Source organism: Carya illinoinensis, chromosome 7 (assembly GCF_018687715.1).
Source record: "Carya illinoinensis cultivar Pawnee chromosome 7, C.illinoinensisPawnee_v1, whole genome shotgun sequence".
In the NCBI taxonomy this organism is placed as follows: Eukaryota; Viridiplantae; Streptophyta; class Magnoliopsida; order Fagales; family Juglandaceae; genus Carya; species Carya illinoinensis.
Window position 1 is genome coordinate 17417496 of NC_056758.1, and position 144179 is coordinate 17561674.

The 144179-nt window shown below is 37.8% G+C and overlaps 3 protein-coding genes across 3 annotated transcripts; 2 read left to right on the top strand and 1 right to left on the bottom strand.

Annotated features, from left to right (window-relative positions):
- Positions 1-26105: 26105 nt before the first annotated feature.
- On the top strand, positions 26106-26644 carry LOC122316213 (60S ribosomal protein L14-1-like). Its single transcript, XM_043132749.1, has one exon. The coding sequence runs from the start codon at positions 26106-26108 to the stop codon at positions 26487-26489; it is 384 nt and encodes a 127-aa protein (XP_042988683.1). The 3' UTR covers positions 26490-26644.
- Positions 26645-44877: 18233 nt separating this feature from the next.
- On the top strand, positions 44878-81950 carry LOC122316608 (seipin-1). The gene is made up of 2 exons (XM_043133275.1): positions 44878-45485; positions 81091-81950. The coding sequence occupies exons 1-2, from the start codon at positions 44922-44924 to the stop codon at positions 81784-81786; spliced, it is 1260 nt and encodes a 419-aa protein (XP_042989209.1). The 5' UTR covers positions 44878-44921; the 3' UTR covers positions 81787-81950.
- Positions 81951-102752: 20802 nt separating this feature from the next.
- Positions 102753-105515, bottom strand: LOC122315077 (auxin efflux carrier component 2-like). The gene is made up of 6 exons (XM_043130802.1): positions 104373-105515; positions 103943-104096; positions 103698-103783; positions 103431-103588; positions 103251-103327; positions 102753-103138 (listed from the first exon to the last, which is right to left on the bottom strand). The coding sequence occupies exons 1-6, from the start codon at positions 105412-105414 to the stop codon at positions 103072-103074; spliced, it is 1584 nt and encodes a 527-aa protein (XP_042986736.1). The 5' UTR covers positions 105415-105515; the 3' UTR covers positions 102753-103071.
- Between the last annotated feature and the right edge of the window lie 38664 nt (positions 105516-144179).

A 144179-nucleotide genomic window follows, 5' to 3' on the forward strand; every position in this document is an offset into this window, starting at 1 on the left:
TAAGTCGCTGTAAAATGATCTTCCGGCGATTTTTAAAATGCCGGTATCTAATTTGCCATGATGTAATCGATATACCGGCGTTTATGAAATCGCTGCCTATTTATTTCACAACGATTTCGTAAACGTCGATAAATAAATTATCCGTTTTAAAAATATATTCTGGCGATAAAGAATTCACTATCAAATAATTTCATGACGATTTAGAAAACACCGGTATCTAAAATATCGTTTGGAAATTTATTTTCTGGCTTTTTATAAATCGCCGTGAAATTATTTGACAGCATTTCCAGAATTGCCGGTATATAGTTCTAATATTTTAAAACTATATGGCGGTGAGTATAAAATCGCTGCTAAATATTGAACATTCCACAGCGATTTTAGAATTTCGCTACAGTATATATAAAGTGGCTTAATAGTAGCGGCGATTATCCGGCGATTATATAATCGCTGGGATATATATTTGCCGGTGATTTTTTAATTTTTTGCTGCGATTGAAAATCGCCGGAATAAGTGCTTTTTGTTGTAGTGGAATTATTATACAAAATAAGATGAAGATAATATCATACGAATAATCATGTTATTTTTAATTCTAAAAATAAATATAAAGATATTTTATGAATTACTATATATAAATTGCTTATATGGAGGCAAGAAAAGTATCTTGCCCTAGGGTGAGGAAAGACTACTCACCAACCCGTGCGTTAGGTACTGTTTGACCATTTAAATTTTTCATCTCAAATACAAAATTCTTATCTCATCATTACAACTTTTTTAAATCTCCATATAAAATATAATAAATTTAAATTTTTCTTAACTTTTCCAAATCTCAAAATAATAATAATATTAAAATATAATATTTTAATATTTAATCTCAAAACTCAAAATTCTTATCTGAGAATTCTCATTGACCAAACAGAACCTTAGACTGAAGCATAACAGTGCTTTTGTCACTTCGGTGAACACACAAAAAATAACAGTACTCGTCAGCCCAACGAGCACATAGAAGAAGAAAGGTGCTCACAAATCCGAGTGAGCATATAAGAAAGTAATAGGCGAGCACATGAAAGAGTAAATTTAATATCAATTTTTTAAATTTATTTATTGCTTTTATTTTTTTTTTATCTTTTTGTTTTTAAATATATTTATTGAGTTATTATTTTTAAAATATTCTTTACTTATTCTTTATTAATTTTTTACTATTCATGCTGATATGTCATATTTTAATAGCGGTTGACGTAGTGGTCAACGACCACGTCAACATCATTGTCATAGGACCAATTTGAAACTTGCATTGATTATGATCATATGTAGTAGTTAAGAAATTTTTTAAACCACGGGTACCATCTGTAAAAAGAGTCAACCACATGGTCTTGATGAGTAAAGAAGTGCCCTAAAATAGTGGACATGATTATGATCCGCTTCATAAAATATCAACAGATCATCTGCAAACAATAAATAAAAAATATTCACTACAACAAAAAAGAGATTTTGGAACGATTTTGGTTTGAGACGAAATGAAAATCGTCTCAAAAAGTTAGATTTTAGAACGAAATATGAATTTCATTATCAAAAAATGACGGAATGTCTAGACCATTCGAACGATCTAGTTAGGGACGAAATATTTTGTCCCAAATTAGTTAACCGTTCGAACACTAAAGATTCGTCATTCAAACATATAAATTATACCGTTCGAACGTAATTTTGGCACGTTAAGTAAATTTTTTTAAAGGGAAATTGATGCATCATTCGAACGTTAAAGTTTAATTGTTCGAATGATACATTAGCATGGTTCAAACATGATTTGAAGGGGTCGAACGGTGACCAGGTTTTTTTTTTTTACAGAATTATATTTATATTAACTAGTAATGGTAAGAAATTGGTTAATTAAATAATAGGAATAATATAAATTAATAATTAGTTCAGAAAATATAAAATAATGCTATTTCATAGTTAAATATTGAATTTACAAAATACAAAATATTGTCCATGGTTAAAACAAAAACTAAATAAATAAAAAAGATAGAAGGTACTAATTAAGACCCCAAGTCTTTGCACACTTCCTCAACTGCAGCTATATGTTCCTCTATTTGTGTCAGTCGAGTACTGATGGTGACCTGAGTCACAGACATGGTATCAAATTGTGTACGAAGCACAAACACAGAAAAATGGATCTCCATACGCACTGCATCGATCACCGCTGATGTCTGTTCGCTGATCGCTGCATGCACAATCTCGGCCATCTTCTCACGAGTAACATTGTTTACTGATGCCTCGGCTTGTGTGGATGTCCCAGCAGCTGATACTCCATGATCTCCTGGCTTTGCATCTCTCTGAGGATCAACCGGTTCTAGAACATGTCCACGAAGACACAATCTCAAGTGTCCCGTGCTGCATGAGAGGGTGGTGCTGTTTATCGGTTCCATCAGCTTCCATTTACGTTCGGCAACATCAGGCACAACACCAACGAACAACAGAAATCGGATGATCAGGATTACGAATGGCAGTTTATCCATCGAAGTGTACCGAGACTCTGATCGAATCCTATCGAATATATACCCCACCAAGTCGATAAGAATGCCATGAGTGACTCGTATCATAAATTTCGTTCGATCAATGCCAACATCTGTCTTGTGCTGCCGAGAGTCAATGTTGTTGGCAATTATCAAATTCAAAATCTTGAAAAAAGAAGATAAATCTGCCTGTTTGATGCTCTTCATCCCGTCATACGGTGGAGCATCTAGATCAACAACCAAATCTCTCACCTAATGATCAGCAAGTGTATCGACCTCATCAGTATAAATTGATGCCTTCTCCTCAGCTGAAGGATCAAACTCTCTAGGCACCACATTTGGATATGCATCTGGCAGCCTAGGAATACCGAGACGCTCAGCAAGTCCATCTAGTGAAAATACAACAGGTACTCCTCAGATAGAGATCCTGTAGGCCCCTTCGTCATCTAGGCTAGCACTACCGAGCTCTTTATAGAACTCAACAACAATGTCAATATAGGAGAATGACTCCCATGCTTCCTCCTGCGCATCTAGGATAGGTCCCCAACCATGATTGTTAAAGACTTATAGCAGTAAATGACCCTCCCAGGCAAGACTCTAGAAATCAAAAATCTTCACTGGTAGCTCTAGTGAAACAATCCTCTCCCTGACCGGACCACTACTAGTCTCACCAGGATTATGTCGCTTACGTCCCGCCTTAGAAGAAGACATTATAATCAACCTGAAATTTATAATTAAAAATTAGATACACAACATTAACAATAAAAATACATTAAATAACTATTCACGGTACACATTAACAAATAGCAATTTAATAAAGTGAGACATTGTGAACAAAATATTTTTTAATAAATAATATCACTTTATTTAATATTAATGTGATTAATATTAATAGTAACATTAATATTAAATTTTATATTTTTAAATTACGGCATTAATTGTATTATAATATAGAAATTATTTTTAATTAAAATTGATTGGAACTATAATATGGAAAAAAAATAATTAATAAATATTACTAAAATCTTTTATACCATTCGAACGTCTAAAATAGTGCTCGAACGGTAAAATTGTACATTTGAACATGTAAAACAACGTTCGAATATATAACGTTTATCGTTTGAACACCCAACATAGAGATCAAACAGTCACTATAATGTTCGAACATGTACATGAAAGGTCGAACGGGTTGCCACTTCGTCATAACGTTTGAACGTCTAAAACAAAGTTCAAACGTTGAATACCGTTCGAATGCTATTTACATGAACGGTCGAACGGTTGTATTGTTTTGGGCTGAACGTTTGAACGTCTAAATAAACGTTCAACAGTTAGTGAATACCGTTCAAATGCATCTAAAACAAAGTTCAAACGTTGAATACCGTTCGAATGCTATTTACATGAATGGTCGAACGGTTGCATTGTTTTGGGCTGAACGTTTGAACGTTTAAATAAACGTTCAAACTGTTAGTGAATACCGTTTGAATGCTGTTTCATATAATCAAGAATATATGTTAATTAACATATATTCTTGATTATATATTATAATCAAATATTACTATGTTACTAAGCTATAGTATATTACTATGTTAGATATTAATGTTGTTATTTTATTTAAAGGTATAGCGCAAAAAAAAAAATAAAAATGCACTGACCAAGGGTGTGAAAATCGTTTGAACTCTTATTAATAAGCATTTGAATGTTTTTGTACCCGGGATATTAACATTCGAACGTAATATTTCACGTTCAAACATTAAAATCACAGGAAAAATTTTTCCGCAAAATAATTTCATGTTCGAACGGTTAGTAAGTGATTGATTGAATGTAAATGTTCTAAATTTAGACGACAGGACCACACCATTGGAACACCACAAAGTTTAACGGGCATCCCAAAGCAACCTTGGAACACCACACCATTTCACCATCGGGTAGAGCCACTACCATAGACTTCGGCAACGGTTTCGTGACCAAATTACACACCCGCGCAAATGTGGAAGATACAAATGACTGTGATGCACCGGAATCAAACAAAGTGCAAGCATAAAACTCATACAAACGGACTCTTCGTGTAATTACTCCAGCATCATGGGTCGCTGGCGCCTCATCATCCACCTCTCCGAGTGTGACAGCATAAACCCGGGCTTGCACTGCTTGTCTTGGATTGGTTCTTCCACCGTGTCTACCTCCACGGCTTCCTTGAACTCTGACGGGGCACTCCTGAGCAATATGTCCCACTTGGTCGCACCGGTAACACTGGGGTCCACTAATCAGTCGACACTCGCCCTCATGAGCTCTATTACATGCTCCACAAATTGGCACCCGTCCTCCCATACGAACACCTGAGGACGTTTGAAGTCGAGTTCCGGTCCACTGAACGAATTTCTGAGGCTAACCCGAGCTGCTTCCTTCACCAGAAAAACTCCGCCTCTTATGTCCTGGAGGGGAGCCCATACTCAAATTATTTTCTCGCTTCACAAGGGTGGCCACATCCACTAATTCCTGAAAAGTGGATATCCGATGGCTGACCACCATACGGCGTATATCAGGGCGTAGTCCCTCCTGAAAATGATCAGCTCGCATCTCCTCTGTGGCGATAAGGTGGGGAGAAAATCGCCCAAGTTCCATGAATCTCCGGGCGTACTGATCCACTGTCGCGCCCCCTTAGACCAAATTTGAGAACTCTCTTGCCTTTTGCTTCCTTACCGCTACGGGAAAGAAGCGGTCGTTAAATTCCTTATTGAAGCGCTGCTAGGTCACAGCAGCGAAAGATCCCAATTCTGATTCCAGCATCACCCTCTTGGTATCCCACCAATCAGACGCGGTGCCTTGCAACAGATAGCTGGCGTAGAGTACTTGTTGCGCCTCGGTGCAACCACACACCTCAAAAGTTCTTTCCAGGTCTTTGATCCATTTTCCAGCTTGGAGTGGATCCTCTTCTCCAGTGAAGTGTGGGGTTCTATGCGCCAGGAAGCGCTCATAGGTGCATCTGGCTTGCACCATGCTACTGGACCCTCCTGGGTACATCCAAGGCCCTCCCTGATGTGGCCAAGGACCTCCTGGTTGTGGCCAAAACCCTCCTTGCTGTGGACAAGGCGCTCCTTGTTGTGGCCAGGGGCCCCCTTGTTGTGGCCAAGGTCCTGTCTGTTGTGGCCTAATATTCTACTGCATAAACTCCGTCATCTGCTATATTGCTTCGGCTATGGAGTCATCCCTTGAGGTATTGTCCCGTGGCTCCTGAGTAGATTTCCTTGGTCTCCCCATTTTTCCTGCCACAACACAACTCTTGACCCTCCTTTAAGAAAACAAATAAAACCATCATAAAACCAACAAAAAACAAAACCAACCCCACACAGCAAGAAACAAAAGAAACCAGCATGCAAAACATAACCAAATAAACAAAAACGAACAAACGAGTTCAAACAAATAAAGCAAATAAAACAAATTAAATAACTATACTTAACATAATTTTAAAACACAACTTTAAAAGCATTCTAGTACTACCTACGGGACATGTGGTTTTACCCAGAGCCAAACCGCTCTGATACCACCTGTGACGCCCCCAAATCCCCACGCACGGACATGGGGAAATCGAGACGTCCGGATGGTGACAACCCGGGTCACCACCCTATCAACGAGTGCCAAGTGTGTGCAAAAGCAACATATGTGCATGAAGAAACACGCAGCGGATAACGAAAGTCATATAACTAAGTACCAGAATTTTCTTAATATAATACGAGCTGTTTAAAACATACATAAATAAAATATTACAAAAACACAAATATAGTTTTAAACCAAACTATAAAGCATAACTTCGACTCAAAACTCCGGTGGAGCCGCATCCTTGGGCTCAGCCTCCTCCTCCTCCTCGAATCCTGCACCAAAATCTACGGGACCAAAAATGGTACCGCAGGTAAGTAAAATCCAAACACTACCAGATAAAAGCATATAGAACTCAAACAATATGCATGAAGTGATGCCAATGCGCAAACCCATAAAAACATATTTTTCCACGCACGCCAAAAATCTCATTTGGCCCAAAAACAAACCCGTCCAAAATATCACGCCAAAAGTCACATTTGGCCCATATCCATCTCAAACCATTATCCATTTTATCCGTATGCACCATGATCTCCCCTAGGGGTCATCCGCACACCCTGGCTCCAGTGCCACACCACAGAGTACCACCACACATGTGACACCTAACGAGCGATGCCCAGTTTTGCGCCCCGCGCGTTCGTAGCCAAGCATCCTCTAGCCCTCACCAGCCAAGGGCCACGGAGTCGGTGCGTAGAGCGATGCCCGGTTCCTCGCCCAGCGCGTTCGTAGCCAAGCATCCCCTAGCCCCCGCTCCCGTCGTCGCCCAGCGACAACCCAGGGGACACCACTCAGTTTATTCTGCTCCCAAGTGACCAGAGGAGCTCCACCGAGATAATACCCCATCCCGGCTTGAGGTCGTGATACACATGCACCCGTAAGTTCACTTACGCCAATTAAACAGGCTTTTCTCAATTAAATAAAAACAAACGTGCATGCACCATGTAAATGCTATATCAATGCACCAAAAATAATCAACCAACATATATCAATAAAACAAGCAACTCCGTCCTCCATCCATCCAACCCCCGAACTTCTTGGACTCAGTTCGGAATCCACCAACCAGCAGATAAATTATTGAAAGAGCAATATATATTTAAATCTGAAAATAGGGTTTGGAAAATACTTACAGCGCTATACGGTATTTTTAGAAAGTTTGCGGCGTTGCAAACGGCGGAGAAAAAGCAACATAACAGTGAAAATTCACTGTGGCCGTGGGTTGTAAAATACCCACTTTTGAACGGGGACAAACCAGGGCTTGGGATTGATAGAGAATGGTCTAGGGATGATTATAAAGCTATTGGAAGTGGTGGTTGGCCGCGGGTGGTGGCGGAAATGGTGGTTGATGGCCGGATTTCCCAAAATGGAAAGCTAGCTCGTGGGAGCTGTTCCGGTGACGATTAGGGGCCAAAAATGGGTGGGTTAGGACGGCAAGGGACCGGTGATGAAGTGGTGAAGAAGTGGTGGCCGGAGGTGGAGCGACGGCGGCGGATCGAGGCAAAAATCGTGGGGGCTTCAAGGGCGTTTTCCGGCCAAACGGCTGGCCGGATGGGGCTGGGATTTGGTGGAGAGGTGCGCCGGAGGGAGGGGCTTCAACCGGTGGGGGCGGTGTGCCGCACAGCGGCCGGACAACGTGGGAGAGGAGAGAGAGAGGGTTGACGGAACGCGGGAAGAAAGAAGAAAAGAAGAAGAAAGAAGAAAAAAAAAAAGAAAAAGAAAAAGAAAGAAGAAAAAGAAAAGAGAAAAAAGGGAAAAAAGGGAAAAGGGAAAAAGAGATGTAGGAAAGAGATGAGGTCCAATCCTCACTCCGGACAACAAAACAAAACCACCGAGAAAGAGATTAAAAAACCGTAAAACAAATAAATAAAACACAACATCAAATAAATTAAAAACCAATTTTAAAACGCAATAAATTAAAATAAATAAACTAATATATTAATTAAAATAAAAACAACCCTTCAGTGAAAATACACGCGAAAGCGGGTCATCACAGTTAAAATGTTAATTACAAATTAGAATAGTACTAAATCTTTAAATCTATCAATTTCAATATTAATTAAACTACAAATAATTAAGATTCAATAATACTTAAATACTTAATTTTTAAATTAAGTATATGAATTTAGTTTAAAATACAAATAATTAAGATTTAATAATTGAACAAATACTTAAAATTTAAATTAATCAACTGAATTTAAAAAAAAATACAAATAATTAAGATTTAATAATACTTAAATACTTAAAATTTTCATTAATCAAATGAATTTTAATTAAAATACAAATAGTTAAGATTTAATAATACTTAAATACTTAACTATTGAAATTCATAAAATTAATTTTATTTAAAATACAAATATTCTAGATTTAATAATACTTAAATACTAAATATTAAATTAATAAAATTATAGTTTGGAATTAAAATACAAATAGTTAAGATTTAATAATACTTAAATACTAAATATTTTAATTAATGAATTGACTTTTAATTAGCATATCTTGCATTGTTTGTATGATACATGTTAGCATATCTTGTATTACTTGTTCATCAAAATATACCTTAGACCCATTCGAGAGTTATCAATCCAGATGAATTGAAAGATTGATAACTCTTGAATTGTCCAGAGTTGACAGTTTGGAATTGTAAGATCATTCTCACAAACTATCGATCTATATTTATTATACGTCCATCATTAAGATTTTGGTAGATTCTTTCATCCCTTGTTCTCCGGACACTACAAGAAATTGCTCCATTTCCGGTGGGTCCAGTAGCCAGAAAAAACATATGGTTTCGCCGATATTAGTTATTACCCGCTATTTTCTAGTTGCCACTGAATAGCCGCTATTCAAGAGCCAAGTAAAACATTTTCCGGCTACTTTTATAATAGCCAGAAATACAACTTATTTCCGACAATAATAATAGCCGCAAATAAATAAAATGTTGTCGCAATAACTTTTGCCAATATCCATCATAAATAGCCAAAAATAATTTCCGACTATATTTTTTAGCCGGAAATATTTATTAGCGTCTAAATTTTTTAAGCCGTAAATGGATATTGGCTAGTTTTTTAGTCGCCCAACTGTTTTCTGGCTATATATTTTAGCCGAAAATTTGTATTTGCAGCTACATTTTATAGCCGCAAATAGTTGCCGCTAGGTTTGCTTGGCCATTTTTTATTTTCGGCTATATGTTTATCGCTAGAAAAAATTATTTGCGACTACTTTTGTAGCCGGAAATAGTGAGGTTTTGCTGTTGTTAAATTTATTCCGGTGAAATATTGTTGCCGGAAATGTTTGGAAGCAGTCCCTGTTTAATTTGTACATTCATATGTTGTTTTTCCCTGAATACTTGCTTGTTAATAAACAAAGCAAGTTAATAAGTTAAAAAATACTATATATAGAGAAATTCATTTTTGCTTGAAACATCATTCATATAACCTCAAAGTACATATTTAAAGCTTAACCATTACACTGCCATTGTATTAAGTTTTACATATAACCATCCAACATATCACAATGTAACAAAAATTTACAAGTGAAAGTTTTTCTATATGGGTTTAGCTAGCTGTTCCATCAATCTTTGACAGCTTATGAAATGTTTTTGCTCTATTTCTTGATATCTTGGTTCAATCCTGTGAGAAACAAGAACGAAAAATAGGTCATGAGCTTTTAGAGATGTCATCAAACACAAGCTAGCTAGCATGCACAACCAGATAGAATGCAAAATGCAATAAATCAAAGTATTCAACAATGTTGTTATTTTTCTCGTACATGTTTTCTATACCAACTATGTGAAGAATTTTCTAATTAGATTTTTTAACAACGTAGCAATAAATTTCCCCATGCATAGTTTTTATAAAAAGAAATGTAACATAGAATGCAGTATATTCTGCTACCTAATTGATTTCAATCATCACATATGTATCACAAGATAATCATGGGTCTCAAAAACGTTCAGTTCCAAATAAGATAGATAGTCATGCCGAGTTATTTAATTGGATCTTCGGATCAAGAACCATTATTCAGCTCATAGCATCCCTGAGATAACATGGGATTTAAAAGGTTGGATGCTTCATGTGTTCTTTACTGATTGGTGGTTGCTAGTGCAAGTTTGGCTTGTCTCCTTTTGCATCAAGTGGACATTGAACAATCCCTTCTAAAAAACTGCTTTGACTTGGTCTAAGTTGAATCATCCGTTATGTTTTATATGTTGCAACTATTTGATGCTTTTGACTCGGACAAGAGAATGATTAAAAGCAAAGAAAAGCAAGCAGAAGACTACACTACTAAGTTTGAAGTATTTGTTGGTCAACGGCCATGTCTGAACACTGGTCAGTATAAGAGGGCTTCGAGAACTCTTCATTTTTCTTTTGACCGGGTTGGGGTTGGGTTGGGTTGGGTTGGGTTAGGTGGGTGGGGTTCTCAATTTATCAGGGGAGTTTTTTTTTTTAACAATGTAGCAACAAATTTCTCTAGTGCCAGGAAATTCTCCATATAACACTAGGAGTTTTGATCTTTCTATTTCGACAAGTAATGTCATTGATATTAAGAAATTACACATATATAGCAAACACCATAGTCACGAAAACATCTCCATCTTCCAGAAATTGTTTTATGATTTTTGAGATGGTCATTTCCAACAATACCAATACCTCAATTTCTGCAATTCAGAAAAGAAAAACTTGAGCACCTAATTCAATTCAGAAAAGAAAAACTTGAGCACCTAATTGAGCTACTCAAGATTACAAGTATGATTTTTCCACATTTAATATCAACATTAATTATAATCGAAAGACAACCTATTCAAGTTTTCACTTGAACTAAACCATATATACAATGAAGACAGTTGGGAATAATTTATCTGATTTCTAATCTGAAAATGAACATAAATTATTTAATCATCGCATGACTAAAATGGAAAAGTTTAGCTCGAAAACAGCTTGGGTTTGAACCGATTCAGAAGTCAGGAAAAATTTGGACGGTGACTGGTTATTAATCAGCTATATTCTGATATTAGCCGAAAATTAATTCTTAAATACTCATTCAAATTGCAGTGGTTAGCTTGTTGTTGTTCAGAACTAACACCCACACATATAAATAAAACTATATCTAATCCTGTGTAGGGAGACACCATTCTTTATCACTAGAAACTCTGTATGCAAAGCAATCACTTCTCACCTATAGCATCCATCAGTTCTAGAAACTTTACCAACAAAACAGAGAAATAAATCTTGGCCAATTAAGCATCTAGCACTCTTTCAACCAATTAGTGAATGCACGAACAAGTCAATCTTCATAAATCATAGTCAGCTACGTACTTACTTTAATAAATAGGCTATATGTTCCTCTATAAGTAAAGAGGAGTGAGAGAGGGAGAGAAACCTTGGGCTGCCGTAATCAAAGAGCTTTCCGGTAGCCCTGAAGACAATGAGCCCTATTTCAGCCTCGCAGAGAGTTGAGAGCTCCAAAGCCTTTTTAAATATGCACTTCCTCCTCTCAGAGAAAGTCACTTGCCGTGCTGTGGTGTTGTCGATCCTCTTCATCTGAATTTTCTTACTCGTCATTTTCCTGGAAACCATCATTCGACGCTTCATTGATAAAACCAAATAGTCAGTCTATAATACTAATCAACAGAATTTTTAAGCTCTTAACAAGGAAATTTTAACAAAAAGCTACTAAGTGATACAAAAAAAGAAAGAGATACGAAATAGGCCTCATATATACTTCATAGGTTTCCAAATGGTTTAGGAGAAATCAAAACTGCAGTAGCACCAAAGAGGGATGATTTTCTTTCTTAAACTATTCAATCGAAGTCAATCATAACATGCAAATAAGTATGCAATGCTAATCGTTAAGAATTCAAATCAGAACATAAAAAAGCCTATGGGTGTAGGACATTACTTACCTTGTTGTAGTAGTTTGACCTGACATCCAATGACCAATAACTTCCATGTGAGCAGCTGGTGGCAACAGAAATGTAAAATGGCATAAGCTACAAAATATCCACAACACCTAACCTTACACTACCTACCCCACACCATTAGACCCTAAACAAAATATTAACTAAGTAGGAGGCATTTTGTGAAAAGTATATTACTTTCACCTTCATCTCCTTATCAAAATTCACAAAAAATGGTTCATGGCCAAATATTAACTATGCAGGTCCCTGAGTCTCTCTATGAGACTCTCCCTGCGTTTGCCGCTCTAACTCATATCTCTCCATGAATTTGTCGTATTCAACTTGTCTCTCCATTAGCATCATGACATTCGCTCGTAAGTCATCAAGCTGGCCCTTACACTCTGAAGCAGCTTTCTCAAACCTTTCTGCACGTTCAGTTAACTCCGCTATTTGGGCATCAGCTGCTTCTCTAGATGACTCCGGAATAACCATCTCGCTAAGTCCCCTTACATACCCTGATCTTTGGCCCAAAACTTCCTTAAAGATTGTTGCTGCAGCCTCATTAGTCCTCTTCTCCGGCTCCAGCTCTGACATCTTTGCAGCCATCTCCAGCTATTAACCATTGGAAAATCACAAATGTTAGTAAGTTGGTTGTAGTTAGACAACACCATATAATAATTTGGCAATTGAACCCATATTAATTTAGCTAGCACTTTAACACTCACATATTTCTCTTCAGCAATGGGAGTCACAAATTTGTTCTTTTTCTTTGACCACCTCACTTCTTTAAAAAAATCTACCAAATTCTCCTCATTCCCAGACTGCCAATACAAGCAAATTAAATTCATTAGACACTTAAACTATATCACACTAAGTTCTCATTGATGTGCATCTTGCATGTCGAGCTTAATTGACTTACCCTCATCTCCATTAGGCGTACAAATGACCTTCTTCCAGCCGTGTGATTGTTTTCTTGCTTATCTCTATTACCTTTATTTCGTTCAGACATTCGCTGCACTCACACGAGACATGATATACATGAAAGCAATCACACATGTCAAGCTTAACAAATATCAAACAGTGTTGCAAAAATATTCTGATCAAAGCAACGTTAATTCAATATTTGACTTCCAACTTACCTTATACTCCTCACTTGCATATCGAGCGCATAACTTCACCCAGGTGGTTGGTGTCACCAACGGTGGCACATTCGCGAGTGCTTGTTCATTACTCTCGTATTTCTTGTAGGTTTTATGTAAATCATACCGAATATGATTAAACCACTTCCGAAGTGTCCTCATAACCGTATCACGGTGATTCTTCTTGGTCCAATCAAGGATAAAGTCAGCCTAGGGACAAACATCATACATGTTAATTATAGAGAATGCTACGAGTTGAATATTTGCAACCTTGAACCCCTCTGTGGTACGCTTTCTTTTCTTTATGGCTTTGCCAAAATTTGCATCAGGAATACTTTGGAGTTGAATGAGTATATCTTCTCCTGAATACATTGTAGGTGGGTCACGATGCTCTGCACTGCCATTAAAAATACTCTTTTTCTTTCTCCAGATGTGGCCCGGTGGCAAGAATCGGCGATGACCCATGTAACAATGCTTTCGGCTATATGGTAACCACATCGAATCTGCTTCTTCCTTGCATGATGGACATGCCATCTTCCCCTTAGTACTCCACCCGCAGAGGTTTCCATAAGCAGGGAAGTCGTTGATTGTCCATAGTAATGCTGCATGCAATTTGAAAGGCTCTTTGGCCTTTGCATCGTATGTATCAACACCATTATCCCATAGATCAATCAATTCATCTATCAAAGGCTGAAGATAAACATCGATTTCATTTCCTGGTGATCTTGGTCCAGGAATCAAGAGTGAAGTGATAAAAAATGAATCCTTCATGCACAACCACGGAGGTAAGTTGTAAGGGACAAGAATCACTGGCCATACACTATAAGGCTTAGCCAAATTATTAAATGGGTTGAAACCATCGCTAGCTAAACCAAGCTTGACATTTCTTGGATCTTCTGCGAACCAAGCATGCTCTTGATCAAATGCTGTCCACACCTCAGAGTCAGCAGGATGACTTAGAATATCTTGCTGAATGACACGCTGATCCTTGTGCCACCGCATATCAACTGATGTTTTTTGTGACATAAACAATCTCTGAAACCTTGGCTTCAACGGAAAATGTCTTAAAACCTTTTGAGGAATTCGCCTCTTCTTAGTGTTGCTGAATGTCCACCTTGAAAGTTTACATTTCGGGCACTCATCTTTATCCACATTTTCCTTCCAATAAAGTATGCAGTCATTCGGACAAACATGTATCTTGGTGTAAGTAAAGCCCAGCCCTTTTTCCAAGTTACGTGATTCTTGATATGAATTTGGCAAAAGGGCATTGGGAAAAGTTGACTTCAACAAGTGTAAAAGCATGTCGAACGACTTTACACTCCAACCACCAAGTGTTTTAATGTGCAGCAACTTGACAGTGAATGATAGTTTAGAATACTCTATACAACCTTCATAAAGAAGACGTCGGGAATCAGCCAACAGCTGGTCAAAAGTCCGATTAGAAAAGGTATCGACCGATGTGGAACCCGTAGCATGGAATGAATCGCTTATGGGAACATCAGGAAATCCCCCAGCCCGAATATCTCGTAACATAACATCAACGTCATCAATGAAGTCATCCTCTTCATCAGGATCATGTACATTATCATCATCATCACTTATGATTAAATCTTCTTGTTCACCATGAAAAATCCATGTCATGTAATTCTTGTCAATACCTTTAATAAACAAGTGTCTCTCTACCTGGGTTATTGGTAGGAAGTAATTATTTGAACATCTGACACATGGGCAACAAATTTCCTCACCCTCAACTAAAGTTTGGGCCAAGGTAAGGAACTCCTTCACTCCTTTAGCATATTCCCTAGATCCAAATCTATCAGTGATTTGCATCCAACTCTTGTCCATCTAGAAATAAGCAGAGGTGCATGAGTTGTTTAATAAGGAATGACCACATGCACAATGCCACGTAAATCATAGGTTAAGTCAGTTTGTAAGAACAATAAAAAAAAAAAAAAATAACGTGGGAAGAGGAAAAAGTGGGAGAGATAGAAATAGAACAATATACTTGTACTGCATTCTCTTGATCTAAAGATTTCTTCTACAAATTAGTTGGAATCAGCCAACGGGGTGATTCTTTTTTGTGACTGTTGGATTCTGATCACAGTAAACTCTATTTCAGAAAAATCCAACATGGCAAGTAGTATTGTTGAAACATATTACTGAGAAAGGGAAATAAAATATTAATCTGAATATATAGTAAGTTGGTCCATGTGCATACAAAAAATCGTTATAAATGGGTTTTCCAAGCATGAATAGATAGTCAAGATTCAATTAATTTATCTAGTGCCAGCAGTCACAGCAAACATATGAATATCAAAAGACCAAATGAAAGAGCACCCTGATTTTCAAAAAGGATGCCCAAATGATTTACAAAGAAAAATTTAGAAGAAGATTATATAAATTCAAAGCAGAAAATTAGGGATAATCAGAACAAAATCAAGAGTGTATTAAAGGAGAGCAAAATCAAGTGTATAATCAGGGATATAAGAAATGGAAGATGTTTGAAGAGACTAAAGACTTCCACAAGTAGAAAAAAAACAAAAGGATCTGAACCAAATGCAAAAATAATATCTAGATAAAAGGCTTAAAAGCTAAACACATTTTTAAACACTAGGAGGAAAAAGTATAAGCTGCTACCCATTCAGTAGAATTAGGGGAATTTGCCCATCTGTCCAACTTATGATCTTTTACATATAGCTCAATTATGTAAAGCTACTCACCCCACCAATGTCGATGAGTACTAAAAATAGGACACCCAAAGTAATTCAGCCTTTTGACCTACTACATGGTTAAAAGCCTAGCTACACAGGAACAAGTAGCTATCTATCAGCTATTAATAATTACGAGAGAAGTCTAATTAATTAATCATACTTTTTCTCATTTCTTGTCTCATATTCAACATATATTCCTGATCAGTTTCTGCATATACGAAGTTGGAAACAACCAAGATAGATCATAGCCAGCTATTCTTGCAAAATTTGTTATATACGGCATTTTTATATATATATATAAATATTGTCCTAGCACGCTAACCATGGATTAATACAAGTACTTAATTGGTCTAACACATATTTTAGAATATTATTATTAAATAATTACGTGTAGGTAGCTTCTGAAACTTGAAAGATTTAGTACTTGTACGTATAGAACTCTTCAACCTATTTGAACTTTAATTTCTAATTTATATTTACTTGGGGTTTGAAATATTTAATTAATCGCTTGAAATAAGGAATGTTATCCCTTGATCATCAAGCGGCCTGATTGATTTTGAGTAGAGAAACACTTAGAATTCATTTTTCCTTTGATTTTCGTTCAGATTCGAAGAGGAGGATTCATTCAATCGATCATTCACGCAGCTACACAATATCCACTGGATCATTTACTCACACTGCAGCAGATTGAAGAACTCCTTGAGGGGTCCAATTGCCACTGCAGCTCAGCCTCCTCCATCGCTTCGAATCTTCATCTCCATTCAACTGGCTTAATCTTTTCAATTCCCTACTTGCTATTTCATTTCAATTTTGAGTTTCTAAATTATTTTAGAGAATTTTGATTTAGACGTTTGAGAAATTTATTTGTTATTCATTCAATTCATGTTATTTATTTTTATCGTTTCGTTAAACTTTCATTTTAGTAGTGATTACAATTACGGTGGTTTAATTTGAGAATTTGTGATTTGAATATAATGATGAACCCTAGAACATTGATTTTGGGGCTTTTCAATTTCAGTGCATGTTTTGTCAATTACTTCCTAATTTAGTTTAATTCTTAATTTAGTTTTATCAATTTCTAAGTTTAATCTATTAGTCCTTTACATTCTGATCCGACAATCAAAATCCAAAAATATGAATCTAGTCCAAGACTAGTGTCCTCTCCCATCCATTGCACATACCATCATTTTATTTTCTCTTTGTGAAGTTTTTCACTTTTTTCAACGAGTTTGATTTCTAAGTAACTTTCCCTGAGGAGACGATCTAGGAATTTATTCCTAATTATTACACGACATCCTCCTGCACTTGGGATAGCTTTAGTGCTACTCATTTTTGAGTGAGTCAAGTTTTTGGCGCCGTTGCCGGGGAAAGTATTTTAACTTAAATTTAAACTCGTTATTTTTATTATGCTCTTTAAACTGATGTTTCATGTCATGGGTGAAGGACAGTTCAAATAGATTGCATAGAGTCACATCGAGTGTTGAGAGTAGTATACACAGTTTGGAGTTAGATAACTCTTCTGTCTTTTCTATGAGTGAGTCAGGTGAGGAAATTGAAATTGAACCAGAAAACATGGCTGCACCTGCACCACGCACTCTTAAGGATTGTTTGCAACCCACTCGCACCACTACACCTTCATGCATTGTTTTACTTGAAAATGCATCTAATTTCTCTATTAATCATGGCATGATGTCAGTGATACCCCAGTTCCACGGGATGGATTTTGAGAGTCCTTATCAGCACTTAACAGATTTTGAGTTGGCTTGTACTACTTTTATCACTAGGACTGTTACTGATGAATTCATTAGACTTCGTTTATTTCCTTTCTCTTTAAAGGATAAAGCGAAGATTTGGTTTAATTCTTTGAGGCCTAATTCTATTTCTAGTTGGTCTGATATGCAGCGTGAATTCTTACAAAAAATTTTTCCTTTTCAGAGAACTCAGTTTTTGCAAGAGCAAATTAGTCAGTTCAGTCAGAGACCTGATGAGACCTTTCAGGCCAGTTGGGAAAAATTTAAGGATTTGATGAACATCTGTCCACATCATGGTTTTGAATCTTGGAGGTTGGTGAGCTATTTTTACACTGGTTTTACTCCAGAATGCAAGCAGTTTGTTCAGACAATGTGCAATGGGGAGTTCTTCAGCAAGCAACCTGATGAAGCACTATCATTTTTTGACTATCTTGCTGAGAGCGCACAATAGTGGAACACTCGTACTGATCGAGTTCCATTAGCAGCACAGCCACTGAGGGCTATTTTTGGAGGGGGTAGATATGAGCTTAAAGAAGACACTGATGTTCAGGCCCGAATAGCTGCATTGACTAGAAGACTAGAGGTCATGAAAATGGAAAAAGTGAAGGCCATGAAGGTGGTAGAGGCATGTTCTATATGTGCTGATTCAAACCATAAGACCCAAGACTGCCCGATTATGCCAGTATTTCAAGAAGGTGGGTCTGAGCAGATGCAATCAGCTAACTGGGTTAATAGAGCGCAGAATCAGCCTTTCTCCAACACATATAATCCGGGGTGGAGGAATCACCCAAATTTCTCATGGAGAAATGATCAGCTTGGTCGGTCCCCACCACCTCAGCAGCAGCCATTTAATCAGGGTGCTCCTCAGCACCAGTATCCGCCATATCAGAATCCTCAGAGCTATCCTTATGTAGCTCCTCCTGGATTTCAGCCTCATGTAGCTGCACAGAGTTCTCAGCCTTCATCATCTGCAAAGAAGACTCTAGATGACAGTATGGCTCAGATGGCCAATACACTTCAGCAATTCATGCAGATTCAGGCCACCACAAATAATCAGAACACTCAGGCCATAAATGAGTTTCAGGGCACTATTAATAAGATGAGCACAACCTTGAGCACCCTAGAGAAAGGGAAATTTCCAGCACAGCCTCAGCCTAATCCTCAAGTGTACAGGCAGCAACAACAACAAGTGCATAATGTCTCAGGGGATGTTATTGAGACAGCGAAGGCAGTTCTTACTTTGAGAAGTGGGAAGGAAGTTCCCCAACTAGAGATGCCTATAGACACACAGGTAGTTGGCCCTACACCTGAAGATGTAACAGAGACTGATGAAGTTGAGAAAGAACCAGGGGTAGTGAGACCAGAGCTAAAGAAGCTTGTGAGTGCTGATGTTGAGACTAGTAAGGGATACCAACCTGTGGTTCCCTATCCTCAGAGATTGGTAGCTGGCCAAAAGAAAAAGTATCACATGGAGATTCAAGAGATTTTCAAGCAAGTGAAGATCAATATTCCACTGCCATACAACAAGTGCCTTCATATGCAAAATTTTTGAAGGACTTGTGCACAGTGAAGAGGAAGCTGAATGTGAAGAAGAAAGCTTTCCTAACGGAGCAAGTTAGTGCATTGATATTAAGCGAGACTCCTCAGAAGTTTGGAGATCCTGACTCTCCCAACATTTCCATTATGATTGGTGAATCACGCATTGGGAGAGCTTTACTTGCTTTGGGGAGTAGCGTGAACTTGCTGTCGTTCTCAGTATATGAGCAGTTGGGATTAGGTGAGTTGAAAATGACCTCCATCATGCTACAGCTGGCTGACAGATCAGTTAAGGTACCGAGGGGTATTGTAAATGACGTGTTGGTTCAGGTGGACAAATTCTACTACCTAGTGGATTTTGTGCTTCTTGACATGCAGCAGCCGGTCTCTAGTATTTATCAAGCTCCTGTCATCCTAGGAAGACCATTTCTAGCTACATCAAATGCATTGATCAATTGCAGAAGTGGAGTTTTGAAGCTTACCTTTGGCAACATGGCACTTGAGTTGAACGTTTTCAACGCTTGCAAGATGCCAGCACATTTTGATGACACAAGCGATTTGAATGCTGTGGAGAGTTTGACACCAACAGATTTTATTTGCTCAACTTCTCCATTCTCTGATGATGATTATATTTTTCAGACACCTGAATTTTTACTTGATGAGAAAATTGATCATATCAATGAAGATGACTTTGATTTTTTTTATTGTTTTGCAGATTCATCTTTACCACTTGAAGTACAATTTGCGGGAGCAAGATGGAAACCCCAGTTTGAAGCTCTACCACCACCCGACATGCTTAAATCTTCAGAGGAAGAAGTTCCCCAGTTGGAACTGAAACCACTTCCTCAAGATTTAAAATATGTGTTCCTTGGTCCTGAAGAAGGCACTTTTCCGGTGGTGATTTCCTCAAAGCTAAATCAGAAGGATGAAGCCAAGTTGATTGAAGTATTAAGGAAGCATCGAGGTGCAATTGGTTGGACAATAGCTGACATCAAAGGCATTGATGCCGCTGTATGTACCCACAGAATCCATCTTGAAGACGATGCTAGACCAGTTCATGATGCTCAACGTAGGCTCAATCCTACCATGAAGGAAGTTGTGAAAGAGGAGGTGCTTAAGCTACTCGCAGTGGGTATCATTTATCCCATCTCAGACAGTAAGTGGGTAAGTCCAACTCAAGTGGTACTAAAGAAATCTGGTTTGACTGTCATAAAAAATGATAAAAATGAGTTGATTCCAACTAGAATGGTTACTGGCTGGAGAATGTGCATTGACTATAGAAAACTTAACTCAGCCAGTAGGAAGGATCATTTTCCTTTACCATTCTTGGATCAAATTTTGGAAAGAGTAGCTGGTAATGCATATTATTGTTTCTTGGATGGCTATTCTGGTTATTATCAAATTGCTGTAGCACCTGAGGATCAGGAGAAAACCACTTTCACCTGTCCTTTTGGCACTTTTGCTTTTACTAGAATGCCTTTTGGTTTGTGTAATGCTCCAGCTACTTTTCAGAGATGCATGATGAGTATTTTTTCTGATATGATTGATGACTTTTGTGAAATATTCATGGATGATTTCTCTGTTTTTGAAAAATCCTTTGAGAGTTGTTTGCATAATTTGGCACGTATTCTCCAGAGATGTGAGGAAAAAAATCTTTTACTTAATTGGGAGAAATGCCAATTTATGGTGACTCAGGGCATTGTATTGGGGCATATTGTTTCTTCTGAGGGTATAAAGGTTGACAAGGCAAAGATTGAATTAATATCTAAACTTCCTATTCCTAGGACAGTTAGGGATATTCGTTCTTTTCTTGGTCATGCTGGCTTTTATAGGCGGTTTATTCAAGGGTTTAGTTCTATTGCAAAACCTTTGTGCACTCTTTTACAAAATGATATTGAATTTGTTTGGACTGATGAGTGCCAAAAATCTTTTGATACCCTTAAGAAATCGCTTACCACTGCACCTATTGTGCAACCTCCGCAGGGGGACCTTCCCTTTGAGATTATGACAGATGCTAGTGACTATGCCTTAGGAGCTGTTTTGGGGTAGCGGGTGGATAATAGGCCATTTGTGATTTATTATGCTAGTATGACCTTGAATGATGCCCAGAAAAATTATACCACTACTGAAAAAGAATTGCTTGCAGTGGTTTTTGCACTTGATAAATTTCGGACTTATATTCTTGGTTCTCCTGTTACTATTTTCACTGACCACTCTGCTCTTAAGTATTTGTTGGCTAAGAAAGATGCAAAGCCACCCTTGATTCGCTGGATTCTATTATTTCAAGAGTTCAACATCAACATTAAGGACAAGAAAGGAGTTGAAAACGTGGTAGCTGACCACCTCTCTAGATTGTCATCATCTCCTTCTTCAAATGTCAGCCTTCCTCTTGATGATAGTTTCCCGGATGAGCAGCTGTTTGTGGTTGATAGAGCTCCCTGGTATGCTGACATAGTCAATTATCTGGTGATTGAGAGAATGCCTTCTGAATGGTCCACCCAAGATAAGCGTCGGTTTCTCTCTGAGGTACGACACTTTTATTTTGATGATCCATATCTTTTTAAATATTGTTCGGACCAATTGATTTGAAGATGCATTCTTGATGATGAGTTTTCTTCTGTTTTGAGATTTTGTCATATGGGTGCATGTGGTGGTCATTTTTCAGTAAAGAAAACAGTTTCAAAAATTTTGCAAAGCGGTTTTTACTGGCCTTTCATGTTTAAAGATGCTTATAATTTTTGCAAGGCTTGTAAGCCTTGTCAAAAATTGGGATCCATTAGCAAAAGAGACATGATGTCTCTTTCCCCTATTCTGACTTTAGAAATTTTTGATTGTTGGGGAATAGACTTTATGGGACCTTTTCCGGTTTCTTTTGGAAACACATATATTCTTTTAGCCGTGGATTATGTTTCAAAATGGGTGGAGGCCATTGCTTGCAAAACAAATGACCATCATGTTGTCCTGAAATTTTTGCAATCTTTGTTTGCTCGTTTTGGCATGCCAAAAGTTATTATAAGTGATGGGGGTTCTCATTTTTGCAACAAACCATTTTCTACACTTGTGAAGAAATATGGTATTACATACAGAGTTTCTACCCCTTATCACCCTCAAACAAATGGGCAAGCTGAATTGGCAAACAGAGAGATAAAAATTATTTTAGAGAAAACCATCAAACCTAATAGGAAAGATTGGTCGGTTAAACTTCATGATGCTTTGTGGGCTTATAGGACAGCTTTTAAAACAAATCTAGGGATGTCTCCTTATCGATTAGTTTATGGTAAAGCTTGTCATTTACCTGTTGATATTCAGCATCGAGCTCTTTGGGCCATAAAACATGTTAACATGTCACTTGGGTTGAGAAAATTGCAGATCAATGAATTGGATGAAGCTCGTCAGAATGCTTATGACAACGCTCAGATTGCAAAGGAACGCATGAAAATTTTGCATGATCAAAAAATTCATCCAAAGCATTTCACACTTGGCCAGGAAGTTCTTCTTTACAACTCTCGCTTGCACATTTTTCCTGGAAAGTTGAAATCCCGATGGAGTGGGCCGTACATTGTAAAGACCGTTCATCCTCATGGTGCGGTAGACATTGTCAATCCAAAGAATGGTAATAGCTTCACTGTTAACGGACAACGTCTAAAATCATTTATGAAGGTCTTTGATCCACATGAAGAGATCTTGCTTGTGCAAGACCCCAGGGAAGTGTTTTGATTTGTTTCTCTTTCTTTATAGTTTTCTTTACTTGCTTTGTTTTTATTTGTTCTTTTGCTTTGATTTTATATTTCATGATTGATTGTTTGTTTTGCTTGCTTAGTTCTGTGCACTTTCTTTTCTTTCGCTCGACTCATTGAGGACTATGTCTCTCACTAGTTGGGGGGTAGCATGTGTGCACAGTTTCAAAAAAAATAATAATAATAAATAAATAAATAAGATTTGTGAAATTTGAGCATCTTGGTGGAGTAGTTGAGCGGGATCATTTGTGAAGATTTATTTTCAAGCTTAAACATAGAGCATGATTTTTGATGCATCATATTTTGTTGATATGTGGCTTGAAACACCGGAATGTTATGCTTATTGAGATGAAACTTGATAAAATTTTTGTAGAACGAAAGGCAAATTTTGAAGGACATTTTGCACATGCTTACGTTTGTAGTATTCCTTATTTACCATTCATTGATTTAACACTGGAGAAGTAAACTGCAGGACTACCGAGCCATGCCAAAAAGAAAAAAAAAAAGAAAAAAAAGAAAACAAAGAAAAAAAAAAGGGAAAAGGATTTGAAAAGATTAGAATGAAAAAAAAAAAGAAAGAAAAAAAAAGAGAGAAAAGGAATAAAGGCAACTTAGTGAACTTTCCTAAGTAAAAAGGGCTAGAAACAGTTACCCAAGACTTTGGGGGTTGAGTGTCCAACCTTTAAAAACAGAGCTGGCGTGAAAACTGCTAGACCCTTGGGCTTTGAGGTAGTTAGAATCAGCAATGATTAATCTTAAGGTTGAAAAATCCTATGGCAAATCATGGCTAGTAATGAGGAACACACAACCGATCTAGCTCCACACACACATTTGAGTTCTGAGACATTTGCCTTAATTCTATGTGAAAGATTGTTAAGATAGTCTTGGTGGGTATAACCCTTGGGGGTTGAGTAGTAACGTGTCACTCTTGTGAGAATTCAGAATTGTGTTTGATTATTTTTGTTTGAATTTCGATCTTTATGCAATATTCATCTCAATTAATTTTCACTATTTTGCTCAAGGATTAGCAAAATGCTAGTTGGGGGGTGTGATTGAGTTGAATTATTGCATTTTTAATGCTTTTGGAACCAATATATATTAATTCTTTCATTACATTATCATTGGTTTTATATGGAAAAATGAATAAATCAAAGTTGTGATTTTAATTGATTAAAAGCATGAATTTCTGCTCTAATTTTATCAACTGCCAATTAATATGGATTATGGTACATTTCGCTCGAGCGGCGGCTGAACGAAGTCAGGCAGATTCAAACGCTCGACTTCCGCTCGACAGTGGGGTCGAGCGAGATGCAGGAAAAGAGATCGCTCGAGCGGAGGCATTTGGCCGCTCGAGCGAATTCAGGCAGAGTCGAACGCTCGATGTTCGCTCGACACTCCGCTTGAGCGAATATCGCATCATTCCGCCGTCACAGTATATATATGTTTTTTTTTACATCTTAGGACGACTCTTGGGCTGGAAAACTCGGTTTTTGAGTAGAGAAACACTTAGAATTCATTTTTCCTTTGATTTTCGTTCAGATTCGAAGAGGAGGATTCATTCAATCGATCATTCACGCAGCTACACAATATCCACTAGATCATTCACTCACACTGCAGCAGATTGAAGAACTCCTTGAGGGGTCCAATTGCCACTGCAACTCAGCCTCCTCCATCGCTTCGAATCTTCATCTCCATTCAACTGGCTTGATCTTTTCAATTCCCTACTTGCTATTTCATTTCAATTTTGAGTTTCTGAATTATTTTAGAGAATTTTGATTTAGACGTTTGAGAAATTTATTTGTTATTCATTCAATTCATGTTATTTATTTTTATCGTTTCGTTAAACTTTCATTTTAGTAGTGATTACAATTACGGTGGTTTAATTTGAGAATTTGTGATTTGAATATAATGATGAACCCTAGAACATTGATTTTGGGGCTTTTCAATTTCAGTGCATGTTTTGTCAATTACTTCCTAATTTAGTTTAATTCTTAATTTAGTTTTATCAATTTCTGAGTTTAATCTATTAGTCCTTTACATTCCGATCCGATAATCAAAATCCAAAAATATGAATCTAGTCCAAGACTAGTGTCCTCTCCCATCCATTGCACATACCATCATTTTATTTTCTCTTTGTGAAGTTTTTCACATTTGTCAACGAGTTTGATTTCTAAGTAACTTTCCCTGAGGAGACGATCTAGGAATTTATTCCTAATTATTACACGACATTCTCCTGCACTTGGGATAGTTTTAGTGCTACTCATTTTTGAGTGAGTCAAGTTTTTTGTGTAAATTTGAGTGAAAGTTGGTCAAATATGTACATATATAGCCAAAATTAGTTTCAGGATGCATGCAGTAGTACTTACGTGTGTCATAATTAAACTATCTATAGTTAGTTAGTTATATATAGATATAACAGATTATGATAGAACTAATTATGAAGTTCATTGTGAAGAGGAACTAATTATGATAGAAGAAGCACCTCAAAAAGTGCGATTTTCCAGTATGGACGATGTTAGGATGTTCTCTAAATATGCCCCTCAACCCCATCTGATCTAGTGTATTTTCATAAGTTGATATGAAAAAATATGCAAAAAAATTCACTAGTTTGTACTCTCCCAAACCAGGCCAACTGGACGAACGGGCATAGTTTGCAACTTTGCACTGTTTGGGCAAGTATGTTGTACACTTTGAAAAACAAAAACACATATATATAGATTAATACAGAAGTTATTTTCGACAAGTATTGGTAGATTATTGTAGGTCTGTCCATTTTTTTTTTTTTTGTTCACATCTTCCTTTGTACCTTGACTAGAAAATAATAGTTTCTAGTCGTCGTGTTTGTATATCTATATTTGAAGTAGCATGCTTCCAGTTTCCGAACTCTACAAGTTATATTATTAGTCTATAGGACTATATTCATGCTACTTTGAATTTAAGTTTTTATTATCATTAATTATATTAATTGATGACACATATTTTAAATACAACCAGCATACACATGAGGATCTAGGGGATTAGAGTATGTGTAGAAATTAAAACTATTCACAGATCCTTTATCATTGAATAAGCCAAAAGCCAAAGTCACGAGAGGTACATTTTAAAATCACGAGAGGTACATTTCAAGAGATCAATGGGTGTCATTTTGGCCTTGTTGTCAACTTCAGCACCACATTTAATTAATTCCCTCCAAGGGTTTTATAAGAGGGCTTTTTGCTTTCCCTACTGGGTGAAATGATCGGGATGGTCGCCCTCGTCAACTACGACGAAGACTATGGCAAACTCGTTGTCATCGTCGATGTCATCAACCAGAACCGAGCTCTCATGGATGCCCCTAATATGGAAAGATCCCAAATGAATTTCAAGAGGCTCTCTCTCACTGACCTTAAAATTGACATTAAGAGGGTTCCTAAGAAGAAGGAATTGCTTGATGCTATGGAGAAAGCTGATGTTAAGAAAAAGTGGGAGAATAGTTCCTGGGGCAGAAAGTTAATTGTTCAGAAGAGAAGGGCTTCTCTAACTGACTTTGATAGGTTCAAACTTATGTTGGCAAAGATTAAGAGGGCTGGACTGGTAAGGCAAGAGCTCGCAAAACTGAAAAAGGAGAATGCTTCCTAAGCATAGTTTTTATATCTGTTTCCCAATTTTGTTATGAATTTTCTGCTGTTGTACGTTTGGATGGTGAGATTGTTTCAATGAAATAAGAGTTTCAAAGCAGCTTGAGTTTTTATATATTTCCAACAAGACTTAATTGATAGTCAGTTTTATTGGTAGACCTTTTCTTATCTGGATGTTCATGTTACTCAATATTTTAATCTTAGTGTGGGTATTCATCCACTTTTCTTTTAAAAAAAAAAAAAAACAAAAAAAAAATCTATTAGTAATGGAATAATATGTTGGTGAGTGTTTCAAATCAAATCAAGTTATATGTGAAGAATCAATTGGTTTGGTATTTTGAGGAATAAAGCAACTGATGTTAAGAGGTATAACTACTGAACAAGTAAACTACATTCCTTCAATTCTCAATGTGTCCATGATATCAAGACTAGGCGCAATCCAATCCAACCCAAGTCAAGTTTAAACCTCAACTAATGAAAAACCCAATGCACACCCAACCCAACCCAACTGAGCCAAATTCAGGCTAATAATCACAAATCTTTGTATATCTACCCGTAGGAATCCAAGGTGATGTCTTTAGCCCAGACTACCTTTCTATAGATCCCATCATGGACTAAAACAACCCTAATATATTTACTGATCCGAGTAGAGTGCCCCTGACACAGTTTCAATGTTGGGCTTAAATGCTTTTACTATATATTGGAACGAATTAAAATACCCATACAACAAATAAAATTAGAGAGAAACACTCATTATTAAAAGCAAACCATCCAACTAGAAATCTTTAGAACCATTGACAACCAAATATCTTCACAACCATAAAGCAACCGAAAGGGAGGAAGAGATACAACATCGTGGGTCTCAGTTTATTTACCATTTTTTCCCCTTTTATAAGCAAACTAGACAATCCATATGGCTAAATAACGAGAGGTATATTTTAAAATCAAAGACCAAAACGTAAAACAACTAAACTAGATACATCTATCAACCCCAAAATTACAAGCGATACGACTGATTGATTCAAGTGTTCAGAAACAAATGAGTTACAGAGAGAGACACAGAGAGAGAGAGAGAGCAAGAGAAAGTGATGGAGCATAAAAGAAACTCACCGGTGAGAAGCCGGCGGCGAGACGATGGCGAGAATGCGGTGGCGAGACGACGGAGAGAAGACGGTTCGGCTACCAGTGAACCAAAACCCCCGTGCAGACAGAAAGAGAGAGAGAGCGAGAAAGAGAGGGAAAATGGGTCCATGTGGGAAAATAAGAGGCGGGAGGAGTAAGTGTAGAAAATCTATTAAGGCGCCTATTAAGTCGCCTTAATAATACAAAAAGTCACCGTAACAAAACTTTTTTAATGACGGAAACTTTGTTATGATAATTTTGTTTTATAGAATGGGGTATTTGCGGCTATATTATTTCCGGCAAACAAAAACAGCCGGATATAAAACTTTTTGCGGCTACTTTTATTATTGACACAAAAGATTTACCAAAATTTAAAAATCGGCTTTTTGCGACCATAATTCTATCGCCGGAAATAAAAATAGCCGCAAAAAGTCCTTTTTCTTGTAGTGGGATATGCATATTTGGTGATGGTGTATGGACATGTTAATCGTTGGTGCACACAACCAGACGAGCATATTTGGAGAACTATGGGGAGATGCTTCGAAAATTTTGTTGGATGTGACAGATTATAGAGGATAGGTTTGCGATTATGATCTTACAATTCCGAATGGATTTGTGAAAGGTATGACAAGGGTTATACTGATTGGGTCTTACACGGTGAACCGTATCCAACTTCATTCGAGGTTCCACATGAAGAAGAAGACATCGATGAAGATGTACAACCAGATGTTGTTGGAGATAAATATGATGAGAATATGGAAGAAATGTTAGGTGACTTCGGTGCGGGAATGTTTATGAATGAAGGTGGCACAGACACATCAAGTTCAAATGATGGGGGTCATAACACTTTGCACGATTGTGGAATGATTCACAACGTGAGCTATATCCAGGATGCAGAAGACACAGTAAGTTGTCATTTACCGTAAGACTGCTTCACATAAAATCAATGTGCTGATTATCAAATAAGGCTGTCAATATGTTACTCGAGCTGTTTAAGAAGGCACTGCCATCAGATAATACTTTCTATGAAGCAAAAAAATTGAAACGAGGACTTGGATTTGATTACAACGTAATACATGCATGTAAGAATGACTGCATATTATTTTGGCAAGAGATTGAGTAGTTGAACAAATGTCCCATATGCCACGAATCAAGATGAACATCTGACAAACAAAATGTGCCGCAAAAGGTAGTATGCCACTTTCCATTGACACCTAGATTACAACGATTATATATGTCACGTGCAATGACTGTAGACATGATATGGCACTCATCAGCCAGAGTTAGAAACGATGATATTTTATCACATCCTGCTGACTCCCAGGTGTGGAAGGAATTTGATAAGGAACACCAATGGTTTACTGAAGAACCTCGTAATGTGTGATTTGGGTTGGCAACATATCGATTTAATCCGTTTGGGAACAAGAGTACTAATCATAGTACTTGGCTAGGTGGGATTTAAGCAATCCTTTAGTATTAATACATCAAGAAAATGATACGAAGATGATCATTTTATTTTAGCTTCTCAAGCATCTCAAGTATTTTACTTAGATGACCCGAAGTTAGGAAATCAATGGCGAGTAGTACAAAAATATTCTCCAAAAAATATATATGATGTTATCCTTCAGGCGGAAGGGCGAGATGAAGAAGAAGATGATGCCTCTACTCAAGAAGCATACCAAGAGAGTCAGTCCGTCTTTAATTTGTTTGTGGATTTGAGCCAGTATGAGATGATTCCATTAAATAGAGAAGATATTGAGGCTGAAATTGTTGATGCGACACTTGAGCAAAATGTTGATTCATCTGAAGTATCTACAGATGATGAGACTGAATTGTCAAATGATACTAATATAGATAGTGATTGACGAATTATGTTTTCACATTAGGTGATGATGAGCACTATTTTACTTAATGAATATTGTATCAGTTTTCTGAAATTATGCCTCTAAAGAGAAAAGAAGTTCGCATTCCATATCCACATGTTCCTAGCTCTCATTCAGACTCACCATTAGAGATTGACTCTACAGAACAAAGTAAAATTCTAATAGCATAAAAGTTATTAATTAAGGTTATAATAGAAAATTAATTATAATGTTATATATCATGATGAGTTCATAGTACAATCTCGTCAAGGTCGAGGCACTACTAGAGGCGTGATATTGGAAAAATATTCTAAGGTGGGTAAGATCAATGTTAACATTCTTGACGAACATACCAGAGGTGAAGGACAACCAGGAGCTTGGCTTGCATCGCATGTGGGTGCTCTTACACGAACTTATGCACCTTTGGCAACAAGTTCATGGAAGAAAGTCCCCCAAGATGTTAAAGAGCTTATCAAGAAGTGTTGTTTGATAATGTTTAAAACATTTATTTAGTTGGTAAATTTTTTTATTTTACTTAAAGTTAGAATATTATAAATGATAATATGTTTGTCTTTTTTTTTTTTTTACATGATGATTTCGAATTAAATTTTGGTCGGAAAGAGGAGCATAAGACTGTGGAAAAGCTTATGAGTAATACATTCCACAAATATAAGGCAAGGTGTCATAAGCATTATAATAAGTTCGAGAATATGATAGATGCACGCTAACTTCCTTTTCAAGATGTCAAACCTTCTTATTGGAAAAAATTTTGTGACATGTTTGAGGATTCATCATATAAGGTATAATTAAATTAATTATTTTAGTCGTCCTATTTTTAATTTCACTTTCTAATATTTTCAATTCCTATGTAGGAGCGAAGTTCTATAAGCAAAACGAATAGACCAAAATTGAAGATTACTCATCATGTAGGCTCAAGATCTTTCCACCTCCTCTCTAAGAAATTGGTATTGCTATTTTTTTTTATTTGTATATAGTTAACTAAATATATGAATCCTAATGACTTTATATCTTAACAAATATTTATTATAGCAAGATTCAGATGCCAATTATGATCTGACAAATTATATACTGCATCACATACTAATTGTAATGGAGAGTGGAGTCATCTTGATGCCCATGAAAATTATGTAAGTATTATAAATTGTTTTAAATAAATATATTAGAATATTTATGATGATATTAACTATTTATCTTATGTGTAGGATAAAATGGTTGGCATACGTGCTGAATCTGCGTCAGATCAAAACTCATCAACAAATGATGTTGAGATTTTTACACAAGTTCTGGGTCAACGTTCAGGATATTTGAGGGGTTTGGGTCGCTGTGTAAAACCTTCTCCCTCTTCCTCTTTTTCCGGGTCTACCTCTGTGGCGTCTATAGCTCAAGAGAATTTGAATCGCAGAATCGAAGAATTGGTTACAAGGCAGCATGAGTTAAAGGCAATATCAATCTAATTTTGGCATTATCTAATTTTGTATGAACAATATCAATCTCATGCTTATTTATTAGTTCACACTTATTATGAAACTTTCATGAGTATTAAACAGTTTCTAATGTATGTTTTTCAAATATTATGAATGTCAAATTGGTTTTTTATTATTATGGGGTTTTAATAAAATAGTTTTCATTCGAACGACCATGTAATGATCGAACATTATTGATTGAGCCATTCGAACGACATTAGATTGGTCAAAAAACGTTCTAACGCAATTTATTATCGTACATTTCGAACATAACTCAACACCGTTCGATCCCTTTACCATTCGATCTGTTCTTTTAATGTTCGAATGGAAATCTATTTTATACCATTCGAACGTTATCAAAATGTGTGATCGTTTGAACGTGTTTTCATAACCGTTTAACCAATTTAATTTCATTCGAACGTCCAATAGTAACCATTTGAACGTCATTCTGGAATGAAATTAAACCATGACAAAAAACTAACCCGTTCGAACGGTCAATTTCAAAATTGTCCCTAAAGATATATTTTAGGATGAAATGATGATTTTTGTCCCAAAATACCTTCTGGGACAGTGATGTACGGACAACCTTAGGATGATTTCTTTTCGTCCTAGAATATTTTTAGGGACGAAATCCCTACAACTGGGGATGAAATTTTTCATCCCAAAAAAATGTTTCTATTGTAGTGATTGATGCTGCTATGATTAATCTGCTCCACCAAAAAATCTTAAAATAAAGACTCCCAATTGTAGCTAACATCATTCTACCAAAAACTTTCATGACCAATGACCATAGAAAATTCTGAATTAAAGAATATAAAATTAGAGAGGAAAAATCTAGTACTGCTTAAGAAACTAAAACAAATGAACAATAAATGTGATAAATTAAGCAATGAATGTACACGTTTTTTTCAAATGTGCAGGCACTCCCATACACTTAAGTTCATGTTTAAATCTCAATCTTGTATGTAGCAATTTTTCATCAATGCCGCAAATCTCTACTCTCGAGTCCTTGTTCATATTATTTGACACTTTTCATGATTTGTGAGGATAAAGTTAAAGGGGTCAGTGTTTTGATTATTGCTCATTAAGGAGTCTGAAATGTTTTTTATTTTTCAATGTATTTGTGATGGAGTTTTGTGCAATAAGTGGCTTGCACTTGGTTCACTGCTTGAATCCAATCCTCACAGCCCGATAACCTGCATTATATATTTTACAATAATGCTACGGGTAGTCAAATTCGGGCACCCCTTGCACACTCCTGCTGACTTGGCGGCGTACATTAGTAAATTACCATATATTGCTGTGCTGAATTAAGAAGGGCTTTTGTTTCCAACTCAATGCATGAACGAATAAGCAAGGCAGAGTGAAACCCAGCCCCTTTCATCTCCGCCATCGACACGTCTCCACTACTGGCACGTCTTGTTAGGATGTTGTGGTACGGGGCATACAATTACAACTAAAGTAGAAATGAGAAAGAATAAAAGAAATAATAAGGAACTCCAATTGTAGAAGAATTTCACTTATAGCAAAAGGATTACAAGAATTTTTCTCTTGAATAAGGAGAGCACAATTGACAATACTCTCTCTTATAAAAGGAGAAAAATACACTCTTTCTTATAAAAGGAAAGACAATATTTAGGAGAAACCTCACTATTTTTCTCTCTAAAACTCTCTCTCTTTCTCTATATTTTTCTTTTCAAAATGGGATAGGTTTTTAAGAGTAAAAACATGTATTTATAGGAGTTAAAGGAGGTGGAAGATGGTGGCTTGGAAATGTGAACGCAAGCTTGATATAGGTTGTCACTTAGCCACCATTTTTGATCCATAAAGGTGGCTTTGGCAGTGAAAGATGGCGGCTTGGAAATGTGAACGGAAGCATGATGTAGGTTGTCAACTAGTCACCATTTTTGACCCATAAAAGTCCATAAAAGTGGCTTTACCGCTACATATCTCCCACTTAAAGTCACTTTTATAATCCTTCCATCTTTTCTACACTTTCTATCTCCATGCCGCTTACATATCTTCTAGGCCTAAGGAGGATCGACACCAGATAAACTTGTCATTATTAATTGGCTTTGTTAATATATCTGCTAGGTTGTCTTTTGTATGGATTTTTTGTATATCCACACTTCCTTCTTCCACCTTCTCACGAATGAAGTGATACTGAACTCGTATGTGCTTTGTCCTTGAATGGAATGCTGGATTCTTTGCCAGATGCAAAGCGCTCTGACTATCACAAAATAAATCAACCTTCTCTTGTACGTGTCCGAGCTCTTCCAGTAGCATTCGCAACCATATTGCCTCTTTGCTAGCTTGTGTAGCTGCGACATATTCTGCCTCCGTTGTAGAAGTAGCCACGATAGACTGCAATTTTGAAACCCAGCTTACAGCTCCTCCAGCAAGAGTAAACATATAACCTGAGGTGGACTTACTCTTGTCAAGATCACCTGCATAATCTGAATCAACATAGCCTCTGACAGTAAAGTCTGATCCTTCATAACATAATGCGACATTTGAGGTACCCTTGACATATCTCAGGATCCTCTTTACAGCACTCCAATGCTCTTTACCAGGATTCGCCATGTATCGACTAACCACTCCCACTGATTGTGCAATGTCTGGTCTTGCATAAACCATAGCGAACATTAAGCTACCCACTGCTGATGCATACGGTACTCGAGATATTTCCATCCTCTCTGCTTCATTGCTAGGACTCATACTTGTGGATAACTTGAAATTAATAGGAAGAGGGGTAGAAATTGGCTTACAATCTTGCATGTTGAAGCGTCGCAAGATTTTCTTCAAATAATTTTTTTGAGAAAGCCATATCTTCCTATTATTTCTGTCTCGGTAAATTTGCATCCCTAGAATCTTGTTTGCTGGTCCCAAGTCCTTCATTTCAAACTCCCTAGCCAACTGTGCCTTTAAGTCTGTAATACGATCTTTGTTGGGGCCTGCTACCAATATGTCGTCAACATACAACAACAGAATAATGAAATTACTATCACCAAATCTCTTGTAGTAAACACAAGGATCTGAACTATGTTTGTTGTATCCAAGGCTCATGATAAAGGAATCAAATCTCTTATACCAACATCTCGGCACCTGTTTGAGACCGTATAGAGATTTGTTCAACCTGCAAACCAAATTCTCTTTTATTTTTGTTCTTCAAAACCTTCTGGTTGGAGCATGTAAATCTCTTCTACAATTTCTCCATGAAGAAATGCAGTTTTCACATCCAGTTGTTCTAAGTACAAGTCAAATGTAGCACACATCGCAAGGACTGCTCGAACCGTTGAGAGTCGAACAACAGGAGAGAATATTTCGTTGAAGTCTATGCCTTCTTTCTGAGTGAATCCTTTCACCACCAATCTAGCACGATACCGCTCCACTTGATCATTGCCATTTCGTTTGATCTTGTAAACCCATTTGTTTCCGATGGCCTTCCTTCCTTGTGGTAGTGGTACAAGATCCCATGTTTTGTTTTTATGGAGAGCTTCAATTTTTTCTTCCATTGCAACCATCCACAGAGAAGCTTTTTGACTATTTGTAGCCTCATGGAAATTTGACGGTTCTCCATCTTCTGTTAGTAGATAGTATGCGACATTTCCCTCCATGATGTACTCTGAGTGCCAAGCTGGTTTTCTTCTCTCCCGAGTTGACTGTCGAACTTGTGGAATTGCACACTCAGCTTGTTCTTGTTCTTCGTGCTCTGATATTGCTTCAGAAGAATTTGGAACTTCTAATTCTTGTCTTTCTTCAACTTGAACTGTAGTAGTCTCTGGTTTCTTTTTTGAAGCACTATCATTTTCTTTTTCTTGTACCTTATCTTCTACAAATACAACATCCTTGCTGATTAGCACCTTGTAGGCAGTGGGACCCCACAAGCGATATCCCTTGACTCCATCAGCATACCCTAAGAAAATACATTTTCTAGATTTTGGATATAGCTTTGATGTTTCTTGGGTGTTGTACATAACATAAACAGGATTTCCAAATGTATGTAAATGAGAATAATCAATTGGCTTATCAGTCCACATCTCCATCAGCGTTTTCAGATCAATTGTGGTTGATGGTGACCGATTGATCACATAACAGGCAGTCTTGACTGCTTCTGCCCAAAATGACTTGGCCATTCCCGCAATTCTCAACATCGCTCTTGTTCATTCTAACAAGGTTCTGTTCATCCACTCTGCTACTCCATTTTGTTATGGAGTGTATGCCACTGTGAGCTGCCTTTTGGTACCTTCTTGTTAACAGAAGCTATCAAATTCACTACCAGTATATTCTCCTCCATTGTCTGTCCTTAAACACTTGATCTTCTTTTTAGATTCAAGCTCAACCCGCGCTTTGAATATTTTGAAAACTGGAAATACATCTGCTTCATTTTTTATTGGATACACCCAACAACTCCTGGAGTAATCATCAATAAATGACACAAAGTATTTTGCTCCTCCCAGGGACAAAACTGGTGCTTGCCAAACATCAGAATGTATTAGTTCTAAGATAACTTTGCTTCTAGCAGAGAAACTACTGAATTTCAATCTGTGCTGCTTACTAGTAACACAATGCTCACAAAAGGGTAATGAAACCTTTTTGAGCCCTGGAAGAAGCTTTTGTTCAGCAAGAATCTTCAAACCTCGTTTCGACATGTGGCCAAGCTTACGGTGCCACATCATTGTTAATTCTTCTGCCGAACTTGCCAACGCAATGGATGCTTCTCCTTCTTGTTGTCTTTCTCCTTTAAGCATGTACAAATTTGCAGCTATCTTTTCCGCTTTCATCATTACAAGCACGCCTTTAACTATTTTCATGATCCCATCTTGAATACGGGTTTTATACCCACTATTATCTAATTGTCCTAAAGACAATAGATTTTTCTTTAGGCCTTTCACATGTCGTACCTCCTGAATGGTGCGAACTGTACCGTCACACATCTTCAATTTGATGGTACCAATACCAGCAATCTCCAAGGCATGATCGTCTCCCATGAACACAAATCCTCCTAAGATAGGTTCATATTGAGGGAACCATTCTCTCTGGGGAGTCATATGCCATGTTGCTCCTGAGTCAATAAGCCAGACATCAGTGAATCTTCTTCTACCTTCAGTAACTATTGTTGCCTCACTGTATAAAATTTCACCATCATCTGAGGTGCTTGCTACACAACCCTGAGCCTTTGACAACTCAGGGCCTTTTCCTTTGGCTTCTTCGTTCTTCTTGAGATGCCAACACTCCCTTTTGTAGTGCCCTTTCTTGCCACAGTGATGACACTTGACATTCTTCTTACTTCTGGATTTTGATCTACTTTGATTTTAACTCCCATTAGAGCCACGTTCCGTTGATCTCCCTCTCATCATTACCAAAGCTTCGGCTTGCTGTGAACCTCCTGGTCTATCTTCTTTGCTTTTGCACTGACTTTTTTCTTCAAGAACCGTAGCTGCAATATCATCGAAGACTAGAACTTCAATGTTGTTGGTTAAGTTGATGATGAGTTGATCATACGAATCAGGTAGACTTTGAAGTAGAATTTCAGCACGTTCACCCGTCTCTATGTTATGCCCCATTGCTGTGAGCTGTAAAAATAAAGTGTTAAGGGTGTTGATGTGGTCTGTCACCATAGTTGACTCCATCATCCGAAGGGTGTAGAGTTTTCTTCTTAAGAAAATTTTGTTGTGTAGTGATTTGGCCTCGTGCAATTTTGTCAGAGTATCCCATATCTCTTTTGCTGTCTTTTTCTCCGCCACACTTGACAATACTCCATCAGCTAGTGCTAGGTGCAGATTAGAAATAGCATTGCCATCCATCTCGTTCCACTTGCCGTCGTCAGTGATCTCATCGGGCCTATCTCCAATTGCCGTCAAGCAATTATCTTTCCTCAAAATTGCTTTTATTCTCATTTTCCACAACGAGAAATTACTCTCATTGAACTTCTCTATTTCGTACTTCGTCGCCATTATTGAAGATGCCTCCTTTCCACTAACTGGATCTAACTGTAGCACAAAAACCGGCTATAAACCTGATGCTTTGATACTACTGTTAGGATGTTGTGGTACGAGGCATACAATTACAACTGAAGTAGAAATGAGAAAGAATAAAAGAAATAATAAGGAACTCCAATTGTAGAAGAATTTCACTTATAGCAAAAGGATTACAAGAATTTTTCTCTTGAATAAGGAGAGCACAATTGACAATACTCTCTCTTATAAAAGGAGAAAAATACACTATTTCTTATAAAAGGAAAGACAATATTTAGGAGAAGCCTTACTATTTTTCTCTCTAAAACTCTCTCTCTTTCTATATATTTTTCTTTTCAAAATGGGATAGGTTTTTAAGAGTAAAAGCATGTATTTATAGGAGTTAAAGGAGGTGGAAGATGGCGGCTTGGAAATGTGAACGCAAGCTTGATATAGGTTGTCACTTAGCCACCATTTTTGACCCATAAAGGTGGCTTTGGCGGTGGAAGATGGCGGCTTGGAAATGTGAACGCAAGCTTGATGTAGGTTGTCAACTAGCCACCATTTTTGACCCATAAAAGTCCATAAAAGTGGCTTTACCGCTACACGTCTGGGCACGACTCTCTCGCCACCGAGGGCAACGCTCTCTTGCCCTGTCTCTCCATTTCTCAGTGATCCTTTTTTCTCTCTCTTAAACTTTTCTTGTCCCCTCTCCTTTTCTTTTCTATGCCCAATCTACTTGTAGGTCGCAATTGCCACCATTATCAAGTCCATATTGCTCTTTGCTTTATTTTGTCTGTCGTTCCCCTCTATAAATATCAAGGTTATAGAAGGTGTATCAGGCAAGCTCTACTTTTAGTACTGTCCTTCTTCGGCTCTTGAATTTACTCAAACATGTAACCATTCTCTACTTTTGTTTCATACATACATCTTCCAAATGGAAAGTAGATGCTTCATTTGCCCATTACCTTCTCCCACAGTTAGTAACTTCTAAATGTGGGTTTTTTGCACAATTTTTAAATACGTAAACGTATTTTTTACTCTAATCAATTGTAAAAATGAAGATTGATTGATAACAAGATGGAAACCTTGGTATCCGTTAACTTGGTAGATTATATAAATCACACACAGAGGAGAGAGAGAGAGAGAGAGAGAGAGAGATACCGCAGGAGAAGATTTCGGTTTCCATCATCGAATGGAGGAGAGCAAATGGAGTGGGTTCGCTTTCCGTCGCAATTTAGTGAGAACTGAGAACTGCTTTCTGGTGTCCCCATTCGCAAATGAACTGAGGGTGAGGGGGGAACTACTGGAAGGACAAACTTCAAATTTTAGGAAGGAGAGCTTCAACGCACCGTTTCAACAAGTTTGTAATTTCATCTCCTGAACAACAGTTTCAATTTATTCCCTTACATGTCATCAGTGTTGAGTACTGTGGAGTCTGGTCCACATCGCTCGAGCGGAGGCATTGGCCGCTCCAGCGAAGTTAGGTAGAGTTGAACACTCGATGTCAGCTCGACAGTGAGCTCGAGCAGGATGCAGAAGGGAAGTTCGCTCGATGCGCGCTCGACACGCCGCTCGAGTGAACATGCATTTTTAGGGTTTCCGTCGTTTAACTATATATATGATGCTTTACTTCATATGGCCGTACGGTTGACACTGTAGAAACATTGTGGACGTACAGTGAGAGATCCATCTTGTAGTGTGATATTCCTTAATAATAAAATCCTCTGCAGCTCCCGTGGACGTAGGCAATTTGCCGAACCACGTACATCTTATGTCGTGTGTGATTGCGTGTGTGATTGTCTTTCTCGTTCCATATTATTTTTCAATTCATTGTCATCGTTTTTCACAACAATTGGTATCAGAGCCAGGTTCAGGTCTGAGGAAAAATGATGGCTGGAGATGATTTGAAGGTATCGGAGATCGAGAAGTTTGATGACACGGATTTTGGATACTGGAGAATGCAGATAGAGGACTACCTCTATGATAGGAAACTTCATCTTCCACTATTGGGGCAGCAACCGGAAAAGATGGATGATGCTAATTGGAACCTATTGGATCAATAGGTTTTGGGGGTTATTCGATTAACCCTGTCGAGATCCGTTGCACACAACGTCATCAAGGAAAAGACGACTGCCGATCTCATGGCAGCTTTGTCTGGTATGTATGAAAAGCCGTCAGCGAATAACAAGGTACATCTGATGAAAAAGTTATTCAATTTGAAAATGGCAGATGGTACGTCTGTTGCACAACATCTGAATGATTTTAATACTATCACAAATCAATTGTCGTCTATTGAAATTGAATTTGATGATGAGATACGTGCACTGATACTATTGGCTTCACTGCCAAATAGTTGGGAAGCCATGAGAATGGTTGTTAGTAATTCTGCTGGTAAAACTAAACTGAAATATGATGATATTTGTGATTTGATTTTGGCTGAGGAGGTGCGCAGGAAAGAGTCAGCCCTCACCTCGGGTTTGAGTTCAGCCCTAAATGTTGATTCTCGAGGGAGATCACATGACAGGAACTCAAACAGAGGAAGATCAAAATCAAAGAACAGGGGCAAGAGCAAGTCGAGGCCTGGTCAGCAGGCAACTTGCTGGAACTGTGGCAAAGTTGGCCATATAAAGAAGAACTGCAAAAACCCTAAGAAGACGGAGAATGATAGTGCTAATGTGGTAACTGAAGAAGTACAAGATGCACTATTGCTTGCAGTTCACAGTCCAGTTGATGACTGGATACTGGATTCAGGGGCTTCCTTCCATACATCTTCCCACCAGGAGCTAATGCGGAACTATGTTGCAGGTGATTTTGGGAAGGTGTATCTAGCTGATGGAGAGGCTTTGAACATAGTGGGGATGGGAGACATTGATATTGCACTCCTTGGCAAGAACAAATGGACCTTGCAAAAGGTCAGACACATTCCTGAGTTGAAGAAGAACCTCATTTCTGTTGGGCAGCTTGATGAGTGTGGTCATTCAGTGGTGTTCTCAGATAGCACCTGGAAGGTCACAAAAGGGGCATTGGTACTAGCTCGGGGTAAGAAAACTGGTACACTATATATGACTACTGGTTTAATTGACACTATTGCTACTACTGTTGCAGAAAACACAGTAGATTTGTGGCATTGTAGGCTTGGCCATATGAGTCAGAAGGGCATGACGAAACTTCTGTCTAGAGGCAAGCTACCAGAACTGAAGACAGTTGATCTTAGTATGTGTGAGAGTTGTGTGATGGGGAAACAAAAGAAGGTCAGCTTCTTGAAAAGTGGCAGGACGCCTAAAACAGGAAGACTTGATCTTGTGCACACAGACGCGTGGGTCCTTCCCCAGTGGCATCTCTTGGAGGTTCTCGCTACTATGTTACGTTCGTTGATGACCATAGTAGGAAGGTATGGGTTTATTTTTTGAAACATAAATCTGAAGTATTTAATGTTTTCAAAATTTGGAAAGCCATGGTTGAGACAGAGACAGGCCTGAAACTGAAATGTTTGAGGTCTGATAATGGTGGTGAGTATGTTGATGGCGGGTTCAAGGAGTATTGTGCAGCTCTGGGTATCAGAATGGAGAAGACCATTCCTGAGACACCACAGCAAAATGGAGTTGCTAAGCGCATGAATAGAACTATCAATGAGTGTGCTAAAAGCATGAGGCTGCACGCTGGACTACCACCCACTTTCTGGGCAGATACAGTCAGCATTGTCATTTATTTGATAAACAGAGGGCCATCAGTTCCACTGGATTGTGGATTGCCTGAGAAGGTTTGGAGCGGGAAAGAGGTTAAGTTTTCTCAGCTTAAAACTTTTGGTTGTCTTTCTTATGTGCTTGTTGATTCTGATGCTCGCAGTAAGCTTGAGGCTAAGTCAAAGAAATGCTATTTCATTGGCTATGGAGACGAGGCATTTGACTATCGTTTCTGGGATGATCAGGGTCGGAAAATCATAAGAAGCAAGAATGTGATTTTCAATGAGAAAATGATGTACAAGGATAAGTCTAGTACAGCTTCTGTAGTAGCTCCTCAGGAGTCCGAGTTTGTAGGATTGGATGACCTACTAGAGGTCACAGTGCAGTGTAGAGATGTGAGTGATGGGGAGAGTGGGTCCAGTGCACCCATTCCTATTATTCCGCAGGCAGTTTCAGAACCGTCTACTCCTACAGTTGCAGTTCGCAGGTTAGTTAGGACTATACGTCCTCCACAGCGTTTCTCACCTACTTTGAATTACATTTTGTTCACAGATGGTGGAGAACCGCAGAGTTATGAAGAAACCTTGCAAGATAAGAATTCTAGCAAGTGGGAGCTGGCCATGAAGGATGAGATGGATTCCTTGTTAGGGAATTAGACATGGGAGTTGACAGAACTTCCATCAGGGAAGAAGGCATTACACAACAAGTGGGTGTACTGGGTGAAAACTGAGCATGACGGCAGTAAGAGGTACAAGGCTAGACTTGTTGTAAAAGGCTTTCAGCAGAAGCAGGTTATTGATTACTCTGAGATCTTTTCTCCTGTGGTGAAGATCACAACCATTAGGATGGTATTGGCTATGGTTGCTACTGAAGATTTATTTCTTGAGCAGTTAGATGTGAAGACAGCTTTTCTTCATGGAGACCTTGAAGAAGACATCTACATGCACCAGCCTGAGGGGTTTGTGGTACAGGGAAAGGAAGGTTCAGTTTGCAGACTGAAGAAGAGTTTGTATGGCCTGAAACAAGCTCCTAGACAGTGGTACAAGAAATTTAACAACTTCATGCATAGTGCAGGGTACATTAGATGTCAAGCAGATCACTGTTACTATGTCAGGCATTTTGACAATTATTACATTATTTTGTTGTTGTATATGGATGACATGCTGATTGCAGGTGCTAGTATTGATGAGATCAATAATCTGAAGAAGCAGATGTCAGAGCACTTTGCGATGAAGGATTTGGGAGCCGCAAAGCAAATCCTTGGTATGAGAATTGTCAGGGATAGAGTCAAAGGTACGTTGAGACTCTCACAGGCTGAGTATATGAAAAAGGTACTCAGCAGGTTCAATATGGACAAGGCCAAACCAGTTGGCACACCCTTGGGAAGTCACTTCAGACTCAGCAAGAATCAGTCACCAGAGTTAAAGGAGGAACAAGATTACATGAGTAAGGTTCCTTATGCTTAAGCTATTGGTTCACTTATGTATGCTATGGTTTGCACAAGACCGGATATTGCACATGCAGTGGGAGTTGTGAGTAGATACATGAGTAACCCAGGAAAGCAACATTGGGAAGCAGTGAAGTGGATTTTGAGGTACCTAAAGGGTTCCTCAGAAACATGTGTGTTTCTCTGGAGAGAGCTTGGAGGTGCAGGGCTTTGTTGATGCTAATTTAGCTGGAGATATTGATAGCAGAAAGAGTACCACGGGTTTTGTTTATATACTTGGTGGTACTGCACTGTCATGGGGTTCTAATATACAGAAAACAGTTTCTTTGTCTACATCAGAGCTGAGTATATTGGAGTGTCAGAGGCTGCAAAGGAGATGGTATGGCTACAAGGCTTCTTGGAAGAATTGGGTAAGAAGAATCAGAAAGGCACTCTCTACAGTGATAGTCAGAGTGCCATATTCCTTGCCAAGAATCCAGCATTCCATTCTAGGACCAAGCACATTCAGATCAGGTATCATTTCATACGGTCATTGTTAGATAATGGACAATTGTTACTTGAGAAGATTTGTGGAAGCAAGAACCCTGCTGATATGTTGACAAAGGGTGTTACGCTTGAGAAACTGAAGTTGTGCGCAATTTCAGTTGGTCTTCTAGCATGAAGACAAGAGCAGTGAGTTGCAGAGGTGGAGGATATCATGTTTGAGGAAGATGGCGATACAGCGAGTGTACTAGTCTCCAAGTGGGAGAATTGTTGAGTACTGTGGAGTCTGGTCCACATCACTCGAGCGGAGGCATTGGCCGCTCGAGTGAAATCAGACAGAGTCGAACGCTCGATGTTAGCTCGACAGTAAGCTCGAGCAGGAGGCTTTCGCTCTAGCGGAGGCATTGGCCGCTCGAGCGAAGTCAGGCAGACTTGAACGCTCGATGTTAGCTTGACAGTAAGCTCGAGCAGGATGCGGAAGGGAAGTTCGCTCGACGCGCGCTCGACACGCCGCTCGAGCGAACATGGATTTTTAGGGTTTCCGCCGTTTAACTATATATATGATGCTTTACTTCATATGGCCGTACGGTTGACACTGTAGAAACACTGTGGACGTACAGTGAGAGATCTATCTTGTAATGTGATATTCCTCAATAATAAAATCTTCTGCAGCTCCCGTGGACGTAAGCAATTTGCCGAACCACGTACATCTTGTGTCTTGTGTGATTGCGTGTATGATTGTCTTTCTCGTTGTATATTATTTTTCAATTCATTATCATCGTTTTTCACAACAATCAGAGGTCTGCAAGGGGTGCACCATTTTGACTATGTTTAGATTTTTCCTATATTTTATATTATACGAAATAAAGATAATAACACATGCAAACTACCTACATTTATTTTTTCTTTTAATTTTCTAATGCAACAAGTTCTGCTTCTTCGATTTGATTGAAGCGATGGCCCAAATCAATGTTTTGCTTAAGAGTGGGCTTGAGTCTTGACACCCCCCTTTTTTAAAGATGTTTTAGTTTTTTTTTTTTTCATGTTGATTTTTGAAACAAAATATCGAGAAATATTCCCTTCTTTTTCCGCTTTTTCTAGTGACACATGGATAACATACTTCCTTTCTTTTAAGACACAAATTCTACCTTTTATAACAGTTAGAAAATCTATTTGTAAAGAATAATTCTACGTTTCAATGTGCCCACTATCAATTACCGCGTGACGTGGAGTGTGCCACATCTTAATTTAAAGAAAAAAAATATTATATATAATTGTTTTTACATATTCTTTATATATTTTATTGATATAATTAATTAGATTAATTTTTTTAAATATACAATTAATCACATCAACAAAATATATAAAAAAATACTTAAAACTATGCATATAAAATTTTTGAAAAAATGAACACCTAACATCTGTTCTCTTGTCAAACACGATCTCCTTAAGCAAACCCGAACCCTAGCCTTTCCCCCACCACCTACCCACCATCTTTGAACAAATTTCTTTTATTGTTTCTTCCATTCTCTCAAATATGAGTAAGAGAACGAGTATAAGGCAACTGTAAGTGGTATTTGCAGAAAATGTAGAACTAAAATAACATGAAATTTGCGGTAGATTTTTACCTTGTTAGTAGTGGGTTTCGATGTCAAATGGTTTATGTTCTCAGTCTCGATGGTTTGTCTCAATAGATTTCCAGCTCCAATTATATGGCAGATAACCTTCTATTGCAAATCATATCAAATCGGTTTCTCATTCGGTCTCTAGCTCCTTTCTACCCAAGAGTCTGTAAACTTGAAATCATGTGGCACAAACCCAGAATCTATAACCCGAATTGGTCCAAGTTTCAGTTATGAAGTGGCTACTGTTAAAGTTTGGGAGAAGATGGTAGGAGCAATTTCAAAATGAATAATGATTGGATTGAAAATAGGCAAGTCTTTCATTTACATTTTGATATGTTTTTATTTTATTTTTATAAAGAAATGCTCCACGATCAATAAAACTCTGGCTTCGTTCTGCAAAAGGCTGCAGACCTAGAATTCATCATTGTTGCTGCAATTGCAGCAGATGAGTCAAACCCAAATGAGGATAATTTTCTCATTGGGGAGGACGAGAGGTTTGTTGGATAGCTTGCGCGAAGTTGGTTCACGTTCTGGAGCATTTGGAGCCCATTTGCAGATTGTAACTAGGTTGGTAACTTGGTGTTGTGGGTTTTAGTGGAAGTCCTTGCACCCATGACAGATGTCATCTCTTAGCACTGCATTTTCAACACGTCTCGCTTACCCCTCATGCAAACGACACACGTAGAGTTCCAATCGACAATCAAATCCCGGGGATCATAAAACCAAAGCCTCCTGCTAGCCCCCCGTCTCCACCATCACAACCAGATATGGCCGAGAAGGACTGGGATGAAGCCTACTTTGTGATGCCAAATCCATTAGAATGCTTCACCAAACTCATACTCCTCCAAGCAGACTTGATCTACAACTGCTTCGTCACTCTCTTCTCTCCCATCTTCTGGCTTCACTCCATCGTCTCCGAGTCCTACCGTCGTGCCGAGGAAACCAAAGACGCCGTCGAATCCGCTGTCCGGAAAGTCCCCTCCACCATCGCCCATGGCATCGCCGTCTTAATAAAGAAGCTGATCTATGGGTTTCTGGGAGCTATGTACGTGTGCATGGTTTTGACGGTGCTGTTGGTTCTGGCTGTCGTGGTGGGTGTTGGATTGGTAGAATTGTGGGTTGAACATCCTGTCTCTGTGAGGGAGAAGTTGTATTTTGATTACACTGAGCCTCATCCCAAGGCTGTGTTTTGTCTTGGTAATGTTGGGTTTGAAAGATTTAGCAGGAGGAAGCAGTTGTTTATGGCTGTTCCGAGAGGCCACACATTTCTTGTTTCTTTGGTGCTTTTGATGCCTGAATCTGACTTCAATAGGAAGATTGGCGTGTTCCAGGTATCATTTTTTTCTCTGTTTTTTTTTTCATATTAATAAAATTCGATTGGTAGACTAAAATTAATTAATTAAAACTTTACTTTATTTGGTCATTTTTTCCCCCATATTGTTCATATATTTAGATCTTGGTCATTAAATGGGGAATACTTATGATACTCAAATTATTAAGGTCACTGAAACTGCATGTTGGAAAATGGGAACAGTTAAGATGATACTTTCTAATTAAAACTTCGGCTCTAAGGTGGCATATTGTTCTTGTAATAACCGGGTCCTGGATGGATCGGAGAGTTACTCCTTGTTATTCAAAATTGGCTTTGGCTTGCTTCCTGTGCCAAAATAACAGGAAATCTCCTGTTAAAGAATTAACGGCTATGATCGGCTACTAACAAGCAATCCTACCATTCAAATTCTTTCTTATTTTCTTTTCACTACATCTGCACTTACGCTCATTTCGGTCTATTCAAAATCTTCCAAATTGTCACTTAATAATTTTCATATATGAAGTGCCCAACATATTTCATTCCCCTCTAACATTAAAAATAATATTTTCCATGTGAAAACAAATTATATTACTCTCATTTGAGATTTATTTGAAAAATTATATTTTTAATTTTAAAACTCTTTTTTTTTTTTAAAAAATATGTGAAATTTATACACTCTAAAATATACCTAACATTACTTATATAAATGTTTTGTCAAAATTTTCTTAAAAATAAGTTTAAAGATATCAATGAGATGTACTTGCATTTGTTAGGTTATTTATTACGTGCTGGTATAAAATATATTATTTATTATAAATATTATAAAATCAAAATATATAAATATTATAAAAGTAAAAGATATAAATATATTTATTACAAGTTATTATATTTAGATCTGGCTTGCCTCCTAATGAATAAATATGCAAGCCAAACCCTTATATTTAATGAATAAATATGTTTAATGAATAAATATTTAGAAATGTTTAAATATGTTGGACATATAAGAGATAAAAGTTATTAAATAGCTGGATTATTAACAAATAATCATTAATTCTTTAACAGGAAATGTCCTGTTATTTTGGCACAAGATGCAAGCCAAACCCCTCAAAATCATGTTTCTACTTTATAGTCATAGACTCCAAAGTTTTCAGATGACACGTATAACTCACTGTTTCAGATCAACTATTCTAATAAGATTAATCTAAACACCACAAAAATCCCAAATTTAACATCAACCTTCCAAGGTACCAAGTCAACAAAGCAAAACAAAACTATGGAATAAAATCTCCAATAACCATGATTCCATCTTTGTACTTAATCCACTATCCTCAGCTTAGCCTTGCTCACAATTTATATTCTTGATTCTTTGCTGAACTATCCACATCATCTGAAAAATATTTGAAGATAGGGGGTAAGTTACCAACAACTTAGTAAGCAAAGTGATGTAATATAATGGTAGAACAAGGAAAGGAAACTGACTAGCAGCAGAACAGAAAAGAAAATAAACCAGAAAATAAGAGAAGAATAAGAAAGCAAACAGAAAGGGGTTGGAAGGGTGGCCACCGCAGCAAGCATTCTTTTCTCTCCAAAAACTAACTCTTAGATGTTTCATTATAGCATCTTTATAGCAAAATAACACAATCCCTACGTAAACCCTAAAAGTCTATGGGCTAAAGCCCAAGCCCATTAATACAATTCAAATAAAATAACTAAAGCATTAGTAAAACAACCAAAATGACAAAATAATAGATGTCCTCATCAACTCTCCAGGGGTGGGAGAAAAACTCGACTCAATTGAGTTGACAAATTACAATAAGTTGTAGTCAATCACCCAATCATAAGCTAAGTGGTTGAGCAAGCTTCTTCCGATGCCCATAAACACGTGTGAGTAGAGGCCTGAATCTGGTGTCTCCACCAACTCCCCCAGGAAGGGTGGACGGGGATTCGGGCAAGGAAGATCTTGCTGACTCCGATAAAGCTCCAATAAGTCTGGGTCAAGCTGCTGGAGTGTCTCTATGAGAATCCACGTATAGTCAGAATCGGGTCTATCTACCCAACGAGCAAGGAAACGCTAAACCTCTCCCTCATTGGTCAACACAACTTGTTCATCTAGAATAGCATCAATTTTATCTTTGTGTGCTGTGATAGATGGTATTGGAGTAGGAGTGGCAAGAGGTTCAGGATCAAGGTCTAAAGAGGGAGGTAGAAGAGAATAATTGGAGGGATTGAAATGGCCTTTGTAAGCAACCAAGTCCTCAACATTGAAAATAGAGTGGCAACCAAAATGTGATGGAAGATCAATGACATATGCATTTGGACCAACTCGCTTTAAAATCTTAAAAGGACCAGCACTATGGGCCTGCAATTTGGAAGCAAGTCCAAGTGGACGCTGTTTTGGTCTAATATAAATCATAACATAATCCCCAATATTAAATTTAACATGTCATTTATGTAAATCAGCTTGAAGTTTACATGATGCATTACTAGTTTCAAGTTGTTTATTGATCTCAATATGCAAGTCATGAAGGTGTTGTACAAATGCCTTAGCTGACACAGACACACTAGCTAGGATGTGGGGACATAGGAATAAGGTCTAAAGGCTTCCTAGGCTTATAGCCATGAACAACTTCAAAGGGACCATACATAAAGACCAATTCACAGAACTGTTATATGCAATTTGAGCTGTAGGGAGGATCAAATCCCAATTTCGAATATTTTCCTAGACCAAACATTTTAATAAATTGCCAAGACTACAGTTAACAACTTTAGTTTGGCCATCCGTCTGAGAGTGGTAAGCGGTGGAGAATTTCAATTTAGTGACAACCATATGCCATAGGGTTCTCTAGAAATGACTAGTGAAACGAACATCCCTATCTGAAAGAATAGTCTTAGGAAGACCATACAACTTGACAATCTCATTGAAGTACAACCTAGAGAGCTTAGATGCATCCGAAGTTTGGCTACAAGGGATAAAGTTAGCCATTTTCGAGAAATGGTCCACTACAACAAAAATAGAGTCATGCTTCTTTGGAGTGCGTGGAGTCCTAACACAAAATCCATACTGACGTCCTGCCAAGGACAACTAGGAACAAGAAGGGGTGTGTAGAGTGTTTTGTCACTTTTGTTTGGCCAACTTAATAGGAATGAAATGAACACAATCATAGTTGTGCATTAGTCAAGGATATCAACATATGATCACAACAACGCTCAGGAATATTCTCAGCAATCCTCTCTAGTCAACTAATGTGTATCTATAGAAGTAAATCGCGTGTATTAAGTTCTCTGCTAGCTGTATATTTTTTGTATAGAAATCTTTCCTTTTATGTAGTCTTTTCATAGATAGACACCAGATTGTATATTGATATATATATATATATATATATATATATATTTATGAATGCAATCACACTCTTTATCTCAGCTTGTGAGATAGTGTTTCTTAAAATAATTACACAACTGACAAGTGTTACAAGTACTAACTATCTTAGCCACATCTTTCTGTAAGCTAGGCCAATAGAATTGACGTTCAATCTCCTCTATGGTCTTACCACATCCAAAATGTCTAACCAAGCCTCCGACAGGAATTTCCCAAACTATAAAGTCTCGAACTAAAGCCTAAGGGACGCACAACTTATTGGATCTAAAAAGGTAACCAGCCCCAAGATGAAAACCATCAGTGACCCGACGGCCCATTTTGCAATGCGAGAAAAATATTCCTAAAATCAAGACAAAACTCATATTCTTCTTTAAGTCTGTCAAAACCTATAATCTTGACATTCATGATAGACAAAAGAGAGATGGAGCAGCTCAAAGCACCAATTGCTTGGTTCTAAACACCTTTCCTATGTTTCAAAACAAAGGAATAAGTATGCAAATATTCAATTCAACGGCCATGCCTAGAATTCAACTTTTTATGGGAGTTAAGGTAGCAAAGGGCCTCATGGTTCAAATAAAGAGCAAACTCCTGGGGCAACAAATAATGGCTCAGAATGGGTGCGTGGTGGTACAAAGCAGTGGTTGGGTGACTTGGGTGGAACGTCTATGCATGGTGAGGAAGAGAAACTATGCTCTGTTTTTAGTGACTATAATAGGGGTCTATTTAGGCATGGGTATGGTTTTCGTTTGAGGACACGGAGGGGTTGTGGCTAGCAAAAGGAGTGTTTGACGCTACTCAGGCCTTGGAATTTGTTGGCAATAGGCTTCACTAATGGCAATAGTGTTGGCCGTTGAGTATTGCTGAGTGAAGAATCGCAAGGAGGGGAGAGAGAGAGAGAGAGAGAGAGAGAGAGAGAGAGAGAGAGAGAGAGAGAGAGAGAGAGAAGGATAGAGATGTTGAAAAGTTAAATTTTGATGTTAGAAGAACTGTTATAGATGTGGGAGGTTTGTATTGGGGTGGAGAGATTTTTGGGGAGAAAAGAAACAGTCGAATTGAATGTGGGTTCAGGGAAGAAGAAACTAAAAGGAGGGGGAGTCTTAACTGAAAACGATGTTGTGCGGGTCTTCTAGGCTAGGCTCTTTCTAATCAAACAGGACCTTAATCCTCATGTCTAAATTAAATTCATCATCTAATGCTATCTCAGGCTTAGAATTTATTGGTCAATTGCTAATTGTTTAGGGCTTTAGATAATCCATAAATATTAAATGGACTTGGGTGTTATATTTCTGGTGTTTGCGATACAACAATTCTGATCACATCATTTTCAAATCTTTGTTGATTTCTTTTCGTCCTCTTCTCTCTCAACCCCTAGCTAACTTCAATCTCTCTGTGTCTGTTTTAGGTCATTGTTTATATATAGAAATTTCTATTATATAAAACTTTGACAGTGTAGCTCATGATAATATAAATAATATATTAGGCTACAGCCTTCCCGAAAAATCCTTGACCCTCACTCAAATAATAACTTATGAAATATTGGTACTCTATAGATAGAACAACATGGCCCAAAAAAAAAGGGAGAAAAAGGCTACTATTTTTCTATGAATTTATTCTTTTATGGCTCAACAATGAGAAGCAAGTATCCATGAAATTGTGAGATCTCTCAACTCATTTGATGTATATTCCAGAACAATAATGATGATTTTGTTTTGTATACTTTGAAAGAAAAAATGTACTCTTAAACATTATATCATTTCTATACCGGTTTCCTAATGTTACTTAGAGATGTGGCACATGATATTGCTAGAATGTCAAATTTGGAACTTTGGCAGGCAAAATGATGATAATGGGCTAAAACCAACAATAGGCACTAGTGATGATATTTTTCACAACCAACTAGATCTAATCAATGACTGGCAAAAAGGAACAAAAAGATGGGGAGAGACCTTGATAGGTCTAATGCACCTTCGATGTCTAAGTCAGGAAGGGGTATATATATATATATATTAATAGAAAAGGAGAATTTCTTTATCGTACTAATTCATTGGTAAAGGCCCTTTATATAGGGGTGAATTTTTGTTTAATAAGGATAGTTAACTTTTTCCAAAATTTGGGGTCTCGACTGCCTGCTTTTAAGGATAAGATAGCCCATGGAAAGAGTTTATTATTCACAATCAGAACAGATCCGGAATCAGAAAGTCATGGCAAAGGTTTTTATATTATATCAATAGAGTGCTAAAGATACTCACAGCAGATTCAAAACATTTTCATATCACATGAACAAAGTTTTCCAGATTTCATGTTTACTCATTTTCACATTTCATAAACATGTCAAAATGTTTATGTCTCCACCAGTCATGTTAGAAAATATTTTCATCTTTCATATAGATTTCATGAGCAATTCAGAAATACATAACTGAGGTTGTTTTTCATATTTTCTTTTGAAAACATTTCATGCACATTTTTTATATCAACCTCAGTTCACTTTTCTTTTTATGCAAAGTCTAACATAGGAACCCCGCTTACCTAGACTTTTTAGTTTCTCAAAATTTTTCCACAATAATGCCAAATTAATATCAATTGTCACCTATAGAAAATCAGATAATATGAATAAATCTCCAATTCACCTATAGAAAATCAGATAATATGAATAAATCTCCAATTGTACACGTAACTTATATTTGCACCTAAAATACTTAATTTAATTCCTCAAAACCTAAAATTCTCTTAACTTTGAAATACCATAATTTTCTAAATTCCTCAATATCCACTTAATAAATATTCCACTAAAACAACAACAATATCTTAACAAAATAAGCCCACAACACCTTAAAGCATCATAACAACCTTTTGAAATAAAACCTACCCTTAGCATAGAATAAATTCAACCTGAGTTAAGCCCAACATAAGATCAAAATGTCTTTAATAATAGACCCATCCCAATCCAAAAGCATTAGAGTTTTCAATAATTGAACTTAAGGGTAAGATCATAAATTTACTAACTCTTGCATGTAACCTAATAGCAACACAACATAATAAAGACATTTCTAAAGCTAAAGAGTTGAGCTACGGTAGCACATACCCAAGGAAGAACAAAGAGACAGTGGCACCGTAGGAAAGGTGTGATGGAGCTAATCTATGTGCGACGATAGTGCTATCAAGCAAGTGGCTATGCAATAGATAGAGAAAGAGAGAGAGTGGACTGAGAGAGAGACTGAGAGATGAGCAAGAGAAAAATATAAATTTTCATCACGTTGAAAGGGAGAAGGAAACTCACCGTGCAACATTCGGGGTGACGTGCAGTGCTCGGTGATTCATTTAAGACAATGTGGAGATGCAGCGACGATCTCAATGGTGGCATGGGTTTCTTGGATAAAGGTCCCTAATGAAAAGGATGTGATTGTCACTCTTTCCCTACGGGAACAAAATCATGTGGAGAGAGTTTACTCTTGGGTCGAGCACAACCATAAGTCTGTTTGGATGTAGGTCGTCCTGACAAGGGCCTATAATGATAGTTTTTTTTGTGATGCTCGACCGCTCTCACTTTAGTAGTCGTAACCTGCCGAAGGAAACTAATGATTCCCGGGGCAAGAAAAGGGTCTTTGTTACCCCACTAGCGAAAGAAGGGAAGCAATCTCACCGTGAGGCTAGGGAGGTGGATAAACCTTCACCTTGCGAATCTCCTATTTGAGAGGGCTCTTTAGACTCTTAACGGTTTGGGTGACTTGATAGGGCAATCCTTCTCCAACCTAGCCACCACCCTAGATTTTGAAGTTCCTTTGTAGGTGATCGACTCTACCCAATCACCCTCCTTTGTTTCACCACCGACCCAACCAATCACATTGGAGTTGGTTGACAGAAGATGTAGACATTGACTCTACTCTTACCTGAGGTCTTCTAGATTTTTCTACAGGTCTTGGTGATACGACATTGCCAGATGGGGTCAAGGTCCGGGTTTCGACCTACAAGGTCCTAGTCGGTGTTGGCCCAGAGATTGGGGAAAGGGAGACTACCCCAGGTTCCCTTCCCTCGACTACGTTCGGTGGTGAAACCCCAGTGATTCCACCCAAGTTGGAGCTAAGGAGGGGCCGAGTTTCGATCCCTTCCTCACCCTGTAGTACCTCTTTAGGGGGCGAAGACAGGGTTTTTTCACTTCCCCTTTAATGCGACCGATGCTTATGTAATGCACTCATCCCCTATGGTTAAAGTTGAGGCCATAGCTCTTGAGAGCCTTACACGTCGAGGTCGAGGCCATGGTTCCTAAGAGCAGCCCTAGACCTTGCTTTCTAGGATCTTTTTTAGACTTGAGCCCCTTGCCTTGAGGATACAAGGGCACTGGTCCAGCTTGGGCCTCACATGGGGCAAGACCTTTAGAGAGAGATGACTCTTTTCATTTAATGGCATCCCAACTGAGGGACTACCTTTCGTCGATAAGCAAGTCGTAGAGTTCAACCTTTGTCTCTCTTTTTTGGCTTGGAACTTCGTTTATGTATATGGTTTTGGTAGGGCATGGTGAAACCCCAGTGCTTCCACCCAACTTGAAGCTAAGTGGGGGTCAAGTTTCAATCCCTTTATCACCCTACAATACCTCATTGGTGGGTGACGACAGGGTTTTTTCACTTCCTCTTTCATGCGACTGATGTTTAGGTAATGCACTCATCCCCTATGGTCGAGGTTAAGGCTGTGGCTCTTGAGATCCCTACCGTCGAGGTCAAGGCCATGGTTTCTAAGGGCGGCCCCAGCCCTTGCTTTTTGGGATCTTTCTTTGGCTCACACCCCTTTCCTTGAGGATACAAGGGCACTATTCCACCTTGGGCCTCGCACACAGTGGGACCTTTAGAGAGAGCTGACTTTATTCATTCAATGGCATCCTGATTGAGGGACTACCAGTCCTCGATAAGCAAGTCATAGAGTTCAACCTTTGTCTCCCTTTTGTGGCTTGGACCATCTTTTGTGTATATGGTTTTGGCATGGTGTGGACCAGTTGGAAACTTGGATTGTCAACTTGGAGGATGAAGTACAATCTAGGTAGGTGTAAGGAAATTGAGCGCCTAAAAAACCAAGAAGACTGAATTGGAGGATATCCTCATCGACCATGATGATGGGTATATCCGATCATTGGAGGTCAACTTGACCGAATTGAGGGAAGATGTCATCACCCTCAGCAATGAACTTGACCAGGTGAGGAAGGAGGTTGCTTGCAACCACTTTGAGTTAAGGTGCTCCAAGATGAATGCTCTTCTAGACGAGCAATGGTCTTGCCCTTAGGCAGAGTGAGAGGTTTTGAGGAAGCTCTATGGAGAACAGGCAAATATTGCTGCATAAGCTGTTGAGGTGCACTGTAGCATGGCATTGCACCTGGAGGAGAAGAAAAGGGAGTTAGAAAAGTCATCCTGTCGGCACAAAGCAATGAAAGACGATGATGATGGGGTAAACAAGAAGACGAATTGTCATACTCCTTGTATCGTTGGGTAAGAAGGTTAAAGAATCTGATCTACGCATCAAGAAGCTGGAACTTGAGCTAGCTTATTCTGGCGAGAAGATAGCTCGCCTTTCTCCTCAACTTCTTATGGCTATATCTATTCGCAATTGGGCTTTCGGTTAAGGCTATGCCACCGGTCTAGAGAGGTTGAGAATCTTCTTATTGGTGAACCCTCACATTGACTTGAGGACCCAAAATCTAGGTTCTTTCAAGCTTGATCAAGCTACGTACCAATATGTTGACACTTTTGGGTGCAACACCATGCCTGATGTGTTTACCGTTCTGACTCCTCCAGCTCTTCTAGCCTCATAGCTCCTTTTATTACTGTTTTATTTTTTCATTCTTGGCTACCCCATCCATTTTTGTATAAATCTGATATTTTGAGTAATTGGACACTTTTCCCTTGTGATGGTTGTGCCTTATTATTTTGCTTTGTGTGTTTTGTGTTTGTTTTGATATCCTTAGTGTGTTTTCCGTGTGTTTCTATGGCAAGGATGGTGCAGTCCAGGGAATTGCACACTTTAGAATTTATCCACATTGAGTCTTTGGACTCGGCATTGGTGGTGGAGTGTTGAGAAGTTTGAGGTCTTTGGTCGTTTATCCATAGAAAGTCTTTGGACTCAACATCAGTGTCGAGGGTTGTAGACTCTGAGACTATGGTTCCATATCGCTTTCTCACAGCAAGTATTTGGACTCAACATTAGTGGCCAAGGCTCACAGTGCCTTAGGACTCAACACCCTATTGCTTTCCCACAACGAGTCTTTGGACTCAACATTAATAGTTGAAGGTCACAAAGTTTGAGGAGTCTAGCATCCTATCACTTTCCCACAACTAGTCTTTGGAGACATTACTGGTCGAGGGCCTTTGAGCAAGGAGGTAGTGCGGGAAGAAACTTTATGCATCAACTTTATTCATAGTTCTTCTTTACATAACAAAGAATAATATTTTTTTAGGTGCTCCGCATTCCCTTCTTTAGCGTCCTTTAGGGGATACGTGCTAGGTCACGAGTTGGTGATCACTATAGATGGTTCATCCCAGTGGGGGCCAAGTTTTCCTTCTTCCTTTATGGCAACTTCATTCTCCCTCAAGATTGGGTTGCTGACCTTAAAGGCTCAAGGCCTTACTCTTTGGTTGAAATATCATTTGGCTCTCTATTTGTTAACGGCTTTCGCTTTCGCTTTGTCTTGACATTCATTTAGTAGGGCAAGATGTTCCTATAGTGCTTTATCATTCTGCACTTGGTCAAAATGTTGGTTGCAGTATGTTGGCACTCTTATCTCCCTTGGAGCCACGACCTCGCTCCTGTACGTTAAAGAGAAAGAGGTCTCTCCCATCAGGGTTTACACTATAGTTCTGTATGCTCACAAGATGCTAGGGAGCTCTTCTACCCAATCCCCTTTCTTATTTGTAAGTCTTTTTTTTTTTTAAATCCCAAGAAGGGATTTATTTTTTACTTGCCCTTTGGCTTGGGGGTGCCCCAGGGAAGAATATTTAAACCGAATCCCCAGCTCTGTGCATCACTCCTAATAATGTTTTGAGTCAAACTGTTGTCCATTATCCGAGATGATGCTCTAGGAGATCCCGAACTACACAAGATGGCTTTGCATAGGAACTTGGTGATATTCCTCACTGCCATTGTCGCTAAGGGTTTTGCCTCCACCTAATTGGTAAAGTAGTCTACTACGATGACTATGAACATTACTCTTTCCTTGGTGATAGTTGTCCTATTAGGTCCACCCTCCACTACATGAAAGGCCATGGGCACATTATAGAGGTCAGTTCCTTTGGCGGCCAGTGCGATAATGGGGCGAACACCTAGCACTTCATACATCACTCTACAAATTCTTTCGCATCTTTGAGGGCATGGGTCTAATAGTAGCCTGCTCTCATAATCTCTCTCTCCAAAGCTCTTCCACCTGAGTGGTTGTACGTCCCTTCTTGCACCTCTGTTAAGACTTATTGTGCCTTGATGTTGAAGTGGCAAAATTTGTCTTGCCTTACCCATGTCAACTGCAAGTACTTTAGCTTCTTGCCCTTTACTGCATACACCCCCAACACCTGATTGACAACCACTTTGGAGTCTACCTTCACCTCAACCTTGATTGCCCCTAGTACTTTTGCCATTGAAACTTCCACCACTAAAGCTTCGTATTCGACTTTGTTGTTGGTAGTTTTGAAGGTGAATCTCACCATGTAGTGATGTTCGTGTCCAAAATCATTTACTATGTATACCCCTACTCCCCTGTTGGCACAATAGGATGAGCCATCAATGAATACCTGCTAGGGTTTTTCGATTGGCGTAGTTACTATTTCTTCAAGAAAGCTGATGAATTCGTTGATAAAGTCTACTAGGGCTTACCCCTTTGTTGCCTATCTCTAGAGGTAATCGATGTCAAATTTGCTTAACTCGATCGCCCAACTCACTAAGTGTCCTGAGGCATCAGGTTTCTATAGTATCTTCTTAACATGGACTTTCGTTAAGACCTTAATTGGGTGAGCTTAGAAATAAAGTCACAACCACCTTGCCGCTGTCACTAGTGCGAAGGTTAGCATCTTCATTCACAGGTACCTCAACTCTGCTCCCCTTAGGGCACAACTTGTGTAGTACATCAGCTTCTAAACCTAACCCTCTTGTTTGATGAGGGCCGTTAACACAGCATGACGAGAGACTACTAGGTATATGTAGAGCGTGTCTCCTTATTCATGTTGGCTTAACAATAGAGGGTTGGATAGGCATTGCTTCAGCGCTTGGAAAGGCTTGTCACAATCATCGTTTCACGGATGTTCTTTGTGAGGGGGAACCTTGACGTCCATCATGTGAGGAGGGACCTCAACATTCACAATGTGGATGTCTGCTCCCCCCAACCTCAATTCCTAGAAGTAGCACTCTTGCACTAGGGCTTGCTAGCCTTGGACTTTTCCAACTCTTGCCTCTGTCAAGAATTTCATCTTCATGTGATAGGTGGATGTGATTGCTTTGAGGTTGTTTAAGAATGGTCATCCCAATATGGAATTGTAGGATGAGGGGGCCTTGATGACAAGAAAGTCAGTCATATCGGTTGCTGTTTGGGTTCCCTTTCCAGTTGCGACAGGTAGAGCAATCATGCCCAATAGTTGCTCTACATCTTTGGAGAATCCTTTCAATGGAGCAAGCGGTGACCATAGCTTGTTGGGGTCAACGCCCACTTTGATGAAGGTGCCCCAAAAGACGATGTTAGCTGAGCTTTTGTTATCAATCTATTCGCTGGGTGGTGTAGTTGGCAACCAATCTTTCCAGTTGTGACAGGTAGAGTAATCATGCCCAATAGTTGCTCTACGTCTTTGGAGAATCCTTTCAATGGAGTGGGCGGCGACCATAGCTTGTTGAGGTCAACGCCCATTTTGATTAAGGTGCCCCAAAAGACGATGTTAACTGAGCTTTTGTTATCAATCTATTCGCTGGGTGGTGTAGTTGGCAACCAATAGTGTTATCATCAACGCGTTTCATGTAGATACAAAACCCATTCGCTATCTTCTTCCCCAAAAGAAATATTCTCTGTGCTCCCTGGCCTCGCCTATTTTTTGGGTCTCTTGGTTGCGTACAACTCCTTGTATCTTGCTCTGCGGGCATGGGCTTTCCTATTGGATGCAGAAGCCCTCCGCTAGCTAATCCTCCCACTATAGTATGTATCTTGCCTAGTGGTGCTCCGTTATGGTTTGAATCATGGGGAGGGGCATCTCGGCCAATCCCCCTCTACAACCGTTGTCCTCTTGGGCTTCTACTTCACTTGTTATCTTGATCTCAATCCATTCATGATCTCAGCACTTATTCTTAAAGCCTCAAGTGTTTCGCAATCAAACATTCCATTTTCCCACTTCCCCTTAGCTTCTCAACTCGCCTCTTTAGTGTGAATCAGTCTTCTGTACAGTGGGTATCATTCCAGTGATACGTGCAGAAACATCATCCTTTTCTTGCTTTGCTTCCTTTCCATTTGATCTATTATATCGATCATATGATCATACGTTCAGGTTGTTGTGAGTGGACCTCAGGTCACGTTCCCTTGGTGGTGCTCACTTTCCTGCCCTCTATCGGTATAGCTTCGGCTAGTCTTCTTTGATGCTATTCATCCATTGGACCTTTGAAAGTCCTTGCCCTCTTCTTTCATCTCTTCTTTCTGCGGCGCTATCAAGGCTTGCAGTGCCTTTGGCGTTGACATAATCGTCGATCTTATCCATGAATTCTCTTAGAGTCGATAGAGTCCATCGTGCTTGTTCTACCATAAATAGACTTTGGGGCCACACCCTTCCTAGAAGGGCTACAAGCATAATCTTCTCGTCTTGGGTGTTGATAGTCAACTTGTTACACCTGTCCTTGTGGTGGGTCCTCTAGAAAATAATTTTAAGAAAATAGAAAATACTGTAATAGTTTAAAGAAAATACTTTCTCATACTTATTGCAAGATGAGACATGCCTTGGGAAGTCGTTAGCCTAGATTTTTCCCTCTTTCTTCAATTCTCTTTCAAAAGTTTTCTTTCATGTAAAATGTTTTCTTTCTTTTATTTTGAAAAAGTTTTATAGTCTTTTGTAACTTGGATTTTGCTCTGATACCACTCTGTAACAACTGTCCTTATGGTGGGTCCTTTAGAAAATGATTTTAAGAAATAGATGAGAATTACGGTTCCTTTTAAATTTTTTTTTTTCTTTCATGCCAGGCTATAAAAGACTCTATGTTTATAGATAAAACTTATTTTCTTAATTAAAAAGGTTACTATGAAAAACATTAAAATTTGATAATTAAAGTCTCTCCTACAAAATAACATGTCTAGGCTTTTGTGCTCTTCCCCTTAGGCTGTGTCTGTCCTAACGTGTCATGCTCATCTTGTCCCTAAGAGGACACATATAAAAACTAAAATGAGTTGATGACTTGTAAGCATTACTTCATACAGTTAAAATATAACAATATAGATTTTCAATCATGCATTCATCACTCCATATATATCTTACATATCATGCATAGACATTCAATTCGTTTGGAAACGTTGCGAGGTGGGTTTTTCTTTAAACATGTTTTCTTCTCGTAAAACAGTTCCCCACACCTCGCTGCCTTCATTTCTTAAAGAGTTTTTTCATGCATACATATTTTCATACATACATGCATTCTTTCTTAATAAGCATACATCCTTTCTTATCGCTTTTATTAGCCGTTACGTACATATACTTGAAAACTTATGCTTAGTTTTCTTTTTTGTAAAACATGTTTCGTAAAGAAAAGCGTTTCATTTTCATCTTTGTTTAGTTAGAAGACTCTAGAAGAGTATGAATGCAAAACTTACCTGGACTTCATGCCATACTCAATCTATGCAGTCATTCGTGTGCGTGTCAGATGGCAACCTACATGCATACACATAACCTTACATCATTCTCTCTCTAATGCATAAGCAACTATACTAGAAATAGAACTGTGCTTCACTTGGAACACTCTCCATCCATCACTGAGCTCTTACGTGCTATTTACTATGCTAAAACCTTTGGGGTCTTATTCCTTAAAGTGAAACTCTGTAATTCACCTTAGGGTTAAGATACTAAAAATTTCGTCTTATTCTTCTATAAACCACATGTCAACGCATGTCTCAGACTGACTAAGTTAGGCATCCCAATCCTAGACAGCTTACCCATTACTACCTTCATGTATCCTAGCCTGTAGTCAATCCTCATTCCCATCCATACATGCCAAATGACTTTAAGCCAACTCTAAGGCTTAAACATCGTACAACCATATTGAGGACAGATTACCCAATACATATGGTAAACCTATCCAGCACATATGTCTTGCCATAGGAACATGTACCTTATCCCTTTATCGCTAAAGACTACACACAGTCCATTGGTAGCTTGCTTATATGAACAAGCACCATACTCCGATACCAATTTGCTCAGACTCGATCGATAGAACTCTTCCTATTTCCCAGCGCTGTACAAGTTCATCCCGACACTTAAAAAGAGGACTGCATCCACAAATGCACCTCTGTCACATGATGTAGCTTGAGACAAGTCCCAAGTCACGGCACGACGCCTGTCATGTTTCCACTACACTACTCTTACACTTTTCCACCACTTCACACATATTCTCAATATTCTCATCCATTAGTCAACCACAACGTCATCTCATACTACAGGCCACGTCACAGCTATTTCGGGACACTGTTACATAGTTTCTGATGCTACACAATATACTTTACGCTCCTTAACTACGCAATCCAAACCTTCGTGACACGTCGTTTGGTGTATCGCTATACAACACAGAGCACACGCCACGTGTACTCTCTTCACTCTAAGCCACATGTCACACGGTGTGTCGCTACACTACATGGAGTACGCACCAAGTGTACTCCCTTCATACACCACGCTACATCACAACTATGGCATACACCTAATGCCCATACTTCACAACACAGTCCACAACAATACACAATTATGCCCAACACTTCACTACATAGCCATACTTCACAACGAACTCCACAATACTAACAACACAATCTACAGTCCAACCAACCAACATTAATGTAAATAACAAGAGATAAAGGGTTATACCATCGACGGAATAACCTGTACACTGCTTGCTGCCCATCACTGTCAAAGACCGCGTACAGTGGCTATCCACCAAGTAAAATGGTGGTTTGAGCTTAGGAATGGCTAGGTGTGGTCTTGGAAAGTCTCAAGGTGGCCTCATGGTGGTCTGAGGTGGCGGAGCATAGCAGTATCATGCCGTGAACAGTGCATTCGATAGTGTGAGAGTGCATGTGAGAGGTGGGGACTTGGTTGGCAAGGAGGAGTTCAAGGAGGAGCCATGGTGGTCATGTGAGACTGTTGGTGGGGCTAGAACCCACACACGGCTGCATTAAGGCCATCGATAGTGGTGAAGCCGTGTAGGAGACTCATTTATGGGTCATGTGTGTATGTGCCACGGGGAGGGAGAGAGGAGGTGGGTTTGGTGGGGGTTGGTCACTAGTGAGTGGGGGAGGTTGCTAGTGAGGTGCGGCAGCCTAAGCTGCTGCGTACGATAGCGTACGGGGTGAAACCCATGTGGGTTGGCCTTGGCTTCGTGAGGAGTGATCCGAGGGAGGAGAGGGAGCTGGAGGAGGAGGCTATGGAGGGGAAGCCCATGAGGTGGTGAAGTTGTTGGTGGTGCTCAGTGGTCACGTTGGCCGCGTATGGTTGCGCTAGGAAGAGATAAATGGGTTTTCATACCTATTTAGTTGAAGGGAGGAGGAGAGAGAGTGGGTTGTCAGTGGGACACCACGGCCAGTGGGGATGGACTTGTCGGCGAGAGGGAGAGCTGCTGGTGGTGGAGGTGAGGCTAGGTGGTCGGTGGTGGCGTCGACTGGGAGGAGAAGCTGCACGGTGGAGAAGAGAGGCACATCGGGCTGGGCGAGAGAGAGAGAGAGAGAGAGAGAGAGAGAGAGAGGAAATGAAAAATTGAAGAGAAAAAGGTAGGGGCTTGGGTATTAAATCTAGACCCTTCATTTCAAAATCTTCAAAACGATCTAAAGGTAAGTTTAAATACTAAGAGGAATTAAGATAGAATATTATTTTATATAAAGTTTATAAAATAATATTCCTTCATCATTAATTAAAATGATGAAGTGTCATTAATCACTCGAAGAGAATAAAATCATTTAAATTAATTTAGAGTTTTTAGCATAAATTTAAATCTCGTAATATTTTTAAATGACTAATATATTTTAATTTAAAGAATTTTTCACAATTATAATATTTTCGGAGCACTTCAAGAATATTATAATTGTGTTATTTAAAAACAAGTTTAGTCCAATACTACTAGAAATATCACATATAAATATTTTCAGAATATTTAAAATATTTGTAAGCTTTTAAAATACTGAGGTTGCTTTAAAATCTGCTTGATATCTTTTAAAACACACCATCTAGGTATGACACATAGAACGAGGCTCATAATTATAGAAAAAAGAAGGAGCGGGTTATTACACAATTTCTCTTTATTGAATCGGGTGAGGTATGCCTCTAGGCTTTCTCCCTCCTGTTGTTTGATGGCCATGAGGTATATTGCAGGTCATCTGCACCTTCTGCTAGCCATAAACTATGTTAGGAATTGTTTGGCCAATTCCTCAAAGCTGTCGATGGATCCTGGTTCTCGCCATGCCTCTTAACATCAATGGGAAGGCCTTGCATGCCACTTCTCCATCAAACCCATGAAGAGTCATGTGTGCCTTGAAGTTTTCCTAGAGGTCAGCCAAGTCTCGTGACCCATCATATAGCTCTGTGTGGAACTTTATATTTTTGTGTGTGTAGGACGATCATTACCTTCAAGCTATAAGGTAAGTCCGTAAGAATGATCCTCCCATCTTGCTAGCCATCTCTTCATATTTGTCGATAAGGTTGCATAGTTCATCATGCAACTTTTTCTTCTATGGTTCCTCAAGATTCGTTCTACTCACACTTTGTAGTTCTCCTTCTGGTTGTTTGCTGTGGTCAGGTGTGGCACCCTCACTGTAGGCTATATTCTTCCATTTCATGCCTCCATTCTCTTGTTGGAGGGTCTCCATCACCTCATTCATCTTTTTCAATTGCTCTTCTATCTCTATAAGCCTCGTCTCCATGTTTGCAGAGGTAGTATCTAGTCATGGGTGGTTTGGGAACATGTCATGGTAGGCATGTAGGAGTCTCATTGACAAGTACCTAAGAAGCTCATTTCTCGTATTTGATAGATGACATCGACTGTTGATGATGTTTTTCACCACTAACTGGATCTGATCAATGACCAGCAAAAAGGAACAAAAGGATGGGGGGAGGTAGATATATATTAATAGAAAAGGGGAATTTGTTTATCTTACCTAAATTCATTGGTAAAGGTCCTTTATATAGGGGTGAATTGCTGTTTGATAAGGATAGTTAATTTTTTCCCAAATTCTGAGGTCTCGATTGCCAGATTCTTAGGATGTGATAGCCGAAGGAAAGGGTTGACATATCGTGGACTTCTATTTTGAATATCTCATCGTTTCCTCACGGACAGAGATCTTCTATCAGAGTTAGTTACCATAGTGATCTTATTAGGGGCGATAAGATCTTGTTAGGTAGTAAACATATTGTATTCCCGTAGGTGCATTGGCCCGTAGGGCATATTACATGGGCCTTTTACTTTGTATCATTGGGCCTGTTTACTAGGGATTTAAATGATCCTCCAGGCACAAAATATGACCTTGGTCAACTAAAGATAGCAAAAATGGGTGCGAAAAAGAACAAGTTGGTTAATGAAGAACTTATTGAATAAAGATGTTCAAAAGGTATTGATTGGAGACAAAATGTGGATGAACGAAGATGAAAATCTGTTAATAAAGGTATATAACCTTATTATGGATGGAACAAACTAAAATATTCTATCTATTAGCCGCTAGGGGATGGTGGGTATGGCTCCCCAAAATGAAAATCCTGCTAGGGGACAGTGGGTGGAATGAACTTAACTTTAAATGAATATGGACGGGTTATGGTGAATTTAACCGTCGGAGTTTTACCCTTAGCAAGATGGACAGGCAAGGTGAATTTAATTTTAAACGTATGCAGATAGATTATAGGTAGCCGCACACCCCCACCCCACCTCCCAAAAGTTTTATGCGCTAGCATCTAATCCTAGCATCTTAGTCTTTTAACCCTAGATCATTTCTTCCCACTTCTCAGTGAATTCTCTGGAACTTCTTCCTATTCTCCATTTACATCTTCTTCTACTCATTTGTTGTTCTTTTTCTAGACCCATAGGGTTGCGAACCAGAGATTCACACCGTGGGCTTGTGTAAGAACAGGGACCCGAATCACGAATTAGGGTTTTTGGGCTCATGCAAAAATTTGCTCATGTAGAGGGTCCACTTTTGGGGTTTTATTTTTTTGGTTTCGAGATTGTTGAGGTTTAATATGATTTTTTTATGGTTGTGGTGAGACTTTTTGGTTGATAGACTATCCTTTTGTGAATTCTTGTTGTTGGATGGGGTGGTGGTGGTGGTGCCAATCTACTTGGCACGTTCGGTAGGGATGGGATTGGTCCAAAAAATGCCACCTCATCTAGGTGGGAGTGTGGTGTGGGAAAGGTGGCTACATATTTGCATGTGCTCTCATAGGACTTAAATCTCTTACTATGGGATATGCATCCCAAGGACTATATCCAACATCATTGATCTGGTATTGCATTGTTTAATAATCAAACCTAGTATTGATCTCAGAACCTAAACATCTTGGTTAGTCTTTTAATTATAAAAAATTCACCAACATTCTCACCATTACTCCATCAACTTGTTATAGGGACTTCCCCAGAGCAATGACATTTGCACGAGCATAATACTTGTTATGATAAATATACTTAAAGGAACATCATTTGTAATTACAATTTAATGAGTGACGGAATAACGATAAAATTTTTCAATTTTAATTATTTTCAGTTATCTAAATGATTAGTGAACAAATGTCGTGATGAAAGTAATTAAACATCATAGAAACAAATATAATTTCAACAATCAGTCATAAATCTAAACAAAATCAACAAGAAAATGGTTAGTTAATTTCATAATATAATAATGAATAAATAATCTACAATTGTTTTTTATATAACTAGTATAGTTCTCACTTACCTTGATCAATCAATTTTAATTGTTGAGTATGTTTCTCTTTTTATTTTTCTCTCTTTTCCTTGCCTACCGTTGCACTTTTCTTTTTCTTTCCTCACCTACTCTCATTGGCACTTTTTACCTCTGCTTTTTGCTGACTTCACACCTCACCTTTAGCTCTCTCACACGTTACTACTCATAAGTTAACATCGTTCCCCTTACTTATAGTGCTAGGAGTGTTTTTGCTAAGTAAGAGTGAAATCAGTTAACAAGGCTTATCCACTTTTACTCTAGTGCCTAGTTTGACACCTTAGGTTAGGCAACAATCTCGGTGTTGCTTTTTTTGTTATTTTCTCCAAACTCACTTTCTCTTCATGTTCTCCATCATTCCAAATTATCTAGAGTCTCTGTATGCAACAAAAGTTTTTGTCATTAACAATCTTTAGTTTCGGAGTAAGTATGCCCTGCAATTCCGAGTGGTTATGTTCAGTATTCTTAAGCGAGAATATATGCTTGGTATTTTTGGTAAGTATGCTAATCATTTTTAGTAGATATGCTTGGTATTTAAGAGCTTTGTATCTCCAAATAAGTATTTTGAGCATGTTTGAATTTTCTGTGCTTGTGCCAAAATGTTGGCCTTTCCGCACTAGTTTGCTCAGTAATTCTGAGCTTATTAGCATCTTCCGAGCATGTATGCCGAGCAAGTAGCTGAATATATTATTGTATATTTAAATATATGTTATTAGTTCCAAAATAATATTTAGATGTAGATCTATATTTGAATCGATTTGATTGGCGCTTACAGCTACCAAATCAAGTTGGTCATTCCTTCTCTCTCTTACTAAAATCACTCTTTTTCAAATCAAAAGGATTGTTCTCAGGTTCTAGACTTAATAAGAAGCTCTACAAAGTCACCAAAATGTCAATAACTTTATGAACTATCACTTGAAAGTCAATTAGTGAGATAAGTGTGCTTAATCATATTGACCTTGTATTATGGTTACCCTAATCAAGCTTACTAATCTCACTTGGTGAAAGATTTCAAGTTTGAATGCAAAATGTTAAAAATAAGTCTATCAAGTGTCTTCTTTAGCCATCTTGGACACATCACATGCTCAATATGAACATTCAATAAAATATGTTTATCATTATACCATCCTATGAAGCCCTGGGGGCTTGGGATTTGACGGAGATTAAAGCATTGTAACATCTAACACTTGGTTACATACTCTCGTACATGACAGATAATATGTAATGCACATAACATGCTTCTAACAGTATGAAATAATCACAATGGAATATGAGTTTCAAATCATAATTTGTACCATAATAACTGATGTAGGATAATAGTCGAACAAGAAAGAGAAACGGAATAATAGTAGAATAGAGAAGAAAAGAAGCCGGAAAAGTTAAGAGAAGAAGACAAATAGAAAGGGGGTTGGAAGAATGGCGACTGTAACAAGCGCTCAATTATTTAATCTCAAAAAACCTCCCTCAATATTTCATTACAAGCATTTAATTAGTAAAATAACACAAACCCTCAATAAACCCTAAAAAGTCTATGGGTAAAGCCCAAGCCCATTAATACAAACCCAAATAAAATAAATAAAATATAACTAAAATAACCAAATAATAATAATAAGAGATATCCTCATCAACTCTCCCAGTGCTCTCCTAGTGTGGGAGAGTTGATCAGCATGAGACGAAACTTGCTCAACCACTTAGCTTATGGTTGGGTGATTGACTGTAGCCTTATTGTGATTTCTCAACTCGACATAGTCAAGTTTTTCTCCCACCCTAGCAGAGTTGATGAGAACATCTCTTATTATTGTTATTTTGGTTATTTTACTTATGTTTTATTTATTTTATTTGGATTTGTATTAATGGGCTTGGACTTTAGCCCATAGACATTTTAGGGTTTATTGAGAATTTGTGTTATTTTACTATTTAAATGCTTGTAATGAAACATTGAGGGAGTTTGTTTGGAGATTAAACAATTGAGTGCTTGTTACAACCACCATTCTTCCAACCCTCTTTCTCTTTGTCTTCTTCTTCTCTTATCTTTCTTGGCTTCTTTTCTTCTCTGTTCTACTATTATTCCATTTCTCTTTCTTGTTCCACTATTATCCTACATCAATAACTTATATTCCATATTTAGGAATAACCTTAAAGCATAACAAATCTGTTCAACATTCATAAGTAAAACATACAAATTGAAACATAAAATAGTGTATTGGAGTAGCATACTCCTTAACTACAAACTTTAAACCATCATGATATTTCCAAATTACAAACTAAACATAATAAATCAAAAATAACATATAGCATTAAAGACGACATCAACCGAAATTCTCATAAATCAACTTAATCCAGTTATGTGATCTCTTCCTGATTAGGACTCACCTCCACATATCCTACCACATCTTCTACCATTCCGAATCGGAGTGGTAGTGGGAATACCATAGTGAGCTTTCTACAAATCTCAACAAGTTATGCTAAGAATATACAAATAGTTTATAATAACATGTCTAACAATAAAGTAAGACCATAACAACATCATCAAAAATAATTCAAAACCTCATCTTTTAAACTTGCTTGTGGTACCCCAACCACTCCCCTCATAACCTATGTGCACCTCTTGTTATATTCACCACATCATAGGTAACACCCACCAATGATTCCGTCTGAAGAGTACTCAAGCTTGACATAAATATTCTTTACATTAAGTAATATATAGCCCCATCAGTAGAAAGGCACATACATACCTTCACTGCGGGATCTCACTATCCCATTTGAGATTGTTGATTGTTCTTCATCAATTTAGGGGATTTCACTTGGATAATCCTCCATCCTAACTTGGGTTGTGACAAAACATATACAATGCATAACTTCTACTACATGACGTATTCATGCTTTATGTGAGATGAAATTATAAACATGATATGAACATTTAGGATATCAAATAGAAATTTAAAGCATAGATATTTATCAATGAATAACATTTACCAAAAGACATATTAGTACATCCCATGAATAAGAAGCTAACTTACAGACTCCTTTGTTTACAAAAGAAATCTTCAAAGGGATGAATAAATATATACTATGGTTAGAGCTTTATAATAAATCATAAACTATAAAACAAATTCTAAACTTTACATAAATATAACAAAAACTGCATATGAACCTCTTAACTCTCAGAACTTGCACATAAGCTCGTAAACTTTTAATATTTGCATTTTAGCCCCAAAAGTTACCAAACTTCACATACAACATATATTTTCTATTTTAAACCCGTTTATGACCTCAAAACACGATTGATCACACATCAAACATGAGAAATTCACTAAATTCGAAAACTTGACATTAACAATTCACTAAATGCAATTAAAGCCTAATTGCACACTCAAAAGCACTCAACCGAAATTTAATACTTGATTTCATTTCAAAACAGAGTTTGATATTATGTGTACCCACAAATTTCATGTCAAAATGACCAGACTCATGGAAAGAATGACGACTAACCCAACTTGGAAATCAAAAAGCAAATTGTGGCCTAATATGGAGATCCTTGCTTGAATTGTGTATTTGGGTGCTTAAAACATCGATGTATCCTAAGTTATAAACACATTTATGGTAAAGATCAGTTCTGGAAGACATCATGCTCAAAAAAACAAGTTATCCAAGATAATTTTGTGGGAAAAATCTAAACCACAAACTAATGTTCAAACTAAGACTTGTATCTAACAACCTTGAACTTATGACTTCATCTTCTTGTAATATTTTGATTTTCTTGAACTCCTACACAATGTAAGCCATCCTCAAATCTAATCTAAGTCCAAATACAACATTCGAGTCATAAAAATCTCACATTTCAATGATTAAACTTAACAACATTAAACTCCAAAGCATGTATCGAGACTTCAAACCAACAAATATACAAAAAATCTTCAACATATACTTCCTGTAATATGCTTCAAATCACATCTTAAAACACTCATCTAACTTCTAAAAAAATGAAATTGAAGAGATCACTCATCAAACCAAAATTCTTGAAGCTTAAAGAAACCAATTCTCCACTAACTCACACCAACATCTTAGTTTTAGCAAGACTCAGAGAATTTGATCTAGATTAATTTTTGGGTGCAACTGGAGTTAGAATGCATGACAGGAAGACAAATAGAGAAAATTTGATAGGCTTTGGCTTGGTCTGTGCATATTGAAAGTAAGAATGTGAAGGCATGCATCTCGGCAACTCAATTTCCTCTTTCTCAAATTTGCTTTATTGTCAAGTGTGTGAATTGTGATCAAATGAGTGGAAACCAATTGAACTAGATGTAAGGAGCTGCTTGCAACATGTTTTTCAGTGGAGAAGGTGTTAAAAATGAAGTTTCTAAGGTGGCAAGACATGTTGCCACGTGTCATGCTCAGGTTGGGCCACATAATCATAATGATTTTATTGGTTGATAAATTTATAAAAATTTCAACTAGAGCAATGGTGCAAATAATCTTTTCTATTTACGATCCTAACTAACCCAATTAATTTCAAAATGTTTTGGGTTCACTTGAGGATCATAAGTTGACTTTAAAGTTGAATGAAATTCTAACTAGTTTGGTCCATAAAAATCCTATGTTTTCATATTAGACCAATATATCCCAAATTTAAATAATTTCTTTTGATCTAAGTTTTCTCTTGGGGTATCACATCCTTCTCCCCTTAATAAAAGATTTCATTCTTGAAATCTAAGGGTTGCAAAAAAATGGATTGAATTAAGTTTAACTATTATACTCACCATACGAACTAATGTCTGTTGTTACCAGTGGAGTTATCAGGTGACCTTGGTGGGGGTACTCCTAAACCTACTGAAGTAGAATCTTGTGGAAGAAAGTAGGTTCAATTGCTTATGTGGGACTTGGTGATGCTCGTAAATATGTATTACGACTCCGAGGACGATGAGATGTATTATCACAAGATACTACTTCAGCAAGATCAATAGTATCCTCACCAAGATCACTTGATCATAACTCCACTTGTAACAACAGATAGTAGTTTGTATGGTGAGTACAATAGTTACAATTAGTTTAATCCCTTCGTGACATCCAGTTTTTACGTGTATTTTCACTGAATAAGTATTTTAATTTAATTAATATATTAGTTCTTTTATTTTAAATTATTGTATTTTAATTGATTTTATTTTAGTTTGATGTGGTGTTTAATTTATTTTAGTTGTTTTATAGTTTTTAAATTTGTTTTCGTAGGATCAATTTTTGGACTCCGAAGGTGAGGATTGGACCTCATTTTCTTTCTCCATCTTTTCTTTTCTCTTTTTCTTTTTTTCCCTTTTCCCTTTTTTATTTCTTTTTTCTTTCTTTCTTCTTTCTTTCTTTTCTTCTTCTTCTTTTCCTCTCTCCCGCACGCGGCCTGCTCTCTCTCTCTCTCATCACTAACGCCGCCTGGCTCCTCAACCCAGCGCTGCCGCTCGCCGGCGACGTGGCCATCACCGCCCCCACCGGTTGACTCCCCTCCGGCAGGCGCACCACCCCACCAAAAACCAGCCCCTCCAGTGCTACCGTTAACCCCTACAGCCCATCTAAGCCGTACGGCTTTTGGCTATTTCCGGTGCCATCGCTCCACCTCCGGCCACTATCTTTTTACCACTTCATCCCCTACCACTTGCGATCCTAACCCACCCATTTCCGGCCCCGATCCATTGCCAGAGCAACTCCCACAAGCTCGACTCTAATTTACTCTTTTTTCGCTTCTACCGCCATTTCCACCGCCACCCACGGCCAAAACTCACTTCCATTAGCTTCATAAAAATCTCTAGGCCTTTCCCTATCAATTTCAAGTCTTGGTTTGTCCCCGTTTGAAAGTGGGTAATTTACAACCCAAGGCCACAGTGTAAAATACACTGTTACGTTGCTTTTTCTCTGCCGTTTGCAACGTCATGATCCTTCAAAAAATACCTTATACCGCTGTAAGTATTTTCCAAACTCTATTTTAGATTTAAATGTATTTTTACTCTTACAATATTTATTTGACTGGTTGGTTGATTCCGGACTGAGTCCGAGGAGTTCGGGGGTCGGATGGATTGAGGATGGAGTTGCTTGGTTTTGTTGTTTTTGTGTTTGGTTAGATGTTTTGTATCTTGAGATATGCATTGCATGTATGTACATGTGTTGAAACTTGAAAACTGGGCTTTCAAGTGAGAAATCTTTTTAGTATATGTGAACGATTGGATTGACTGGTTTGAATCATAGGCACATGTAGGGATGGTGGTAAACAAGGACCGGGGTAGAATCCCGCATGTGGTTCCCACCTACGGTGCACATAGCGTAGGGATGGTGGTAAGCAAGGACGGTGGTAGAATCCTGCCTATGATTCCAGCCTACGGTGCACGCCTAGGGACGGTGGTGAGCAGGGATGGTAGTAGAGTCCTGCCTATGATTCCAGTCTACAGTGCTCTGATGGTCTGGTTTTTGAGCCATTATCGGGGATAATGGCAAGGTTATGTTTAAAGGATATGTTTTGGGCTAAAATGGGATTTTGGCGTGCATGGAAAAATGTGGTTTTATGGGACATGTGCATTTGGCATTCTTTCATGCATATTGTTTGAGTTTAATATGTTTTTATCTTGTGGCGTTTGGATCTTTACTTACCTGCGGCACCATTTTGGTACCGTAGATTTTGATGCAGAGGTCGAGGAGGAGGAGGAGGCTGTGCCCGAGGAGGCGGCTCCTCCAGAGTATTGATTTGGAGCTTTTGCTTTGTAGTTTGGTTTGAAATATGTTTTGAAAGGGTTTCTATTAAACAAAAAAAAAAATTCTAGTACTTAGTTATGAGACTTTTGTTATCCGTTGTGTGTTTTTATTTGCACACTTGTTGCACGTTCACACACTTGGCACTTGGCGATAGTGTGGTGACCTGTATTGTCATCATCCCAACGTCTCGATTTCCACGTATCCGTATGTGGGATTTGGGGGCATCACAGGTGGTATCAGAGCAGTTTGACTCTGGGTAAAACCACATGTCCCGTAGGTGTAGTACCAGAAAGTTTTTTTTTTTTTTAAGTTGTGATTTGAAATTTATTTTAAGTAAAGTTGCTATTTGATTTGTTTTATTTGATTTAACTTGTTTGTATTTATTTATTTAGTTATGTTATTGCATGCTATTTCTTTTTATTTTCTTGTTATGTGGTTTTGGCTTTGGTTTTAGTTTTATGTTGTTGATTTTATTTGTTTCTTAAAGGGGGTCAAAAGTTGTGCTGTGGCAGGAGGATGGTTAGGCCAAGAAAGTCTACTCAAGAGCCTCGGGACGATACACCAGGAGATGATGCCATAGCCCAAGCGCTAAGGCAAATGACTGAGTTCATGCAGCAGAATTTTAGGCCACAACAAGGTGGGCCTAGTGGAGTGGTGCAAGCTGAATGCACTTATGAGCGCTTTCTAGCTCATAAAACTCCACCCTTCATGGGAGAAGATGACCCACTTTGGGCTGGAAAGTGGGTTAGAGATTTAGAAAGAACGTTTGAAGTATGTGGTTGCACTGGGGTGCAACAAGTACTTTATGCCAGTTATCTGTTGCAAGGCACTGCTTCTAAATGGTGGGATACAAAAAGAGTAATGTTGGAGTTAGAATTGAGGTCTTTTGCTGCTGTGTCCTAGCAGCGCTTTAAGAAAGAATTTAATGATTGATTCTTTCCCTCTTCTGTGAGGCGGCAAAAAGCAAGAGAGTTAACAAGCTTGGTCCAAGGGAGTATGACCATGGAACAGTACGCTCGAAGATTTATAGAGCTTGGGCAATTTGCTCCCCACCTTATCACCACGGAAGAGATGCAGGCCGAGCGTTTTCAGGAAGGTTTGCGACTAGATATACGCAAAATGGTAGTTTGCCACCGGATTACAACTTTTTAGGAATTAGTTGATATGGCCACTCTAGCAGAGCATGAGGTTAGTTTGAATGTGGGCTCCCCTCTAGGTCAGAAGAGGCTGAACATTGATGGTGAAAGAAGTAGTTCTGGATCACCACAAAAGTTTATGCAGAGGACAGGAATCTGATCGTTGGCATCCCCTGGTGTGCGTATGGGAGGCCGAGTTCCAATTTGTGGCAAATGTAATAGAGCTCATAGAGGTGAGTGTCGTCTGGGTAGTAATCAATGTTTTGAATGTGGTCAGACGGGGCATTTTGCTCGTGAGTACCCTAGTCAAGTTCAAGAAAGCCGTGGAGCTCGTCGCAGTGGTAGAACTAACCAGAGGCAATTAGCTCGAGCTTGAATATACGCAGTGACTCTTGGTACCGTTGGAGGCGAGTTACAGAGACTCAAAATGCTGGAGTCATGGCAGGTATGGGTCTAATCTAATATTTCGTGATGAACACCTTTTTTTTTTTTTTTTTTTATTATCATCAAGGCTTGGAGAGAATGGCATGATTTGGGTGATCTTTTAGGGAAGTAGAATAATTGCGTTCTTTGGTTCCGTGGAGTTTATGAAAATAACGTAGTAGGTTATAAGTTCAACAAATTTCAAAGATAGATTTTATGAAGTTTTTACAAAGTTTTAAGGTTTTGTAGATTTTAGGAAATGATTGGTTATTATTTAAGATTTTAGATTTTGAAAGTTTCGGGAGTTGATTGTTTTATTATTAGATATAAGTTCATTGACCTAATGGATTTTGGGGAAAGGAGTTTTGCATAATTTAAGGTAATAGGATCGTAGATTTGAAGGACTGATTTTTTTTTTTTTATTGAGATTGAAGTTTTTAGTTTCGCAGGGTTGGTGTGTTAGTATGATTTATTTTGGAGTTTGATTAGGCTATAACATTAAAATGGGGTTACCCAGTGGGATGATGGTTTGAAACAACTGTTGTGTTTATCTTGAGAATTAATTGCGACTTGAAGTCATACGAATTTTAATTTGTGAGGCTATACTTTTCTTTGGAGATCAAGTATCCAGTTGGGAGAATTAGGAATATTGTCAATTAACTTGAAAAGAGATTGTTAGGTCACCATGTGTAGTGTATGAAAAAAAAAAAAAATCTTGGAAGTTGAAACTTATGCATCAACAGTGGGTAGCATAATCATATGTATAAAGTAATAAAGCATTAGGATCCATGAGTGTTGTTTAATAGTTTTTGATGGATTGAAGATTTAAACAGTATGGCATGTCTTGAGATTTATTTGTGAAGTGCTATTGAAGGAATTAGTTGTACTAAAACTAGGGTTTTTGAGAGTACAAGCAGGTGGGTGAGTTACCAAGAGCATTTTGTTTATGTCTAGGTGAAGTCAATGGTAGTTTATAATGAGTTAGTTATTGCAAGATTAGATGTTATTCAAAATATAGGTAATGAGCTTGAAGTGTGGGATATCAGATAGAGGTTATAGGCACCCTTGTTGGTTGGCCAGGAAGGACTTGGGTCTTTTGGTTATGTTCCTTATCTTTAGAAGAGACAAGTGTATTTTGAGATGATGTTATATGTTTTCAATTTAGGGCTTGGAGGTTGATTAGTACTGATTTCTGTCATCAATTAATGGATGTATTTTTGCAGAATATTGATTTTTGATTAGGGCAACGATGGCCAACTGAGGAATGAGTGAAGATTTGTGGTTTTCGGATGTATATTATTTTCTATGGAAATGTGGTAAAGGTTTTCTTGTGATTAGGTATGGATTGAGCTTGTACTTGATGATGTTAATTTATGAGGATATAACCTTTATGTATTTTGATGAGTTATCAGAGTGCGCGCGAAAGTTTGATTTTTGGAGATACTTAGAAATTCAAATTTTGAGGAATTAGTAGTGATTCGAAGTTTTAATGGGAGATTAATCTTTTGGTCGTGCAAATTTTGTTTATTGATGGTTAACTTTGGAAGTGGCTATTAAGTTACCAAAGTTGGAATAGGATGAAAGTTTGGAAGGTAAAGTAGAGACATCATTGATATTAGCAATTTATGGTATGAAGATAATAACTATTGGAATTTGTTGGGAGTTGTCGATAATATGCATCTCTCAATTATGTTCGGAGTTGTATCCTGTATCTTATTTTGGCTCTGATGTTTGACCTCACAACTTTCGAGGACGAAATTTCTTTTTAAGGGGGGAGGATGTGACATCCCGTTTTTACGTGTATTTTCACTAAAGGAGTATTTTAATTTAATTAATATATTAGTTCTTTTATTTTAAATTATTATATTTGAATTGGTTTTACTTTAGTTTGATGTGGTGTTTAATTTATTTTAGTTGTTTTATAGTTTTTAAATTTGTTTTCGTCGGATCAATTTTTGGAATCCAGAGGTGAGGATTGGACCTCATTTTCTTTCTCCATCTTTTTTTTTTCTCTTTTTCTTTTTTTCCCTTTTTCCTTTTTTCTTTCTTTCTTTTCTTCTTCTTCTTTTCCTCTCTCCCGCGTGCGACCTGCTCTCTCTCTCTCTCTCTCTCATCACTAACGCTGTCCAGCTCCTTAGCCCAGCGCTGCCGCTCACTGGCAACGTGGCCGTCACCGCCCCCACTGCCCTTCAGCCGGCGCACCACCCCACCAAAAACCAGCCCCTCCCGTGCCGCCATTAACCCCCTACAGCCCATCTAAGCTGCACGGCTTTTGGCCATTTCCAGCATCGTTGCTCCACCTCCGGCCACCATATTTTTACCACTTCATCCCCTATCTCTTGTCGTCCTAACCTACCCATTTTCAGCTCCGATCCGTTGCCAGAGCAACTCCAACGAGCTCAACTCCGATTTGCTCTTTTTTCGCTTCCACCGCCACCCATAGCCAAAACTCACTTGCATTAGCTTCATAAATATCTCTAGGCCTTTCTCTATCAATTTCAAGTCTTGGTTTGTCCCCGTTCGAAAGTGGGTAATTTACAACCCACGGCCACAATGTAAAATACACTGTTACGTTACTTTTTCTTCGTCATTTGCAACGTCGTGATCTTTCAAAAAATACCTTATAGCACTATAAGTATTTTCCTAACTCTATTTTAGATTTAAATGTATTTTTGCTCTTACAATATTTATTTGACTGGTTGGTTGATTATGGACTGAGTCTGAGGAGTTCAGGGGTCGGATGGATTGAGGACGGAGTTGCTTGGTTTTGTTGTTTTTGTATTTGGTTGGATGTTTTGTATCTTGAAGTGTGCATTGCATGTATGTACATGTGTTGGAACTTGAAAACTGGGCTTTCAAGCGAAAAATCTTTTTGGTATATGTGAACAATTGGATTGACTGGTTTAAGTCAGAGGCACGTGTAAGGATGGTGGTAAACAGGGACGGTGGTAGAATCCTGCCTGTGGTTCCCGCCTACGATGCACGCGGCATAGGGATGGTGGTAAACAGGGACAGTGGTAGAATCCTCGCCTGTGATTCCTGCCTACTGTGCACGCATAGGAACGGTGGTGAGCAGGGATGGTGGTAAAGTCCTGCCTGCAATTCCAGCCTACAGTACTCTGATGGTCTGGTTTTTGGGCCATTATCGGGGATAATGGCGAGGTTATGTTTAAAGGATATGTTTTGAGCCAAAATGGGATTTTGGCGTGCGTGGAAAAATGTGGTTTTATGGGACATGTGCATTTGGCATTCTTTCATGCATATTGTTTGAGTTTAATATGTTTTTATCTTGTGGTGTTTGGATCTTTACTTACCTGCGGCACCATTTTGGTACCGTAGATTTTGATGCAGGGGTCGAGGAGGAGGAGGAGGCTGAGCCCGAGGAGGCGGCTCCGTCGGAGTATTGATTTGGAATTTTTGCTTTGTAGTTTAGTTTGAAACGATATTTATGGCTTGTAATATTTTATTATGTATGTTTTGAACGGGTTTGTATTAAACAAAGAAAAATTCGAGTACTTAGTTATGAGACTTTTGTTATCCGCTGCGTGTTTTTATTTACACACTTGTTGCATGTTCACGCACTTGGCACTTGGCGATAGGGTGGTGACCCATGTTGTCATCATCCCAACGTCTCGATTTCCACGTGTCCGTACGTGGGATTTGGGGGCGTCACACCCTTTGTGTGCATACCTTTAGATTTTGGGTAAATCGTCTATTAAGAGGGAGGATGTGATACCATAAAAGAAAACTCAGATAAAAATAATTTCTTTTATTTTTGATATATTGATCTAATATGACAACATAGGATTATCATGGATTAAATGAGTTAGAATTCCATTTCAGCATCAATGTCAATTTATGATCCTCAAGTGAACCTAAAACATCTTGGATTTATTTGATCTACTTAGGATTATAATTAAACAAATTGATTTGCACCATTGCTCTTGTTGGAATTTTTAGAAATTTGTAGAGCAATAAAAACTCCTTGGGATGATGTGGCACGAAGTGGCCCTATCTAGTAATGACACAAGGCAACATGTCTTGCCACCTCAACAACTTAGTTTCTAATACCATCTCCACTTTTATATCAAACTTGTGACAGCTCTTTCACATGGTTTGTTCTGTTTCCACTCATTTGATCACAATTTTCACACACTTGGCAATTTGAGAGAAAGAGTGAATTTGCCTTGTTGCATGTCTTCACATTCTCTCTTTCCTTCTTCGAAACCGAGCCAAAGCCTCTCACATTCTCTCACGTCACCCAAAAATCTAGTTCAAATTCTTTAAGCCTTAGTAAAATCAAGAGGTTAGTGTGAGTTAGTGGAGAATCAGTTTCTTTAATCTTCAAGACCTTCAGTTTGGTGAGTAAGCTCTTCCATTTCTTCTTGTTACAAGTTATATAGGTGCATTAAGATGCAATTTGAAGCATATAACTGGAAGTATATGTTGAATTTGTGGTATCTTTGTTGGTTTTGAAGTCTTGGTGCATACTTTGGAGTTTAATGTTAGCTTACTTTGGAGTTTAATATTAGCTTACTTTGAATGACTTGAATACGTTGTATTTGGACTTACATTAGACTTGATGATGACTTGCATTATTTAGATGTTCAAGATATTGATATATTACAAGAAGATGAAGCTATAAATTAAAGATTGTTAGATACATGCTCAGTTTGAACATTAGTTTATGATTCTAGGTTTCCCTCAAAGTTATCTCAGATAACTTGTTTATTTGAGCATGATATCTTCAAGAACATATATATCTTTAGAATAAATTTGTTTAGAACTTAGGATACAATGATATTTTAAGCACACAAATACACAATAAAAGCAAGGAACTTCATATTAGGCCATGACTTGCTGTTTGATGTTTGTGGTTGTATAGTTATTTGATCAAAGGATAAGTTTGGTTTAATGCTTTCAAACATGAGATTAGGCTTAAGTTTGTATTAAGTGAAATGTTTAGGTTGATGAACTTCAAATTTGGTGCTTTATTGTGTTTGTTGTATGATAAATCATATTCTAAGTCCAGAAATAGATTTAGAACAGAAAATACATGTGGTATATGAAGTTTCGTAGGGGCTAAATTGCAAATATTGAAAGCTTAGGAACTTATGTGCAATTTTTGAGAATTATGGGGTTAGATGCAATTTTTGCAATATTTATGAAAATTTCATAATCTTATATTATATTTTATGATTCATTAGAAAGTCTCTAACCATAGTATATATTTATTTCAGCCCTTTGAAGATTTGTTTTTGTTAACAAAGATTTTGTAAGTTAGCTTCTAACTTACTCATGGGCTGTTCTAATATGTCTTATGATAAATGCTATTTATTGCTAAATTTCTATGCTTTGAACTTTTATTAGATATCTTAAATGTTTATATCATGTTATAATGTCATCTCACATGAGGCATGAATACATGTCATGTAGTACAAGTCATCCATTGTTTACTCTTCACACTGTTCCTCCTCAGGGTTCTGCTCTTCACACTCTGCTACATCTTTTACGGTTCCGGGAGACTGTAGTGGGACTACTATGGTAAGATTTGATTTCAGTAAGTTATCCGTAAAACGAATTCTCATGTAAAACTTCATGAGAGGTATTAACATGCATATGAGTGCATGGACATGAAACTTGCATTTCATTAAAAAATAAAAATAAAAAATCCATCTAGATTCCTAAACCTCTCTTCTCATTATCATCCATTTTTAAGCTTTGCTTACGATACACAGTAGCTCCCCATAAAATCCATGTGCACGTCTTAGTTCTCTTCATCACATTGTGGGTGGCGCCCATCAATTTGACTTCGTATCAAGAATACTCAAGGCTTCACATAAATATCCGTCGAGTGCTCTCTAGCCCCAACCAACAAGAAGGCACATACCTTGCCTCCAAGACCGTTACTATCTCGTTCGAGGTGGTTGATTTTTTTTCCTATCAACTCAAGGGATTCCACTCTATCTTTAAACACTCCAGAGTAGACTGAGGAATTCCTCTAAAATAATCTCCCATTCCAGCTTTTGGGATCATGATGCGTTTTAAAAAATGTTTCCTTTGTAAAACAAATGCACTGTTTCATGTAGCAACGCTTCATGATAATGATGACAAATATTCATAGGTTTCTAAATATAATATTTCATGACTAAATAATTAGATAAACTTTCATGTGACAGCATTTAATATTCAAATCATAAATCACATAATCAGTGAGTATAGTTGAAGAGTTGGAACTAAACTTAAAAGCTTTCCTTTATATAATGCAAGTATGTCCATGCACTCATATACATGGTAATACCTATCATGACATATTCTCATGAGCATTAGTTATAAGGATAACTTATTGAGATTTTGCGAAATCTCACTATCATACTCCTATTGCGGTCCTGCTTCTCTAAAGAATAGAAGATGTTGCAGTGTGTGAAGAGCAAAGTCTTGAGTAATATAAAATATTGTATGAAGTGGATTAGGACTCAAGCAAGTATTGGAGAACTTTTGAAGATCCTTTTTTTCTTTTTTTTTTTGAAAAAGAAAAAGGCTGTATTTGCTAGTAGCTCCCATAATTTAAGAACAATTTCAATATGATGGTGTGACTTCGAGTTGAGGCTATTTTGAGGATAATGTGTTATATTGTTTTTATTAAAGCTGTTGGTCTGTACGAAACAACTATGGAATGCTTTTATGAAACGTATGTTGGGATATATATTTATTCTAGCACAATCATTTAATAGTACTTTCCGCTCCGAATTATTCACACTGCTAGAAGAATTCTACATGCATTAATATTATATGTCATGAGCAATGAGGATGTGTGACCTAGTGTTATATATCCCGACGTCTCGATCTCCATCAAAGGCTTTTTGTATCCAAACTTCCCATTAACCTTTTTTTTCATTTAATTGATTCCACTTATTAATCACTTTGAATTTAGGGTTGATGATCCAAATTCGACCTCAACAACCCTGAGACACACTAGTAATCGCAGCATGCACACCGACAGCTTTGGAAGTAGCTAGTGTTAGAAACCAGCCTTGGCCAGCAACTGCAGAGATCTTTACCCAGCAGCGGGCTTTCCAGCTTGTATTTGGTTATGGTTTAGTCTAATACAACATTTGATTCAACTTTATCTGAATTTTGAAGTATGTAAATAGGCTTATGTCTTATCATTCACCAATCATACGAGAAAAATTAGAGCAATGGCTGGCTACACTCATCCAATTGAAAATTTTTTAAGAACATGGAAGGAATGTGTCATATCTTGTTTAGGCTCATTCAATAGCTTATGATTGTTGGTGTGGAAGTTGCAAGTCAAAATTCCTCAAACCGAACATCAAGGAAATTGAAGCAGAAGTGATAAGAGATAAAAGACAATAGGTATGAAGGGATATCATCACGAGGTCAAAGTGAATTACTAAAATCATCCATGTTTGAAATTATGAAATAGTCTCTCGCTAGACATTAAGAATTAGGTTCTTCAAGGCAATGGCAATTGAAGAAGAAAAAATGTTGAGTGAAATGTTTTTTAAGATTGCAGAAGTAATTGACAGGGCCAACTTTGTTTGCTGAATTTTCTGAATCTACACTACAAGCATTATTTTCTGCTAGCACTCCAACCTCAAGCTGGCCATTTGTCTTTGTTGCTTTTGGTTTTCTTGAGTGGCTGATAGTTCTTAAATCTTTTGTTTTCGTTGGAAAATCTCTGATCCGTAATATACAAGTATTTTCGTTAGAGGGCTTGATAGGAAAATAGTTTTGTATGCAATAGAAAGTTTGCAGCATATGAACATAAATTTCTATGTAAATATGTATTGTTTACCCCATATTTTATCTTTTTCAGTTGTCTGCAGAGCTGTTATCAATAGATGGAGCCGTGATAGCGAAGTCCAGCCAACCCTGCATGCTGCGGTTTCGAAGTTTCCCAATTCGACTCACTCGGACAGTTCTTCTTTTCATTCCTCTTTTACTTGGAATCTCCAGCGAGACCCAGAAGATGACCATAGATATATTAAAACACAAGGAAGGAATACAAAGAACCAAGGCAGTACGAGTAACTTTGGTTCCGAGGGCAGGAACTTCATCTGTACCACAGCTGTATGAAGCTGAAATTCTCATCCAGTCTCAGCCGCCATGGACGAAGAAATTGGTTCGAAACTGGAAATGGACATTCTACGTGTGGACGTCTTTGCATGTATACATTATGTTGCTTATGGTTCTTCTATTCTGTTGTAAAAAACTCTTCTTCCCCATGGCAGCAGCGGCGGCTTTAAGTGATGGTAAAGATCAGGAGGAACTTAAAATGGAAGAACCTGCAGAAATAAGTATCCGTGATAGAGATGATAGAGAGATCTCAGAGTTTTTGAGAAAATGGAAACAGAGGAGGAGCAAGAGAAAGGCAGTCTATTTGCATGAGGCCATGCCAGAAAGTAAATTTGACTCATCAAAGACGACCATTACTGTTAGAAGAGAAGGCAGTAGCAGTACAGCTGTCGAAGATGTTGGGGACTCTGAATCAGTGTGTTTAGGAGGTCATTAAGTGGGTTTGGGTTAGTAGTACATCCCATGCATACCAACCGATGACATCTAGCTTTAATCGGTGGAGAGCATTACCTAAAAGTGAAGTCATGTGTTTTTTTAACTTGAATAATTAAGTACTGAGTTAGATTTTCTTTCTAATCAATCAAAGTGTTTTCGAGTGCATTTCATAGCTTGTTTTTATACTGCCTTTAAAATGAAAATGATTGCTAGATAAATGAACACATGCTCAAAATCTGTCATCTCTCCACAATTCATATATATTTTCATGAATTAATGTAAGCTTAAGTTTTTGCTTATGTAATACAAACCTAATTATTTGCATATTTAGTTCTATGGTTTGATATGGTGTGTTGATATATATATTGGAAGATATGCATAATAAGATCAATGTTTTCAGTCAAAAATGTTTAATGTCAGTTAATGTAAAAATATGTTATGACAAAGTTCGGTCCAATTGAGTTGTAAATGTATTGGCTAAGATCTGAGTCGAAATAGAACAAAAATTGCAACAACTGCAAGTTTGCTCGAGTTGATTAGATGACCTTTCCCAAGTAAACTATTCGTAATTTTTTTTTTTTTTTTTTTTTTGAAAGGGAGCTACTGTCATTTCATATATCAACTAATACAGGGTTTGTCAACTGCAATGTGAGGTAAGACCACATACAGGCCTTCGTCCATCCAAATAGATTTAAAAACAGTGGAAAAAGCTAGTTTAGCTAGTTCAAGTGCTACTCTGTTACCATCCCTTCTTACAAAAGAGAGATTCCAGCATGGATGTGATAACATGGCTTGCTTGAGGTCTTCAATAAGTTGGCCAGACCATGAAGTATTTGGAGAAGCATCTGTAACTGCATCTATAACTAGCTTGATGTCTCCCTCAAACTCAACACAGTCTAAACCCAGTTCCACACACAGGGAAAATGCTTGTAAGAGAGCATAACCTTTAGCTAGGAAAATTGAAGTGACAAACTCTTTTTGGGCAACCAACATCACTTGGGGGTCACCTATTGAATCTTGAATAACAATGCCTATCCCCATTTTCTATTCTGTTTTGAGAAAAATTGTATCAAAATTCACCTTGAGCCAAGAAGGAGCGGGGGTTGTCAATGAACCACTTTAGTTGGAAGCTACTCTGTCTCGGGCCTTACCACAGAATCTAAGCCAGAGAGAAATTTTCTATGCCTGAGATTGCGGCTTTGATAATCACTTTTGGACCCCTGAAATTATTTCTGAAGATCAGATCATTCCTCCTGAGCCAAAGTCTGTAGCAGATTACAGCGAGCAGGTCTAAACTTCCTGCATCAAGTCTGCAGCTGAAATCAGACCAAAGATCAGTAAAATGGGAATAAATGTTGCCCCATTTAGAAACAGGGGTACCCTTCTCCCCCTAAAATCTCTTGTTGCCAGGCAATCCCACAAGCCATGTAAAACAGAATCACTCTCCTTGTTGCAAACTGGACAAAAGGAGTTTTTTGAAATCTTTTTTGAATAGGTTTTCCTTGGTAGGTAGCAGATTAGAGACTGCTTTCCACAAAAATTGTCTGACATTTCCCATCACTCTAAAGTTCCATATTTTCTTCCAATGATACTCAAAATGGTTGGTACCCGAGGACTCTCCAAATTTTTGATGTTTTGTGTCCAAGTCAGCAAAATATGCACTTTTTATTGAATAAGAGCCTTTATTTGAGAGGCCCCAGATCATTGTATATGCTGCATCTCTTAAACTAATAGGTAAACTGCAGATGAGGCCTACTTCTTCACGGTTGAAAATTGTTTCAATCAACTCTTTTTTCCAGGTGTGGCTAGTGTTATCAATTAGGCTAGATACTATAGACTCAAGTGGGAGGCTATTAGGGACAGTTTGTACCTGGAAGGTGTTGGCTTTTGGGATCCATTTATCCTTCCATATTCGAATAGTTCTTCCATTTCCAACTTGCCATACTAGCCCTTTTTAACTAGATCCATAATTGAACATAAACCCTAATAGATGTATGAGGAACCAAGTCTAAGTTGGGCATCAATAAGCTCAGTGTCATTGAAATACTTAGCTTGATAAATCTGCACCACAAATGAGGAGGGATGCTTGAGAATTCTCAGTACTTCTTTAGTGAGCAGAACTTGATTTAATTAACCCCCCAGGTAGTTTAAAGATGCTCATGGTATATCCTGGAATTGCTTGCAAGACACTTTGGATGAGGATCTCTTTTCCTGCAGCTGAAAGAAAATTAGTCTTCCAACTATGTATCCTCTTCCATATCTTCTCCTTTAAGCTTTGAAAAGTGTTCTATTTTGACCTACCTACAAAGGTAGGAAGTCCCAAATATTTGTTATAATCATCACAAGAGACTCCTTTAGCAATTTGGAGGATAGGCTTTAGCATCAACTCTAGTATTAAGCTAAACAGAATGGATGTTTTCTACTTATTGAGGGTTTTACCAAATACCCTTTCATATGCATTCAACACATGCAAGACTCTCTCCCATTCCACAATTTTTGCCCTACACAGGATAGCACAATCATCAGCAAATAAGAGGTGATTTATCCTTACACCTCCCCCATGAACTACTACTCCTTGAATACCTCTATTCAATTCAAAAGCTTGTAAGAGTGAAGAAAGGCCCTCGACACAAATCAGAAAAAGATATAAGGATAGAGGGTCTCCCTGTCTTAGACCCCTAAATGGTACAATCTCCTCCCCTAGTATCCCATTAATTGGCACTGAGTAGCTCACTGACTTCACACATCCCATCAACAAATTGGTCCACTTGGCTGAAAAACCTAGCTTCATTAACATGGCTTCAAAGAAAGCCCATTCAACACAGTCATAAGTTTTTGACATATCAAGTTTAATGGCCATACTACCCAGCTTACCTTTATGCTCAAATTTCATAGAATGAAGTAATTCATATGCCACCATAAAATAGTGAGAAATTAATCTCCAATGCACAAAAGCACTTCGGTTCGAAGAGATTATTTTTGTCAACACCCCCTTCAATCGATATCTAGGACTTTAGAGATCAATTTATATAACACGTTACATAAACTAATTAGCCTAAATTGATGCACTGATTTAGGAGAGTTTACCATAGGCACCAATGCAATGTAAGTGTGGTTAAGACCCTGTGGCATTCGGCCAGTTCTCAAGTAATCCGATACTACAACACAAACATCATCACCAACTAGATCCCAACAATCTTTGTAGAAACTAGCATTGAAACTGCCAGGAAGATTTAAAGGGTGACATATGTTTCAAAGCCCCTTCTATATCAGCCTTAGTAAAAGATAAGTCCAATCATGACTACATCTCGAAAGATATCCTTGGGTGGACCCCTATTAGACAGTTATCAATATTACTTTGTAAGGGATTTGAGGTAGCAAAAACTTGGGAGAAGTGATTCCAAAATCCCCTGGAGATGCCCTTGTGGCCAGTTAAGATCTTACCAACCTCATTTTCCACTGACTTTATACAATTCTTTTTCCTTCTTTGGTTGACACAAGCGTGGTAGAATTTAGAGTTTCTATCACCTTTTGCTAGCTAGTGTTTCTTGGCCCATTGCTTCCACCTTATATCCTCCTAGTCTAGGAAAAAATTCAGTTCTGATTGCAAGTTCTTTAGCTGCCTTATGTTCCCTGCATTCTAATTTTGTTGAAGCCTTTTGATTTTAGAGGTTTTATCTCTAATTGCTCAGGTCCTGCAAATCCCCTATGATGCACTAGCCCAAAGAGTCTAGTTTAAACGAATCCAACAACTGCCATGAAAGACTTCTGCTACTTGCCATAGGGTCACCATAAAAGCAAGTGAGGAACCACTTATTACCTTCTTCTTTGTTAGAGACAAAACTGTTTACATGCCTTAGGGAGTAATTTAGCAATTAAAAAATAACATCCTGTTTCCACATGAGCATTAAACCCCCACTTCTCCTTATGGCGTCTGCAACAACACAACACTCAAAATTTAACCTTCTAGCAATTTTGTTAGCCTTGACACCTGACAACTTTGTTTCAATTAGGAACACCATTTTGGGACCTTTTTCCTTGATTATTGAACATAGGGTCTGAACTGCTCGGGGGTTCCCAAGCCGCCAATAGTTCCAACTAAGGAGTTTCATGAGGTTTGGCAGGGCTGACTTCCAGCCACCACCAATTCCTTACGCATAGCATTACAAAGAGAGGAGGCCCTTTTATGCTTCTTAACCAGTGCACCAAGAGGCAGATCCTCATCATACAGGGCCAAGTATCTTTTCAAATCAATGGGCACAGAAGGTTTGGAAGAAGGATTACCTGGTTCTCATTCCCTATGCTTCCATCTCCTTGCCTTGCCTTGCCCGTCAAGTTTTGGGGCTCAAATGCTTCTCCTCTGGAACTTTCTTCAATTGGAATTTCGGTTTACTAGGATGCAGCAAGTCATTATGCATGTTTGCGTGATGTGTAGGGGACCCTTTTGGTGTGGAATCCATATGGGTCCACTTATAAGCAGACAGCCCAATTGGCTCTCCCTCAGAAAGCCCAACCATCTCAAAGTCATTGGGCCCACGTAGGTCCAGCCCCTTACTAGAAACACCTACCAATGTGGACTCAAAAACTTTGGATTTAGAATTGGCAGGAAGTCGCCTTCTCCCCCGTTTTATAGTGCCAACTTCGTGAAGTTCCTTTTCAGTTTCAACTATGGCAAGGACCCCCTGAAATCTCGCAATTGCCAGCATCCTATGATCAAAATGGAGGAGGGTGTCACTACTTTCACAACTGACATGGTGTCCCAGGTCAAAACCCTTCTGGTAAACCCAATGCTCAGCATTGCCTTCAGACTTGTTGCCATCTCCAAGGCTCCAAAGGGTAGCCTAAGGAAGGGATTTTCGGTGTGACCTATAATTTGCCCTCAACTAAGAACCGAACTATGGGTTAGATACTTTTTCTCGAAATATGGACAAATGGAAGTTTAACTCCTAAAGAAGCACTTCATGAAGCCTCACGTCATTTGATTGAGTTATTTATTCCTTTTTTACATGCGAAAGAAGAAAAATTAAATTTAGAAAACAAGCAACACAAAGTTACTTTACCCCTTTTTACTTTTCATGATAGATTGGCTAAACTAAAGAAAAATCAAAAAGAAATAGCATTGAAATCTATTTTTATAGACCAATCAGAATTGCCTCCTAGGATTTATAATTGCCTCAAAAGGTCCAATATACATACCCTGAGGCCCATGCAACAACCATCCACACGAAAAAAAGAGGCGTGGGAGCTTCTCGTATGTGAATGGTATCCATATTTTCTTCCCCTATACGTTGATGAATCTACCCCGAGCCAAAGCCTTTTACATCTTGACTTCCACATGAACCCTCAGAAAATTAGCCCACCTTATCCCATCCTTTGCGACATCCATGTCTAGCACTTTCCTTACTGATGACCCGATCTAGACCCCCTCAATCCTTTTTCATCGTACCAAAGGGCATATTACGCATGCAAAGCCAAAAAACTTCAGACTACAAATTAATTTGACTAGGTTGCATTCCATTGTAAGGCAAGAACACAAGCATGTTATAAAAAAGCCACGGCTTCCCCTCTAAAATTCGATCCCTATCTGCATGAGTAGCGAACGTGATTATGAAGACATTGCATTCAATTGCTTAGAACAAGGCTCGTTTACTGATTCACCATATTTTATCCTTGGTTTTTGAAACCATTTCTCTTCCAACAACACAATCGTCGCAGATTCTTCCAATTAGGCTTAAACCCCCTTTTCTCGTTATTTCCTCATCACACTCCTTAGGGTTGACTACAACCTCTTCCTCTTCCTCAGTTAACGTAAGATGACCCCAAAGGTCTTCAAGGATGTCCATACCGCTAACCAAAGCCGACTATGGACTTCACCTCCGTGTTGATTAGGAAAACCTAAAGAGCACCAGAGAGGAGACTTGATTCCTTGTTCAGCTTCTTTACTTCTCTATGCCTACTTACCTATTCATAAATTTTGATCCCAATATGGAATTTAAATGATTTAATGGTGTTGAAGAGCATACCCAAAAAATCCAAATTCACACCTTATGAAAAATTTCGTGGAGTAGTGCATTGGATGTTGTACTTGGGCCCTTATAAACCCAAGGGACCATGATGGACTATTTTGTTTATGAGTTGTTTATTAGGCTCATATGGAGCCATAGTTCGGACTTTAGAATTTTATTAGTAGTATGGTTCTGGGTTCGTATGAGATACTTGCATATTAATGGTAAATTTTATTGGGTTGTGATATTGGTTTTGTTTGAATTTAAAACTTAGATAGTATACTACAAAAACTAGGTAAGCGGAGTTTTCATGCCAGACTTACCTAAAACTGATTGAGGTTAATTTTTTGAAAACGTACATATTTTGTGATGAAAACAACCACAATTATTTTTCTACACTAGTCTTTGTTCTAAACTTTGCAAATCTGATATTTCATCATGACTTGTATAGACAAGAGCAATTTTTCTACTATGTTTCTCTACTGAGTGAAATATGAATATGAAATCTGAAATGTTTATCAGATTATGATGATGTTGCATATGAAAATCCTGAGATATAAGATTATGTTCTGTTCTGATTTATGGCCATACCATGGGATACAATAGTGGCATCTAGCCTCACCACTAGACATGATAGTGGCCTCTAGCATTGCCACAAGATATAATAGTGGCCTTCAGCCCTGCCATGGGATGCAATAGTGGCTTCTAACCTAGCCACAGGATATAATAGTGGTATCTACTCTTAGTGTAATCATTTTGGTAAAAAAGTGGTTTATGTTCTATTTAGCTATCCACAAAATGCTTGGCCCTACCACAAGGGTAAAGAAGGCCTTTGTTTTGAGTGCATCACCTTGGTGACAAAATAGTGATATGTTTTGGTTGCTTAACCATAGACATGCACAACCCTACTACAGGGGTAAACATGACCCTCGCTTCTATTTTTTATGTTGTTTCAATTATGCTTGTGCCTATGGTCTTTGTATGTTAATATCATAACGAAATGAGTCTAAAATACCATTTCCATATGTTTTAGAGTTGTATGTTTCTGTATTATACAACTGGCTCATGTTTACATACTAGTATTATAGGTTCACTACTTATTAAGTTGTTGATAACTCTCCCAATTATCTTCACTATGTTTTAGATAATTTGGATCTTTTAGTTAACAATTAAGAATATAAATTGTGGGGGAGATTAGTTTAGCATACTAGAATAAGTGTCAAAGATTCCAAGAGTCTATAAGGGGATTTTATCAAAGAAACTAGTCATTTTCTTTTGAATGTTAGTTTGGGATATTGATGTTGTTATTGAGACTTTGTGGTGTTCTAGGTTAATTATATTGGTGTAGTTCATTGATGTTCTTGGAGAGAGACATACATTTTGGATTGAACCAATGGGTTTTATGTATTATTGAGACTTTGGAGTGCTTTTGTATTGTGCATTGTGATTTTAAGTGATAAGAACTAACTCTCTGGCCCGTCAGGTACGGGGCATTACATGAAGACATTTTCTCTCCAAATAAATAAACCTCGTCCATTTTTTTAGTTTTAAACATAGTCGAACACATTGGTGTGGGCACGCTCATTGGCCTGAAGTCCTTCCAAAGCTATTAGGGTGCAAAGATTGAGTTGGTGCTTGTGGAGAAATTATAGAATGATTGGAGGTCTGGAGCAGCTAGGTGTAGAGATTATGTAGGTCACTTATGGTATTGCAAGCCAGATTTAGTTATTTCAAGGGTTTTGTAAGCTTGTATAAATTTCCTGTAACGAATTTAATTTCTATAGTAGATTTTAGGCTGGTCCCAACAAATTATTTCTCTTTGGGTGAGAAAGTACCGCAAGTTTGAATAACAATTGATTTCTTGATTTTTCATTGATAACTTCGCCTACTTTAAATAAGTAAAGCATAGTACAAGAAACCCAAAATACAAGCAAACCGATAGCTAACAACGGAACTAAAACACACGTAAAAGCAAATCATGCAAACTCACATAAAATAAAACATACTAACAGAAATATAAAAATGACGTAAAATGCGCAACGGCAAGTGACCCAGTCTACTGACCCAGTCCACCCCATTGCAACCTATTCATTCTTCACGTGCCCTTAACTTCTTCGCTGTAATGATCATGTCCTACCTTCCTGCATGCCGCATGCAACAGCAAATTTACGTTCCACTTTATCGCAGGTGTTTGGGATTTGGCCTAGGAGCCATTGCTGACCTTCATTGCCTATCATAAAGTAGTTTTAGATTTGAAGACAATCTTGAATGAGTTTCTTCATTACCAAAATTGATTTGTTAATTGTTTCTCTTGCTTTGAATCCTTTAAATGTTAATTTGAATAGTTGAATAAAGTTTTGAAAGCATCTATTCACTATCAAACTGAATAATCGAACATGTGCATTAGAAATTTGCACCTTGATTTTTCAATTGGTATCAAATTGAGATTCACTCTGTTTGGATGCATTCTTGAGTGCGATCTTGCATTATTTGATCACTGAAAGGATATGTCTATTGGAAAGTTTGAATGAGAGCATTTCTAAAGTCAATAGATGAATGAACGTGGATGAGCCTAGAAAAGGATGGAAGAGAGCCCCTTCAATTGTTGAGGGTTTACGAGTTCCAAGGATATAAATAATTGGTCTAAGGATGAGATCAATGACTATAATTAGAATAACAAAAGTTTAAATTCAAGTTAAGGAATATAGCATAAAGGAAATTAATCGAATCAAATGAAATTAAGCCATTTTGTTTGGATTAGTGCTCTATATAACCTTGTTTGTAGGTCTGATGATCAGAAGGAAAGAAAATAAATACTCTGCAAAATTATCTATCAAACTGTCATTCTTCTATTTGTAAATTGTACTCTAAAATATCACACTCGGTCGTGAATCATATAAATTTACACATAAGAATATTTAAGAATTTATTTTCAAAAGATATATACCCATAAGATGTAATCAAGTATTACCATTTTTACCCTTTTTCTCTCTACTGAATAGGGTTGCAGGTTTCTGTTGCACGTTCTGGTCTCTACATGAGGCTGCATGGCAGCCATTGAGGGTGGCTCCGGTCGGCCCTCCTTTGCCAATCTAGTGGCTGCAGTTCCTCAACCCATCCCTAAGATGGTACTTGACCTAGGCTTCCTAAGATGGTTGAAGGTGAGGTTTTCTTTCAATTCTCCAAAGAGGAGATCACAAGGTCAGCGGAACCATTCCGCTGTTTAGTTGTTTTGAAATTCCTGAAATAGAGGCCTTCCTTGGACGCCATTCGCTCTTTCATTCATAGCTGATGCAGACTCTCTTCCAATCTGATTGTTTCCTTCATGCAACGTCCTCAGAATGTGTTTGTACATATGATGAATGAAGTAGATTTTATGAAGGCTCTCTCGCGGGAAGTGTGTGAAATAAACGAAAGCTATTATCGACCTTTTCAGTGGACTCCAGAATTTGATGAAGATGCAGAACCATCTAGGGTGCTGGTCTAGGTTTCTCTTCCAGGCCTCTCTCCTAACTTTAATCAAGAAACATTCTTGAATATTCTCATGATGTCGATAGGAAGGTTTATTCGGCGTGATAATCCAACTAGGTGTGCTACACGTACGGATGGAGCACGTTTATGTGTACAAGTTGATGCGGCAAAACCTCCTCTTTCTCACTTCTGGATTGGGGCTTCGGGGTTACCATCTAGTCGCAAGCAAGAGGTGATTTACGAGACTTTCCTAGGATATTGCACAACTTGTAAAATGTAGGGACACAATGCTCGGACGTGCAGAGGAAAGGTTGGGCAGAACGGGTATGGACGTAAAGGGAAGAAGGATAAGCAAGAGAATGGACAACCGATTGCTGTTAATGGAGAGGAATCTAAAGCAAAGGATACGGAAAATAATATGCTGCTTGTTATTGTGGAAAATATGCTAATCAGTGGCAAGGAACAAGAGGGTCCAGTGGAAGACGTGGAGAAGACTATGGTGGATTTAAACACGCCGTCTGAATCTTTGGGGGTGCTTTTGATAATTGAAGAATCTGTGAGGATTGTGGAATCTGAGAAAGATAATGTTTTAGTGATTGACCAGGTCGGCAACGGAGTGAAGTTTATGGAAACAGAGATTGTGCAAGATCAGTCCGTTAGTGAAGAAAACTGAGGCAACATAAGGATGACAGAAAATGTTGAAAATGCTACGTGTGGTTATCTGGGGGAATCATCTATGATGATGGGATGCTTAAATCCAGATCAGAATGCACCTTTGGTGGAGGTGCAATGTGACGAGATTGGACAGTTTGAAGTGCAGACGGAGAGGATGGGAGAAGATGAAACTAAGAATGAAAGAGTAGAGGAATCGATTGAGATTGAAAATATAGTTTCGGAAATAGAGCCGAAAATTCAATAAGAGGTTTTCAATCAGGAGAAAGATTACCTTACGGAGTCTGAGGTAAATGAAGGTAGGAAAAAATATAAGAAGAAGATGTTTGTTAAATTGCTTAGTTCTTCACGGGTTCATGCCCGAGTTTCTAATCTTACCCAATGATTGAGTCCATCTTTGTATGGAATATTTAGGGGGGTTGTAACCTCTCAGAATAGATTAAAGAAGTTGATTGGAAAATTGTGACCAAAAGTTGTTGCTATTTTAGAACATTTTCAAAGTGTAGAGGATGCACGTCAATTGGCGCAAAGGTTGAATTTTGATAACTACATTTCTAATGAGGGTGAAGGGGGTAAAATATGGATTTTTTGGAATAGCACTCATATGGTGCATTTTGTTCAGATGAGTATGCAATTTATTTCTATTATGGTTGGTGAAGGAAATATGAAATTCTTGCTTATAGTTATTTATGCCAAGTGTAACTTGGTGGAGAGACGTCTCCTTTGGGAGGATCTTAGTATTAATAATGTGGGTTTCGACTCTTGTATGTTTGTGAGTGATTTTAATATTATACAGAATGATTCTGAAAGAAGAGGTGATAGGCCTCGACCTAGTATGGCTATGGAGGAGTTCAATAATTGGATTCATCAAGGAGGTTTGATGGAAATGGCGATGAAAGTGATTGTTTTTTCTTAGTGTAATGGGCAAACAAGGCTTGCTCATTCTTGGGCATGCCTTGATCGTGATCTCATGGATAGTTCTTTTTTGGCTTTGTTTCCTAATGCTAGTTGTTCTTATCTGCCACGTTCAACTTCAAATCATGCTCCCATGTTCATTGAATTTATGCAGGATCCTTTCTCTTATGGCCTGGCTCCGTTCTGTTTTTAGCAGATGTGGGTGGACCATCATGATTTTTTAGATTATGTTCAGTCAGCTTGGGAGGTCCGTGTGGATGGGTCAGCTATCCATATTTTGACTAGAAAATTAAAGATGACAAAGGTGGCTCTTCAAGAATGGAATAAAAGGGTATTTGACCATACGTTGAGTCGTATTAATGCTCTTGAAAAACAGATTGAGGAGATTGAGCAACAACTGCAATTATCTTGGGAAGACAATTTGGGGATAGAATTACATGAGGCAGTTTAGGATTTGGCTACTTGGAGACGTCGGGAAGAGGTGAGATTGGCATAGATGGCTAAGTTAAAATGAAAGATGGAGGGGGATCGGAATACCAAGTTTTTTCATGCTTGCCTTGCTAATAAAAGAAGAAAAAGAGTGCTACATATGCTGTCAAATGGGGTGGTTTTTGAGATGCCAGAAAGTATTCATCAAGGGGCAATAGAGTATTTCACTTCTTTTCTTCATGGGGAGCCACCTACAGAGCAGCCTAGTCTAGAAGATTAAATTGCGTCAATCATTTTAGAGGAAGATAATGCCTCCCTCACTCATCCTCCCACTATAGAGGAAGTGTTTGAGGCTGTGTCTTCCATTCTGCCTCAGAGTGCACGGGGCCCAGATGGATTTGGATCAGGTTTCTATAAAACTTACTTGGAGATTGTTAAAGTTGATGTGTGGAAGGCAGTTCTAGAATTTTTCGTGTCAAAAAATCTACCAAAGTATTTTACGGCTTCATATTTGGTTTTAATACCAAAGGTGGAGTCGCCTACAGCTTTTGATAAGTTCCGCCCCATCAGCCTTTGCTCTGTTTTTTATAAAATTTGCCCCAAGATTATTGTATCTCGTTTAACAGGTTTATTGCCTCGCCTAATTTCTCTGGAGCAAGGTGCTTTTATTCCTGAAAGAAGCATCTTTGAGAACATTAGCCTCACTCAGGAAATGGTTCATTCCATTAATAGAAGAATTCATGGGGGTAATATTATGCTAAAAGTAGATATAGCAAAAGCTTATGATCGTGTGGACTGGGCCTTTCTGATCAAAGTCTTGCACAGGTTTGGTTTTTCTATTCAGTTCTATGATTTGGTGTATTTTTGTATTTCTAGCCCTTGGCACTCGATCATGATGAATGGTACAGTTAAGGGCTTCTTTCCGAGAGGCCGAGGTGTTCGTCAAGGTGATCCGTTTTCACCTTATTTATTTATCATTCAGCAAGAGGTCTTATCCCAGTTGATCTAGAGAAGTGTTCATGAGCACAAGTTTGGGTTGTTTTCGTAGGCCCGAGGTACACTTATTGTTTCTCATTTGATGTATGCTGATGATGTCAAGATTTTTTCCAATGGTAGCCAGAGATCGGTTCGAGTTCTTCAACAAATTTTGAGCCAATATGAGAGGTGGTCGGGACAGGCTATCAATTTACCAAAATCCGCATTATATTGTTCGAACAAAATTTCCACTAGAAGTGAGTACGGGACTCAGGGAGGGGAGTTTCCCTTTCAAATATCTGGGTGTGCTGATTATTTTGGGAAGACTTAAATAGGTCCATTTAAAAGATATGATGAATAAAGTGAGGCAAAAAACCAGCGGTTGGAAAATGCGACTACTATCTACTGGTGGAAAGCTCATTTTGTTACGGCATGTTATATCCAGCATGACGATTCACCTATTTGCTATTTTATAGGTCCCTCAAGTTATCATTTCCAAGATTCACAAGTTGATGTGTTCTTTCTTTTGGGAAGAATCAGATAAGCGGGATAAAAGAAAATAGGTGGCATGAAGACATATTTGCAACCCTGTGGAAGAAGGGGGGCTTGGGTTGCGGCCTCTTCAGGCTTGTCAAAAAGTTTTGCATATGCGTTTTGCTTGGAACCTTATTCAAGGTAATTCTTTATGAACCAATTTTTTCAAAGTAAAATATGTGGGATCAAAGCCTTGCTGCCTAATTCAATCCTCAAAAGGGTCTAGATTTTGGAGAATGGTTGCAAATTGTATTCCGTTGTTGTTGAATAATTCGAAATGGAAGATTAGAGAAGGAGATATTTTTTTTGGTATGATAAATGGAGGGAGAATGGCCTGCTTATAAATGAGATGTCCCTAGTGGGTTCACCTTTGCTTAAATTAAAAGACTGTCGGTTATCAGACAGTTGGGATGTGGATATGTTAGAAAGATTAATAGGGGGGATAAGGTGGATGAGATTTTAATCTCATATCAAGGCCTGATTCTAGAAAGGATGTTTTGATTTGGACTCCCATGGAGACAAGTAAGTTTACTACTAAATCTGCCTGGAACTGTATCCATGTTAGGGGATCTTCTCTTGATTGGCATACTTGGATTTGGCATAAATGTCTTCCATTAAAAATGTCTATACATTTTTGGAGGGTTGGCATATGGTCTTGAGTGTAGATGATATATTGCAACGTATTGGCATTCCTCTTGCTTCCAAATGTGATTGTTGTATTGTAGGTCATATTGAAGATATGAATCATGTGATCTTTGGGGGTGATTTTCCTAAAAAAATATGGTCCTTTTTTTCCATTATATTTTGTATTCCTATTGGAAGAGGTTGGAAACAGAATGCGGGGACTTGGTTCAGGCGGGCTAGTTCATCTACACAAGTGGGATTTATTGTGGGTATTCTGCCCATCATTGTTACTTGGCATTTATGGAGGAGAAGATGTCTAGCTCGGATGGAAGGTATTTTGGAATCCTACAACACTATTGTCCATTCTATTTGTGTACGGCGTGGTTCCCTTTGTCAGATGGCTTAACGGCCTAATCAGTTGTCCCACCGAGATGGTATGATTCTTGAGGCCTTGAGGATAAAACCGGTTGTCCCTAAAGTTCCTTCTTGCAGAGCAGTACAGTGGGTTAAGCCACCGTTGGGGTGGCATAAATTAAATACGATGGTAGTAGTCTTGGCAATCCAGGTTCTTGTGGTATTGAGGGGATAATTCGTAATGAATCAAGACGACATGTTTAGGCGTATGCCTCACATGTTGGTTTTGGTTATAATAATAAAGCGAAACTCATGGCGCTACTTCAAGGTTTGAGAGTTTGCAAAGCTTTAAATATCACTAAGGTGATAATAAAGATGGATTCGAAGGTGGTTATTTCTTGGTGGCTGAGAGGAAGATGTGGTGTATGGTATTTAGAGGATTTTTGGGAGGAAATTATTGGGCTGACCCGAACTATGCAATGTCATTTTCAACATGTTTTACATGAAGGTAATAGAGTGGCGGATTGGTTAGCCAAATTTGGGGCTTCAGGAGTGGAGTTGGTGTTCTATAATGATTGTACTATGCCTCAGTTTTTTGCGAGGTTTGATCTATTTGGATAGTTTAGGCCTCCCATCTTCAAGATGTTAGGTCTAGTTTTTTTTGGGGGGTATTTCTTGTCTAGTAGGGCTATTTTTGTTTAGTATTTTGATTATGGTTTATTGGTTTTTTCCTTGGTATTTGTTATTTGTTTTCACGGTATTCCTCCACCAAAAGTAAATGCTTATTTTAATAAATATGGGAGGGGGTCACTCTTGGACATGTGACCTTCCGCTCTTCTAAAAAAAAAAAGTGTGCTTTTTTCAAAAACAAAAATCGTTAGTTTCAAATGTGAGCGGCTCATGTGAATTTAATATAGTCTATTTAGTCAAGTTTCTTAAAACAATTATTTATTCTAGTTTAATATTATAAAATTATTTTGAACATTTTTTTATTTCAAAATCTAAAAAAGAAGAGTCAGTAAATGGGTTGACCCCAAAGCTGATCTAGGTAAGCTCCCTTTGAAGCTTATCTAATTTTAAGCTTTACTCAAAAGTGTATACATAGGATTAAATAGCAATAAGGTTAAGAGGTGATCATGATGTTTATGCCGTTTCATGGCAGCAAGATAGAGAGAATATTGGGTACTCACGAGCACATTAACATACTTATGAATCGGCTTGTTTTTTAGAGTAATACTATTCTTCATTTAAATCTTGTTATCCTTAGTCATATTTGTTGATGTAGCACATCATGTCAAGTGATTAACACATAAAACCATTTAAAATCCACTACATCAAGAGCCTTAAAGGGTAGGAGAATGTAAAGGTTATGTGTTGTAAAGGTTCTATGCTGGAGGGAAGGGAATTGGCTGGGAATGGAGAATATAACTGACGAAGGGAAATGGTGCGTTGCAATTAGTAATGCAGTGCATTTTGACGAGAATGAAGGAAGTCTTTAGCTGAGTGAAACGATGTGTGCAAGTTAAGTGAAGCGGTGCATTTTGGATTGTGAAGGTGTCGCAGCGGATGGAAGAAACATCATTTTATTGATTGTAGAAAATGTAATAAACGATGTGTTTTACTCCAAGTAGCTCTAGATATAAGAACTAAACTAAGAAAAAAGGAATCCATTTTGGATGTTAGTCTGATTCTTTGGAGTTTGGAGATTATTCAAAAATCTCTTCCAAGAAATGAGAGGTAGTTTCTTGGCTCTAATTCTTGCAATCTTGGTTTGTTCTTGAATTTGTTCTTTTGTTTTCTGTATCATTCTTGTTCTTAATTCTATTGCTAAGTTTGGGAAGTAACAGAACTGTAATAGGAGAGAGTGGGAGCATCTAGCGATGAGGATGTTGGGTGACTTCAATGCTGGAAATAAAGAGGGATAAGGCTGTGCAAATGGGTGGGGGGAGGGGTTTTAGGGGTGTAGCGAGGGGTGTTTTGGGAACAAATGTGGGGTAGGGGGATTATTTTCTTAACATTTGATAATGTCAGGTTAGTTTATGGATCCCTTTTGTGGGATCTTATTTGTGTTTATAGTAGCTCTTGTATAATAAAAAGTCCAAGTGAGTAGAAATAAGAGAATGCCCAACGTAATAGAAAGTCATGAAGAAACAAAGGTACCCTTTTTCATGACAAATATATATGAGCAATGCTACATATAGTTCCCATTTGGGGACTGCAATGCAGGCCTAGGCAATTTTATTTTAAAAATATTTTAAAATTATAAAAATATTCCTCCTAGAATAATACTTTTCTCATTTAATAAAGGGTTTGTACATGCAGTCCCTAAGTGGGGACTACAAATAGAATTTCTCAATATATATAGCTTATAGTCATCATGGTTTTGAGAAAAGCTCATAATTAGAAACCCTAACTACTCGAGCCTTCTAGGCATGCATTGCCTTGTCTCTAATAATCATATTTTCAGTGTATATAATCCAAGAATCTCTTATTAATTAAGTGCCTATTAAGGAAAGAAATCAAAATGACAATGATAGCACTGCAGATCAATCTCATTCAAGTCTCTAGGAAATTAGCACCACCATATAAACATGTTGATCCACCATATCATGTTTACCTCTTGTAACGGATAGTAGTTTAATGTCTTGATTTGTTACCTTGTATAGATTAAGTTTCCTTGTATAGTTATCTACAGCTTCAATATATATACTCTTGTACATAACATGAAAAGATATATAAAATTTCTTCCTTAGTTCTTACATGGTATCCTAGCCCCAAGGGTTTACACCTATTGTTATGGCCAATTCTAGTTCTTCTACCACTATGTTTTCCTTTCCCAACATCACACAATTAGTTTCCATCAAACTGGATGGCTCAAATTACTTGTTGTTATTACTATCACAGTTCCTTCCAGTTCTAAGGGGTCATGATTCTTGGGTATTGTTGATGGCATTGAGCCATGCCCTCCACGACACCTACCTGATTCCCAAACTCTAAATCCAGATTAGGTCATCTGGAACAAGGAAGATCAATACCTATTAAGCTAGATTAATGCCATCCTAACTAAAGCTGTCCTTTCAACTATATATGGTCTCAACACTTCCCACAAGTGTGGCAGTAATTAGTTGCCAAAGTCTCATCATAATCTCATTCAAGAGTTGCATACCTCAAAAGGCAATTACAAAATCTTGACAAGACTACAAGTCTTGCCAAGAATTTATATCCTTAGCCAAAGCACTGGCAAATCAATTAGCAATAGTAGGGAAACCAGCTGACGATGAGGACCTCATCTCATATGTCACTAGTGGACTTAGCCCCTCATGTACCTCATTTGTGACTTCTTTTACTTTTGCTACTCAAAATATCCCTATGACATTTGAAGACTTCCAAGCAAAATTGTTAAACCATGAAATGCTACTGGCTGCACAGACACCCTCTACTGAAGCTATGAGTTTTTCCCTTTACTCTCAACAGCATAACAATCAACCTCCCCATTCCAAATCCAAATACTTTGGACCATCTCACAAATATCAACAATAGAAGAACAAAAAGCAACCTAGTCCACATGGGAACTTCAAGTCCACCAACTTTTCTTTCACATCTAAACAAGTTTTATGTCAAATCTATGGGCGACCAAATCACCAAGCTTTTAGATTGTTTTCATAGAATGGACCATGCTTACCTATGTCGTCACCCTCCTAAGAAACTAGCTACAATAGTTGCAACCAAAAATTCAAATCTTGATGACCAAGCATGGTATGTTGATAGCAGGGCAAACATACATATCACAGCCAATTTGGATAATCTCTCAAATCAACAACCATATCAAGGTGTTGAGTCAGTTGCAGTTGGTAATGGTACCTCTCTACCTATTCAACATTGTGGTTCTAGTATACTTTCCACTCCAACTTCATAGACACAGTGAGGATGGATTGTATCCCATCCGACTGTAAAGGGCATTCATAAAAAATAACACAAGGTTTACTTGCATGATGGGAGTTAAAACATCAAAGTTCTGTGGCATCACAGACTTGGACACTCATCCCAATAACTAAACATGTTCTTAAGCATTTTCAACTTCTAGTGTCCCAACAGAATGTATCTTCCTTTGTTTGTGAACCTTTTCAGCTAGCAAAAATAAAACAATTGCCTTTCAGTAAATCTTCAAGAGTAAGTTTCAATCCTTTAGAAGTCATCCATTCTGATGTATGGACATCTCCTATTCAATCTGTTGGTGGTTGTAATGACTATATTATTTTTATTGATGACTTTTCCAAGTATACATGGTTGGTTCCAATGACTCAAAAATCTGAAATTTTCTCATGTTTTGTCAAGTTTAAGTGCTTTGTTGAAAATCAATTCAACACCACTATCAAATCCTTTCAAACTGATGGAGGTGGTGAGTTCACCTCACATAAGTTCAAGCACTTCTTAGACAAGTATGGAATCCTTTATCGAATTTCTTGTCCTCATACACCTCAACAAAATGCAGTTGCTAGAAGGAAACACAGGCATATTATTGAAATTGGGCTAGCTCTCTTAGCACATTTAGGTCTTGCACAAAAATATTGGGTTGATGCATTATTGATAGCAGTTTTCCTCGTAAACAGATTGCCTACTCCTCTTCTCAACCTTGAATCATCCTGCACCACTCTTTTTCATAAACCATAGACTATAAACAAGTTAAGGTCTTTGGTTGCTGCTGCTACCCTCTACTCAAGCCATACAATCCCCACAAACTCAACTTCCACAGTAAAAAATGCATTTTCCTGGGCTACAGTTTGAATCATAGAGTCTATAGGTGTCTTGAACCACAAAGCACGAGGGTATACATCTCAAGTCATGTTATTTTTTATGAATGCACTTTCTCAACCAGTGATTAGGTACAAGCTTCAATTCCTCCAACTTATAATTCTCCTATTATATTATCAGCACCAGCACTATCATAATTCTCCTATTATATTATCAGCACCAGCACTATCATTTTTATTTATCTCAACAATTTCAAGCACCACCTATTTCTCTTCAATAATACTATCCCCTCCTCCTCTTGACACACATGACAATGCCTCAACTCATTCTCATCAACCATTAATAACAATTGCTCCTTCTCTATCTCATCACCCGATGACCACTAGATCTCGAGTTGGTATTTCTTGTCCAAAATAGTAGGTAGTCAAAATAGTACCCTGACTACCAACTATTTTATAGCACCAAGCACCCTTTTGTTTCTCTCAATACCTCTCCTTTATCTATTAAACCTAACATATTTTCTCAAGTTGCCAAATCTACTGAATGGACAGTTGCCATGGCATTAGAATTTGAAGCCTTGCAAGCTAATGAAACATGGGAACTTTGTCCCAGCAGGCCTTCACATAATAATTTCAACAAGAATGGATTTACAAGTTGAAACTTAAAGCAAATGGTACCATAGATAGATACAATGCTAGATTAGTGGCAATAGGGTTTGAGCAACAAATGGGCATTGATTTTACTCAGACTTTTAGTGTTGTGGTGAAGCCAACAATAATAAAAATTGTACTTGCCTTAGCAATTTCTTACAATTGGCCACTCCATCAACTAGATGTATCAAATGCATTTTTACATGGCCACTGGAATGAAGAAGTGTTTATGGAACAGCCTACTGGATTCATAAATAAATCTTATTCTCATCATGTATGTCGACTCAAGAAGGCCATCTATAGCCTTAAACAAGCTCCTTAAGCTTAATTCATAAGACTGTCCCAAGCTTTCTCAATCTTAGTTTTGAGGAATCTCAAGTTGATTACTCTCTGTTCACATATTACACTAACTCCAAAGTGTTTTTGTATTGGTTTATGTGGATGATTTTAAAAGCACAGGCTCTAGTGCTCCATTTATTCAAACACTAATCACTCAGCTAACTAGAGATTTTGCAATGAAAAATCTAGGCACTTTACATTACTTCTTGGGAATTCAAGTTCACAGAGACTCAAAAGGTCTTCATCTCAATCAATCAAAATACACAGCTGATCTACTTCATCAAGCTAAGATGCTAGGGCAGAACCATACTCTAATCCACTAGCCTTAGGTTGCAAATTGTCAAAATACAGTGGAAAGGCTCTCAAAGATGGTACTAACTACAGACAACTGGTTGGAGCACTAGATATTGTATCATTACTGGACATGACATAACTTTCCGAGTAAATCAACTCGTCAGTTCATGCATTCTCCAACAATTGAACATTTCACAGCACTCAAAAGAGTATTGAGATATTTGAATGCTACACCTCACTATGGACTTTAGTACACACCAAGCTCACTTCACCTCAATGCATATTATGATTCAGATTAGGCAGGGATGACAGAAGATCCACAACAAGTTTTACTGTGTACTTGAGTTCCTCATTGATCTCTTAGAGTGCAAAGAAACAGGTATTAGTATATGAATCTAGCACTGAAGCAGAGTACAGATCAAAGGCATTAGCAATTGCTTAAATGTTTTGGATTCGTATGCTTCTCAAGGACCTCCATGTTCCTCTTCTTTCCACTCCAGTGCTGTGGTATGACAATTTGGGTGCATTTGCTCTAGCTTCAAATCCAATTTTTCATTCTAGGACTAAGTATATAGAAATTCATTATCACTTCATAAAGGATAAGATTTAAAACAAGGATATTGCAGCCAAGCATATTTCTATTATAGACTAAGTTGCTGACATTTTTACAAAAGGTCTCACTACAACTAGATTTTCATTGTTATGTGACAAGCTAATAATTCAAGATTCACCCATTAGCTTGTAGGGGGCAGTTAAGGAAAGAAATTAAAATGACAATGACAATACTGTAGATCAAACTCATCATTCAAGTCTCCAGAAATTAGCACACCATATCAGCATGTTGATCCACCATATCAGCATGTTGATCTCTTGTAACGGATAGTATTTTAATGTCTTGATTTTTTACCTTGTATAGATTAAGTTTCTTTGTATAGCGATCTACAGCTTCAATATATATACTCTTGTACAGAGCATGAAAAGATATATAAAAATTTCTTTCTCAGTTCTAACAGTGCCTTCAATATTGTTATAATTATATATCTTTATTCTTAGTAAAGATATTGTGCTGGCTCCCAAGAATCTTTAACAAAACATCATTGCTGCGATTATTTTTATCCTAATATATGTTGCCGTTTGATTTCACACATGCATCATCATGTGTTGCTATAAATATTAGACTGCACCAAATCGGCTAACTGGCTTTTAAGAAATTTTTATAGAAGCCGTACTTTTCCCTTTGCCAGTGTCATGCGTTGCTCTCCGGCCCACAAATTACAGTCCCAGAAGCACACAGTAGAGTATTGTTATTGGCAACGCAATCACCATTCCAACGGTAACCCTGACAAATATGCGACGTGTACGAGCATTAACAAAATAATTATTCAACAGTTTTGGTGATTTTAGAATACTAAGGAAGAGAGGGGAAACATGAGTACGTAACACAAACTTACGAAGTGCTAAGTATTTCTGCATGGACATTATACTCCCTCGCAAACACGAAGCAAACGATTCCTTGGGGAAGCGCCGCCTGCAGTTAAGGCAAGAACATATATAAGATCAAACTAATTAAAGCATATAATCGGTGGAAAACCATACAGATGTTTGCATTAATCAAGTTAAAATGCAAACACCTGAACAATTGCGACATGCAAAAGAACCCCACGAAGACCAATGGCTACAGAGGTTAAGGCAATCACTGCTGGGCCAACCAGGAACCGAACTGCCATTGAAAACGCCGCTGCAGATTTCCCACACGAAATGATATTTGGCTGTGAAGCCATGAATAAACCTGTTCAATCAAGTAACAGGGTATCCATAAAGTTGGTTGGATCAAAGTTTAAGGCTGTTGAGTACCAGAGCTTAATTGATAACTTATATAGTCAGTTTGAGAGAGATACCTAGACTAAACATGGCCATTCCAAGGCCAGTGTCAGATATTATTGATATGCATCCATTAACGATAGGCGGCATTTTGACTAGCCACCTAATAGAAATCATGATAAAAACAACAATAATAGTTTTGTTAAAGATTCTTGTGAGTTTCAACATTAGTATAAAAAGCCCAATGATAATTATAACAATGATTATATAGTGTGAAATTAGACACTTAATTATTTAGAGAATAATAAGAATATTGGATTACCTAAAAGATATGAGAGACCAGACAATGCCTAGAAAACTCGAGTATGTGTTGGGGTTCCTTGTGAGCTTCCTCCAAACCATGGTGACTACGAGCTTTATCATGACAATTGGTGGAAGCTTTTGTGGCTTTTTTGTCCCATCTTGTTCATCCATACCTTTATCAGCATTTAGTATTCAGAATTTTTAGTCACTAATAACGAAGATTTCCTTAGCAAGGCAATAATTGAGCAAATTGGCAGTAGACACGAACAATTTCACTGATTTAAAGTAAAGGCTCGATCTAAGCCGGATCGAAGGTAATAAACATAATTTGACATAATTGATACTTCAATTAATTTCGAAAATTAAATGACGGCTTCAGTTTCCATGCAAACCAATTATATTACTAGTATACAAATATGGTTTAATGGTCTGTTGGATTTTCAACAAACCTGTTGAAGATGCATTCTGGAGAATAGCAGCCTCGGAAACATCAAGAAGGACCCCCATGTCATTTGAGGTGGCAGCACCGCAGTTAACAGGAGACGATGCTGTTGAGCTCCAAGCAAACATGTGAGGTTGATCCTTATGAAACATCACACCCTCCTTCCTTGATATCTTCCCAGATTTCAGGATCTCATGATCTTCAAAATTCAAAGAAGTTCTTGGCGTCGTGCCTTTCGAAGATTTCAAGGAAAAAGTATCATCAAGAACTCCAACTTGGGGGCAATTTGCATGTCCACGAGGCCGGGAAAGATCTAGTTGGTTGAAGCTTAGAGCCCTTGTTTCAAGTTCTCGGAAAGATTGTACAGAATATATCTCTACACCAGTTAGGTTAGAGGCTCGTGGAGTCACAGAAGATGCGTATGATTTCCTCACCACCACATGGAGCTTTCCATCATCACGGATCTCGGCATCAGCCTGTAATGGTTCTCGACCATCTAATGAAACAACATCGGTATCAACACGGAATGAAGCAATGGACCCTGCAGTGTCTGGAAACAGCTCTGTTATGAGAATTCTTGCTCCTCTGTATTCAAACAAAAGAAGCAGCAGATTATTCCACACCACACTCTGAAATACCACAACTTGAACCATCAGAGAAGCTGAAAAATCTCCATACATGGCCCTCAGGAGAGGGATGCCCATGATTAGAGTGTTTGGGAGAGTAGAAAGTGAAAAGAGAGTAATCATCCAATCAAAGCTGCTTTTCTTACTGATGGTTAACCAAAGAAAGAGAACTCCTAGCATGACTAATTTTTGGAGAGAATCAGCCGCAATAAACTTATAGTTCATGTTGTATGGGTTATTGTGGGAAAGGAGTTCGAAACAAAGAAATGGGATTGCAAATACAGCAACAAAACGGTTGATGCCGGAGCATTGCTCCGGTGTGAAAATTTTCCACCACCGTACAGAGGCATAAGCTAAAATCATAGCGACATACAAGGGCACAAGTGCCGAGAAAACATCATAAACATCCTTGCCGGTGATCATGGGTGACAGATAGATCTGTAGGTATTGACAAAAGAGACTGTCCAAGTGCTTCCTTCTGTCTCTATGTGCGTGTAATCTACAACTGGGAGAGAAGAACACATCAGAGGTAAGAGCCAAGAGGAGAATCGCTTTAAGTGCTGTCTTCTCAAAAGGAGGGGCGGGGTGACGAGTGCAATGATTTCATTGTCTGCTGACAATTGGGCTTATTTCATTCATCACCAGCAAGCAAGAACTTCACAAGCAGCCAACTCATGTGATTTGATGCATGCGCATGCACGGGCAGAGAAATTGGTAAATTTATGCATGTCTTTGAGGTCGTCCCATTTATTCACTCTTCTTTCTTAGATTTTGTAATGATTTAATAAATGGTCAAAACAATCTTATGATATTAAAATGGAATAAATAATCTGTTTTAAGAATTTTAATTAAATAAACTATACTAAATTCACATTAGCTAAAGCATTCAAAATTTATGAACTAGAAAAAGGGGCACACTTCATTATATCTTATGTGTATGCATTTGTTGAAAGTAAATTTTTAAAGATTTTAATTATTATAACTTATTGAAGTTTGGTAAATTTATATAATTCTCTAGTGAAACTAATTATTTAAAAGTAAAATTTCCAAAAAGAAGAATGATAACTTAGTAGATAATTTTGATATAAAAGTATTTCTTTTTATTTCGTCTTATCCATGTTCTATTGAAGATAATATCAAATTAAAAATTTGATTTGTTACATATTATCAAATCATCTTATTTAATTTTCATAATTATCAAATCAAGATATTTGATTTTTTGAAGGTCTTATTTACCTCTAATTTCATTTCTATGTGTTTTTCGGCCTATAAATAGGGAACAATATTTTTGTATTTTCACACACTTGAGAATAGCAAAGCTATAACCCTCAAAATATTTCTACCTACTTCTCTCTTCTCCATCTTCTTTTCTATTATATTTTATTTTCTATCATGTTATCGAAACTCTTGGCTAATCCTAGACTCGATCTTCTGAATTATTTCTTTTAAAGGTCTTCCACTACCTTTATCTCTAACAAAACTTTTATCATTGTTTACAAGATTTTCTTCCCAACTGCATGCATTTAGAGTATTTTTATTAGCTGTTTTTTATTGGGTTTTGTCTACTGTGAGTATTGTTCGAAACCGAAAACTCATGTTTAGTTTTTTGATTTTGATCCTATACTTTACCAAGATTATATGTACCCCATTATCGAGTCGATCTTTTGGCCTATTGTTAGCCCTTTGTTGGTTTCACTACAACAAATATGCTTTTTAGTGATGGTTTAGAAATCGTGACGATATCCAAACCGTCACTAAAATGCATTTTCTGTGACAGTTTGTGGGAACTGTCACTAAATATTGGGCAAGAATTCTTTCAACATTCAAACGTTTCAATTATTTTGTTCGCACGTCACCTTAGCGTTCGAACGTTATGTCTACTTAAGTGCGAACGTAAAAACGTTTAACGCCAACGTTCGAACGTTATGTCTACTTATGTGCGAACATAAAAATTATTAGCACCAAAGTTTGAACATTAAAGTTGTAAAGTTCGAACATTATATGTTAATTTGCAGAAATTGACCATAATATATATTTGTTTAATATTAAGGTTGCATAAGCTAATATTAACGAAAATTGAGAATAGAAATTAAACTACAATACATACATTAAATAATATTGTCCATTACATATGTCGAAAATAAAAAATAAAATATGATTAATTTTTACAAATGACATTCAGAACTTCTGGTTTACAAATGATCAAAACTCCTCAATCAATGTCTCAACCTTATTGTTTACCACATCTACATGATGTGCAAGATGTGCAACAACTTGATCTATATTTACAATCTGTCTATCGATCTGTCAGTCTATATGCACATTCATATCTATCATCACTGCATCAATCCAAGCAAATCGCACATCCCTGCAGATGCAATCGTCAGCTACTGACTACTACTCGCAAACGGGGGTGCAATTACAGCCCCAGACTCGGTCGGAGGAACAAGATCTGATATAGGATCAGACTGATGCCAAGCAGAGCCTCTCCCATGTCCAATGCTCCGATGGTGTGTGGTCATGTAAATGGGGCTCATCTGGTTTATCATCATCTCCTCCGCCTGGAGTGGCACTCCCCAGGCTAGTAATAAGTGGCTAATGATGACTCCATATAGGAGATTGTCCGTTATAACAATGCTGGCCTCATAAAGAATCTGCTCAAATATAACGAGTGGCAAGTCAATAGGCTCTCCGCGTGCCGAACGAATCAGGAACTGTGCGCGAGCCCGACTGAATGTGATCTTATGTGCCACAAGGTCTACATTTATTGCAACAAAAATTTACAACATGTGAAGGAAAGGCAGTAGCTAATTCTGGCTAAAGGAGTTCGGCCTATCGAGTTTTGTACGATTTTTGCCAGTGAGGATGTAGAAATCATGATCCTACTCATCATCACCAACCTCAAGAGCAATATCCTCACCCTTGGGCTGATCTTCTTCATGATCGGGCATAGTGTCAATAGGGCCCGTACATGAAGCAGAAGTGGCTAGATCTACCTCAAATGTGCCCGAAGCAAATGCAGCTGCTGTGTCACCAGCCTAAGCAGCTATCACCTCATGTAGTATACGCGAAATCTGGAGTAACTCAACTATAACATCCGTCGAGAAATCAAACTGTACACCGCATACTGGCAGGGTATGGGAGGATGCATCGTTAGGCATGGTGGTCATCCCAATGTAAAACTGTCGAACCATTGAGGGGTAAATCTTTTCCCTCAATGTGCATATTGGGCCCCAGCCTCTAGTGACGAAAACATCTCTCAGCATCTTCCACTCCCAACTGAGCTCATCAAACTCATTAATAAGTATTTCTCGTTCACCCATAACTGTTTGTGCCCCCAGCCGAGCAATGTCCTGATTGCCTCCATCCCTCCCTCGTTTCCTGGTTGTCATGTAGTGAGCCATATCCTAAAAAAAAGTACTAGAAAAAATATAAAAAAAAAATCATTAGAATTACATATATATACATATTACGACATATAAGGATTGTACACAAAATTTTCATATCATCATTATAAATTTACATAATTTTGACAGTAAATATAATAAACAATTCTACTTTTTCAATACCAAAAATAATAATAATAAGACGAAATAATATAAATTAAATTTAATGAAAATACATTCGAATGTCAATCAATATTTGAACGATAAAATTTCACATAATTATAAATAGTTTACGTCCGAATGTACAACGATTGTACGTTCAAATGTAACTTAAGGAATACGAACGTAAACAATTAACAATCGAATGACGATAGATCAATAATCAGAATAAATTTACATCCGAATGTAAATTGAATGTAAATTCTATACACACAAAATCGAACGTAATAGATAAACATTCAAACGTAAATTAGATCCACAAAACATTCGCACATAATAAGATTTATGTTCGAACGTTTATTTTACGTTCGGACGTTTTATCCAACGTCATCTTTAAACGTACGATAAAAAATCGAATGGATCTGGTATTTATGTTCGAACATTAAAATGTAATGTTTGAACGTAATGAATTTCAAATGTCACACGTTCGACCGTTTTTTCTAATCGAAGAAAACGAACGGTTTACGTTCAAACGTTTTATCCAACGTACTCTTCAAACGTTGGATAAAAACATTTGAATGTTACAATTTACGTTCGCACATTACAACGTAATGTTCGGACGTTATGAATTTATAACATCACACGTTCGGACGTTTCATGGTAACGTTTGAACGTTACGAGATAGAATGGCTAAGTCAACTCAACAATTTCTGAAAACTTCGAAACTAATGTTTTGGAGCAAAAACCCACCGTAAAAATGATCTATAGGCTACAAGGAATGTTTCTACAATGGTATTTTACCCATTTGCAACCAATTGAGGCCGAAAAATCAAGAAGAAAATCCGACCTATACGTGGGTTTCGATTTTTTGAAACCCACCAATTAAATTGGAAAAAACTACTCTATAGGAAGGGCACATTACCTTTTTGTGACGGTTGTGGTGGCGTATGACGGTGGAAGCGGTAGCAGCGGCGTGAGTGGCAGAGATTGTGACGTTCGGAGTGAATGAGGGAGAAATGAGGAGAAAAGCCATCGGGTTAGAGTTTATATACAGTTTACAAAAATATGTTCGAACGTTTGTCAATATTCAAACGTATTATTATATACGTTCGGACATTAAAACAATACGTCTGAACAAGAAACAAATGACATGCGAACGTGTTATACATTATATAATACAATAACTTTTATATATTATATATTATATATTATAATAACTATAATATATATTATATATAATACGTATATATTAATATATAATATGTAATATAGTATATAATATATAATATACTATATATATTATAATAACTATTAACAAATATATATTATATAATATAGTATAAGCTGGAATTGCTGGGGGCTTAGGAACCTCCAGACAATTCATGAGCTTCTCCAACTGGTGAAGACAAAGTCCCCACACTTGGTTTTTTTAATTGAAACCAACTGCTCAAGTGAGAAGATGGAAACAACCCAAGTGAAACTGGGTTTTGATAACTGTTTTACAGTGAAGAGTATAGGAAAAAGTGATGGACTAGCCCTCTTATGGAATTCAAATATAGAGGTGAAAGTGGATACCTATGCTAATTCGCACATCTCAATTTATGTTAAACTGCCAAACACTGATAAATCATGCCTTCTAACGGGTTTCTATGGGCACCCTAATACTGCAAAGAGAAATGAAACATGGCAAATCCTAAAAGCTCTAAAACCGGGACCACAGTTCCCATGGATATGCTTTGGAGATTTCAATGAGATAACAAGCATAGATGAAAAATATGGTGCAGCCATAAGACCCTACAAACAAATCATGGATTTCAGGCAAACATTAGAACACGGTGGTCTCAATGACATTGGATTTGAGGGGGGACAGATATACTTGGGCATAGAGAGGGCAGTCTATTCACCAAGGAAATACTTGACAGAGTGCTTGGGAATTCATCCTGGATTGACCTGTTCGAAGACCATTCTGTTCATCATCTAGCAACTTACTCATCAGACCACAAGCCATTATTCATAACCATTCATAACAAGATCATCAGGCTAAGGAAAAAAATAAATTTTAGATACAAAGCCAAATGGAGTAAAAAAGAAAGATGTGAGGCTCTAATCAAAAGATATTGGGAAAATCTCAAAGAAACTCCATATACTATTGGTAATACCCTGCAAAGCTTAAGGAACTGTAAGTTAGGCCTGCAACAATGGAAGCAAAGAACTGCATAAGATAGACTAGGAACTTCTACAGTCTAAGGTGAACATGCTCAATCACCTTAAAGTACAGAATGAAGGTCAACACTATGCTGAAATTAGAGAACTTTAGAAGGCAGTGAACCAGTTACTAGATGACAAAAACACAAAATGGAAGCAAAGAGCCAAAAAAAAATTGGCTCAGGGAAGGGGACAAAAATAGCTCTCTTTTTTCATAAATGTGCCAACCAGAGGAAAAAGCATAATTCTATCCCCAAAATCCTCAATGAGACAGGTTAGGAGATTACTAGCAAGGAAGGAATTAGCTGCAAGATCCAACACCATTTCCAAAACATGTTTACCTCATCCAACCCCAATAGAATATCAGAATGCCTAAAAACACTACCATGCAAACTCACAGCAGAAATGACAGGAATTCTAGGACAGGCCTTTACAGAAATGGAGGTTAGGGAGGCCATGTTTAGCATGAATCCATTGGGATCCCCTGGACCAGATGGTTTTCCAGCAGCCTTTTTCTAAGACCATTGGTTGACAGTGGGGCCAAGAATCACACAAGCAACTCTCTCTGCCCTGAATGGAGGCAAATGGACCAATGGGGTTAATGAGACCTACATTGCACATATTCCCAAGGAATCAAACCCCTCGCAGGTGACAGATTTCAGGCCAATCAGTCTATGCAATATTTTTTACAAAATCATTGCAAAGACTATAGCCAACAGACTCAAACTTGTATTACCTACACTTATTTCCCCTACACAGACAGCCTTTATCCCTGACATATAGATAACAGACAACATCATAGTGTCATTTGAGGCCCTCCACACAATGAAGTCCAGACTAAAAGGAAAAGATGGTTATATGGCACTTAAGCTCGACATGAGTAAGGCCTATGATAGGATTGAATGGCCTTTCCTGAGAGCTATTTTGAAAAAACTTGGCTTTGAGCATCATTGGGTCAATCTATTAATGAAATGTGTAGAGACAGTCTCATATTCCATTCTCATCAATGGGGAAGCACAAGACAAATTTTTCCCAACAAGAGGCCTCAAACAAAGGGACCCTCTATCACCCTACCTATTCATAATGTGTGCTGAAATTTTGAGTTGCATGCTGAATCAAGCTGAGAAATCCATGATTATTGTAGGTTTTGCAATTAGGAAAAAAAATCTCTCCATTAACCAATTAGTTTTTGTAGACAACAGTCTCATCTTTTGCAAAGCCAATTCAATAGAATGGAGTAACTTATATCACTTGCTGGAAACTTATGAAGCTGTATCTGGCCAAATACTAAACAAGGAGAAAACCTCCATATTTTTTAGCTCAAATGCCAGAGAGGACACCAAAGACATCATCACCAGCATTGCAAGGATAAGGGGCACAAATGCATATGAAAAGTATCTAGGACTCCCTGCCTTAATTGGAAGATTTAGGAACCACTCCTTCAAGGGTATAATCGATAAAGTGTAGGCAAAAATTTCCAATTGGAAGAATAAATTCCTCTCCCAAGTTGGCAAAGAGGTTCTAATTAAAGCTATCATTCAGGCCATTTCAGCTTATAGTATGGGTATTTTCAAGCTTCCCAAACAGTTAGTTCAAGAACTCAACAAATTGGTAAGGAATTTCTAGTGGGGGCAGCAGAACCAGGAATCAAAAATCCACTGGGTGGGCTGGAACCAGTTGAAGAAAGGCAAGTGTAATGAGGGTCTTGGCCTTAGAGACTTATCAAACTTCAACCTAGCCCTTCTAGCCAAGCAAGGATGGAAGCTAGTCTCGAATCCTAGCTCTCTAGCGGCCCAAGTGCTCAAGGAAAAATACTACCCCAATAATAAGTTCCTCACAGCAAAAATGGGACAAAACACCTCTTTTGTGTGGCAAAGCTTTCTTGCAGCTAGACCTTTATTATTGGAAGGGATGTTATGGAGAATTGGAGATGGAGAAACAACCGAGATATGGAAGGAAAAATGGCTCCCTAAACCAACCACTTACAAGCCTCAGGACTCAATTAGATTCATACATGAGAATACCAAAGTATCCTTTCTCATAGATGAGTACATATCTCAATGGAAGAGGGACTTGGTTACCTCTATGTTTACCAAGGAAGAGGTTGAGTTAATTCTAAAAATCCCAATTAGTCCCCTATCCAAGCCCAACAGGCTCTTTTGGAGATGCACCTCATCAAGCCAGTTCACTGTCAAGTCAGCCTACCATCTCTTGAATGAATTGGAAGACCAAGCTAGAGGTCAATCCTCAAATCTCAGAACACATCAAGCTCCATGGACCAGATTATGGAACTTACATCTCCCCAATGCCACTAAAACATTCATTTGGAGAGCTTGTCTAAATGCCCTACCCACTCGAGTTAATCTAAAGAATAGAAATGTGATAGAAGACTCAGCTTGCCCCATTTGTCTACACCCAACAAAGACCATTGAACACACACTATGGGATTGCCCCTCAGCAAGGGATGTTTGGGCACTGAGTAATAGGAAATTTCAAAAGGCTAGCACACCTTCTCCTCCATTTGTAGAGAAGTTAGAAAGTTTAAAGGTCACAAAGGAGATAGAAGAGTTACTCATTTTTGCCATTACTGCATGGAACCTTTGGAAAAGAAGAAATGAATCAATCTTCAAAGGACACCTTACTCACCCCTCCTCTATAGTCAATCAATCTCAACAATTGGTAGAAGACCTGCAACAGCTTCCTGTGAGTAAAAAGACCAAGGCACTGAGTCAACAGAACAATTCAAAATGGGAGGCTCCTCCTCAAGGCAAAATCAAAGTTAATTGAGATGCTTCAGTGGACAAAGTCTCATGCAAGGTGGGGGTGGGAGTCATTTTATGTGATTGGAAGAGTAAAGTGCTAGCAACCCTTCGAATAAAACAAGACTTGTTCCATGATCCTCATATGGCAGAAGCATTTGCAGCCCTCCAAGCAGTTAACTTTTGCAAGTCACTAGGTTATCAAGACATAATCCTGGAAGGTGACTCCTTATTGGTGGTAGAAGGCCTAAAATCAAAATCAAATGATCTCAACTATACAGGTTTGATCACAGTAGACACCAAAGACATTCTCAACACCTTTAACTCATGGTCAACAAGGCATATTGTTAAAGCAATCAATGTAGTGGCTCATGCCTTAAGTAAGAATCCTCTTAGCATCAGTGGTCATACCACTACTTTTGTAAACATTCCATCTTGTATTCAAACTATGGTTTCATAGATATTAATACAAGCCTACTTTCAAAAATATATATATATATATAGTATAGTATATAATATATAATATAGTATATATATATAATAACTATAATATAGTGTATATATATACCAGGATATATAATATAATATAATTAATATATAATAGAATAAATATTATTAATCAAATGCATGAAGTGCAGAAAATAAGGGTAGGCGGTACAACTATCCTTAATGCATGAATAAAAGTAAAGACAATATACGATAAAATCAACTTCATTAAAAACATAATACTTATAAAGAGATTAAGTCTCAAAGGATTGAAAGGCAGGAGACATGGAAAGGAGTTTACAAGAGAGAGTATTTAAGAGTAACGAGAGAGAGAAGGACTGGGAATGGCTTCAGATGGAAAATTCTGAATATCTTTCCTCACTTACAAACTGCCTATTTATAGGCACCAAAACAGTAACTTACAATAATATTACTAACATGTACAATGACTCCAATAACTCATACACAGTAAATAGGTGGCTACATTTATTAAACGTGGGCGATTAAACAGTAAATAGACAGCTGGACGATTCTTGACTAACGGGTATCTTGAATTGTGTTTTGATAATGGACAAAAGGACAATAATTTTTTGGAATTACATAATTTGAGGGTCATAATTTTCCAGTTCCAGTTCAAATAGATCTTGAGAATCTATCTTCTACGAAGGATAATATGGTGAGTTGTCATGAGAATGAGAGGTCTGTTGAGAGGGAGAGGCTTGTTGTAGTGGCGATGATGCTGTCTGTTGTGCTGAAGATAATCTAACTTAATGGTCTTCTTCTTCATCACTGTCCAAAACTTATGACATTGCCTCAGCTAATTTTTTCAAATCATTTTTGTTGGTAATTGTTGCTAATTGAGCTTGGAATATACTTCTTTGAACTAGAACCTCAGGGGCCTTGGTAATCTTTGAGAATATTTTTACAACATGATCATAATTATACTTTTTCCACCATTTTACAGACTTGACGGGCCAAGAACATAATGTTTTTGAGGGAAGGATGAGGTTTAATGACATATTCCCACTTCATAATCTAATTTCATTTGGTTTTAAGGAAGAAAATGAGAAGTGGTGGACAGTGTGATAATGAAGGTGGATAATCATTTTGTAATATAAAAGCCTGAAAACTTTCCTGAAAAGGTGGAGGGAGAATGAGAGATTCTGATCCAAACTGATCCCACCATAGTAGGAACCTTCATGGCAGAGTTTCAATTTCATGTAGTTTGTCAAAATGGAGAGAAATCATGAATGGCGCAAATTCTTGTTTTGTCTTAAAAATGTTTTGTTCCATGCTTGCTGATAATCATAATAATCAAAATAGGGAGTATCATATGGCTAAGAAAATCTTCTTATCAGATATGGGCTTTTTCACCATTATTCTAGAGTAAGAAACTGTTTAATAGTAATTTTGTGGAATGCAGTAATCGGAGTTGCAGGTGGAGAAGGTTGAGATTGTAGAGAACAGGAGATTTCAGAAATAATAATAGAATATGTATCTATTAAAATAAATTCATAAAAATTCTGGGTCTTAGTAATGTTTTGGGGAACATAATGCCAATTTGGTAATAGAAAAGCGTCAAGCAATTTTTTAGGTTCAAATAGATGCTGTAACTCTAATTCAATAGGAAAGACTGGATGCTAATGGGTTTTGAAGATAATAGGAGTTGCAGAAGGCTAGGATAATGGTGGAGGATTGATAATTTGGAAAGGAGTAGAACCAGAAGAAGAAACAGCTTTTGAGTATACAGGTAATTTTGGAGAGGATAATGGTGAAAATGGATTATAGGATGGCCTAATGTTTTGTGGTAATGTCCCTAGTACTGTATAGGGTTTTGGCATGACGGAAGGACAAGGTGAAGAATAAGGAGGAGAAGGTGGTTTGGCATAGGAGGATTTGGATTTTAGTCTAGACTTTGAGGAAGACATGATTTTCCCTGTAAGAATTCTCGAGATAAAAAATCAAGAAGAGAATAGAATCTCCTTTAATATACTCAATATCAAAATCAAAAATACTTAAAATAGCTTGCCATCTTGCAAATATTTGTTTAGCAGCCAAGTTTTTAACATCTTTGATTAAAACTTTCTTGGTTGATTTATAATTAATTCTAAGTAAAAACTTTTGATTAAAAAGATCATCTTAAAATTTAGAAATGCATAATATAATAGCTAAAATTTCTTTTTTAATAGTATTATAATTCTTTTGAGTAGGATTCCAGCATCTTGAATAGAATCGAATAATCTGTTCCTTTTCATCTTATAATTTTTGTTTCAAAATTCTTTCATAGCCAAGATCGGAGGTATCTGTTTCAACAATTTTAAAAGTATTAGGAGATAGGAGTCCTAAGCATGGTAATTTATTAACATGAGCCTTTATTTGTTTTATAATATTTTTATGTTCCTCTGTCCATGGAGGTGGATTCTTTTTTAATCTTTTGAATAATGGTTTACATAACGATCTAAGTGCTTGATAAAAATCAGCAACATAATTTAGACTTCCTAAACATCTTTGTAGTTGTTGCTTATCTTTTATTTCATCAGGAAATTTATTAGCAAATTCTATAGCCCTACTTATTGGGGTAATAGTTCCTTGATAAATATCATATCCAAGGAACCTAATCTTGTTTTGGAATAATTTAACTTTAGATGATGAAACTACTAATCCATTTTGTTTAATAATTTGGACAAAGATACTTAGATGCTTCCAATATTGTTCAATTGATGAAGAGAATATTAATACGTACATTATCTATATAAACTATAGAAAAATGAGTAAAAGGCGTAAATATTTCATTCATAATATTTTAAAATTCACTAGGAGCATTTTTTAATCCAAAAGGCATAACATTCCAATCATAATGTCTAAATGAGACTGTAAATTCAGTTTTATATCTATTTTTTCAGCAATCTGAATTTGCCAAAATCCGTTTTTCATATTAAATTTTAAAAATATAGTAGCATCATAAAGTGGAGATAACAAATCTTTTTTATTAGGAATAGGGTATCTAATCCATTGTAAAACTTTATTTAATGACTTATAATTTATGACTAATCTAGGAACACATCTTTCTAATTCTGCTTGCAGCACAACTCCATGGTGATTTGCTATTTCTAATAAGTCCTTTAGATAATAAATCATGAATTTCTTGTTTACAAAATTCTAATAATTCCTAATTCATTTGAATGGGTCTGGCTTTAGTATGAAGATTCTTTTTAGAAAATTCTTTTTCATAAGGTAATTCAACTATATGTTGTTTTCTGTTCCAAAAAGCATTAAGTAAATTAGAACATACTTTTTTTTCAATTATATTTTTAAAATTATTAATTTTTTGAATTAATAAAGGATCTTTTAATTATTCTTCAATTCTTTTATATTTTAATTCTTGTTTTAAGAAATTTATTTATTTTTCTTTCCTTTTGATCTTAACTTTTGTTAAAAAATTAATTTCTTTAAGACCGGAGGAAATAAAAATTAATTAAGGCTTCTTTTAAGGAATTAATTTCTCTTGAGACTGGAGGAAATAAAAAATTAAATTGAATTTCTTTTCCTAATATTTTAGTAGAAATTCATTCTTCTGTTAAAGAGAAAGGGTAAACTAGAGCAAGAAATGAGTTTCCTAATATTACTCTAGTGTTGATATTTTTCACTAGAATAAATGTTGTTTTAAAACAAATTCCACTATTACATATATGTGCATTTGATAGTTTATAATTTATGTTTAATTTTTCTCTATTAGCTTGAGATAATGTCTCTTTTGTTTTTTCAAAATATTTAGAAGGTATTATTCATTCTTGTATGTAATTTAGATTTGCACTTGTATCTAATAAAGCGATTGCAAAAAAAGAGAATTCTTCATTAATAGAAATAGTTACTTTAGTATACTATTTTTGAAAATTCATCTTATTAAGTATATTTATAAAATTATCTGATTCCTCTTTACTAATTTTTGCTGAGCTTTCTCCTTGTTCTTTTTAGGAGTGTCATTATTTTTATCTATTTTTAATATTATGATTTCCTGTAATAATTGTTCATTAGAAACTTCAAGTTTAGTATTAGAAGCTTTCAAATTTCTAATTTCTTTTTCTATTTCATTAATTTCTTGCTATAAATCTTTTAAAGTAATATTTTGTTTTTCCAATTGGAATCTATTTACTATTTCTAGAAAATTATATGATGAGGGGTTTGAATTAGGTTAAGAAGTTTTGGGATTAGTAAAAGTATCTTTTAATTTTTCTAAATATTCTTTCCTTTCCTGTGAATTATTAATTTTATCTATTAATTCTAATATAATATTTTCATATAATGATAATACATTAATAGTTTTGTTATATATACAATTATTTTTATCTAGGTAATTACAAACATGAATGTTTTCTTCTTCTGACTCGTTATCAAAAGATTGTTCTGATAAACTTGATTCTTTTAATTAATAAATTTCATTTTCTTCTGAAGAGATTTTATCTTTCTCACTTAATTGTATAAAAATATTTAGTAATTTTTCTTTTACTTCTTCAAGTATATCTAATTCGTTAAGTTTTTTTTTTAACCTTACAAGTAGATGCATAATGCCCAACCTTTCCACATTTATAACAGACAATTTGTTTTTTCTTTTTATTAAACTTTTTTGTACCCTCTACTGGTTTATTATATACTTATTTTTCTTTTAGCTTTTTGTAAGGTTTTTTATATTTTCTTTTTTAGTTGGATAAGTTTTATAATTTTTTTTTCCCTTTTTACGTCTTATTGAAGGAGCTAATAATGAAGAATAACCAAACTATTCACAAAAGATACCTAATTATTTTGTAGCAAATTTCTTTTTTCTTTTTTTTTTTTCCATTTGCTTTTTTAATCTCAAGTCGTTACACATAATCAAACCAGTTCTATTAATAGAAGATATTATATCTCCATATGTGAGATTAATAAAATCAATAGTACTATCTGATTTTACTAAAGATTCTCGTACCTTTTGGGCGAAGTAATATAGAAGTCTGGTTATGAACTTTTCCTTCCAGTATGATTGTTGGCAGTCATTTCTAATCATAACTTTAGTTAGAATGATATCTTTATACCATCTAAAATTGGATAATTGATGACATCTTAAATTAATTAATAAATCACTAGTTCTTTCTTTAAATTGAAAAGGATCACCTACAAAATATTTTGTTAATATAAATATTAGAGTATTAACAGAATCTTCTATAACTTGACCATCTTTTGTCTTAATCTCTTGCATATTTTCATCATGTTTATAAGCACTTAATATTTTTATTCTTTGTTCTTGTGTAAGATAATGATCCCACCAGCCTTTTAATTGGCTAGTAAAACCTATAATTAGAACATGTGCTACTTGATCTGTCTTCCTACTGGCTTTATAAACATTAACTACCATAATCATTTCTTGAAAATGATTTAATATTTCATATTCAGAAAATCCATTCATATAATGCATCTGGTGCAAAAGTAGATCTTACTATATGTTCTCTTTCCTCAAATTGTATATCCGAAGGGGTAGGCTTTGGGTACCAATTACTAGTAATAGAAGTATGCCTTGCAGATTCCCTAGAATAAAATTTCCTAATATGATTTCCTTTAATCTTGTTTATTTATATTTCTTTAAATTGATCTTCAATAGTATTAATTTCAGAATCAGATAAATCAGATGAATATGTTTTACTTAATACATTAATATAAGATTGTCTTGAAGTGGATGCAGTATTATCAATATTTAATTTTTCTAATTTGCTAAAGATTTGTTCTAACAAATCTTCTTTGGTCTTAGAAAAACTGGATTTTAAGTGAGCAGGTATTTCATGGGGAATAAATGAAAGAATTTCTCTAATTTCTTTAAAATGAGTTTTAATAGGGGATATTAGATTTTCAATTCTTTCTAATTGTTTACTCATAGTTTTTAAATATAAATTAGTATAATTATTTTGTTGAATTATATTATCAGTATTTTTAGTTTTTGGAGAAGTTAACATCTTTATTGGTAATGCTAAATTTGTGTATTTCTTTGATTATACTTAATAGCTTCGAAATGAGGGTATTCTTCATAAATAATTTGATTATTTTCTACTCTAACCCATTGATTAGTAGTCCTATTTATAGTCGATAACTGATTTGATTTATATATTTCAAACCATTTAAAGAAATGTATATTAATCTGTATACTTTTTAAATATTCATAGTATTTTATTTGGATATAGTCTCTTCCTAATTTTGAAAACATAGAGAAAAATACAAATCTTTTCTGTTTATTTTCTTCTTTCATATAATCTTGTTTAAGTTATTCTTTATTAATTTTAAATTTTTCTTGACTCAGGATAAATATTTGGGCATCATCTCCAACCACTTGTGAATATATTAGAGAAGAAGGTTCTTTATTATGATGGGGATTAGATGAGGATGCTAAATCAAGGTAATTGACTGAATATATCGATATATCAATAATATTTTTAGGAATAACTCCCCGGACTTAAGTATCTAGATTTTGAGATTTGGCATCAAAATTTTGTGATCTATTTCTAGATATTGAAGTCATTGCAGATCTATTATCAAAATTTTGTGACCTATTCCTACTAATTGTAGATCGTGGTGTATGGTAACTGGATGGTGCTGGAGAAGAATAATAAAAAAATGATTTCCTAAAAGGTTGAAAGGTAATTTGGACTATTTCGTCCTGGTTTTGATCTATATATTCTAGATCATCTTTAGAATTATTTTCTACTTTTGGTAATGGAATAATATTTTCTAATTGCCATTCATTAGGAAGAGTAATCTGATTCTAATTAATCGGTTTAGAAATTTGTATGCTAGAATTTGGTGTACTAAATTGCAATAATAATGTGTAGCCTTTTGGGCTAGTAATAAGAGCTTGTGGCTCTAATGTTATTTTCATTAATTTATAATGGATCCTATATACTATAGTTAAAGGATGCGATCCTTTCATCATATGATATCCATTTATTTTAATATTTAATGTTAAGGCATGTAGAATATTAACGTCAAATAATGAAAGTGAATAATTAGGATAGCAATTAAAATATACTAGACCTTGGAACAGGCTAGATTCAACCATGCCAAGTAATAAACCATGGAAATTATAATGTCTTCCATCTCTTAAACAGAGTAATACCGAAGCATTTAGTCCATTTCTGGTAAGTAATTTTACGGTCACTTGTACCAATCCAATATGTATGAATGAATATTTCTGATCCTTATAGTGTTTAATGGCTTCTTTTGTTAATAATTGTATTGGTTCATAGTCATTATTTAGGCTAATAGTTTTTTCTACTGTTTTAATTGCATAATTTGTAAGAAATGATAATTTTGAGGAAAAAGTTGATTGTTTATATATTTGACTTTTAGGTACATTAGGAATTGTCCAATCTTGTAAACTTCTTTCGACATCTATTATGTTATAATCTTCTTGATTTACATTTTCAGTTTCTAAAGATGTGTTGATAGTAGATGTTTCAAGTTTGAATAAAGAATTCATTGAAACAGAATTTTTATGCAAAGATTTCCTATATAAAAAAGAAATAAGTAGATTAAGATATTGAGGGAACACCACTAGGACCACCCTTAAAGCCTTCTTGGCATGAACGGACTAACCAACGGATTTTCATGACTTACCATCACAAGATTCTCAATATACACTATTTTCTTTTATGTAGGTTACCGTTTGTAAATAGCCTGCTAGAAATTCAATGGTGAAATTTCTATAGACATTAGGAATTTCGTGAAAACTTCGTAAGTTTTCACGAATTGACTAATCGCATAGGTTTTAGTCCGTCAACATAATTAGTGTTATCACTCACTTGGTGCCAGAAATGTAATTTTTAATTTTTTGAGATAGTTAGAAGTGTCAAAATACGTTATGGTTTACTCCACTAGACTTAATTGATTATTTAGGATTTTATGGTACAATAACCCATTTTCTTAATTTTCGGACAAAACGCCTATTCGAAACTGTGAATTTATTTTTAGGGGCACTTCAGAGTTGAATTTTGGTAAACGATTTTCACTGTAGATTAATATAAATATTTAGGATTTTTCAGTACTAAGTTTATTATGCATTTCTTTGGAGTGAATAGTAACTTAGATAAGCGTATTAAGTGCATTTTCAAAATCACAGTATGGAATGTCCAAATTAAGTTCAAGAAGTTTTATTTGAACACTTGGCAACATCTTAGCTATGATGACCCGCTTTTGAGTGTATTTTCACTGAAGGGTTGTTTTTATTTTAATTAATATATTAGTTTATTTATTTTAATTTATTGCGTTTTAAAATTGGTTTTAAATTATTTGATGTTGTGTTTTATTTATTTTATTTTAGTCGTTTTACAGTTTTTAATCTTGTTTCGGCGATTTTGTTTTGTTTTCCCGGAAGGAGGATTAGACCTCATCTTTTTTTCCTACATCTTTTTTTTTCCTTTTTCCTTTTTTCTTTTTCTCTTTCTTTTTCTTCTTTCTTTTTCTTTTTCTTTCTTTTCTTTTTCTTCTTTTTTTCTTTCTTCCGCATGCGCGTCGACCCCGTCTCTCTCTCTCTCCTCCTCTCCCATGCCGGAGTTGCTTTCTGCCCTCGACCCGCCGCCGTGCGGCACACCGCCCATACCGTTCGAATTCCCTCCCTCCGGCGCAACCCCCCACCAATTTCCAGCCCCATCCGGCCAGCCGTTTGGCCGGAAAACACCCTTAAAGCCCCCATGGTTTTTGGCTCAATCCGCTGCCGTCGCTCCACCTCCGGCCACCATTTCTTCACCACTTCATGACCGGTCCCTTGCCGTCCTAACCGACCTATTTTCGGCCTCCAATAGTCATCGGAACAGCTCCCACGAGCTAGCTTTCCTTTTTGGAAAATCCGACCTCTCTCCGCTGTTTCTGTCGCCACCCACGGCCAACCACCACTTCCAGTAGCTTCATAATCATCCCTAGACCATTCCCTATCAATCCCAAGCCCTGGCTTGTCCCCGTTCAAAAGTGGGTATTTTACAACCCACGACCACAGTGAATTTTCACTGTAACGTTACTTTTTCTCCGCCGTTTGCAACGCCGAGTGTTTTCTAAAAATACCATATAGCGCTGTAAGTATTTTTCAAACCCTATTTTCAGATTTAAATATATATTGCTCGTTCAATAATTTTATCTACTGGTTGGTTGATTCCGGACTGAGTCCGAGGAGTTCGGGGGTCAAATGGATGGAGGACGGAGTTGCTTGTTTTATTGATATATGTTGGTTGCTTATTTTTGTGCATTGATATGGCATTACATGGTGCATGCACGTGTGTTTTTGTTCAAGCGTAAAAAGCCTGTGTATTGGCGTAAATGGACTTTCGGGTGCGTATGTATCACGACCCCAAGCCGGGATGGGGTATTATCTCGGTGGAGCTCCTCTGATCACTCGGGAGTGGAATAAACTGAGTGATGTCCCCTGGGTTGTCGCTGGGCAACAACGGGAGCTGGGGCTAGGGGTTGCTTGGCTACGAACGCGCCGGGCGCGGAACCAGGCATCGCTCTACACACCGACTCCGTGGCCCTTCGCTGGCGAGGGCTAGAAGATGCTTGGCTACGAACACGCGGGGCGTGGAACTGGGCATCGCCCGTTAGGTGTCACATGCGTAGTGGTACTCTGCGGTGTGGCACTGGAGCCAGGGTGTGCGGATGACCCCTAGGGGAGGTCATGGCGCATACAGATAAAATGGTTTTTGGTTTGAGACAGTTATAGAGGCCAAATGTGACTTTTGGCGTGGTTTTTTGGAAAAGATGTGTTTTTGGGCCAAATGGGATTTTTGGCGTGTGTGGAAAATTATGTTTTTGGGTTTTGTGCATTGGGCATCCTTCATGCATTTTGTTTGATTTCTATATGTTTTTATCTGGTGGTGTTTGAGTTTTACTTACCTGCGGTACCATTTTTGGTTCCGTAGCTTTTGGTGCAGGTTTTGAGGATGAGGAGGAGGAGGCTGAGCCCGAGGATGCGGCTCCGCCGGGTTGCTGATGTTATGCTTTATATTTGGTTTAAAACTATATTAGTGTTTTGTAATATTTTATTTATGTATGTTTTAAACAGCTTGTATTACGTTAAGAAAAATTCTGGTACTTAGTTGTTTGGCATTCGTTATCCGCTGCGTGTTTCTTCGTGCACATATGTTGTCTTTGCACACACATGGCACCCGTCGTTAGGGTGGTGACCCGGGTTGTCACCATCCGGACGTCTCGATTTCCCCGCGTCCGTGCGTGGGGATTTGGGAGCGTCACAGGTGGTATCAGAGCGGTTTGGCTCTGGGTAAAACCACATGTCCCGTAGGTAGTACCAGAATGATTTTAAAGTTGTGTTTTAAAAAAAAAAAAAAAAAAAGAGATGTAGGAAACACAGATGAAGTCTAATCCTCCTTCTGGAAAAACAAAACAAAACCGCCGAAACGAGATTAAAAACCGTAAAACGACTAAAATAAAATAAATAAAACACAATATCAAATAATTTAAAACCAATTTTAAAATGCAATAAATTAAAATAAATAAACTAATATATTAATTAAAATAAAAACAACCCTTCAGTGAAAATACACTCAAAAGCGGGTCATCACATCCTCCCCTCCTTAAAAATAAATTTCGTCCTCGAAATTTGCAAGATCAACCACCAACTTAAAGAAGCCACATAAAAACACATAAACCACCTGCGACCAAGATTAAGATACGTACCTTCATTACTCAAACAAGTATGGGTACTGCTCCCTCATGTCCGCTACTCGCTCCCAAGAGAAGTCTTGTGCTAACGGATCTCCCCAAGCCACCTTAACCAAAGGTATCGTCTTGGACTTCAACTGTTGCTCCTTCCAATCCATGATCTGCGACAGAACAACTTCATAAGTGAGATCCGGTTGCAACTGAATACCCGCTGGGTCGACGAAGCGTGGCTCTTGCTGTCCAAAGCTCTTCTTCAGGGATGATACATAGAAGACATCATGAATATCCCAAAATACTCTGGCAAAGCAACTCTATAGGCAACGGACCCTACCTTCTCCAGAATCTGAAAAGGGCCGACATACCTCGGATCCAACTTCCTCTTCTTACCAAAACGCTTAACACCTCTCATGGGAGAGACTTTGAGATAAACCCAATCACCAACTTCAAAAGATAACTCTCTCCTCCTGGTATCAGTGTAACTTTTCTGGCGACTCTGAGCTGCCGCCATTTTATCTCTGATGACCCGGACTTGGCTTTGCATCTCTTGAATTATTTCGTGTCCAATAATCCTACTCTCCCCGACTTCATCCCAACACAAGGGCGACCTGCATTTTCTCCCGTAAAGAGCTTCATAGGGAGCCATCTGAATGGTCGCATGGAAGCTGTTATTATATGCAAACTCGATGAGCGGCAAATGGTTTTCCCAACTCCCTTGAAATTCCATGACACATGCTCGCAACATGTCTTCAAGGGTCTGAATCGTGCGCTCTGATTGGCCGTCTGTCTACGGGTGATATGCAATACTGAACTTTAACTTAGTACCCAAAGCTGCCTGCAAACTCTTCCAGAACTGCGACGTAAACCATGGGTCTCGATCCGAGACTATACTCTTTGGTATGCTGTGCAGCCGCACTATCTCCTTGACATACAAGCAGGTCAACTTACCCAAAGAGTCGGTGTTATTAACAGGCAGGAAATGAGCACTTTTCGTTAACCGGTCAACAATCACCCAAACAGAATTTTTCCCACTAGGCGTTCTCGGCAAACCCACTACAAAGTCCATCGTGATGTCATCCCATTTCCACTCAGGAATAGGGAGGGGTTGGAGCATACCTGCAGGTCTTTGATGCTCGGCCTTCACTTGACAGCATGTGTGGCATTTCTCAACATATAAGGCAATATCCTTCTTCATTCCATCCCACCAGTAATTTTTCTTCAGGTCCCGATACATCTTTGTACTGCCGGGATGAACTGAATAAGGGGCCGCATGAGCTTCCGCCATGATCCGTTCTTTGAATTCTGAATCTTTAGGGACCACCCTGCGATCTCGAAACCGAAGTATCCCATCGTTATCCATGCTATAATGCAATGACCCTCGAGATTTTCTGACTCTTTTTCTAATATTCAGCAGCTTCGGATCCTTCCTTTGAAGAGTCTTCAATTCTTCAAAATCGGTTACCCGAATATCCATAACTGAAGATAAAATCTCTTCTTGCTGCGAACTCTCAATAAGGAGCCTTCTCATCCCACAAAGCAACGAATCCAATTCTGACGGCTCGACTTCATCTTCCAAGTGCGACTTCCGGCGTAGTGGTACTCTGCGGTGTGGTACTGGAGCCAGGGTGTGCTGATGACCCCTAGGGGAGGTCATGGCGCATACGGATAAAATGGTTTTTGGTTTGAGACGGTTATAGAGGCCAAATGTGACTTTTGGCATGGTTTTTTGGAAAAGATGTGTTTTTGGGCCAAATGGGATTTTTGGCGTGTGTGGAAAATTATGTTTTTGAGTTTTGTGCATTGGGCATGCTTCATGCATTTTGTTTGAGTTCTATATGTTTTTATTTGGTGGTGTTTGGGTTTTACTTACCTGTGTACCATTTTTGGTTCTGTACCATTTTTGGTTCTGTAGCTTTTGGTGCAGGTTTTGAGGATGAGGAGGAGGAGGCTGAGCCCGAGGATGCGGGTCCCCCGGGTTGCTAATGTTATGCTTTATATTTGGTTTAAAACTATATTAGTGTTTTGTAATATTTTATTTATGTATGTTTTAAACAGCTTGTATTACGTTAAGAAAAATTCTGGTACTTAGTTGTTTGGCATTCGTTATCCGCTGCGTGTTTCTTCGTGCACATATGTTGTCTTTGCACACACTTGGCACTCATCGTTAGGGTGGTGACCCGGGTTGTCACCATCCGGACGTGTCGATTTCCCCGCGTCCGTGCGTGGGGATTTGGGGGCGTCACATTAGCCACACATAGTAAATAGTATTAGACACTTGGCACAAAGAGGAACCATTAGATGGATTTGTGAAGGAAATCAAGGTGTGAAATCATGCCACCCAATCAAAACTTTTTTTCATCTGATCAACCAAATTGAGCCAAATCAAAGAGGGTTTCAACCCTAGTGAAACCCTAAATGGTTGGAATCCAATTGAAATTCTAAAAACTTGGTTGAAACTGAAATCCTAAATGGTTTCCCCAAACTCTAAAGTTGGCCTTCAAACCCTCTTTGATCTAATTTCTAACATTGTTTTTAATCACTTCATTAAATTACTTCCACATACTATTAATTTCTCAAATTTTTATTATGACATCATTATCCAACCTTTTAAACCTTGGAATTTTGATTAGGCCAAAAAAAATTGGATTTGGACTTGACAACATCTCAAACCCTAACCAAACCCTCTTTAAACCATTGAAGCCCACTTGGTTGAGGCCCACCAAGGCCCACCAATTTGGCCACCTTGGCAAAGCTTCTTGAAGAAGTTTCCCTTCCCCACATGGAAGACCATCCACTGCCCTTGGCTGCATCCAATAATGTGATGACTCGTTTTTACGTATATTTTCACTAAATGGTTGTTTTTAATTTAATTAATATAGTGGTTTATTTATTTTAAATTATTGTATTTTAAATTGGTTTTAATTTATTTGATGTTGTGATTTATTTATTTAGTCGTTTTACGGTTTTTAGTATCGTTTTCAACGGATCAGTTTTGGTTTCCGGAGTGAGGACTGGACCTCATTTCTTTCCTCCATCTTTTCTTTTCTCTTTTTTTTCCTTTTCTCTCTTTTCTCTTTTCTTTCTTTTACTTTTTCTTTCTTTTTTTTCCCTCCCTTTCTTCCCGTGCGTCGACCCCCCTGTGCGTTTTCTCTCTCTCTCCTCTCCTTCACGCCAAAGCTTCCAGCCACCCAGTACTGCCGCTCGCCGGTGCCGTGAGCCACACCACCACCACCAATCTCTTCCCCTACCTCCGGTGAACCACCCCACAAATTTCCACCGCCAACGGAGCCACCGTTTAGCCGGAAAGTCACCATCAAGCTGAACGGCTTTTGCTCCGTTTTGCCACCATCGCTCCACCTCCGGCCACCACCTCTTCACCACTTTATCACCGACTCCTTGCCATCCTAAACCACCCATTTTTGGCCTCGATCCGTCGCCGGAACAATCCCTACGAGCTAACTCTCCAATTTGGGTATTTTGGCCTCCTTCTGCCATTTTCGCCGCCACCCACGGCCAAACTCCACTTCCCTTAATTTCATAAACATCCCTAGGTCATTCTCTATCAATTTCGAGTTTTGGTTTGTCCCCGTTCGAAAGTGAGTAATTTATTACCCATAGCCACAGTGTAAATTACACTGTTACGTTGCTTTTCCTCCGCCGTTTGCAACGCCGCGAACTTTCAAAAAATACCCATATAGGGCTGTAAGTATTTTTCAAACTCTACTTTTAGATTTAAATATATTTTTCTCTTACAATAAATATTTGCTGTTGGTTGGTTGATTCCGGACTGAGTCCGAGGAGTTCCAGGGTCGGATGGATTGAGGACGGAGTGCTTCGTTTTGGTTGTTTGTGATTGCTTGATTATTTGTGCCATGAGGCGTGCATTACATATTGCATACATGTGCATTTTATTTTAATTGAGAAAATCGTGTTTTGTTAGCATAAATGGATTTCGGGTGTGTGAGTCTCACGAGCCCAAGCCGGGATGGGTTATTATCTCGATGGAGCTCCTCTAGTCACTCGGGAGTGGATAATACTGAGTGACATCCCCTGGGTTATCATAGGGCGACGACCGGATCACACGATACGGTAACGCTGTCATGTCGACTTAGTGGCCCTTCGCTGGCGAGGACTAGAAGATGCTTGGCTACGAACGTGCGGGGCGCAGAACTGGGCATCGCTTGTTTAGGTGTCACATGCGTGGTCGTTACCTAAGGTGTGGCACAGGAGCCAGGGTGTGCGGATGACCCCTAGGGGAGGTCATGGTGCATACGGATTAATTGGTTAACGGTTTGAGTTTGATATGGGCCAAATGTGACTTTTGGGGTGATATTTGGAAAGGATATATTTTTGGGCCAAATGGGATTTTTGGCGTGCGTGGAAAAAATATGATTTTATGGGTTTTGTGCATTGGCATCCTTTCATGCATATTGTTTTAGTTTTATATGTTTTTATTTGGTGGTGTTTGGATTTTACTTACATGCGGCACCATTTTTGGTACCGTAGATTTTGGTACAAAGATCGAGGATGAGGAAGAGGAGGCTGAGCCCGAGGATGCGGCTCCGCCAGGGTGCTGAAGTTAAAGTCTAAGTTTTGTTATTTGGTTTAAAACTATATTTGTGTTTTGTAATATTTTATTATGTATGTTTTGAACAGTTTTGTATTAAATTAAGAAAAATTCTAGTACTTAGTTATTGACTTTGCTTATCCATTGCGTATTTCTTCGTGCACAGTTGTTGCTTGTACACACACTTGGCACTCGTCGATAGGGTGGTGACCCGTGATATCATCACACGGACGTCTCGATTTCCCCGTGTCCATGCGTGGGGATTTGGGGGCGTCACAGATGGTATCAGAGCGGTTTGGCTCTTGGTAAAACCACATGTCCCGTAGGTAGTACCAGAATGTTTTTAAAGTTGTGTTTTAAAAATTATATTAAGTAAAGTTGTTATTTGATTTGTTTTATTTGTTTGAACTTAGTTGCTTGTTTTTATTTATTTAGTTATGTTTTTGCAAGCTGGTTTCTTTTTGTTTCTTGTTATGTGGTGTTGTTTTTTTGGGTTTTGTTTTTTTTGTTGTTGGTTTTATTTGTTTTTATTTTCTTAAAAGGGGTCAAAGGTTGTGGTGGCAGGAAAAATGGTGAGACCAAGGAAATCTACTCAGGAGCCACGGGACGATACATCAAGAGATGACTCCATAGCCCAAGCAATACGGCAGATGACGGAATTTATGCAACAGAATTTTAGGCCACAGCAGACAGGGCCCTGGCCATAACAAGGAGGACGTTGGCCGCAACAGTGTGGTCCCTGGCCGCAACAAGGAGGGCCTTGTCCACAACAAGGAGGATTTTGGCCACAACCAGGAGGTCCTTGGCCACATCAGGGAGGGCCTTAGTTATACCCAGAAGGACCTAGTAGCATGGTGCAAGCCGGATGCACCTATGAGCGCTTTCTGGCGCATAGAACTCCACACTTCACTGGAGAAGAGGATCCACTTCAAGCTGGAAAGTGGATCAAAGACTTGGAAAGAACTTTTGAGGTGTGTGGTTGCACCAAGGTGCAACAAGTACTCTATGCTAGCTATCTGTTGCAAGGCACCACTTCTGATTGGTGGGATACCAAGAGGGTGATGCTGGAATCAGAATTGGGATCTTTCGCCGCTGTTACCTGGCAGTGCTTCAAGAAAGAGTTTAATGATTGCTTCTTTCCCGCTTCTGTAAGGAAGCAAAAGGCAAGAGAGTTCTCAAATTTGGTCCAAAGGAGCACGATAGTGGAACAGTATGCCCGAAGATTTATAGAACTTGGGCAATTTGCTCCCCACCTCATCGCCACAGAGGAGATGCGAGCTGAGCATTTCCAGGAGGGACTATGCCTTGATATACGCCGTATGGTGGTCAGTCACTGGATATCCACTTTTCAGGACTTAGTGGATGTGGCCACTCTTGTAGAGCGAGAGAATAATCTGAGTATGGGCTCCCCTCCGGGTCATAAGAGGCGGAGTTTTTCTGGTGAATGAAGCAACTCGGGTTTGCCTCAGAAATTTATTCAGCGGACCGAAACTTGACCTCAACCTTCCTCAGGTGTTCATATGGGAGGACGGGTGCCAAGTTGTGGAGCATGTAATAGAGCTCATGAGGGGGAGTGTCGGCTGAGTGGTGGACCCCAGTGTTACCGATGCGGCCATGTGGGACATATTGCTCGTGAGTGCCCCGTCAGAGTTCAAGGAAGCCGTGGAGGTAGACGTGGTAGAAGAACAAATCCAAGACAAGCAGTGCAAGCCCGGGTTTATGCTGTCACACCCGGAGATGTGGATGATGAGGCGCCAGCGACCCAAGATGCAGGAGTAATTACAGGTATGGATTTAATTTAACTTTATGTTGGATTTGATTTTTGTTGTGCTTTGATTTTTTTTGTGTATTTGGATTTCATGGGTTATGTTTTTGGTTCAGGGAGAGTCCGTTTATATGAGTTTTATGCTTGCACTTTGTTTGATTCGGGTGCTTCACAGTCATTTGTATCTTCCACGTTTGCTCGGATGTGTAATTTGGTCACGGAACCTTTGCCGAAATCATTGGTAGTGGCTCTACCCAATGGTGAAATAGTGTGGTGCTCCAAGGTTGCTTTGGGATGCCCATTAAATTTTGATAGAAGGTTCTTGGATGCTGATTTGGTGGTGTTTAAGCTGTTGGGTTTTAATATCATCCTCGGGATGGATTAGCTATACCGATATTCTGCGAGTATTAATTGCAGAAGTCGGGTAATTACCTTTCAGCTTCCAGATAGTGATTGTCTGGAATTTGCGGGAAGTAAGTTAAAAGAAAAACCAGTAATTGTATCGGCAATTCAAGCAAAAAGAGAGATTGCATGGGGAGCGAAAGCTTTCTTAGTCCAGATGGTGTCCACGCCGTCTGAGAAGAAGTCTTTGGTAGACATTCCAGTTGTGGAAGAATTCCCCGATGTGTTTGTGGATGACTTGCCTGGACTACCCCCTGTTCGAGAAATGGAGTTTGTTATAGACTTAGAACCTGGAGCGGCTCCTGTACATAAAGCTCCTTATCGCATGGCACTGGCTGAATTAAAAGAGTTGAAGACTCAGTTGCAAGAGCTGGTAGATAAGAGATTTATTCAGCCTAGTACTTCGCCGTGGGGTGCGCCAGTGCTGTTTGTTAAAAAGAAAGATGGAACCCTCCGTATGTGCATTGATTATCGAGAATTAAATAAGGTGACCATCAAAAATAAATATCCTCTCCCGCGGATAGATGATTTATTTGATCAGTTTCAAGGAGCAGCTGTATTCTCGAAGATTGATTTGAGGTCGAGATACTACCAGCTGAGGATCAGAGACAAGGATGTGTCCAAAACTGCTTTCAGGTCGAGATATGGGCATTATGAATTTAAGGTGATGTCGTTTGGATTAGCCAATGCCCCTGCTGCTTTCATGGATTTAATGAATCGAGTATTTCGACCTTATCTGGATTCCTTTGCGGTAGTATTCATTGATGATATTCTGATTTATTCCCGAGATGTTGAAGAGCATGTGTATCATCTTCGTCTGGTACTTGGGAAATTGAGAGAACACTAGTTATATGCCAAGCTCAGCAAGTGTGAATTCTGGTTGGAGGAAGTCAGATTTCTTGGGCATGTGATTTCCCGAGATGGAGTGGCTGTTGATTCTAGTAAGGTGGAAGCCATTTTTGTCATGGCAGCGTCCGACTACAGTGCGCGAGATCCGGAGTTTCTTGGGGCTTACCGGATATTACCGAAGATTTGTGGAGGGATTTGCTCGCCTATCCGAACCTCTCACAGCTTTGACTCGGAAGAATGCAGAATTTGTTTAGTCAGATAAGTGTGAGAGAAGCTTCCAAGAATTGAAGAACAGGTTGACGATGGCACCAGTGTTAGCGCTTCCAGAACCGCACAAGCCATTCGTAGTCTTCAGCGATACGTCTAAATTTGGATTGGGTTGTGTCCTTATGCAGGAAGGACGGGTTGTTGCTTATGCATCTCGTCAGCTAAAGGACCATGAGAAGAATTATCCGACACACGATTTGGAATTGGCTGCGATTGTTTTTGCTCTCAAGATCTGGCGGCACTTTTTGTATGGGGAAGCATGTGAAGTATACACCGATCACAAGAGCTTGAAGCACTTGTTTTCCCAGAAAAATCTGAACATGAGGCAGAGGCGATGGCTAGAGCTAATCAGTTACTACCAGTGTGAGATCAAGTACCATCCGAGGAAGGCTAATATAGTTGCTGATGCTTTGAGCCGAAAATCGCACTTGGAAGATGAAGCCGAGCCGTCGAAATTGGATTCTTTGCTTTGTGGGATGAGAAGGCTCCTTATTGAAAGTTCACAGCAAGAAGAGATTTTATCTTCAGTTCTTGATATTTGGGTAATTGATTTTGAAGAATTGAAGACTCTTCAAAGGAAGGATCCGAAGCTGCTGGATATCAGGAAAAGAGTCAGAAAATCTCGAGGGCCGTTGCACTATAGTATGGATAAAGATGGAATTCTTTGGTTCCGAGATCGTAGGGTGGTCCCCAAAGATTCAGAATTCAAGGAGCGGATCATGGCAGAAGCTCATGCGGCCCCTTATTCAGTTCATCCCGGCAGTACAAAGATGTACCGGAACTTGAAGAAAAATTATTGGTGGGATGGAATGAAGAGAGATATTGTCTTGTATGTTGAGAAATGCCACACATGCCGTCAAGTGAAGGCCGAGCATCAAAGACCCGCAGGTATGCTCCAACCCCTCCCTATTCCTGAGTGGAAATGTGATGACATCACGATGGACTTTGTAGTGGGCTTGCCGAGGACGCCTAGTGGGAAAAATTCTATTTGGGTGATTGTTGACCGGTTAACGAAGAGTGCTCATTTCTTGCCTGTTAATAATACCGATTCCTTGGGTAAGTTGACACGCTTGTACGTGAAAGAGATAGTGCAGCTGCACGGCATACTGAAGAGTATAGTGTCGGATCGAGACCCAAGGTTCACGTCTCCGTTCTGGAAGAGTTTGCAGGCAGCTTTGGGTACTAAGTTGAAGTTCAGTACTGCATATCACCTGCAGACAGACAGTCAATCAGAGCGCACCATTTAGACCCTTGAAGACATGTTGCGAGCATGTGTCATGGAATTTCAAGGGAGTTGGGAAAACCATTTGCCGCTCATAGAGTTTGCATATAATAATAGCTTCCATGCGACCATTCAAATGGCTCCCTATGAAGCTCTTTACGGGAGGAAGTGCAGATCGCCCTTGTGTTGGGATCAAGTCGGGGAGAGTAAGATTATTGGACCCAAAATAATTCAAGAGATGCAAAGCCAAGTTCGGATCATCAGGGATAAAATGGCGGCAGCTCAGAGTCGCTAGAAAAGTTACACTGATACCAGGAGGAGAGAGTTATCTTTTGAAGAAGGTGATTGGGTTTATCTCAAAGTCTCTCCCATGAGAGGTGTTAAGCATTTTGGTAAGAAGAGAAAACTAGATCCGAGGTATGTCAGCCCTTTTCAGATTCTAGAGAAGATAGGGTCCGTCGCCTATAGAGTTGCTTTGCCAGAATATTTTGGGGATTTTCATGATGTCTTCTATATATCATCCCTGAAGAAGAGCTTTGGGCAACAAGAGCCACGCTTTGTAGACCCAGAGAGTATTCAGTTGCAACCAGACCTTACTTATGAGGTAGTTCCGTCGCAGATCATGGATTGGAAGGAGCAACAGTTGAGGTCCAAGACGATTCCTTTGGTTAAGGTGGCATGGGGAGATCCGATAGCTCAAGATTTCTCTTGGGAGCGAGTAGCGGACATGAGGGAGCAGTACCCATACTTGTTTGAGTAATGAAGGTACGTATCTTAATCTTGGTCACAGGTGGTCACAGGTGGTTTATGTGATATTATGTGGCTTGTTTTAAGTTGGTGGTTGATCTTGCAAATTTCGAGGATAGAATTTGTTTTAAGGCGGGAGAATGTGATGACTCGCTTTTACGTGTATTTTCACTGAAGGGTTGTTTTTAATTTAATTAATATAATAGTTTATTTATTTTAAATTAATGTATTTTAATTGATTTTTAATTTATTTGATGTTGTGTTTTATTTATTTAGTCATTTTACAGTTTTTTAAAAATCGTTTTCGGCAGATCTATTTTGGTTTCCGGAGTGAGGATTGGACCTCATTTCTTCCCTCCATCTTTCCTTTTCTCTTTTTCCTTTTTCTCTTTTTTCTTTTTTTTCTTTCTTTTTCTTTTTCTCTTTCTTTCTTTTTCCCTTTCTTTCCCGTGCGATCCCCCCTGCGTCTTCTCTCTCTCTCCTCTCCTTCATGCCGAACGCCCCTATCACCCAAACCCACCGCAGCCGGCCACCGTGCGGCACACCACCCCCACCATTTTCTTCCCCTCCCTCCGATGAACCACCCCACAAATTTCCACCGCCAACGGAGCCGCCGTTTAGCCGGAAAAAGCCCATCAAGCCGCAGTGTCAAAGTGCTCCAGCGCCGCCGTCGCTCCACCTCCGGCCACTACCTCTTCACCACTTCATCATCGACTCCTTGCCATCCTAACCCACCCATTTCCAGCCTCGATCCGTCGCCAGAGCAGCTCCCACAAGCTGGTTTCCGATTTGGGCGTTAAGCCCTTCCTCCGCCGTTTTCGCCGCCACCCATGGCCAAACTCCACTTTCCTTAGCTTCATAAACATCCTTAGACCATTCCCAATCAATCCTGAGCTTTGGTTTGTCCCCGTTCAAAAGTGGGTATTTTACAACCCACGGCCACAGTGAAATTTCACTGTTACGTTGCTTTTCTTCTGCCGTTTGCAACACCGCAAGCTTTTTAAAAATACCATATAGCGCTGTAAATATTTTCCAAACCTTACTTTTAGATTTAAATATATTTTGCTCATAAAATAATTATTTGTTGTTAGTTGGCTGATTCCGGACTAAGTCCAAGGAGTTCGGGGGTCAGATGGATGGAGGACGGAGTTGCTTGATTTATTGATTTATGTTTGGTTGATCGTTTTGTGCATTGAAGTCGCATTTACATGGTGCATGCACGTGGGTTTTATTTAATTTGAGAAAATCCTGTTTTATTGGTGTAAGAGGATTTTCGAGTGCGTGTGTATCATGACCCCAAGCCGGGATGGGGTATTATCCCGGTGGAGCCCCTCTGGTCACTCGGGAGCATAATAAACTGAGTGACGTCCCCTGGGTTGTCGCTGGGCGACAACAGGAGTGGGGGCTAGAGGATGCTTGGCTACGAACGCGCTGAGTGCGGAACCGGGCATCGCTCTACGCACTGACTCCGTGGCCTTTCGCTGGTGAGGGCTAAAGGATGCTTGGCTACGAACGCGTGGGGCGCGGAACTGGGCATCGCTCGTTTAGGTGTCACATGCGTGGTCGTTACCTTCAGTGTGACACAGGAGCCAGGGTGTGTGGATGACCCCTAGGGGAGGTCATGGTGCATACGGATTAATTGGTTAACAGTTCAAGTTTGATATGGGCCAAATGTGACTTTCGGCATGATATTTGGAAAGGATATGTTTTTGGGCCAAATGGGATTTTTGGCGTGCGTGGAAAAAATATGATTTTATGGGTTTTGTGCATTGGCATCCTTTCATGCATATTGTTTGAGTTTTATATGTTTTTATCTGGTAGTGTTTGGATTTTACTTACCTGCGGCACCAATTTTGGTACCGTAGATTTTGGTGCAGAGATCGAGGATGAGGAGGAGGAGGCTGAGCCCGAGGATTCGGCTCTGCCGGGGTGCTGAAGTTAAAGTTTAAGTTTTGTTATTTGGTTTAAAACTATATTTGTGTTTTGTAATATTTTATTATGTATGTTTTGAACAGTTTTGTATTAAATTAAGAAAAATTCTGGTACTTAGTTATTGACTTTACTTATCCGCTGCGTGTTTCTTCGTGCACATTTGTTGTTTGTACACACACTTGGCACTCGTCGATAGGGTGGTGACCCGTGATATCATCACCCAGACGTCTCGATTTTCCCGTATCTATGCATGGGGATTTGGGGGCGTCACAGAAAATACACGTAAAAGCGGATCATCACACTACGTGTTGCTAATAGATATATGTTTTTAGAAATGAATAAAAGTTGGATGCATCTAGACGATAGATTTGGAAAAGATTACATACCCTATGTGAGTGAAGTAAGAACTTTCTTTGATTTTGCAAGGGCCTCTGCTGATCATCGTTGTTACATTAAGTGTCTATGTCGAAGTTGTAAAAGATTGTGAACAGTATGGATTTAGGGTATACTTGATGGGTACTGCATGGTGAGCCGTATGCACAATCAGTGGATGGATTATTCGGTCATCCGAATTATTTACAACACATGGATGATGATTATGAGCGAGATGAGATGGATGAGATGTTGAGTGACATTGGAGCTTGAATGTTTATGGATGAGGTTGACGATAATGCCTCAAGTGGCCGAGGGACTGATTCTGAAAATTTTGTTACAATGTGGGAAGATGCAAAGCGCGAGCTTTATCAAGGCTGTACAAAACATTCTAAAATATCGTTTATTATACAGTTGCTTCACATTAAGTCATTGTGTGGGATGTCAACAAAAGCAATAAACATGGTATTAAACTTATTTAACAAGGTGCATCCCTAAGGGTTTGCATTGCTGAAGAACTTTTATGAAGCGAAACAGTTGAGAAAAGAATTAGGGTTTGAGTATAAGTCCATACATGCATACAAGAATGATTGTATTTTATTTTGAAAGGAGAACGAGGAGAAACAAGCATGTCTTGTATGCGGAGAATCGAGGTGGAAGGGTAAGAAAAGCGTGCCAGTTAAGGTCTTGCGATATTTCCCATTGGGATCTAGGTTGCAAAAATTATATGTGTAAGAAAATACCTCACAATATGAAGTGGCACAAGGACAAATGAGTTAATAATGACGGATTTATGAGGCACTCAGCTAACTCACTTGTTTGGCAATCTTTCGATAATCAGTATCCAGATTTTGGGATAGAAGCTCGAAACGTGCACCTAGGACTCACAACTGATGGATTCGACCCTTTTGGGAATATGAGTACAAGTTATAACACTTGGCCTATAGTGTTGATTCTGTACAATCTTCTACCATGGACGTGTATGAAGACGCCCAACTTTTTGATAACTTTACTTATCCCCGGCCCGAGATCACCTGGGAATGACAATAACATATACATGCAACCGTTATTTGAAGAGCTAAAATAGTTGTGGGAAACAGGTGTTAGAACTTATGATGCATCCACGTCAACAACTTTTCAGATGCATGTTGCAGTAATGTAGATGATAAATGACTTTCCAGCATATGGGAATCTTTCCGGCTGGAGTACTAAAGGGAAGTTAGTGTGTCCGACGTGTGATAAAAGAACTACTATTGAGTGATTAAAATATTCTCAAAAGTTGTGTTTCATAGGTCATCGACGTTATCTACCAGTAAATCATGCATGGAGAACAAACTGCACTAAGTTTGATGGGCGAGTAGAGGATAGAATTTTACCCAATGAGTTGTCTGGAAAGAGATACTGGAACAATTGGTAAATGTGGAAGTGAACAATTTTGGCAAAGGTCAGGGAAAGAACAAAAGAAAATGAGGCATAGCATAATTGAATTGGACAAAGCGTAGTATTTTTTTTTTACTTGCCGTACTGGTGGTCATGCATGTTGCGACATAGTTTGGATGTAATGCAAATAAAGAAGAATATTTGTGATAATATATTGGGTACATTGATGAGCATTAATAAAAAGATGAAAGATACGATTAAGATGATGAAAGATCTTGAGAGAATGGAAATTAAACATAATCTGCATTTATGGGTAAAAGGTGATAGGGTGGTCATGCCGCATGCATGTTTTACGATGACAAGGGAGGAGATGATGGACTTCTGCAAATGATTGCAAGATGTGAAGCTACTAGATAGTTATGCTTCAAATATCAGTAGATGCATGAGCCTTGATGACTGAAAAATTGGTGGATTGAAAAGTTATGATGTCACGTATTTTTGTAGAAGATATTACTGGTGGGAATTCATGGGAAGCTAAAATCTGTTGTACGTGTCACCATAACTAAACTGTGTATGTTTTTTAAGGATTTGTGTGCTCGGGTAGTAAATCGAGATATGCTGTAGAAACTGGAAGAAGACATTGCTACTATACTATGTAAATTCGAGCAGATCTTTCAACCATCATTTTTTGATGTCATGGTCTATTTAGCAATACATTTACCCCTGGAGATAATGTTAGGTGGACCAGTGCAGTTTCGTTGGATGTATCCAGTTGAAAGATATTTGGATCGATTGAAGCGCACTATTGGGAATAAAGCTAGAGCTGAGGGTTCAATAGCAGAGGCCTATATGCACGATGAATGGTTAACATTTTGCTATTTATATCTTCATGGTATTGAGACACAATTTAATCATCAAGAGCGAAATGCTAATCTTGCAGCTCCACCTCCTCGTGACCTATCAGTATTTTCTCAAAATGTACGACCCTTGGGTGTACAAACGGGTTACGTTTACTTGATACAAAGTTGGATAAAGTTCGGTGGTACATGCTAAATAATTGTTGGGAGATTGTTCATTATCTCAGGTATGTTGTTGTAAAATGTTCAAATAATTTTAGCTTTAATGAGGTTACCTATAACTTTTGTTATAAAAAATAATATTATTTTGTACTTATATATAGTGAGCACATAGACAAACTTAAGATGGAAGGAATAGAGAATATAGTGGCAAAACACGAGGAAGAATTTTCTGGATGGTTTGAACATGTATAAACTAAACTCTATATAATATGTTAGATTATGAAAGTTTTAACTCTAGGTAATATTTAATAAATAACATTATTTCAATTGTTAAATTTTGGAACAACGTGCTCATGATCCCAGATCAGTCACTTTTGAATTGTATGCATTGACCCGTAGTCCCTCAAATAGAACACTTCGATGTAGTGCATGTACGGTTCGAGGTTATAGATTCTATACTCTGGACCGTGAACATAGTAGAAAGACTCAAAACTGTGTTGTGTTGGTCGAGAGAAGTCATGAAACAGATGATATTGATTATTATGGTATCATTCATGATATTATTGGATTGAATATCTGGGTGAGTCTATAACATATATCTTTAAATGTGATTGGTGGGATCTAGGCGATGGTTGGATTTTGATATATAGGGATAATCATTTTACGAATGTCAATACTGCATCTAAATGACACGAAGATGATCCATTTGTATTGGCTTGTCAAGCTACTCGAATCTATTACTTTATTGATCCAATGAAAAGTGTTGATGAAGATAGTGGAGAGATAACTTGACGAGTTGTACAAAAATTTATCTCTCGAAATATATATGAAGCAGGAACGAGTGTAGATTACAATAATAGTCTAGATGAAGAGGACACTCCGATTGTAGAGGCCTACCGTGAAGATGGAGGGGGTATTAACTTATTTGTTGACCTCGGTGCACTCGAGTTGCTTCCCTTATGTAGAGATGATGTCCCACTTGTCCATCTCTACCTATCCGTATTAAATGATCATTCAATTCAAGAAAGTGAGAAAGAAGAAGAAGATGAAAAAGAAGAAGACGAAGAAGAATCCGAGGGGGGGAGTGGATAAGGAGGACGAAGAAGAGGTTGATGATGATGACGAAGATGTTATAGAAAGAGATTCTGAAGCAAGCATGGAAAATACATTCGATGATGAAGACTAAAAGTACTAAAACTTTATTCATATAGGTGAGTATAGAATTTTATACTAAAATTAATTTCTTCTAATTAAATTTTTTTTATTTATATAATCATTTTCAAGTATGCCGCCAAAAAGACAAAAAAGAAATGTGCCTCCACCACCAAGTCCAAGTCCCAGACCCATTGAAGACTCCCCACCTGAGGAATCCATTCCTGAAGATGAAGTTAACACTACAGAGAACGATGCACAGTCGACACCTACCAGTAAGAAAATGTCGTTGATAATTAATTATATAATTAATAATTTTGTCTAAATAACTATGTAACTATAAAAAATTTATATTATTATCTATTAGTTGATGCATCCGCTCATCGCAATCGTGGCTATACACGCAGCATCTCACTTGGGAAAAATCAAAAGCACGGCAAACTAAAAGTCACAATTCCTGATAATTCCACTGGAGGAGTGGATGATAGTGCAGCAGGACTTTCCTCCTAATTTTGGCACAGTAGTCCAAGCTTATGCTCCATTTTATGTGCACTCCTGGCGAGATGTGCTGAATGAGATTAAGGAGCACATTCGGAGTTGTGTGCTGGTGAGTTTACTTTGAGAGTTCATTTTTTCCACCTAGATTGGTATATCATATTTTTGACGTAATTAATTAGGATGAATTTGACCTCGACTTTAGCTGTGGCGAGGATTTGAGAACTATGAATGAGTTAATGGCTACATTATTCCGATGTCATGACCACTTCAAGATGTTTGAGACGTTTAAAGAGGTTACACAGTCCCCTTTCGAGCAGATGAAGTTAGACAACTGGATAAAGTGTTGTGATCTTTGTGCATCTCCAAAATATCAATTATTCTAGATTTATTTCCTTTAATTATTTACATTTGTATTTGTTATTTATATTATATGTATATATATTACAATTAACATTCTTAATTAATTTTATAGCACTTAAGTTCTACAAATGCACATAATATATCTGCTCTGACTATTCACCTCGTGCTGGTTCAAGATCAATCCATCGTCTTGCTGAAAAAATGGTAATTAATAAACTATATAATTCATTTATTTTCATGTTATTCTTATAAAATTGCTAAGGTCATTTTGTTAAAAACATGATGATCCTAAAAACTTTTCCCTCATTCATGTCCATACTGTTACTCATACTAATGAGTATAGTGAGTGAATGGATCCTGCCGCTGCAATTAATTATGTAAGTGGTGTTCCTTTTATTAAATAAATTATGCAACATGTGAATAGTTTACTTTTTATTTGTATTTCTTTCAATACATTACTTATTGTGTGTTTTGATCTTTCAAACTACAGGAAAAAATGATGGAAATGCAGTCAGCTTGGGGAATCCTCTCCTAGTGACATAGACATTTTCACGCAAGTGCTCGGACCCAACTCTAGCATGGCAAGAGGTTTGGGACGATCTTTCAAGCATTCTGGTTCATCTTCCTCAACCTCATCGACTTCACAAATTAATAATCTTACCAAAGATTTAGAAGCTACACGACGCGAGAATGAGTATATGAGGTCCAGACAGTAAGAGTTGGAGTCCCTCTTAGAGCAACAGTCCCATTTAGAGACACTTTTGTAGGACCAACAAAGAGACCAGGAAATAAGAATCCGTAGTAAGGTCCAAGAGCAAGTGCAGCAGGAGATGATGCAGCAAATGGAGCGTGTTATCTCATTACAACAGAATCGTGGTGGACGAGAAAAGAAAAAGAAATGAATTTTACCAGTGTGTTAAATTTTAATATCTAATTTGAAAACAGTTGCAAATATTGTTGGTTGTAAAATATGTTATGTAATATGATACAATTGGTATAATTGGTATGTTTTTTAATTGGATGAGTTTAGTATTTCTTATATGTACGTTCGAATGTAAATAAAATACGTTTGAATAGTATTTCACATTCGAACACACATTCGAACGTAACTATACAAAATTATAACAAAACGTTCAAACATTCACACTGTCAAATGAACATAACGTTCAAATGTTTAAACGTTTAATGTTCCAAACCTCCAAATGTACTTCTTGCGTTTGAACTCTACTTTCTTAACATTTGAATGAACGTCCGAACGTTATGATACATACGTTCGGGCATTGGTCGGTTTACATTGGAATCTAAATTCAAACGTAACGTTCGGACTTATAAATGTTCGAACATAAATATGATACATTTGAACTATAATCAACAAACTTTATCTTCTCTCATTTGGATGTCAATTGGTCTAATTTATGTTCGAACGTTAAATTTTACGTTCGAACGTAATTTTCTATGACAGATTCTAACCATCACAAAAAAGGAAACGTTCGAACGTTATATCAAATGACACACCACCAACTGTCACTAAAAGATTTCAGTGACGGTTGTACAGTAAGCTGTCACCAAATGTATTCTGTGACGGTCATGGTAACGATTTATAACCATCACCTAATGTGTTTCGTGACGTTTTGGTCATTTCTTGTGACAGTTTCATCTGTCACTAAATCCAATTTTTGTTGTAGTGTTTGGCCCATTATCAACTCATTATTAGCCACAACTCTAGATTTGATGTTCTAGTTGGCAATCACTTCATCATAAACACCACTTTTATCATCTCATCAACGACCAATCAACGAATATGAAGGTTATACCCAAATTTTAAACTCAAAGTTCAATACCTTGAGTTTAAGAAAATGTTGAAGATAATATCAAAACAATAATTACATAATTATCAAATCAACTGATTTGATTTTCAAATTTTGTATTCTATGACACTGAAAATAGTAAAAATGTAGCCCTTAAATTCTCTATCCTTATTTTTATTCTTCTCCAGCCATCTTCTTTTCTATTATATTTTTTTTATGGCTTACAAACAAGGTTAGATGAAGTCATCTAAAGTTTTTTAAGGTGCATCTAATTTTTTTAAGGTGCCCACAAGAAGATTATTTAACTCTTCCAAGACAACTTTCAGCACATTAATTTCATTTGAAATATTTTTATTTGTTAAAAAGTTTTACGTGCCCTAATTTCTTTGTTTTAATTATCCTTTAGTTTTTCAGATTTGTAAGGTTTCTTCTATTTTCTCAACAATTCTCCTATATTTGCACCTATTTCTTTGTCATTAAAGAAATTTCAAATTCTCATGATAATTTCTTTTTCACATCTCAATAGCCAAGACGATCTTTTGGTCCCTTTTTACAACTTTTTCTTCTTCTTTTTCTTTGGTGCATATGCAAGCAGGTAGATACATTTTGAAGAAAACAAACCATGCGGTATATTAACAATGTCATTTCTACAATTTGTTAAATTTTTCCTTTCAAGTCTTCCACTTGCTTATTTTGACTAGTTTCATTAGTACATTTATGCCACCACTAAGTTAATTTTAGTTAGGAATTAGAATTTATGCGTGATGCGTTCGAACCTATCACGTATTATATTTTAAAAAATATATATATATTAATAAAAATATGAGCATTTATTTATAAATAAATTTACAGTTATAATAGGAAAAAGAATAGGTATGGGATCAAGGTCTCAATCTTGATAAGGTGGGGTTGTGACAATTTACCTATTAACTATTGAAATTGTTCTAATTCTAAGTTATTTGAAAATCAAGAATATGCCTCCTCCCCGAAGTGTTAATGACGTGCAAAATCTTGCCAACAAGTTAGCAACCCTCAACCGATTCATGTCATAGTCAATAGATAAATGCTTGTCTTTCTTTAAAGTACTCTGGAAAGCCCACTACTGGAACGAGGAATGTGATGCAGCATTCACCATGCTGAAGCAATACCTAACCAACCCTCCATTGCTTA

What these genes read in the sequence shown, in the direction of transcription:
- LOC122315077 (XM_043130802.1), bottom strand. Translation starts at nt 105,414, where the DNA reads ATGATCACCGGCAAGGATGTTTATGATGTTTTCTCGGCACTTGTGCCC. An exon ending in CCAGAATGCATCTTCAACAG is followed by an intron (nt 104,097 to 104,372) that starts GTTTGTTGAAAA and finishes ATGCTGATAAAG; the next exon opens with GTATGGATGAACAAGATGGG. An exon ending in AATGGCCATGTTTAGTCTAG is followed by an intron (nt 103,589 to 103,697) that starts GTATCTCTCTCA and finishes TTGATTGAACAG; the next exon opens with GTTTATTCATGGCTTCACAG.
- LOC122316213 (XM_043132749.1), top strand. Translation starts at nt 26,106, where the DNA reads ATGATCGGGATGGTCGCCCTCGTCAACTACGACGAAGACTATGGCAAA.
- LOC122316608 (XM_043133275.1), top strand. Translation starts at nt 44,922, where the DNA reads ATGGCCGAGAAGGACTGGGATGAAGCCTACTTTGTGATGCCAAATCCA. An exon ending in GGAAGATTGGCGTGTTCCAG is followed by an intron (nt 45,486 to 81,090) that starts GTATCATTTTTT and finishes TATCTTTTTCAG; the next exon opens with TTGTCTGCAGAGCTGTTATC.